Source organism: Talpa occidentalis, unplaced genomic scaffold, assembly GCF_014898055.3.
Source record: "Talpa occidentalis isolate TD23 unplaced genomic scaffold, MPIMG_talOcc4v2.1 talOcc4.4, whole genome shotgun sequence".
Classification (NCBI taxonomy): Eukaryota; Metazoa; Chordata; class Mammalia; order Eulipotyphla; family Talpidae; genus Talpa; species Talpa occidentalis.
Genome location: NW_023604295.1, coordinates 106,610,487 through 106,754,665, shown reverse-complemented (window position 1 = coordinate 106,754,665; position 144,179 = coordinate 106,610,487). Strand labels below are relative to the sequence as shown.

General features: G+C 42.1%; 1 protein-coding gene and 1 pseudogene across 2 annotated transcripts; one reads left to right on the top strand and one right to left on the bottom strand.

Moving 5' to 3' along the window:
* The first annotated feature begins 34,231 nt into the window (after positions 1–34,231).
* On the top strand, positions 34,232–35,185 carry LOC119258218 (heterogeneous nuclear ribonucleoprotein A1-like; annotated as a pseudogene).
* A 46,182-nt stretch (positions 35,186–81,367) lies between these two features.
* Positions 81,368–133,464, bottom strand: PRAG1 (PEAK1 related, kinase-activating pseudokinase 1). Of its 2 annotated transcripts, XM_037525990.2 has the most exons (7): positions 133,417–133,464; positions 128,356–128,772; positions 124,483–126,311; positions 102,286–102,443; positions 92,322–93,082; positions 83,859–85,048; positions 81,368–81,970 (listed from the first exon to the last, which is right to left on the bottom strand). In XM_037525990.2, exons 2-7 carry the CDS (start codon positions 128,683–128,685, stop codon positions 81,931–81,933), a joined length of 4,308 nt encoding a protein of 1,435 aa, XP_037381887.1. In that variant the 5' UTR covers positions 128,686–128,772; positions 133,417–133,464; the 3' UTR covers positions 81,368–81,930. The 2 variants fall into 2 exon arrangements, with proteins under 2 accessions (XP_037381887.1, XP_037381889.1); XM_037525992.2 differs by lacking the exon at positions 81,368–81,970 and having other exon boundaries at positions 83,391–85,048.
* Positions 133,465–144,179: the final 10,715 nt, after the last annotated feature.

Sequence of the window (144,179 nt, the reverse complement as noted above, 5' to 3'; positions counted from 1 at the left end):
AGACTGAGCCCCTCAGGGGTGATCAGAGAGGGAACTCCAAGCTGCTAGTCCCAGGCAGAATGTGGAGCCAAAAATACACATTATCCGAAGAGTGCTATCAACCCACTAGGTACACACACATTCAACAGTAGAGGATGAACATCTAACTGACAAGGGACTTAAGCATGGCTTTGACCAGTAAGTGACTTATGCAGACCCAGGGGCAACCCCTAGGTAGCAAGGCTCAAGGATAAAAATAGGGTGGGTGGGCCTCCCCTGATTGTGCAGGCGGTTGAGCGTTGTGCTGTGAAGCTGTCTGCAGCCTCTGCAGCGCCAATTCGATCCCAGCCAGCTGGCGAGGGTCTCACATGGCGCTGCAGACCTCTCCTGTTGCGCCCGCTGCTCCTCTCAGCAGTGTATTTCATAAGTCTGCCTGTTCTGCTCCCCACTCTGTCTCTGGTGAATCCTCTCACCCTCCTGCGCAACTGGACTGTACCCCAGCTCTTCTATAAACAAACAAACAAACAAACAAACAAATAAATAAATAAATGTTTAAAAAACAAATAGAGTGGGAGGATCTGAGCAGGGACTTAAGAGCTCCCAAAAAGGAAATTATATATAACAGGTAATGGGGGAAAAAAAAAAAAAAAACACCAAAAAACTATACTTGCATTTGTCTACTCTTTACTTTTATAAGTTTCTTAAAAGAAAATAAAACACCCGCCTCAGCCTTGGTCCTACCCTCTATGCTCCTCAACCTTTGTTGCCCCTTTGCCACCCCAATATTGCTGCTTGAAATAGGCATGGGCATCTGGTGGCCTGGCATGTAAAAATAGACAAGGACAAGACTCCTGCTCCTAAGTACAGAAATGGGAGAGGTGACCCAACCAGCAGCAGGGGCAGAGGGACTGTTGTGACCTTGTGTGGCTGGTCACGGTGGCCATTTCTGGAGCAAAGTTCTGGATCAGAGACACAGATGGAGAGAACTGAACAACAGCATGTCAGACATAACCCCTGTGGGTGGGCTTGAAGACAATCCGGGGTCCCTAGAGTTATCACCATTATTCCAGTCCAAATATATTCTTAAATGACCCACCTCCCCAGAGTCCCAGCTATTGGTAGAGGTAACTTGAAGGGATCCCCACATTTACACCAAAAACATACTCCCCCGAAGGAGTACACCCTGTAGGAATTCTTCACTCAGCATTGGCTCTTGGTACGTGCAGGGTCCTCTCTGCAGCCCCGGACATGCAGCCCTGAGCTTCTGCACAAGCTGACCTTGTGATCAGAGCCCATGATGTTCACTGCTCCGCGATGACTCACCACCCCACGTGCCGCTCTTGCCCAGCTCTGGCGTGTGCCTCTGACTCACGCTGTTCTGTTCGAGAGGGGTTCCTCTTCATAGAATTCTTTTCACTTGCTAAGTACGACCTTCCTTTCAGGTTCCAACTCAAATGCTACCCATTTCTTGTAGCCTTCCAGAATCTCTCAGGTACAATTAATATCCCGCTTTCTTGTACCACTGAGCACTCCTGTGCCTACAATGGCAAAGCATTAAATTATTTACTTTTTTCAACTTCAGGAGCTTAAACTCCTTGGGAAGAGAGAATGGATCCAATTCTTCCTCTCTAGGGCCTATCTCTGGACTTCCACATGGGATCCCTGTCCTGCACATTGGTGAAACTAAATTAAGTTCAACCTGTGAGGAGCTAAGGAGGGAGAAAGTGATCCTTTCACTTACTCCCACTTCCCCATCCAAGCACATGGGCGTGAGTCTCTCATTGGCACGCTCTCTCCTAGAGTAAAATTACCATGATGATGTGTATCTAAAGACTTTGGTCCAGCTACCTTTCTATTAATCCAAATCAACATTAAGTCATGGACAAGCTAGTTATTTTTTAGCCTTGGCATGTGGTCTGTATTGCCCAGCTAGGAAGAAAGTGTAATGAAAAGCTTCCAAGTGCTTTGAACTGGCCAAACTGTGTTTATACAATTACATGAAATCAAACTAATGTGATGGCATTGCTGAGGTTTAATGATGTGAGGTCAGGAAATTACAGTTCCATGGTTATGTGCTTTACTGCAGATTGGTTTGTATCTCATCAGAAAAAAAATCTTGATTTGGAGTTATTCTGTCATGCATAGAGATCTGGTTATAAATAAAGGACTGGGGAAATGAATTCTTAAGTGAATTTTATTTCCTCTGAGAGATGCATACCAAGACTGCCAGCAACTGGACTGCACCAGAAAATTCCATTAAGAATGCACAGGTGCTCTTTGGAATTGATGTTTCTGTGTCCTTTGGGTAAATACCTAGGAGTGGAATTGCTGGATCATATGGAAGCTCTATGTTTAGTAGGTCAAGAAATCTCCACACAGCTCTCCATAGTGGTTGGACCAGTTTGCACTCCCACCAACAGTGCAGGAGAGTTCCTTTTTCTCCACAACCTCGCCAACATTTGTTGTTGCTAGTTTTTTTAATATGTGCCATTCTCACTGGTGTGAGATGGTATCTCATGGTAGTTTTGATTTGCATTTCCCTGATTACAAGTGATGTTGAACATTTTTTCATATGCCTGTAGCAGGAATCTAGAAAACTTAAATAAAGGACCAGGAAAATGAATAACTATAAGAAAGTGAAAATCAAAATCAACAAAAAACTATGAACCAGAGACACTTTTTGGGGGTGGGGGGCGGGAGGGGAGGGATTGGGGTCAGAATGGGGGGGTTGCAATTGTATGGGGAATATAAAAATAAAATTTATTATAAAAAAAAATAAAATAAAATCATAAAGACTAAAAAAAAAAAAAAAGAATGCACAGGTGGTAGCAACGTATAGTATGGGCTGTCTTCTCTCAATGTCCAGTCTTCCCTCTCAACCAGTTTTGCCAAGACCCATTGACCTTGCCAAGACTCCATAGACATGGGCCAGAGACATTAACTCTGTTGTCAAAAGAGCACTGAGCTTGTGATATGAAGACCTGATCCGACAGTAGGTTGGATGATGCCAGTCATTAGACTCTTGCTCACATCTACAAAATGACTGGCACTGAGCCATCAATATCAGGTGCTGCTCTAATTGCTCTGACCCACCACATGTGCTGATCTGCTTTCCTGGTGACTGACCCTGCGACTGTCACACTGGCCTATGGTGGTGGGATCTGGGAGGGGCTGTGACACTTTCCTTTACCCATACATGGTATTAAGTATTGGCCTCGAGGACTGCTGTCTCCTTAGCAGCAGAATCCAAAAGACAATTACTGAACCAATTCATGTGAACATTGCCCTTCAAGGATTTTATCACTCTATTATTTTTAAACTCAAGTGAAAAGAACTAAATGTTCAAGTTCCCAAGTGAAGAGGTTGGATGAGTAATATATTTCCATGCAGGAGTGATGATCCCTTCTAAAAATGAGGAGGACATTCAACACAGCTAATGGAAATAAAACCAAATCTGACTTCACCCGAGATGTTGACACCCAGGGGCGCCTCTAGAATTCTGTTCTTGGAACCCATCTTTTGGAAACATGAATGGGTCAGACTATAATGGGAGGCATTTCTGAGGCCAGACTCCTCAGATAGAATCCAAAATGGACCTGGGTTGCATTCCTCAGTCTGTTAAATGAAGATTCTAGGAAGAATCATGTCAGTAAATCTCGCCACCATATCTCTGATCTCTCATGCCTTTTGGAGCTACAGACATTCCTAAAGTGCCTTTAAAGTCTGGCCCTCTGCAGTCAGGGCAGAGGCCAGGCCAGTGGAAGAGCTTCCAAGAGCCATCGATGTGCCCACATTCAACCCCACTCTCAGGAATGTATCCCAGTATCATGGCGATATGCTCAAAAATCATGTGCTATAAGAATGTTTCTAGCAAAAATTTAAAGTAACAGTGGGTTGGGGGCATGATTTAGTGAAATACAAATGATGGAAAATGTTATTAAAGTGTTATTTCTGAAGAATAATATACATAATTTTTGGCTACACCTTTAAGTGAAAAAATGAGGTTATAAGTTTTATGGACTATTTTTCAACGTACATGAAGATCAATGTGCAAAAAGCAGTAAGACAAAAATCTAACAGAGGTGACTTTAGATTTGGAAGGGAAGGTGATTGTTCCCCCTCCTCCTTTATACTTTGCTTCCCAACTTTCCTGGGAGTAGCTTTACCTTGAAATTATGTTATCAGTAAAAATACTGATGAACATCCCTTATATGATCACCCCTTCCTTTCTTTGGCATGCCTTCTCCCCCTGTTCATCACCACCTTGCCTTTCTCACTGCATACCCACTGAAAGTAAGAATATCAGAGCCTCAGAATTCACTTCTGCTGGTGGTGATTATAAATGTCACATCCCATGTAGACAGGCTTAATGGAAAAACCTGAGACAGTGTAGGTGGAAATAGTATCTATTTTCAAGTGGTTCTTTTGAAGACAACAGCAAGATGGGCATTTGTGTATGACCACTTGGTTCTGAAATCTTAAGCATCACCGGAGATCAGAAGAGAGCCAACTGCCTACAGCTCTAGGAAACTTCCAGCAAGTTTTCACATAAAATAAGCCCTCCTAAAAGAAGTCAAGATGGCAATAAACAACACCAGAGTGAAGACTTCAAGTCTTGGGCCTGTGGGCCATGACCAGGGTTGAGGTTTGCCTCATGGGATAACCCAAGTGTAATTTGTAACTGACATGTCACAGAAAGAAATCACATCTGAAATGCTGGAGCTGGGGGTGGGGTCATAGCAGGAGAGGTGATAGAGCAGATCTAGGTCTTTAAAAATATATGCAAAAACACACAGAGCCTGTAGGGATAGCCTGCAGGTATAAATATCTCTCAATGATGAAATGATTGGTAGTTTTATTTAGCTTGTGGTGCAGTTCTTTCTGAATATGCATTGCTTTTGTAAGGAAATGAATTATTTTTATCTTTAACATCATAGTTGAGGCGTATTTATAAAAGTGCTTAGAAAAGACTCAGAAAGTGGTGGAGTAAGAGCTAAATGTACTTGCTTTTTTATACTTCCTTTTGCATTTTCTAATTGTTTTACAATGAAACTACATTCTTTTTCATCAGAAGGAACTTGCACATTTACCTAACTATACTTGAGTCCTGAATGGATTCTGGAGAAAGGTTTGTTTTCACAGCTAGGTGTCCTTTCATTTCCAGGGTGGTGGAGGGATATTTCTCAGTGATTCCTTTGTTCCAGTTCCTTAGAGATGCCCCAAAAGTCTGATGCTGTTAAAAATATTCCCTGTGACTTTATTAAATACTCAAGACTGAAGTTCATTTGCTTCATTCAATCATTCAATAAATATTTCTGACATTCTATACCTTAGAGTCATTGATAAATACATTTGTCTCTGTCATGAAACTTCCTTTCTTGTTGAGAACATAGACGAGTTACATACAATTATTGTACAACAGTGAGTCCAAAACTCAGCATTCTTTAGAATCACCTGAAGGGCTCCTGACGCCAGAGGTTGCTGGTGTCCAGCCCTGGCTTTCTAATTCAGTCAATCCGGGTTTCCAAGGTACTGATAGTGCCGGCCTGGTCTCACCCACAGCTTTATAAATGCTTGCAAAGGGGGTGCATAGGTGCTGGGGGTGCATCTGCATCAAGTATATCAGCATCTTTTATTCATGTTTTAGCTATGAAAGTGGAGAGGAGGGGAAGAGGAGAGGATAGACCAGGATTTGCAGGCAGGATTTTGCTCTTGGTCCTTACAATTCAGTGAGACTTACTGGGTAGACCTCTAGGCTACCACCGCTCTTCCAGAATTAACACTTTTCCAGCTACTCTCTGGGACAGAATTCTTCCCATTCCATTTCTTTCCTACCTTGGAGTCTTCAGACTCCAAAGCAATCAGGAATTTCACCTCCTCCAAAAAGGATAGTCTTCAAAATGAAAATGACCCCAAAGCATTAAAACTTATCTGAGGTTGTGCTATGGACATTTTAATGTCCCCTCCCACCCCCGATTCATATATTTTTAAAAAAAATTTTTAAAGATATATTTATTTATACAAGAACTGGGGTATAGGTCAGAGGCGCAGGAGGGTGAGAGAATTCACCAGAGAGAGTGGGGAGCAAAATAGGCAGACCGACCGAAGACACAGCTGAGGGGAGCAGCAGGTGGGACAGGAGAGGTCTGCCATGCCATGTGGGTTTCTCCCTGGCCAGCCGGGAATTGAACCTGTGCTGCAGAGGCTGTGGACAGCTTCACAGCGCAGCGCTCAACCCACTGCACCACCAGGGAGGCCGCCCAATTCATATATTTTAACCCAATCCCTAACGTAATGGTTTTAGGTGGTGGGGCCTTTGGGAGATGATTAGGTTAAGAGGAAAGAGCCCTCATAATGGGATTAGTGTCCATACAAGAGACCTCAGAGAGTCCCCTTGTTCCTTTCATCATGTGAGAGCATAGGCAGAAGTTGACTGTCTATGAACCAGGAAGCAGATCCTCACCAGACATGGAATCTACCATGATCTTGGACTTTGAGGTCCTTCTAGCTGTGAGAAATAAATGTCTGTTGTTTATAAGCCACCTCGTCTGTGATATTTATTACAGCAACATGAACAGTCTAACACCACTAGACCACATGGAGCATGAACTCGCCTCCAGTGAGATGTGACCCAAATACAAGCCCTTCAAGAAGAAACATCACCGCTGCTATCAGCTCAGCCAGCCCCTGCAGAGATTCCTGCAAATGCTTGTGCTTGGACGCAAAGCACCAGTATCCCCAAGGCTGGAAATGCTAATAAAGGGAACTATGTTGCTCACTGCCTTTGCTGTGGATGCAGTGACTTGTTTAGTGACTCTGTTTTATAAGTGCTCAAGGTAACTAATGGTTTATCCAAGCCTGTGATCACAAAATGTTACAGTTTCTATATTATTAAAATCATAAGTCCACTTACAAAATACTTTCTGAATGAAGGTCAAAAAGATGATGGCAGGGTTTCTTGTGTGTAGGCCAAATAGAAATGGCCATGAGCTTCATTGTCGATGCCCACAAGTATCGTATTTTGTCAGCTGTGTCAGAGTTCAAATGTACCAGATCAGCCAACTCTTTACAAGGATCCACAGAGTAGGTAATTTTGTAGTGGCATACTTACTCTCTAATTTATGTTTTGTAGAAACTTAGTTTGTCATATCAGGTGCTGGGGATTACATCTGCAATCATTACATTCCTGCTGAAGATGTATAACATGAACCCAGTCACAAGGAAACATCAACAGACTCAAAACTCTCTTAGAAGATAATTGGTCTGAACTCAACAATGTCAAGCCAGACAACAAAGCATATGGGTGCCTTTCTTCCATACACCAAATTGACTAATTGATGCTGGGTTGGATCCTGGACCTGAAGTTTGTTTTTATTTTCTTTTTGCTAAAAGGGCAATTGGATGAGAAGTGGTGAAATTAAATTAATTCTGGAGGTTAAATAATATAATAGTATCATTGTTACTTTTCTGATTTTATTAAGTCTAATGTAAGCATACATAAGATTGGATTGTTTTTAGGAAATCTATGCAGAAATATTCAGGGGCTGAAGGGGATGAGTTTGTAATTTATTATTGGAAAATAATATGTTTGGTGGGGGATAGGGGAAGAAAGAGAAAGCAAATGATTGAGTGTTAATATTTGGGGAATCTGGATGAAGAATGTAATGGAATTCTTTATACTATTTTTACAACTTTTGTAAAGCTGAACTATTTCAAAATAAATGGTAGAAATAGTGAGTAAAAAGAAAAAATATCTTTCTCTCACCAACACATTCAGAGGCATGCACACACATGCACACACACCCAGAGACACATGTCTGAAGGAAATTAAGCCAAAGTGTTAATAGTATTTATATCTTGATGGTGGAATGTCAAATAATTAAAACATTACATTTAAATTTAATCTTCCTTATGCTTTTGCATTTTATACATGAAAATAATCTTTTTGTGTATTTTTATTTTTATAATATGCATTGATTGAAATGGTTTAAAAGCACTGGCAGGGCTGTGCTTGCGCTCCGCGGTGATGACACCTTGTCAGTTGTCTTGTCCCTGTCACTACTTCTCACGCCTGGTTCCACCCATCTGGGCTCCACTGCAGCTGTGGCAGCGCCAAAATAGTTCTGAATGGGTTCATCATAATAAGACAGCTGTATTCTCAAATGGCTTAGAGTATCACATGTTTCCCCCCTGAGGCGAGGAGTAGACCATATGACAGAAGGAATTCTAAATATGGCCATGTGCATGCGCTTTGGTGTGGAAACACCCAGTGGCATTCTGGTGGCCTAAGAGCTCCATAGTGATGAACTTGGAGTGTGTCTGCATTGTTTGAGTGTCATTTGATTTTTAAAAAGCAAAATTATTATTTACTACAGATTGAGAGAACATGCCTTCTTCATCGTGGGGTATCTTGGGAAAAAATCCTTTGCCCTTTAGTTATAGTTTTTAAAATAAACTCTACAACAGTGCTTTTCACAGCTGTGGTAGAAATAATAGAGAAAAATATTAGACTGATTAGCTAATTGGGAAATGAATCAAAAAGATGTGAGTGCTGATGTCAGTAGGAAACTCTGCAGTTTGGATTATGCAAAGGGACTGATGGTCTCTGACAAATCTGGATGAGACTTTAGTGAGTCATCAGATTTCCTCTGGTCTCAGGAGACTGTTAACACACCAGCATGTCAGAGGGTAGGCTGTACTGCAGCATTCTCCAGTATATCCAGAAAGAGCTTTCAAAACTTTGTGCCAACAGGCCTCCCCTGGTGGCGCAGCTGTTGAGTGCTAGGCTGCAAAGCTGCCCGCAGCCTCTGCAGCGAAGGTTCAGTTGCCACAGGCAAGGGTCCCACATGGCGCGCAGACCTCTCCTGTTGCACCCGCTGCTCCCCTCAGCAGTATATTTCATCGGTCTGCCTGTTCTGTTCCCTGCTCTGGCTCTGGTGAATTCTCTCACCCTCCAGCACATCTGACAGTACCCAATGCTTGTATAAATAAATAAATAAATCTTTAAAAAAAAAAAAAAAAACAAAACTTCGTGCCAACAGACAACTTCAATTGTACAACACTCAAAATTTAGACCCACATGTGCAAGCCCTTTATAACACAAAGTTGGGTCTTAATTCGTGGTTTTGGAGAGAGAAGCACATGACTAGTCTAGATTCTTCTCATTCCCTGCTGTCACTAAGAGAGCTCATTCCCTAAATTTATTCTCCAAGGCTGCCGCCTTTCAAATGAAGAGAAATTCTTAACCCCTCATTAGAGGAATGTGATGTGGAGTACCCATTAACCCAATTTCTGGGTAACCTCTCTCTGCCTCGGACAATTTTAGATTTACTCTTATGCTAAATGGCATGTTCTTAGGGCATGTCCAGCTGATTTTCTGATATTTATAACATACTTAAGTAAAATATTTTGCTCTATTATTTCCACATACATACAAGAGCCTTTAGAACTACACCCTGGCATTTTTAATATATTTCCAAATATTACTATAAGAATATACTATAGCAAGCATTTATCATTCTTCATTGAAATCTAGCATTTATTTTGTCTCTTTCCAGAAGATAAATTTAAGTCATGATGTGAAATTAAATGCGACAATATCATAAGAATGGTAAATGACTTTAGGATTGTAGAATTCAAGTGTGTCCCTGTTTGCACTATCATGACCTGTCTATTGCCTTCTAACAATAACAATAGCCAGGACTTATAGCTATTCAAAGTGTGTACTAATTCATTTAATTTTTACCATTGCCACATGAAGTAATATTGTATCTATTTTACAGATGGACACTGAGAGTTAATTGCCCAAGGACAGGCATCCCCGGGATATCCAAATCAGGCCTTCCCAAGATGTGTCACTTTGGCATGTGACTCTTTTCTAACTAGATTCTACCGAGGCCCTGAAGGGTCAGGAGAGACTTATTGTTCTTGTAGCTACCTAGAAGGATGAAAATTGAGGGTTTTACCCGGATTTTGGATTTACATCAGAAATAGAGTTTCTATCAGAGAAACCCATCCATGTGGCAGGGAAAACATCAAAGCATCTATTTCCATCATGTGAATTTCCTCCTCTCATTGAAGTCCCAGGCCCTTACCCCATTCTCTAGCTCAGCATGCATACCCTCATTTTGCCTCCTTGGCTTTAGAATCTCTTTATATATTCATATGTATGTAGAGAAATTTGTTCTCTTCCCCTACTAATCTGCCTAATGTTAATTTGATCACCCCACTAGCCCAAGAAGAAACCAAAGGGGAATTTCATCTGGGGGGAGTAGTGCCCACAACAGCTTATCAATGGCAGAGCAGGGATTCGAAGTCTCAGTGATGACTACAGAGGACAAGTTTTCTGTTACTGAAGTTTTCTAAGATTATTATTCTTACTGAAGATTATTATTCTACTGAAGTTTATTCTAAGGGAAAATTTATAATACCAGACGCCTTTCCCTCTGCTTCCCAACAAAATTTATGGACAGCCTTTCCTTTGCATCACCTGCTGGCATTTGGTAGCTGTTTATAATAACCAGCTTCCTGAAGAGTTGATTTGTAGCATTCACCAGTTTCCAAGAGGTTAATATTCCCCCTCTGGACAATTTCAAATTACCAACTTGATGCTGCTGAACTGAACATGGAGTTGGGAAAAGATGTGTGGTAGTGCCCCCACTATACAGTATTTCTACCATATAATTCTATAGATCTATATAGCCTTAATAACATACAAATTAGAAAAATGTTATGAATTGGACAACAAGTTTTGAGAGTTTTTTAGAATTTACTGTTTTAGTCTGTATTACCTTTGTTTTAAATATTATCTAGTTAATTGTAAATTTATATAATTCAATTCTAATTTATTTTTTTTACTTCCTAAAAATTTTAGCAGTTGACTCCCAAGAGCCAGTTCTGTTATGATAATGCATTTTCTGTATGCACCTTTTTGCATAAAATGAGAGGGGTGAAATTAAGGCATTTGTGTCTGACACTCAGCCTTCCTCCAGACAAATTTCTGCTGTTATTAAACTTCTCTTTGGGAAGAAGTCAAAGCTGGGTCTGCCGTGTGCTGCTGAGAGTTCTGCGCCACCTGGTGTTTGAAATTAGCCATGGCTCTATTCCCCACTGCCGTCTTGCCCACACCTCTTTTGGTCTCTTCTTACTGAGATGAGGATCATTCGCCTAGTAGCACTTTCAGCTACTAATTAGACTTCCAATGGGCTACTTGATTCTTTTAGTTTAAATTATTTTATATGAAGGCTTTGCAATGAATTCCCAGGCATTGAGTCGGCACACTTGAGGAGAAAATTCACAGGATTTTGTCCTCCACTGAGATTACCACCTCTCCTCCAGAGCAGTGGTGAACATCCCCAGATGTGGCTCATAAATGCTGATCAGAGTATATAACATCTTAGAAAACATCCCAGCAATTTTGTCACTATTTTCTAAGAGGACTACAGGATCTTCGGGAAATAGGTTTTCAAGCATCCCATCGTCATATCCCATAGTTCCAAGACCCAAAAGCATAACCTGTTCTCCATCCCATACCCTGTTCTTCCCACTGTAGCTCTGTCTTCACTATGTAATTTGAAGATAATAAGAATCAGATGTAGTCAAGTAGAAATAATTTGGGGGCAAACTTTTGGTTGTGTTAATCCACATCACTGATCTCTTCAGCGATGTAATTGAGGAGTGACCCTCTGGGGGGTATCCTCAATCACACCTCCCAACTTCTCATTGTTGCAGCTATCCCATAGTATTCATTCATTCATATAACAAATATCTACTGAGCACAAGTCTGTACTCTCCAATTGACTGGAAGATGAGGATAGAAAGAATAAGATGAGATACACTTCCTGCACTTCCATCACTTACCAGGCTTGTGTGATAAGGAAATTTATTTGGAAGCATCAGGCAAAGCAGGATTCTGTGAGTGCTACTGGCAAGAGCAATTATTGCCTTTAAGCAGAAATACTGGGGAAGACTTGGAGGAAGATCAAAGCTGATCTTGAAGTAAGTGTAGAATTTGGATGAGGGAGACAACAGGGGTTGATGAATCAAGGAATGAAGAAGTAAGCTGGGAGAACCTACAGCAGGACTAGTTAGTGTGCATCTTGGTATGCACATGCCCCAGGCAGATGGAAGGCATGATGGTGCTGGAAACTAGACTAGGCACGATCTCCATGGCCTTGATAACCACAGCAGGAAATGTGATGTTTGCAAGTTAGTAATAAAGTTAGACTTTCACTGTTTTAAAGCAAAAGAGTGAAAGGGTCAGATTTATAATTAAATTTGAAATTTGTTTGAGTACAAGTGCCAAACATGGACTTATTTTCTACCTAGAGACACAGGTAATCCAAGCTTCTCACTGCTAATGATGGGGACATGGGCATTCTTTTTTTTTTTTTTAAGATTTATTTTTATTTATTTATGCATACAAGAACTAGGGTGTAGGCCAGAGGTGTGGGTGGAGTGTGTGTGAGAGGATTTACCAGAGACAGAGTGGGGAGCAGAACAGGCAGATTGACTGAAATACACTGCTGAGGGGAGCAGTGGGTGAGGCAGGAGAGGTCTGCTGCGCCATGTGGGTAGCTCCCTGGCAGGAGATTGAACTCAAGCTGCAGTGGCTGGTGATAGTGCGGTAGCTCTGAGACTTTAACCCTTGCACCACCAGGGAGGTCCAGGACATGGACATTCTTAACAAGAGATAAAGACTATTGCTCTCTGTTGCAGCCAGTTGTGGAAAGCCTTGCCTCAGGGAATGAATAGCTATTCACTCATAAAAGAGGAGGAAAAGATAACATGAGCAAAGGGGAAACAGAAGTGCTAAAAAGAACAATCCCACTTTAAAAGGAGGAGGAGGAAGAGAGAAAGAGAGGACAGAGAAGAAAAGGGAAGGGAAGAGAAAGAACTGGAGAGTGATTCTGGCTGTGGGAAGGTTCTCCTGCAGTCCAGGTGAGAGATACCAGGTCCGAAGTAGGTCGGCACAAATGGAGAAAGGGATTCTGGAGGGACAACTCCTTTTTTTTTCCTGTGAAGTTTGGGGAGCTGGGAAATTAAAATAGACTCAGAGTATTTGTGGAAAGTGATCTGGTAAAACATCATAAAAAGCTTAAATGTTTTTACCCATGGATGGAGTAATTTTACTTTTAGGTGTTGATCCAAAAACAATCACAGATAAGCATGAAATGTGTATGTAACATGTTTATTATAATAACAGTATAAGAGAAAGTAACTAGAAAAAGCAGAGCAGATATAGAAATTTCGATGTATTCAAAAGAAGGGATAAATAGAAAATCATTTATTAATAATATTTGATGACATGTTAAACATGTGAAAATATGTCATATCAAGTAACCACAAAAACAAGAATCACAGTACAATTCCAATTTTGTAAAGAAATTCCATATGTAGAGAAGTTTGTCAAAATATATTAGCTGTGACAATCTCTGAATAAGATGATTATGGATCAATTCTTTATACTTTATCAAACTTTCTAAAGCTTTATGTAGTTAACCTATATTATAATAAACAGAAAAATAATAAATGTAATAAAATAAAAAAGGAAATGACTAAACATTCTCTCCTAAATTGCTTATATAAAGTCTTATGAAAGATTTAAATTTGAAGATAGCCTATTATGAAAGCATAGACCATGAAATTGTTAAAAATGAAATAAGCAGGATCAATAAAAATGAAAATATTAATCTTTTAATTATAAGGTACAACATAGTTGTTGTGATTAAACTTTGAATTAGCATATGAGCTATTGGCAGGGCAAAAAGGCAAAACAAAATCAGCACAATTTTCAGCACAGTTGCAATGTATAACTGGGCCTCAAACCAGACTGCACAGGAAATACTACATTTCTAAGCACTTCCTTCTAAAATAAATTCCTTAAGGGGTTTATCATAGGAGAGATTGAATGATGTAAATATCAATATCCACAATGACATTTTAATAAAAGGAAGCAGGGTGCCATGCATGTAACTGTTTGTGACTTTCACAAAATCCCAGCACAAGATGAAAACTCAGTAAAGTCATCTGTGGCCAAAAGATGTAGCTATTCAATAAGTATATACTCGTGAATGTTTCAGCTACATCCGAATATAGAAACTAGATTGCCAAGAGATTATTTCTCAAACTTTGTGTACCTAAGACACTCATAGGTCCCTTGCTAAATAAACAGCTTCCCAAATCTCTCTTCTGAAAGACTCCAGCTTAGTCTGCCTACGGCAGAATCTAGGAATCTTCATATTAAACATATGAAGTAAACAGCCATTCATATTAGTTGCAGGTGGTCCAGGAAGCCCATTTGGTGAGGTGGATTGTTTCCAGGTGCCTTCGGCATCTTGCCTAAACAGTACTTCTCTCAGCAAGCTGAGCTCTTACGAGAGCCTGTGGTGCTGGGCTCCCCAAGCCAAATTTCAGACTGGGGGAAACACAGCCCTGAGGTTACACAGAAATTGCCCCATGCCAGCTTTCACTGACTCCTGTTTTTTGATATGGCATCTCTTCTGCCCTTTGAAAGGATCTTGTTAATCATCTCTACATAAACTTGTGGTTGTTCTGGGGAGTTCTTGATGACTTATTAAGATACCAATCTAAAACTGCCTGCATTCCTTTCCTCCTTATCCTGTTCCTTCCAGGATATGAAAGAATCTGTGGGAAGTCTGTGGAATCTGAGCCCAAATATCTGAGCTAAGATTTAGTGCTCAATTAATATTCATACTCTGAGTTGCTTAAATTTTAGTCATGATAAGCATGTAAGAAAAAAATCAATAAAATGAACATCTTACTGACAACTGCTCAAACACTTGTCAGTATAAACTGTCAGCAGCAATTATTTATAACTGATGAAATCGAAAGTCTCATGTTACAAGAAAGGCAAATTTGTTTAGAAATCTTTCTCAGTGACATGATGTCAAGAATTGGCAAATGAAGCCAAACCTACCATCTCTTGGCTGTTGAAATGAACCCCTACTCATGGATCAATCACCCTGAGAACCATCAGTCAGTAGAAATGCAGTGACTCTCACAGTCTATCTGGTCTCATTTCTTCATTTACTGAGGAATCAAATTGTTATTCTCATTCATAGAGGAAATGAGGCCAGTTTAGTATTTTAGTTTGTTTAAACTAAGACTCAGAGTAATTAAGTAATTTGATTATGCCCTAGTTAAACCTTATATACTTTTTACTATATAGATTATCATTATTTTTTTTAAAAGATTTTTATTTACTTATTTATACAAGCACTGGGTACAGTCAGAAGCGCGGGAGGGTGCGAGAATTCACCAGAGCCAGAGCGGGGAACAGAACAGGCAGACTGATGAAATACACTGCTGAGGGGAGCAGCGGGCGGCAGGAGAGGTCTGTGCGCCATGTGGGACCCTCGCCGGTGGCCGGGGATCGAACTGGCGCTGCAGAGGCTGCAGGCAACTTCTCAGCCCAGCGCTCAACCACTGTGCCACCAGGGGAGGCCCTATATAGATTATTTTTTAAATGGGTATCTCTGCAGCAATTACACCAGGTATTTGTGTTTCTAGGATCAGCTTTAGATTGAATGGGGCAGGGAGATACCTTTCCTCTCATACTTGCTAAAGCTTAGTATTCATTAGACAGAAGACAAGGTTTTGTATTCCACGGTGAAAGGTAAAACTTGAAGAGCAAAATTCCTGAGCTCTTGTCAGTTCTCACTCCCTGTCCTCACCTTGTCTTTCAGCTGCCTCTCACTGATAGCTCCAATTCAGCCCATTTAATCGGGTCCTCCATCACACCCCTACTTGAGCCAAGATCCAGAGCCCAGGCCACTGCCAGCTTCCGAGGTCACTCTCATCTATGGGTTCATTATCTGACTCTTTGTCCATATACATCTACTTCCCTGTGGTCCCCCAATTTGACTTCTTCATTGAAGCCTTCATTGACTTCTTCATTGAAGCCTTCATTGACTTCTTCGTTCAGTGTGATCAGACCTCTATATCAGTTGGGGGAGAGGGGAGATTTCTTAGAAGTAGGCACCAAGATAAAATTCAATGTGCAAGAGATTTATTGAGGAAAGTTCTCATTAAGAAGGAAGGGGAGCAACAGGAATGGGCAAGGGTGCCTGGAGACTGAGTGGGGCAGGAGGCAAGATGGATACTGTGATCCTGGCATTCTCTCAGGACCTGGCAAGGAAATGTTCCTGGTGTGAATTAATCATCCCTCTGCTTTCCCTACCATAAACGAGATGTGTGCTTAAGTTCCTGGTGGGGATGCTCACCATATTGCTAGGGTGTTCCTTTTTTGTATCCATTGTGCAATACCTAACATACACCATCTTGGCAAGCGTGAGAAATAGTCAGGGCAAAGTGCTGTGCCCAGATTGAGACTGTAGGTGGCAGCAGAGATCCAGGCAAAGAAAAAGAAACTGTTCCCTAGAGCCTTTTGAGGTAGTAAAATTGCGGGTCCTCCTCCTGCTTTGCAGACTTAAGACTTGGAAGCTTTTAGCAGCCATAATTTTACTGGATTCAATACACCATCTGAAGTCTTCCTGTCTGTTCTTCAGTGTGAGTGAAGATATCTGAGATCATTAATATAAAATTCAACAATCCAAGTATTCGTGTTTAAAAAAAAATAATGTCCTTCTCAGCAATAGGACATTATTAGACTAAGGACAACATTTATTACGAGGTAATACATTTAAATTATTTTAAATTACAGCCTTGACAGTTACATTAATGTTGCTTACAAGGGACACATTCTCCCCTTTTGACCAAGGTCTTCCTTGTGATAGAAAGAAGACAGGTACAACGTGACTCCTTATCACTTATAAACCCACATAGCTCTCCCATAGCAGATATCAGATGACTGCTTTTGAATTTCATTTCAACTCGTATCATTTGATTTGCATAAACCTCATTTATTTTCATCTGTCCCTCAATTTTCAATATATACTTTTAAAAGTACTTCTTGTAGAGAGCATGGGATTTGATACTATTTATTTTTTAAAAAGATTTATTTATTTATGCATATAAGAACTGGGGTACAGGACAGAGGTGCAGAGGCTGAGAGGATTCACCAGAGTGGGCAGCAGAATAGGCAGATATACTGAAATACACTGCTGAGGGGAGTAGCTGAAGAGACAGGAGAAGTCTGCTGTGCCATGTGAGTAGCTCCCTGGCTGGCCTGGGATTGAACTCATGCTGCAGAGGCTGAGGATAGCTTCATAGTGCTGTGCTTAACCCCTTACACTACTAGGGAGGCCCTGACATATTTTCTTAATCTGAGAGTCCCTATCATCTGATAGTGGATTTCAACCCATTCACACTTCTTATGGGGTTGATTTCCTACCTTCCTTTTTACTTTATGTTTACTCTTTCTTACATATTGTTGCTCAGACTTTTTTTCCTTTTTAAATTTCTTTCGAATTAATCAGGGCATTCATTTAAAAAATTCTTCTCCCTCTCTTCTCCTTTCTCCTCAAGAAACATATATTTTACTATCTAGCTCCTATATTTTAAGACATATTTAAAGCTTCAAGGCTCTTTCAATATGCCAGTGTCACATAGTTTGTATCTCTAAAGATTTAACATCACAACTCTTACTTCCCACTACTTTGGAAATGATTTTGATTACACACTTATTCATACTCATAATCCTAAACCCTATATCTTTTTGAAAATTACAATCTATAGTTATGTATTTTTAAAACCTTTTTAAAAGCACTTTTACAATTAGAAAAATAAGTCATGCAGAGACCATATATTTAGTCAGGTTTACCTGTTACTAACCTTGTACCACAATTTATCATTTGCTTTCTTTCTTGGTACATGCATACACACACACACAGAGACACACACGCGCACATATACACACACTATAATTGATTTTTGAAACATTTGAGAGTTTTATATATGTCCATATATATATACTTATATACTCTTTCCTTTTAAATCTGATGAGAATTTATTTATTTATAATTAAATTATTGTTGTTGAGGTAACATTGGTCTACAAAACTGTGTGTTTTAGGGGTGTAGGTTCACACCTCTTCAAAGGTTTGTTATCACTCCATGGCCACCATTAAAGCACCCATTATGATTTCACTCATATGGAGAATATAAAGAAACAAAGCAAAGGGACAGAAAAAACTTATATATACTCTTATCCCTAAACACTTTGGTGTGTACTTCCTAAACAGAGTGATAGTCTCTTTTACATCCATAGCATAGTTACCAACTTCATAGATTTATATTGCTATAATATTTTAATCTAATATGTAGTCCATATCCAGACTTTGCCAGTTGTCCTTATAATGTCTTCTTTTGCATTCCCCATACTCTCCTGCGCAGGAGCCTGTGAAGGATCATGTAGTTTTGTCTTTTCAGCCTCTTTAACTCTATAACTCCCCATAGCCTTTCTCAGTCTTTTATGACATTAACATTTTTTAGAAGTGCAGTCCTCTCTGAAATTTTTAAAACAGAATGGTTTGTATTTTGTGGTATTCTGGTAAGTCCATCCTGATTGGATTCAGGTGGTGCATTCTCAGCTCATTCTTCTCCAGTGAGACTTGGTTTCAGTTCTCTCATCTGCAGGCACAACAGCTATCTGCTCTCCAGTGGAGATGTTAGTTTTGATCACTTATGCAGACTGGAGGGATAATTCCTCTCTATAGTCTGATTCTCTGCTCTATAATTATGCTTCGTTGTTCTCTTTTGCAGCTAATAAGCAGCCTCTTGTGATACACCTTCTTGCCAAACAACTATCCTGCTCTTCATCAGGCCTCCCCCCTAGACTTGCCATCCCTTGATGATTCTCCCTGATCCAATCATCACTGATGATGTTTGCAAACTAATTATTTCCATCTCTAGCATGTCCCACACATTTGCCAGTCAAGTCTCGGCATTCTATTGTAAGTAACAGCCTCTATCTTTCTTTCTATCATCTATCTATCTATCTATCTATCTATCTATCTATCTATCTATCTATCATCTATCACCCATCCATCAGTATGAACTCATTAATCTCTATGTTGCTAAAATATGCAAACTACTAAAATATGCAAACTACTAAAACAGGGTTGAATTGCAATTCTTTCCCGACCTCAATGGCCCTTGCATTTCCCAAAAGTCAGGCTATCTAGTCAATTACCTCATTTGTAGAATGTTCGGATTAGTCCTATTTTCTTTCCTTCCTTCCTCCCTCCCTCCTGTCCTTCTTTCAGTCCCTCAGCCCCTCAGTCCCTCCCTACTTCCTCTGTGGTTATTTTTCCTACTTCCCATTTAATTGATTTATGATCTTGTCTTTATTACTTCTTCCCTTTGCTTTCTTTGGGTTTAGCTTGCTTGCCTTTATCTGGCTTCTTGAGAAAGAAGCTGAGGTCACTGACTTGCTATCAGTTTCCCTCTCTCCACTGCTTCAGATGTGTTCAACACATTTTGATATGTCAGGTTTTCATTTCAATCAGTTCAAAATGTTTTCTAATTTCCCTTTGAATTTCTTCTTTAGCTTAAGTGTTACTTAGAAATGTACTATTAATTTCCAAGTATATGGAGATTTTTTCCAGGTATCTATGTTATTAATTTCCTTTTTAAATTAATTAATTAATTTTTTAGTTTATTTTTTACATCATTGTTCATTTTTAAACAATATTTGCTCCCCCCCCCAACCCCTGCTCAGTTGTAGTCCCCATAGAATTTCCTTCACCAATGTGTTACTAATTTCTAATTTAATTCCAGTGGGGTCAGAGGACAGATGTATGACTTGAATCCTTTTACATATATTTTGACTTGCTTTATTACCCAGTTTAGAGTTTATCTTGGTAAATGTTCTGTATACACCTAAAAAGAATTTGTATTCTGCTGTTGTTGGATGGCATGTTCTACAAATGCCAAGTATCAAGGTGGTTTATAGTGTTTCTCATTTTCTATGTATTTTACTAGTTATCAGTCTACTGACCCTGTCAATTATTGACAGAAGGCTATTGGAATCTCCAACAATCATGGTGGATTTGCCTATTTTCTTCCTCTAGTTTTATCTGTTTTTGCTTCATAGAAGATTTGCTGTTATGTGTGCTCACTCAGAACAATTTTGTCTTCTTGGTGAATTAATCCTATTATTATTTGATGTTTTTCTTTATCCCTAGTAAGTTTCATTTATTCTGACATCTATTTTATCTGTTATAAATATATCAGTCCAGCTTTCTTTTGACTAATGTTTGTGTAGAATAATATCCTTTACCCTTTTATCTTTAAGCTATCAATATTTATTTGTTTTATTATATTTTAATACAGGTAACATATCTTTTTTTAAAAAATTTTTAAAAAGATTTATTTATTATTTATACAAGCACTGGGGTACAGTCCAGAGGTGCAGGAGGGTGAGAGAATTCACCCGAGACAGAGCAGGGAGCAGAACAGGTAGACAGACCGAAATACACTGCTGAGGGGAGCAGCGGGCGAGACAGGAGAGGCCTGCTTCACCATGTGGGAATCTCCCTGGCCAGCCAGGAATCAAACCTGCGCTGCAGAGACTGCAGACAGCTTCACAGTGCTGTGCTCAACCCGCTGTGCCACCGGGGAGGCCCGGATAGCATATCTTCTTTAAAAAATTCAATTTCAGTAATTTTTGGCTTTTAACTAGTGTGTTTAGATCACTACAATTTAATGTAATTATTTGTATGGTTGTATTTAGGGTTACCATTTATTGTTATTGCTTCTTGTTTGCTCTTTTTAGAGAGAGACAGAGAGAGAGTTATATACACACACACACAAAGAGAGAGAGAGAGAGAGAAATTTAGGCTGGCTTTGGATTAACAAATCTGAAGACACTGTATGTGTAAACTGGAACTGAATAATTAAGTGAATGTGTGGCAGATGGTGGGAGGCAGGTTTCTCACTGCTGGAGTGAGAAGTTCTGGATAAGCAAGAGGAAGAGGCTAAAGTGATTCATATGGTAGTGGATTAGAGTTGGAGAGTTGACATCCTTGTGAACTCATTTTAGCTTAACATAGATGCAGATGGTTACACATGGAAATATTCATAGCTACATGTACATATAGAATTTAGTATACACATATATTTCTTTGCTTTGTCAGCTGAGAGGACCTCGAAGCAAAACACCCAAGGAGCAATAAACATACTTGGCAACCAGATCTTTGTTTAGAATACGATTTTGCAATAAAAGGAACCGGGCCTCTGAGCAATGGTTGATTCTAGGACTGGACCTGAAGGGTCTTGCTGTGTCAGAACACTGAGGAAGTGCTCAAATGACAGTGCTGATGGGGATGTTTAAGGACATAGGAACCAAAAACAAACAAACAAATAAATAGATAAATAAATAAAGGACATAGGAACCAAACTGAAGACCTCCCAATGGTCAAGAGTGGGATAATTTGGGCCTCCCCGGTGGCGCAGGGATTGAGTGCTGGCCTGCGAAGCTGCCCGCAGCCTCTGCAGCGCCGGTTCAATCCCCGGCCACAGGGGAGGGTCCCACATGGTGTGCAGACCTCTCCTGCTGCATCCACTGCTCCCTCAGCAGTGTATTTCATCTGTCTGCCTGTTCTGCTCCCTGCTCTGGCTCTGGTGAATTCTCTCATGCTCCTGCGCTTCTGACTGTACACAGTGCTTGTATAAATAAATAAATCTTTAAAAAATAATAATTAAAAAAAAAGAGTGGGATAATTTGAGTCACCCCAAAATTTAAAAGGTAGTATACTATAAAGTATCAGTTCATAAATATTTAGATAAATGCTGAGAGAAAAAAGGAGTGTATGATTTTCTTAGAAATGAAAAAGGATGATAAATTTCTGCATTCTTGAACATTTGAAAATATCCTTCTGTTGCTATCATATTTGAATATGACTCCCAGATCAAGTCCTTTCCTCTCAAATTCTGCGAATGAGAAAATCAGTGCTAGCCTAGATTCTTTTTATGCAAGTATCTGCTTTCTCTGTCTGAAACACTATAGTTTCTTCATCTGGGGCGGGGGGTGGGTGGCAGGTTCAGTAATGAATGGTCAGGTATATGACTGTTGTTGTTATTTTTGCCTGGGAATTGGCAATAGAAAACAATTTCTCATTGGTTCAGGGAAATTGTCTTAAATATTTATATGAGCATCAGTTTTAGTCCATACAGTGCTTTTTCTCCCTCTAAAACTCCTATTATTCCTATAATAAAACTCCAGGGTACTTTCATTTTTTTTTAAAGATTTATTTATTTATGCATACAAGAGCTGGGGTACAGGCCAGAGGTGCAGGGGGGGAAAGAGGATTCACCAGAGTCAGAGTGGGGAGCAGAACAGGCAGACTGACTGAAATACACTGCTGAGGGGAGCAGCGGGCGAGTCAGTAGAGGTCTGCTGCACCATGTGGGTAGCTCCCTGGCCAGGGATCAAACTCGTGCTGCACTGGCTGCAGAAGCTTCATAGGTTGCGTCTCAACACTTTGCACCACCAAGGAGGCCTGGTACTTTCATTTTTATCCCTTCATTCACATTTTCTATCTCATTGTATTTTGTTGAGTGTTCTCAGCTGCTTCATTTCTTTCCCTCAGGCCCCAGTTCAGTTCTTAGGAGTGACTGCTATAATTTTCATGTCGTCTGCGAATTTCTAAATCATATTTTGAATTTCTAAGTTTTATTTTTGCTTCAATTATACCTCCTAAACATTCCTTATGGTCTCTTTCACTTTTTATTGAAGTTCTCTCTGCCCCAATGGAAGCCTGAGTTCTTCTGAGCCTTCTGCCCACTTTTCCTCTACTACTGCCTGCTCAGCGGGGTGAGTCTTCTCAGCCCCCACAAAGGTCAGATTGCTGAAAGACCATGGCAAGTGGCAAACTGGCAGGAAATGGTGAGAGGGCAAATTCATTTTATGATGGATAGGGAGGGGCGGGGTTATGTTTAAGATGGGAAGAGATGCAAGTTGGGGTGAAGGGCTCAGGGAAGAGCAGAAAAGCTCTTATTACTACAGGCTGGGAGCAGCCCACTCACTGCTGTGGCCCAGCTGTGGCTCTGCCATCTCCCAAAGACCACTTGCAGCAAACACGCAGAGTCTCCCAGTTGGGCTTCCTCAGACCGCTCAGCTCCTCTGTCTCTATCCTGGTGTCCATTGCTGGAAAGGCAAATGGACCCTTGGCCTGGGCTTTCTGCTTTCTATAGAATGTCTCCCAAAATGAGTCTTTGCATCTGCCCTTCTTTTCTGGAAAATTCAGTCCTCAGATGCACTCAAGAATTCCTCTAGAGACCTCTGATTGGACCAGTAGTTCAGCTCTTGTGAATTAGAAATGCTGACTCTCAGGCCTACTGAGCAGGTATGTACATTGTAGCAAGGTACACAGATAATTTTCCTGCATGTTGAAGCATAGAAAGCACTGCCCCTCGCCCTGGACACCTGCTGGCGGGTCAAACATATTTACCTTGGTTACGGGGATGCAAGTTGGAAGATGGATGGAGCATCTGGAAATGTAGACTGACCTTTTCTCAGAATATTCTCCTTTTAAGTTTTCAAGAGTGTTTTTGGATGTTTGCAACAATATGGTTTTAGATTTATAGAATGCTGAAGTTTAAAACGACATGATGTAAATCTTGACCTTATGAGTTTATACATGAAGTTCAGAAACGCTTAAAAATGCCTTAGAGCTAACAAGCAGCCAGCATGGAAAATATTTCAGGTCTCTTCATTTCTAGATCACTGCTCGCTTTGTCCAGATGACTGCTTACATCTTATTGGCCGGTTATTTTTTTTTCTTATTTTATAAACAAATGAGGACTAACTTTCTAATATTACCAAGACATAACTAATCCAGAACAAAATCAAAGCACAAAACCACAACAATGAAAACAAAAGAAGAAAGCTGGGGGACTCCCTGGTGGCTCAGCGGGTTGAGCACAGTGCTATGAAGCTGTCCACAGCCACTGCAGTGTAGGTTCAATTCCCGGCTGGCCAGGGAGCTACCTACATGACGAAGCAGACCTCTCCTGTTCGCCCACTGCTCCCCTCAGCCGTGTATTTCAGTAGATCTGTCTGTTCTGTTCCCCACTCTGTCTCTGGTGAATCCTCTCACCCTCCACACCTCTGGCCTGTACCCCAGCTCTTGTATGCATAAATAAATAAATCTTTAAAAAAAAGGAAGCTGGAAGGAAAGGGTAGGGAGAGAGGGCATGAACAAGAAACAATCTGGTGAATAAAGTATCGTCTTACTTTCAAATGTGTAATAAAATCAGATCACTCTATTCAGCAAGATATTATAGTATTTGGTTAAAAAAAAAGAAGCAGAGAAAGAAAATTGCTGAGTAGAAGATCTAGTTTTAATGAGATGAAGGGGAATATAAGATTGCATGCAGCCATGTCAGAGACAGCCCGCTGCAATGGAATAAGTGGCTCCAAACACACTGGTGTTGACACAGACAGTGAGCACAAACTGCTGAGCAGGCACATGAGAGGCATAAAGGGCACAGGGCACAGGGGGGTGGCAGATGTGAGACAGGGAGGGGACCAGGTACACCGGGTGGAATTACAGCACCTGGTGAGCATCTAATTGAACAAGCAACACAATGGATAGAACAGTAGAGAAGAAAGCCACCAAATGCTGTTTATCTTACTCAAAATGCAATATGTAAACAGAACACATTGGCACAGACACCATCCCCAAACATTTGGCTGTGACTTCAACATTTTTTCTATCTAGACCCTGCTTGTGAGTTTCCATGCTGACATCTGACACCCTTTTAAAATTAGTTATTTTCTTACATTGTTGTTCATTTTTGTATACTAATTGGTTTCTCCCCATTGGTGTAGTCCCCATAGTTCTCTCATCACCTTATCACCTGTGAATCATCATGACAGTCCCTTGTTCTCTTCCCTCCCCTGTTATGACCCCTCTCTCTCCCCATTCCTTGCTGTAAGCCTCCGATCAATTGCATCTTGCAAGTTTTGTCTTTTTCTTGACCTCTTGTTTGGTTTCTCTATATTCTGCATATAAGTGAAACCTATCTTTTTCCTTCTGACTCATTTCGCTTATCATAATCCCCTATAGCTCCATCCATGTTGCTGCAAATGGCATGAGTTTGTCATTTTTGATTGCTGAGTAATATTCCATTGTGTATATAGACCACAACTTTTTGATCCATTGTCTGTTTTGAGGCATTGGGGTTGTTTCCTTATCTTGGCTATTGTAAATAGTGCTGCAATAGACACAGGAGTGCAGATTTCCTTTCAAATTATTGTTTTCCTGTCCTTTGGGTAGATTTCTAGGAGTAGAATTGCAGGTTCAGATGGTAGATTCATTTTTAGTGTTTTGTTTTTCTTTTAAGATTTATTTTTATTTATACAAGAGCCAGAGTCATGGGAGGGTGAGAGGATTCACCAGAGACAGAGTGGGGAACAGAACAGGCACACAGATTGAAGACACTGCTGAGGGGAGCAGTGGGCGAGACAGGAGAGATCTGCTGCACCATGTGGGATTCTCCCTGGCCAGCCGGGAATCGAACCTGAGGACAGGTTCACAGCGTTTCATAGCGCTGTGCTCAACCTGCTGCGCCACCAGGGAGGCCCTTTAGAGTTTTGAAGAAACTCCACACAGCTTTCAGTGGTCAGACCAGTTTACATTCCCACCAGCAATGTAAGAAGTTTCCTTTTTTCCCACATCCTCACCAGCATTTGTTGTTTCCAGTTTTTCAAATATGGCTCATTTTCACTGGTGTAAGGTGGTATCTCATTGTGGCTCTGATTTGCATTTTCCTGATAACTAGTGATGTTGAACATTTTTTTATATGCCTGTTGGCCATTTGCATTTCTTCTTTGGAGAAGTGTCTTTTTAGGGTTTTTTTTTTTTGTCAATTTTTTAACTGGGTTTTTTTAAGTAATGACACCCTTCTTAAGATAAAGAATAATAATGCTATCAAGAAGCACTAATAAGGTATTGAATACTATTTTTTCCCCTGCTCTATAACTTCAAAGATCTTTTAATGCAAAGCTCAGATTGAGTTTCTGGGGCACTCTTGGGAGAAACACAGCAAATGGAGTTAAGATGGCTCATCTTTGCAAGTGGCAGTAACATTTTAATGGCTTTTCAGAAATGGAAAGTACGACATTTTAAATTGAAACTATAAATGACATGAGTCTGGGCAAGGAATGAAATCAAATGAGTCCATGGAATGGAAGCTCTTCAAGATAAATGGCTAAGTGACTGATGAAGAAGTGGGTTGTCACTTAGGATGGGTCAAGCACATCAGCTTTCAAAACGTCACAAGTCACACAAAATTATGTTAGCAATATGCTAATCAGCTGGTGCAGATGGACACCCTCAAGAGACTTAGAAAAGGTGATTCTCTGGTATTTATACTCAAACAGATGGGTTTTTGAAAAGTGACTTGGTTTGCCACATTGCCAAATCAACAGCTAGGAAAATTAACACAGATTTGACTTGCTACATAAATGATCCTTTATAGCATGTCTCTTTTTTTTCTTCAAAATGCTGATTAAATTTCACCTCGTTCATAAAATCATTCTAGGCTGATATCTCTTGGCACGTCATCATTCAACATTTATTCCCTTCAGCTATTTCATACACACATGGACAGTTCTTTGCTATCCAGTTTCACAGACTATATAGTGTTGGCAAATCAACTCACTGAAGGAGATTTGCTATGCTTAACCTTCCCAAATTAGCAAATCTCACAGTTAGAAAATAAAATACATATACCATCAAACAAATTAAATAAATAAATTTAGTATATAAAGCTTTATAGCAATTTACCCCATCATTTTATTATTAATTCAATACTTTCAAATTTCCGTCAGCACCCTTGAAAGATTAAACTACATCCATTGATCACTGTAATCATTAGCTGACTGTTTAGATATACGTACTGTGCTAACTATACACTTGTGCTCATAAGTCAAAATTCTGTGTATTCCATTACCCATACTATATATGTTTAGTACAACTTTATGTTCATGACCTTGTGGTATGGATTTATCCCAGGAATAAACACAAGGTTAGTTTATCATCTGAAAGTAAATCGATGTCATATGTACCATGTTAACAGAATAAAGAATAAAAACCAATAGACAAAGAAAAAGCATTTGAAAAAAATCTATCATTCTTTCTTGATGAAAACACTGGGCAAACTAGGACTAGAGTAACTTTTCAACCTGTTAAAGGATATCTTAAAAAACCCATAGCTAACATCTTACCTAGCGGAGACTCAGGTAAGAGACTTCCCTTAAGATAAGGAATATTACTGACTCTGTTATTGGCTAAAAATTCAAAATCCCAGTGGGGATTCATCAGCCAACTCTGGGTTACATGCCTTGTTCCTATTGTACTGGCGAGGACAGAGAAAGGGCATGACCATGCCCATTGGTGGGAGGCTGGGATGGGGCTCCCATCAACACCCACCTCACAACAGGGAGGAGGTAATTCTCCACAGGGAAATTCAGGTGCTCTTGGAAGAAGGCCCAGATCCCAGCAGTCAAAAAGTCAACTGAATATTTTGCTGTATTATTCAGGTCACTCACTCCAACTGACATGTTTTTGCCATGTCACAATATTTTAATATGTCTGGTAGTTCAACAGATTCCTTTTTTTAAAACATATAGGTTAGTTTTAATCATTTTGTGTTTGTGTGTATGTGCACGCATACAAAAACTGCGGTGTAGGCCCTAGGTGCAGGGGGTTGAGAAGAGTCACCAGAGACAGAGTGGGGAGCAGAACAGGCAGATCTACTGAAATACACTGCTAAGGGGGCAGCAGGGGAGACAGGAGAGGTCTGCTGTGCCTTGTGAGTCAGCTCCCTGAGGGGAAAGCAGGGGAGGAAAGGAACTCAGTGCTGCAGTGGCTGGCTAGCTTGGTAGTGCTGAGACTTAACCCCTTGGGCGACCAGGGAAGCCCCAAGAACTGAATTCTTGATTATATCAATCCATCTATGGTAAAAGTTTGCTAATAATTGTCTTGCTTACAGTCACACTTTGCAAGACGCTCTTGAGAACATTAAATAAGGCTGTACCACTATCATTTTGGAAAGCTGTGCATTTATTTTAGTATTTCCGTAACATAAAACATTTTTCGGAATAAAAATTTTAGCAGGGCAAATTTATAAGTAATATAAGGAAAGAAATTCCATTAATTTATAATAATACTGTGAACATTATCAAAGTGTTCTTTCAAAACGTGTAAATTAGATAAGGTCGCTCTCCTAGTCGTCGAAGAAAATCGCTTGCTAGGTATGTCTTTTTATCACCACTAGATGGCGCCGCCACACCTGAAAATGAATCCCCAAGCCTTGCACCTCAGTTTCAGAGGATGAATGGATTTTCAAAGATTTCTCTTTAAAAAAAAAAAAAAGGATCTTAGATAGGACATTGTGTTTTTTAATGGAACTTTCAAATACAATTTAGAAAAACATCTTCCATATTAGGAAAACACTTTAATACTAGTCTTCGGAGCCTGGAAGGTAAGTGAAGAATTTCAGTGATATTTGTTAGATAAAATCTCAGATGATTCCCTTGACTTCCCAATTTTCAGTGCTCTCATCTTCTGAATGATGCAAATAATAGCCACATCACATATTTGTAGAGATTAAATATTTATTACACATCTCATAAACACATATAATGTGTACACAAAACTAGCTAAGAATGACAGCATGGTAAGAATAAACATCAGGTTTTTTAGATCATCAATTCAACAGGCAATTAATTTCTGGCATCACTGGTTTTAAAATGAATTTATTTCTCCTCATTCCCATCTGTATCTTACTTGAAAGGTAAAGGAGTTTTGGGTTTTTTTTTTTTAATTTTTTTCAAGTGAAGCAAAGATGGTTTTTGTTTTTTTTTTTCTTCATTTAAAAATGTTCTATGTTAAAGTGCTCTGTAGTGAATGGCCAATGGGAACTAGTATCATTGAGGACATGAGCTCAGACCTGGTACCCTCACAGGCTACAATGTAAACATTCCCCAGAATGTCTGGCCAACTCCCTTTAACTTTCCCTTCTGTGAGAATTGCCTGTGATCCTCAGAGACTATGTCCTTGACTGTGAGACACTGTCCCAAGGCCTGGTTATTCAGTTCTTGAGTTCTATGAGAAACCACAGAATCCTTAACAATAAATTCTTTAAGCAGCTTACCTTAGCTTCATGTGAATTCCATTACTCATAATGAGGTGAACTTTAATGCTGCAAAGTGAAATAATAAATTATTTTAAAGGTGCCAGAATTTCTGTTAAGGATGGAATGATCTTGGCCTGAGAAAAATACCTTGAAAAATAGGTTAGAATTGATGGTAAAATTTCCAAAGCATTATTTGGCAGGAGAGAGCTAAACTACAAAAGAAAGGAGTAGGGATCTGAAGGTGTGGATTTATTGCCTCTGGGGAAAAGGAGCGGTGAGCACAGGCAGTTCGCATACCTACACACTAAACAATTCAACACACACACACACACACACACACACACACGGAAGGTGATCCAGAAGTAAATAAAAAATGCTGTGAACCAGGCTCTTCTGCTCAAACCCAGAGAAACCTGGAGGGACTCAGAGTAGATTTAAACAAGTTTCAGTTTGATTTCAAAGGATAGGCTACTTCTGATATTGGGGTTATATTGTTAGGGGGAAAGGATGTCCTAAAGCTAATTCCATACAGGCTTTGTGGACTCCACCCCCACCCCAGGCCAAAGCCAAAGACACTGGGAACTCCAAATCCCATCACCACCAAAGGGAAGGTAGCTGGGACCTGAGGGTGGGGTTAAGCAGCCAGGTGGATAGAAAAGGCAGACACGTGGGCTTTGGGGGATCCCCATTTTGGCTCTCCGCCAGCTCGCAGCGTCTGGCCAGCTCTGAGAGTGACTTTGGGTTTCCAGGTCGTCGGATCAGGTAGGATGCATTAAAGACTTTATTTCCCTATTTTCTCCCTGAGTTGTACATTTTCCTTATTTCCTTTTCCCTTGTAAATAAACCTTTTATTAAGCTTTTGTGTGTGTCTGTAGTGGAGTATTAATAAGCCCCTTTTAAGCGCGCGGGTGAGGACCCACAGCCAGGCAACCCGTTCAATATTGGGGCTGCTCTATAACAATACTACTAGTACAAATGCTTGCAAGCTAATTTTCTGGTTTAGAATATTAGTTGTTCTTTTATTGTCACACTGTAATTTTACCCTGTTCTTTTTTTTCCTAAATGTCTCACTTAAATTTAACTCCTTAGTAGTGATCTCAATTCACCTAGTTGAGTAAACTCAGTATATTCATTCAGCACATGTTTTGAATGTGCACACCTTTTGGGCACTGGATTTGAAAGTTGAATGTTGCCCAGAATCATGGATCTTAAAGTCTAGCAGGAAAAGAGAGAGAATATCTACTGCAACAACAAATAAGTAATTTAAACGTGTGCTAGAAAAGAATCAAATAAAAAGAATCAAATATAAGGTTATAAAGAAAAACAGGACTCAAAAGGGATCTATTTTAGGTAGTGTTTGAGAGAGAAGTAAGCTCCCCCTACCCCTCAGGGGTTTCTCTTGGGCTGGCAGAATAATCAAATTAACATCAGAGTAGTAAAGGAAAAAAATATGTACAGGGAATTCACAAAGACTTTTCAATTCCAAAAATAATGAAGCAAAATGGGGTATAAATCCTGAGCTAAGGAATGGGAAGTAAGTGACACTTCGTTGGGAGACCTGTTTGCACACCTTGGGAAGATTTATCCTTCAATAGAGTGGTGGAGGAAAACATTTTTGATGAACATGAGATGCAGCCGGGCATGGGAGGAGAGTTACAGGTGAATCGATACAGTGTGTATGAAGGCTCTCAGGTGGAAAAAATCGATTGTATATGAGAACCAGCAACAGCCTTTCAGAAATGCAGTGCCCCTGAGTCAGAGGAGATTCTGGCTGGTGAGCAGTTGGATGAAGAAGCCCTTTCCAGAAATCTTCCATTCTTATGAGCAATTAGCTCACCCCTGTAGGCACGATGATGGATGATAGACACTTCCTGTTTTCGAATCACTCTCTGTACCCATTGTAAACACCTGCTCTCAGCTTTGCTTCCAACCTATATTCCCATAACAAAGGGCTAGGCTTTGTTGAAGAGTTGACTTCACACAAAATGTGGCTCCTCTTCTTTCTACAAAGTAGGCCCTCCTTTGACTGTTGTGGATAGCTTAAGCCAGTCAGCGCTGCTAAACCACACGCACTTCGCTTCACTGAGGCTACAAGGTAAAATGTGCTACAACACGTCCTAGCTCCTCTTTGCAGCCAAAAGCCACTTGTGAGAAATGACCTCACTATGTGTGAGCCACACCTCACAGCCCATGCAAGCACCAGAGTAATCACAGCAGGCGGGGCAGCTCACATGAGACTCTAGGTTTCCCATGAGAAAGGGAGAATTCACAGGGAGATGAAGAGGAGGTCTTTGCTACAAAGGGGAAGTTGGAGGGATCCTCTCAGCATGGCAATAACTCATTGATGGAAAGGATGCTATTTGCCTTGTACAGTAGGTGACAAAAGTTGTCTTGCAGAAAAGTGAGGATATTAATTCTCAAGTTACTTAAAGGAAACATTATTCTTCCTGTGGGAATGTGATGGTCCTCAGTGATTTACCAGAGTGTCTGTGGGTTAATGGTAGATGTAGTGGCAGAAGACTCTTACGTGGTCATCAAGAAACTCAGGTCAGGGCCTCCCTGGTGGCCTAGGGGTTAAGCCTCAGTGATATCACCACTATGGCCTGAGCTCTATCCCCAGTCAGGGAGATAGCCCACATGGCAGCTCTCCTGTCTTGCCTGCTGCTCCCCTCAGCAGTACATTTCAGTGAATCCACCTCTTCTTCTGCTCCCTACTTCATCTTTGGTGAATCCTCTCACCCCTGCACCTCTGGCCTATACCCCAGACCTTACACACACAGACACACAGGCACATAGACACACACACACACAATATCGGTTCCTCTTCAAAGCAAATCTTTATTTTTCTGGGCATAATTTCCCCCATGTATATAATTAAGGACTCAGACTAAACATTTTCTGATATCTGCATTCTAAATTCAATGCCACCATGAAGCTTCAGCGTGAGGTAGGGAAATTGGGAAAGTTGGATTCAGCATACCTTGATTTGAGTTTTGGTTTTATCATTTAATCATTGTTTGAGAAAAGTTTTTAGCCTTTCTTGCCCCAGTTTCCTCGTCTCAGAAACTGAATCATAAACATAATACATAACTTAATTACATCCATGTGAGGTGAAATGAGATGACAGATGTGAAAACTGTAAAGTCTAAAGCTCAGCATAAATGTGTTTTATTACTATAATTATGATGACGGAAACATAAATAAACAGTGTCAAACAACATTTACTTCTTTTTAAGACTGTGAATCTGTGGTTTCCTAATCTTCACAGCCACCGTATGGGAGTGTTCAGGGAATATCACCATTTCTCTGAGGAGGAAACTGAGGCAGAGAATATAAAATGACATAACTGACAAAAGAGGTCATACAACTGGTTGGTGGCAAAAGACAATTAGGCTCCAGGACCACAGCTTTGCTTCTTGATCAGTTCTAATCCTAAAAGCTTGATGTGAAGAACATCATAGATTAGAATATGTCCACAGATGGTGGTTAGTTCTACTCCTAAAGCTTCTTCAGTATTATTCTAAATTGAAAAAAAAACCTGTATTTTGGAGGTAAAATGATTCCAAATGATTCATGCATTCACAATCCTCCAGCAAAATCATGGTTTTAAAATTTGCCCTAAAAATCAGATGTTAAAAGAAATCAGAATGACATCCAAATAGAAACTCTATGCAAAGAGAAATTCTGGAAGGGAAATGTTTAAACATACTGCTCCAAAAATCTAAGGAAGGAAGAAAGCAAAGCAAAACTGTGTTTAACTGTTTTTGTGTGTAAACTGTTTTTGTAAGTATGTGACCTTAACCTCTGTGAAGTCCATCCTATTCCTCCCTCTCCCCTCCCTGCAAACCCTTGGGGAAAATGTCGGTGTTTCAATTGATCAAAGAGTCACACAAAGCCTGCACTTAAAACAGATAAGATTCTGTGGTGGAATTTCAAAAGCAGCAGGCAACAATTTAATTAGCTTTAAGTCAATAAATCTCCAGAACCTCAACAAGTTAGTAAACCAGAAACCTCTCTAGTAATTATCAGAAAAAGATTATTCCCATAGATCCTTGATGCCTAACACTAGGCAATGCCCAACATGGAATATTTATAATTTTCTGACGATGACTAACAATGAAGAATGGCATTAAAATGCATCAGAGCTAATTCTGCCAGAATCCTTGACTTAGCAAGAACTCATACAAAAGGATAAACACACCCAGGAAGATCCCAACTGACACACGGTCAAAGGAGAGACAATTAACAAAATAATTTCACAGACGCTTTGAAAATTTTTTTCTCAAAAAAGGGAGTGCATGAATATTTTATGTAGGAAAATGTTAATCTTGGTGGGAGCAGGTCAAGCTGTGTTAGTCCTATACATGTTATATATAACTACTCATTATATGTAATTCTCTCACTTGAATAATTCCTCACACTTAGCAGTCTCTGAATCTGCCCCCAATCTCATTTATGATGCTAAACTGCATTGGGATAAAAGGTGATTTTTAGCTTCAGTGAAAGTACCCTGATTTGAGAATCTGTAAGAATTTTGATCTAAGAATCTGAGACAAGCATTGTAACAGGTATCCCAGGTACCCTTCAAGGATACAGAGTACCCCCTGAACCCACTCTGTGCTGTATAGTTCAAGTCCAGCAGAAACACCTCAGTGCTTTAGGGCTTGCCCCTTGCTACCTATGGAAAGTAGAAGGGAGGATTTCTTAAAGGATTTCTCCTTGCAAAATCATAACAATAACCTCCAAATTTCAGGAGTGGCTGGTGGCATGTTGTTTTTCCTGTATTCTTTTAGGATTATTCTTACCACCTTAAACGTTTAGGTTTTACACACTAGTCTTGCTGATCTAGATTAGATTTGGGCCTGAGTGATAGAAAATATAAAATAATAGCTTCTTGAATGAGATAGAAGAGACAGGAGGTGGTAAAGGGCAGGTGTGATGGATCCCAGTAACCCAAAGGCCCCCTGTCCTATGACTCTGTAGTACCCAGCCTCAGCCTCAGGCTGCGGCCAAAAGGCATGTTCCAGGCAGTAGGATGGAGGGAAAGACAAGGAAAAGAAATGGGGTGCAAGACACACGGTGCCTTTGGAGAAAGGGTCACTGTGATGGTTCTAAACTATAGCCACACTTTCTGCCCTTGGGCACCACCAAGTAAGCATCGTTACTCCCCTTGCACGGCCATCATGTCTAAGTCAGATTCTCCCAAGGAGCTGGAGTAGCTGTGGAAACTCTTCATTGAAGGTTTAAGCTCTGAAACAACCGATGAGGGTCTGAGAAGCCATTCTGAGTAACTTGGATCGCTCTGTCTATGTGTTAATGAGAGATCCAAACACTAAGTGACCAGAGGCTTTGGGCTTGCCACTTACGCCGTGTTGGAGGAGGTGGCTGCAGCCATGAATGCAAAGACACACAGGTGGGTGAAATAGTGGTGGATCCAAAGAGAGTTGTGTCAAGCAAAGATTCTCAAAGACCCATTTAGCTGTGAAAAAGATTTTTGTTTCTGTCATTAAAGAAGACACTGAAGAACATCACCTGAGAGATTATTTTAAGCAGTTTGGGAAAATTGAAGTGATTGAAACATGGCTGATCAAGGCAGAGGCAAGAAGAGAGACTTCGCTTTTGTGACTTTTGATGACTGAACATGACTCTGTAGACAAGACTGTCATTCAGAAATACCATACTATGAATGGCCACACCTGTGAAGTAAGGAAAATCCTATCTAAGCAAGAGATGGCCAGTGCTTCATCCAGCCAAAGAAGTCAAAGTGGTTCTGGAAACTTTGGTGGTGGTAATGGAGGTGGTTTTAATGGTAATGACAACTTTGTTCATGGAGGAAACCTCAGTGGTTGAGGTGGCTTTGGTGGCATCCATGTGGTGGATAGGGTGGCAGTGGGGATGGCTATCATGGATCTGGTAATGATGGAAGCAGTTTTGGTGGTGGTGGAAGCTACTATAATTTTGGCAGTTACAATCTTCAAATTTGGACTCCTGAAAGGAAACTTTGGAGGCAAAAGGTCTAGCAGAAGCTGGTGGAGGCTAATACTTCCCAAACCACAAAACCAAGGTGGTTCAGCAGCTGCAGTAGCTACGGCGGTGGCAGGGAACAAAGTTTAGTAGCAAAGAGAGCCAGAAAGTGAGAGAACTACAGGTTACAACAGATTTGTGAACCTCGCTAAGCATAGGCGTGGTGGCAGGGTCTTATTGCTGCAAAGAAGACATGTTTCAGACAATTCTCATGCTTATGGGCAAAAAATTCAAGCACTGTATTTGTGAATAATTGTTTAACAGGTTATTTTAATTTCTGTTCTGTGGAAAGTGGAAAGCATTCCAATAGAGCATTTTAATGTAGATTTTTTTTTTTTTTACCCATGCTATTGATTGCTAAATGTAATTGTCTGGTCATGACATTGAATAAATGTGTCTTTTTAAAAATGTGCTTTGTAAAGTTAGCCTACTCTGAAGCCATCTTGGTCAACTTTCCCAAAAATGTGAAGGTGGAATTCCTTCAGGGTGGTGCCAGCTTCCATTTGAAATTTATTTATAACCTGTTTGGGCTGAGAAGCCATTGTTTGAAGAAATCTTGGTAGTTGACTGCCAGTTATTGTGTTGTGACTTGGAGTTCACCATTAAAAGGGTCACCCAAGCAGAGTTATGGAGTTTATTTGGTTATTAATGGTTATTGGCATTTCCTGTACAATATATCTAAGTTGAATTATTGTAGCAGATAAAATCACAGATGGGACTGGAGCCAGTGTGTCATCCATTATCATGTGTAATCAATAAAGGATTTAATATCTTCTTGAAAAAAAATTGAAATATAGCCATAAATCCCTTGACACTGCCATCAAGTGGGGGGTGTATATGTTCTCTCCCCTTAAAGCTGGCTCCACCTTTGGGAAGTGACAGTGATGTGTGATTTTCCAGGTAGGTGAAAATGGGGAAGGGAGTGAGGACCTTCAGAGAGGGACCCTGGGCAGTTGTTCCAAGATTCATTCTTAGAAGCAAAGCGAAAGTACCTAGTATTTTATGAATAGCTAATTTTTTTTAATTTGGCCAAATGAAGAGGAATATTATATGAAATCTTATGTGTTTTTGATGACAAAATTTCAGCAAAGTAACAAGACTTCATAAATAAAAAGCACTTATTTCACAGGAAAATATTTATGCAAATTTTAGTAGCCCTGCTCTTACCTTTAGGTTTAAAATACATGGATAAGGTCTGAACTAGGGTTCACTTAGGTTTAAAATACACTTATAAGGTCTGAACTAAGGTTCACTTAGAAAACCATGGATTGAGTGCCATCGAAAGGGCACTGCTGGGAATACTCTTCCCAAACTAGGGACATGCTGGCAAATGCATCCAAGGCAGAGTTCCCTTCTTCAAGGAACTCATGACACACCAATGCAATGTTGCCATACAAAGTGATAAGTGACATTTCAAAGAGGTAACATATATCCTGCTATGGAGCCCTGAGGGAGGGCAGTGCACTTGACAAAGCAAAAGATGAACCTCCAAAGATCACGGACCTTGAAGGACCTCCTCTTAGCAATTTCCAAACAGTCCTTGTCCTTGGAGTTGCTGTTCCTCCCATTTTCTTCAGTCCCTTTACCCATGTCTACCTTTGTCTTACTTCAACTACTTTAGCTTAGCAAGTGGCAGTGAGAAAACTATTTCCATCAATGTGACTGTTTGGTATCACAAGGTACTTATGTCTGCTGATGCAGGTAGAATCACTGCAGTACAAATAGTTTAAGAACAAAACCTATTAAATCAACTAGCATGAACACGTAGCAAGGGCTGGAGGTCAAATTGCTCCCATCCCACCATGTTCACGAAAGCTGTTGATAGGCATTTGCCTCCCCACCCGTTGGTTCTAATGGCTAAGAGAGCTTCAAGAATACACTTTATGAATGCATTTTCTTGCAATCAGAAAATGAGTTGTTCTCCTAAGCACTTTAAAATCAGATGGGCCCTTTTCCTCCTTGCTAGTATAGAAAGGCTAAAACTTAGCTTTTATTCTTTTGGGAGCTCCAGCTGGGCCTGAGAATTAAACAGACATAAGTTAATGGGCAAAAAGCATAAAATTTTGCTTTTGGATATAATAGACATCTCCACAAGAAAATGAAGATTCAAAAAAGTGGCAAAGAGAGATGCTTTCAAGCTAACTTGAACAATAGGGGCAATTGTGGAAAAGAAACTAAAATATACAGGGCAGCTAGAGGACAATGAGAGTTGCTTTAACAAAGAGTTTGTATGGAACTCTCTCGAACTTGACTCCTCATCTCTGGTTATAGGAATGTTCTGGTATAGGAGGGGCATCTTTCACACTGAGCTTTAGCTCCTACTTTCAGAAAGAGGAGTGAGAACACACTTCTCGCAGCTGAAATCTTTCAAGTGTCTTTAGTTCCAAATAATCATAATCGTTATGCCACAGTGACATAGTTTATCTAGTAATCAGCTTGTTTATGCTAGTAGGTCACCCAAGGTAGGTGGCAAATGAGGCTGAATCCCAGCCCTCGCTCATGCACTATACCTGCACCTCTGTGTGGTTCTGAGTCTTTCTGCAGGAATTCATAGCTGCTCCTTCTGCATTCTGTCCTGCACTTCAGGACAGAACCCTTTAGGGGTTCATTTATGACACAGCACCCTGACTTTCACATTGAGCAGATCTGAAGAGGCTGGTATATCCCTGGCTTGTCACCAAGTGCTTTGCTTCCTTTACCATGTTGAAAACACTCCTAGCTTTCATCTTACATCTGCCAAACTAGGTTTTCTTTTCAACTTGGTAGCTATTTCTCCCAATATTTTGCCAAAACTTGTTGAGGGATTATAGTCACTTTTTTTACATGTTGTTTTGTCAAACTAGATTGTTCCTTTTAACCAATGAGCAATGTTTTCTTCATATATATTATTTTTTACATTTTTTCTATTATTTCTACTGTTGTTTCCATTGTAATTGAGTGCTTCTTCAAAACAGCACTTTTTAACAGTTTTTTGAATCTATTATATGGAAATATTGGAGTTAATCATCTCATCAAAATACCTCAATACAAAATGTAAACATAGAAGCAGTAGAACAATTGCTACTGCCAAGGACAAAACCTGACACAAATGTTGGGGCATAGCTGTTACTGCCATCTGTCGGTGGTAGCAGAGTTTCTGCTCCAGAAAGTAGTTTTGCTTCTATCTGTGATGGCTTGTCAGTTACAGTTTTGTAACTATAAGAGTTTCCATATATAACTATAGGCATGTTTTACAAGACACACTGGAGTGAGAGCCACTGTTTTATAAGTACTTAATTGTTTGCATTCACTGTGCTTAAGTAGACACACTGTCAATTTTAAAATAATTGCATTTTTGTAAAAAGAACATTATAGTAGCTGAATGTGTCTTGAAAATTTTGTTAACACACTTAAACCACTATCCTAGTCAAATTTCGATCTATTCTTTTTTTATATACATAAAGAAGATTCCACACCATATATAGCAAATAATTTCTGGATTAACTTTCAGTGAAAATGTATTTTTTTTTCCTGATGATTATTTGCCTCTTTTGATGTTACGATGTAAGCTCATTTTTTTCATTTTGAATGTAATGAGGTCCGTATTTCTTCTAAGAGCCTCTCCTGAGTACCACATATTTCTGGTTTAACAATTCCTTGCTGTGAGTTCCTTTCCCATGGGAGTTTTTGCCCTTTTTTTGCTGTGCTCCCCTCTGGACCTGAAATATATGTGTCACACATTTTAAGTCCTGTTAGTGAGAGTATTTGTCACTCTTGCCTCCTCTTATTTGCTTGCAAGTTCCATCAAGGCCACAGTTTTTTAATCCCCAGTGGCACCTACCTCATTGCCTTGACAGGTAAGGTTTTAATAAATATTCACAAAAGGAAATAAGTCCCTAACTATTTCCTCACAGCCTTATGTTCCATTTACTCTTCATCTTTCTGGGTCTCTTTTAGTCTTTCTCTAAGCACTACAAAAGCTCTTCAGAAGTGGAGTAGGCCAAGTTGTTTATTTTGATGATGATAGCTATTTCTAATTTGATCAGTGTCGCTTCATAGTGAGCACCAGTGCATGTTCCTTTTAACAATACTTCCACTGAAATCAGGTGCTTAAAAGTTTATATTCAGGGGCCTCCCTGACGGCTTAGGGGTTAAATGTCAGTGCTATCACTGCTATGGCCTGAGGTCAATCCCCAGCCAGGGAGATAACCCACAAAATGCCCACTCGACTGCTGCTCCTCTTCAAAGTGTATTTCAGTAAATCCACCTGTTCTGCTCCCCACTCTGTCTCTGGTGAATCCTCTTACCCTCCTGCACTTCTAGCCCACACCCCATTTCTTCTAAGCAAAAATAAAAATAAATGTTTGTTTACAAATAGCACCTTCTATGTTTTACCCAAGAATCCTGCCTGACATTCTCACCCAGATCTCTTGTTTTGTTTTTCTAACCCATTTGGTGCCTTACCTTAGTTTCCACTCATTAACTGGCCCCCGGGATTGCTGGTCCGGTTTAGAGTGTTTATTTTGGCTCTGACTTTGCATTCCTAGGGGACTTGACTTTCATATTTACCTGTCTGTACATTGCATCACAACTTTCAGCAATGGAAGACTCATTCCTCTGTCTCCTCCCAACCCACAGATGGAATGAAGGGCTTCACCAGTCTCACCTGACCCAGAAAGGCAATTGCAAAAGACTCCTCTAAGAGAAAATTATACCTCCATTCCCTCCACCAATGGACATGGTTGCTCCTTCAGTGTTTGGAAGAAGTAGGGGGATTGAGTCGGTTCTATCTCCTACGTGAACTATAGTACCTACTTAAGCTTTTATCTTAAATGTAGTTCTGGACTTTAGAAGCAAGTGTAACAATCCAAGGTGAAATGTTGACTATTAGGGGTACAAGATGTCTGGAGCTGGTGTGAGTCACACCTTCCTTGGGAGTGCAATCGCCCCAAATCCACCTCAGCGGTTCCTTATTCTCACCTTTTCCTTCCTCTGCTCCTGAGTCACTGTCCTGTAAATGTTTCCATTTTCGAAGGGGCGGAGCAACATGGCGGAGAGGAGCCGCTGCGAGTAAGATCTCCCATTAAAAAAAGTGAATAGGGAGGAAAAGCGGCAGGTCCCAGTGAGAACCCGGACACGGAAGATAAACGGGTGACTCCAGCAAACTGCCCAAAGAAGAAAGTTGCCATAAAAGAGGACCAGAAGGGAGGGAAGCGCAGAACCCTGCTCCCCTCCCCCGCCCACAGAGGCGGCACTCTCCGACCGGCAGAGAGGAGGAAACAACAAACCAAAACGGCCCACAAGAACAAACGACGCAGCAAGCGGGACTGTGCGTGGAAAGGAACTATTTCAGCCACCACACCCCGTGAACGGGAGCTGAGGCGAACCCTGCAGGATCCGCCGCGGCGGTGAGCGAACGGCTCCGGGCGCCATTAGAGAAGAACAAAGACCCCGGGAGACGCGCACACAGCCCGGGCTGCCGGTAAGCTGGCGCGGATAGCGGCGCGCTCGGCGCGCTTGAAAAGCAAGTGCAGACCAGGATCGCGGCTGCCCAGGTCCCCGCGCCTGCGACCTAGGCTTGGGAGACGACCTAGGCTTGCGGGGAGGCGCGGAGGTCCTCACTGAGGTGAAGGTCCCTCCCTGAGTGAGCAGGAACCAGGCGTCCAGGCACGGGAGCGGTGCAAAAGGCGCCATTCCCGCGCCACTGAACTGGGCTACAGCCCGCGTCCTGGAACTGAGGGCTTTGGAACTGAGACCCGGGGCACGAAATTAGGGGCGTGGGTTCCCCACGACGGTGGGGCACAAGGCAGACACAGCACCCCAAAGCCGTTGAGGTGTACCCTACCATCCCCGCTCTGCTCCCTGTCCCACGGGGTGGAAAATCAGCTCCCCAAGGGCTCTAGGAGAGATCTTTGGCGCCACCTAGCGACTTGTAGACAGCACAGGCTCCTGAAGGAGCTAGTGGCCCGCTGGGGAGTTAGCCCACACCCGGCCCCTTCCGAACAAGTAGTCTGAGCCCACAGGGAGAGCGAGCACCCACAGCCAGGGCAGACCAGGCGCGCAGAAGAGTGTGCCTGACACCGGACGCGCAGGGAGTGTGTCCCACATCACCATTTTAGAACAGGGACATTTCTTCAGTAAAGACTACCTGCAGAAGGCTTCCTCAGGAGCCAGAGGTGAGCGGGGGAAGTTCGCCCACGCCAGACCCCCTCTGGCCTGCAGTCCAAGCCCAGAGGGGGAGCAGGAACCCACCGCCGGGGCAGACCAGGCGCACAGGGGAGTGTGTCCCCACATCGACATCTTAGGACAGGGACCTTTCTCCAATAAAGACTGCTTGAAACTGACAGATGACTCCAGGAGGAACCAGAGGGGAGAAGAGAAGCCCACCCAAGATGCCGGCCAGTCCCAACAACACAGTGTCCCAACGCATACGGCAAATTAGAAAACAGACAGTAGGGAGGAGAAGAACCACACGCAACCTAGCAACTCTCCAGAGAAAAAGCACACCACAAAAAGAAAACCAGCCCCCAGATTGCAACGACAATAACTTGGAAGAACTTCTGAGCCTTCCAGAAAGAGAATTTAAAATTGCCGTGATTAAAAAACTGACAGAAGTCATAAAGGAAAACAATGATAAGGGAAAAATAATCAACGATCAGAAGAATGAAATTGAGTCCCTAAAGAGGGAAGTAAAAGAAATGCAGGAGATCAAAGAATTAGTGGAAGAACTAAAGAATTCTGGGAAAAGCAATGAAAGCAGAATTGATGAAATGGAAGAACGAATAAGTGCTCTTGAAGACACAGAAATAAAAAGAACCAAAACAGAAAAGGAAAGAGAAGTACGAAGGAAAAAGAATGAAGAAAGACTTCGGGAACTATCTGACTCCATGAGGAAAGGAAATATAAGAGTTATAGGAATACCAGAAGGAGAGGAGAGAGAAGTAGGAACAGAGAAAATATTCAAAGAGATAATTGAAGAGAACTTCCCAAATGTGAAGAAGGATCTGAAAATTGATATACAAGAAGCAAGAAGAACACCAAACTTCCACGACGAAAGAAAAAATACAGCAAGACACATAATAGTAAAGCTCCCAAGAATCCAGGACAAGGAAAAAATAATGAAGCTGGCAAGAGGGAAGAAACAGATAACATTCAAAGGAAAGCCAATCAGGCTGACATCAGACTTCTCCGAAGAAACACTACGGGCAAGGAGAGAGTGGAGGGACATAGTCAACAGACTCCAAGAAAACAGATGCCAACCAAGAATACTCTATCCCGCAAAGCTCTCCTTCCTCTTTGAAGAAAGAATATGGACCTTCCCAGACAAACAGAAACTCCGGAATTTCATTGCAACTAAACCCCCACTCCAAAAAATACTACAAGGAGTCCTAAAACCAGAACCTCAGAGGGACGAATAACAATGAAAGAAGGCCAAAAAAAAAAAGTTATTAAAAGAATAAATAAATAAAATCAAAGGAAAGACAAACACAATGGCAAATACAGATGTTAACATATCAATATTAACTCTAAATGTAAATGGACTAAACTCTTCAATAAAAAGACACAGAGTTGCAGCCTGGATTAAGAAACAAAACCCAACCTTTTGCTGTCTCCAGGAAACACATTTAGCTACAAAAGATAAAAATAGGCTCAAAGTCAAAGGATGGAAAACAATCCTACAAGCAAATGGGCCAAAAAAGAAAGCAGGAACAGCTATACTTATATCAGATAAAACAGATTTCAAACTAAAAAAGATAAAAAGAGACCCAATGGTCACTACATTATGATCAAGGGGACAATACTTCAAGAAGAAATAACACTCATTAACATATACTCACCAAACGAAGGAGCACCAAAATATATCAGACAACTGTTGTCTTCTCTGAAAACAGACATCAGAGAAAACACATACGTAGTGGGAGACTTCAACACACCACTATCAACAATGGATAGATCAACAAGACAAAAAATAAGTAAAGAAACCAAAGCTCTAAATAAGGACCTAGAGCAATTGGGCTTAACAGACATCTATAGAACACTAAACCCCAAAAAAACGGAGTACACATGTTTCTCAAGCGCACACGGATCATTCTCCAGGATCGATCACATACTGGGGCACAAGACAAACATCAACAGATACACCAAGATTGAAATCATACCAACCATCTTTTCTGACCATGAAGGCATCAAACTAGAACTAAACCATAAAAAGAAGGCAAGGAACTTTCCTACCTCATGGAGATTAAAAACCACACTACTGGAAGACCACTGGACTAATGAGGAGATCAAAGAAGAAATTAAAAAATTTTTTGAATTGAACGACAAGGAGGACACCAATATCCTAAATGTATGGGATGCAGCAAAAGCAGTAATAAGAGGAAAATATATAGCAATAGAAGCTCACATCAAGAAACAAGAAAGAACTCAAAGAAACAACCTAATCTCGAAGCTCAAAGATCTAGAAAAAGAACAACAAAAAAACCCCAAAACCAGTAGAAGAAAAGAAATAATAAAAACCAAAGCAGAAATAAATGAAATTGAAACTAAAAAAACAATCCAAAGATCAATGAAACCAAGAGCTGGTTCTTTGAAAAAATCAATAAAATAGACAAACCTCTAGCCAGGCTCACAAAGGAAAAAGGGAGAAAGCACAAATAAACAGGATCATCAATGAAAGAGGAGAAATCACAACGGACACAGCAGAAATCAAAAGAATAATCAGTAACTACTATGAACAGTTATATGGAAACAAGTTTAACAATCTAGAGGAGATGGACAAATTCCTACAACTCTACAATCACCCAAAGCTAGATAAAGAAGAAATAGAACACCTAAACAGACCAATTACAATTAGCGAAATTGAAATGGTAATCAAAAACCTCCCCAAAAACAAAAGCCCAGGACCTGATGGATTTACAAATGAATTCTACCAAACATTCAGAGACGAATTAGTGCCTATCCTTCACAAACTCTTCCAAAAAATTGAGAAGGAAGGGACAATACCAAACACGTTCTATGAAGCCAACATTACACTAATACCAAAACCGAACAAGGACAACACTAAAAAGGAAAACTACAGGCCAATCTCCCTAATGAACACTGATGCAAAAATCCTCAATAAAATTTTAGCCATCAGAATCCAACAATGTATCCATAAGATAATTCACCACGACCAAGTAGGATTCATTCCAGGGGCACAAGGATGGTTTAACATCCGAAAATCAATCAACGTTATCCAACACATCAACAAAAAGAAATATAAAAACCATATGATAATATCAATAGATGCTGAGAAAGCTTTCGACAAAGTGCAACACCCATTCATGATAAAAGCCCTTGAAATTCTTGGGATACAAGGAACATACCTCAACATCATAAAGGCCATCTATGACAAGCCAACAGCCAGCATCATTCTCAATGGTGAAAAGCTGAAAGCAATTCCATTAAGATCTGGAACAAGACAAGGATGTCCACTCTCACCACTGCTTTTCAATATAATACTGGAAGTCCTAGCCAGAGCAATAAGACAAGAGAAAGACATCCAAGGAATCCAAATAGGAAAAGAAGAAGTCAAACTATCACTATTTGCAGACGATATGATATTATACATAGAGAACCCCAAAAACTCCACAGAAAAGCTAATTCAACTCATCAATCAGTTCAGTAAAGTGGCAGGATACAAAATCAACACGCAAAAGTCAGTAGCCTTCCTATACACAAACAATAAATCTGAAGAAGAAGAAATCAAAAAAACCATCCCTTTTGTTATTGAAACAAAAAAAATCAAATATTTGGGAATAAATCTAACAAAAGAGATAAAGGACCTATACAAAGAAAACTATAAAACACTGTTAAAAGAAATAGAAGAAGACACAAAGAAATGGAGAGACATCCCCTGCTCGTGGATTGGAAGAATAAACATTATTAAAATGGCCATCCTTCCAAAAGCAATATACAGATTCAATGCTATTCCAATCAAAATTTCAATGTCATTCTTCAAAGAAATAGAACAATTATTGATGAAATTCATATGGAATCACAAAAAACCCCGAATAGCCAAAGCTCTCCTGAAAAAAAAAGAAGGGAATGGAGGCATTACACTCCCAGACTTCAAACTATACTACAAAGCCATAATCATCAAAACTGCATGGTATTGGAACAAGAACAGACATACAGACCAATGGAATCGAATAGAAAATCCAGAAATAAATCCACAGATTTATGGTCAACTAATCTTTGACAAAGGAGCAAAGACTATGCATTGGAGCAAAGAAAGTTTGTTCAATAAATGGTGCTGGGAAAACTGGGTCACTACATGCAAAAGAATGAAGCTTGACCACTACCTCACACCATACACAAAAATCAACTCAAAATGGATTAAAGAACTAGACATAAGACCTGAAACCATAAAATATATAGAAGGAAATATAGGCGAAACACTACGTGATCTGCACATCAAAGACATCTTTACAGACACATCACCCAAAGCAGTGATAGTGAAGGCAAAGATAAACAGCTGGGACTACATCAAATTAAAGAGCTTCTGCACAGCAAAAGAGACAATAACAAAAACAAAGAGAAACCCCACCAACTGGGAGAACATTTTTGCACCCAACACTAATGATAAAGGACTGATCACAAAAATCTGCAAAGAGCTGATGAGACTCAGCAACAACAAAGAAAATAATCCAGTCAAAAAATGGGCAGAAGAGCTAAAAAGAAACTTCTCTGAAGAGGAAATGCAAATGGCCAACAGGCATATGAAAAAATGTTCAACATCACTTGCCATCAGGGAAATGCAAATCAAAACTACCATGAGATACCATCTTACACCAGTGAGAATGGCACATATTAAAAAAACTAGCAACAACAAATGCTGGCGAGGGTGTGGAGAAAAAGGAACTCTTCTGCACTGTTGGTGGGAGTGCAAACTGGTCTAACCACTGTGGAGAGCTGTGTGGAGATTTCTGGACCTACTAAACATAGAGCTTCCATATGATCCAGCAATTCCACTCCTAGGTATTTACCCAAAGGACACAGAAACATCAATTCCAAAGAACACCTGCACCCCTATGTTTATAGCAGCACTGTTTACAATAGCTAAGCTTTGGAAACAACCCAAATGCCCAAAAATAGATGACTGGATCAAGAAGATGTGGTACATATATACCATGGAATATTACTCAGCATTCAAAAAAGATAAACACATGCAATTTGCAGCAACATGGATGGCGCTGGAAGGGATCATGCTCAGCGAAATAAGCCAAAAAGAAAAAGAAAAATACCGGATGGTCTCACTCATAGCAGGAATCTAGAAAACTTAAATAAGGGACCAGGAAAATGAATAACTATAAGAAAGTGAAAATCAAAATCAACAAAAAACTATGAACCAGAGACACTTTTAGGGGGGCGGGGGCGGGAGGGGAGGGATTGGGGTCAGAATGGGGGGGCTGCAATTGTATGGGGAATATAACAATAAAATTTATAAAAAAAAAAAAAATGTTTCCATTTTCAAATGACTTTCCTGGTTGCCATAGGAGTACATAGGTTTGGGAGAATATACATATTTTGGTCTATTTTGGTGTGATTTTTGTATTTTGGTAGCAAAATCTGCGTTTGCTTTAAGCAGTGATGATTCTTTACTTTTTCCTTCTGGTTTCTGTAGAGAACTGTCCTACGGGTGCCTCTGCTCCCACACCAGCCTTAGCGTCACTTGGATGATTACCTGGGAGATTCTGGCTCACTCAAGTAGACAGGCTCCCCTGAAATAAAGACAAGGAGGAGAATAGTGAATAAGTTGCACTTAACTTAGGAAAGGCTTAAATTAGATGTTAAAAAGCAAAATAAGTGGTATCTTGAATTTTAATTGAGATCAATTGAGGTTCTGTTCCTTTAAACCTTGACAGAAGGAAATGCCAGGAACCTCAGATAAGCAAAACCTGCTGCTGCTGTGGTTAACAGTCAGCCGCTTAATCGCTATGGCAGATCTTTTGAAATTTAACGAAACTTTTAAGGCTAGTGTTTGAGCTTGTGTTAAAATAATACATCTTTTGGTCTTCTTTCTAAGAGTCTGACCGGAGCTCCCAAAACCTTTGTAAGTGATAAAGATGCTGCAGCATTTTTCTGTTTTAATATTTGGCCTTTGATCCCAGTTCCTGATACTGAGCTCCTAAATCCCTTGAGATTTCCAGGGTAGTAAGAACTTCTTTTCTTCTGATGAGGCAATTCTTGGTGGATTCTTGGATAGCTTCTGGATGGAGACTGGTCAACAGAAAAAACAATCCATGGTTAAAGTATGAAGTTTTCACCTGGCACCCCATCCTTCAGGATGGGGAGAAGGGCCCAAATTTTAGCTAAAAATCAACTGGCCTATATGATGAAGGCGCTGTAAAAGTCCCTAAACTCTCCAAGAATTTCCATGTTGGTGAACTCACCAAGAGGCTGGGCAGTGACAAAGCCTAATTCTATGGGGAGAGAAATATTTCTGCTTGGGATATTCTGGGCCTTACCCTATCTCTTCATTTGGCTGTTCATCTGTACAATAAGCTGGTGTAGGGTAAGGAAAAATGTCAGGCTTTTCTGCCCTCCCACCATCAGGATAGATGATGGACCCTTGAGGTCCTGAATGCATGCCTGATGGCAGGCACCTGGAGTAGGGTGTGGGCATAGGTAGATGGGATTCCCCTGGGCTGAGACTGTGCTTTTTAAGGGCGGTGTCATGGGGACGCCAGTAGAACCTGAGAGAGAAGCCGAAGAAGCAGAAGCTGAGAGAAGGCCAGAGAGCCCAGAGTGAGGCCTGCCAGCCTCCCGGTCCCCCAGCACCCCTGCCTGCAGTACCTGGTAATCCCAATAAAAGCCTGCAAAAACCACTGAGGACTCTGACTCCTCCTTTACCCGGTCTGCTGGATCAGAAAACCTGCACTGTGGTCTTCCAGACCCTACAGCTGGTAAGTGTAAATAAGTGTTTTTCCTGAGTTCTGTAAGATGATGTAAGTTGTTGAACCTGAGGAGAGGGTCATTGGAACCCCTGATTTGTATCCCAGTTGAACAAAAGTGTAGTAACCTTGGAACCCATTACTTAAGATTGGCATCTGAAATGGGGGCAATTTTGTGGGACTGAACAATTAACCTGTGAGTCCCGATGCTAATGCCGAGTAGATAGTGTCAGAACTGGGCTGACCTGGGGTCAGAGCATTGGTTGATATGGGGAAAGCCCCCATACATCTGGTGCACAAATGTTGTGAATAGAAACTAGAAGAATGGAGTTTTTCTTTTGATTTTCTTTCATTATCTCTCATATAGTAAATTAATGATTATCAGGGACATTACAAGGTGATTTCTGGTTTTTAGTATATGTATAAAACATACGTGTGTGTATCAACCACAGGTTGATCTGAGTTAGAAATGCATAATGAAATTTTGTGTGGTTTTTGAGACTAAGGGTATAGAGATATCTGCAATTACTAGCCATTTACCTATACCTCCCCTCAAGTCTTCACTGAGATCATATCCCCTACCCCTAAACCCCAGAACAAGAGGCTTTGAAATTCTCTGCATAGATCTTTTAATAACTGCCAAGATCAGGTATTTGTATTAATAACTTCAGATGTTTTTGTAAAGCTAATTGAAGAAACATATGTGACTTCCTGCAGGAAGTCACATATGTTTCTTCAAACCTTTTGTTTGTATAATATATAATATCTGTTTGTATATAATATCTGTTTGTATATAATATCTGTTTGTATATAATATCTGTTTGTATATAATATTTGTTTGTATAATATCTGTGTAACTCATAATATAAATGGAGGTAATGATACTATGGAAGCCAGCAAGGATGACAGACTGGTTTTGGGGTCCAATTTAGTGCCCAAATATAAGGGCACTGAAACATAACTAAACTCCAGAAGCTTCACATGAGCCAGTGAATCATTTTCCAGTAATTGATCAGAATGAGTGATGCCAGAGGTTTAGGTCAACTTGGAATTAATGTTGATATCAATTTGAAAGCTTGTTTCAATTAGATAGGCTTCAAGATTGAGAATAAGCACATTTTTGGTGCAGGATGCCTATCTTCCTCTCTAGAGTGATAATTTTATTATCTCAAAAAAATGGATAATTTCTGGAACATTTATCTATTTACCATGGCAAAGTTAGGGATTATATCTATTGACATTCAAAATAAGGAACATATTTGTGCTAGGGAAAAAAAAATGATTTCTAAAATTGAATATCTTTCAAACATTTATAAATTCTTTGTTTAATTTGAACCACCGACAGTATTTGTCAAAAGTCATGGCCCTTTTTATTTTCTGTTTGAAAAACACAGACTGAGAGGAGCCAAAAGACTGAGCAATTTAAAATTATGATGAACTGCCCTCATTTTTCCTAATTAAAGAGCAGGCAGGTCTGATTCAGAAAAGGGCCTGAGCGAGAGAACACTTTAGAAGGAACGTAATTTATGGCAGCCCTTTCAGCAACAGGAGAATCAAATGAAAAGACTTAGAGAATTAAAATAATTAATAAATGAAAAATGAATCATTTTTAACTCATTCATTATTTGTGCATAAAAGCTATGACTAGGCTTGTTTCCAGTTGTTTTTTTTTTTTAAGGGGGGGTCAGGGGAGAGACCAAACACATCCCTTCTTTCACTTTCACCTGCAGTATGGTTTGCCTGGAGTGATAACACATTCTGTACTAATAGAGTTCACATTAATAAGTTTTGTTGGCTTTGCCTTTGTCATGTTGGTTAGAGATCTGGGCTTTTGGGAGGCTCTGGGCTTTTGGGGGGCATTTTTAATTTAAAATTTTCAGGAAATAGGGGCCTCCCCGGTGGCGCAGCGATTGAGCACTGGGTTGCGAGGCTGCCCGCGGCCTCTGCAGCACCGGTTCGATCCCTGGATGCTCCCCGGCCACTGGAGGAGGGTCCCACATGGTGTGCAGACCTCTCCAGCCGCCCACTGCTCCCCTCAGCAGTGTACTTCGGTCCTTCTGCCTGCTCTGCTCCCCGCTCTGGCTCTGGTGAATTCTCTCGCCCTCCCGCGCTTCTGACTATGCCCAGTGCTTGTATAAATAAATAAAATAAATAAATAAAAATAAACCTTAAAAATAAATAAATAAATAAATAAAATTTGCAGGAAAAAAAAAGTATATCCCTGTGCTAAAATGTTTGTAAATTTCTACCGTGGCCACCAGAGGTCTACTCACCACTACAAACATCCCAGTTCTTGTCAAAGAAATGTGAACCACGGATAGGTACTCAGGGCCTCCCCACTGGCAAGAAATACAGAATTTCCATTTATCCCTGAGGCCGATTATTGAATCAGTGTCTGTATTTTAACACTCCCAGGTGATGTGTACATAAAGTTTGAGAAGCACTACTTCAGGTTATGGGAAGAAATCATTTTACATTCTCTGCATGATCAGAAATAACTCAAAGGAATTAATTAGAACTAATTCTAAGAGAAATTTCTTGTCTCCAGATTAGTTTTTCATATGAGAATCATAATTCAAGTGCCATTATTTTCTTAAATACACCTTTCCTGACCCAGTCTAATTCCATATATTATTATAACTGTGAATACTTTTAATTTAATCCCTGTTTTGTAGATTTTGGAAGCTGATAGAATGCTTAAGTATTATCTAACGCTAGTCTAAAATTTCTTATTTTATAGAAGAAACCTGTGGGAGGGGATTTCAGAGCATTGTGATCTAAACGGGAATCCCTTCTCTTCTGCATCTAGGAGATTTTCTGCTCAAGAGCCAGGAATTATCAGTGGTGTAAATATGACATTGGGGGTCTCAGTAGGGGCCCCTTCATCTCCCCCTAAACACACACACGCACACACACGCACACACACACTTCCCTTGTAGAAAGAAGGTTAAACTGTGTGAGGAAAGTACAGGGCTTGTCGATATCAAGATGCACAGACTCTGGGGCAGGGTGTCCTACTTGAGCATGCCAGAATTCCTTAAGAGAGCTGTCAGTTCAGATGGTCTTCCCTGCCATAGGCGTTGGGAGAGCCCAGAGTAATCTGAGAGCAGAGGAGTTTGCTCTAGGTACATGCAAGGCTACTATCAGCCTCTATACCAAGCTCACAGCAAGGGGGCCCTTTGACCTGGAGAGTTTCCAGATTTTCAGAGCAGTACCCCCTAAAAATAGGCTTGATCGCCAATTGGCCAACAGAAAAACACAACAGTCTATCTAAAAGTGTCCAGAAGTCAAAGAGACACCAAAGTGACACTGTTGGGGTTGACCAGTGGGTTCCTAAAGAAAAGATGAAAAAGAGCACTAAGAACAAAACGGCAGAACAATAAATAAGAGTTTTCTTAAGACATTTAAAAAGACTTACCAATTCCATGGATGAGTCAAGAGGGGATTTGCAACTGATGAGGACCAGGATTATCAGCATCACAAATTGCTGAGCAAAAAATGTGAAGACCTGGAAATAACCAGGGGAAAGGGGGAGAGATTTGGAAAATGGGTGCAGGATACCTATCATGTAAATAGCAACCAATCTGAAAGAAAAAGGGACACAGGAACTGGAAGATATTGTTTCAAATAACTTGAGAAAATTTTCCTAAGTCAATGAAAAGAACCACAGTTTTTGAGTAAAATGACTCAGAATTCTTGAACTCTTGGCATAATCTGGTAAAACAACTTTTTGGGCTTTTCCTTTTTTCAAGGAAAAAAAGCAGACTGATGGACTTCTTATCTGCATCCCAGGAAACCAGAAGACTGTGGATTTAAATCTTCAGGCAATAGAAGGGAATCTCAAGAATCCTAGAATCTTAGGCATTTACAGTTGTTTGGAAGGTATTGGGGGATGTGCACTAATTTAGAGTTTAAATCATTGAGTACCCCATCTGAGGTTAATACTTGAGAAATGGACTTTCCAAAGACCAAATGACAGGAACAAGATTTCAAAGATGGACAAAGGTAAAATAGGAATGTACTGGAGATGAATAATGCATGGATTTTATAGCGGTGTCACTAAATGTTAATGGATAAAGATAGAACAAGTAATGTAATTCCCACATATGTACCCTGAAAACAAATGGTGAGTGAAATTCTAAGAAGTGCCCAACTCTTTCAGCAAAATTTCAGAATTCAATAGAGTGAGAGGAATAAAGCCCTCTGGAGCTTAATGAAGGGTGAGGAGTGTTTGGGAAGAGGGCAGGAAGGGGAGTAACGAAAGACTTCTAAAGATTTATTTCCATTAGATTGTGAAAAAAATGTGGAGGTGTTAGAAAGAAATCAGTAGGGAAAACAGTGGGTCTCTATGGGAGAAATAACTTTGAAACATAGGACAATAGTCATTTGATCTGATTTCTAAAGCAGGCAAAAGCCAGACCATTCTTTGAATGGATGTGATGGCAGAACATCTAAATTAACAAGATGAAATTGGACAGCAAAGCAATGTGATCAACAAAAAGAAAAAGGAGAGCCAACAATGTAAAGCAATAACCATTAAGCAACGGAAGAAATATTTAGTGTTTCCTTTCTTGTGCATTATCTACATTATTATTTGGGTTTATTTTGATGTTTCATATCTGTCTTTTTTTTTTTAAAGATTTATACATAAAAGAATTGGGGTACAGGCCAGAGTTATGGGGGTGAGAGGATTCACCAAAGGCAGAGTTGGGAACAGAAAAGGCAGATTGACTGAAAAACACTGCTGAGGAGCAGGAACCCGCTGCCAGGGCAGATAGGGCGTGCAGGGAGTGCGTCCCCGCATCGCCACTTTAGAACAGGGACATTTCTTCAGTGAAGACTGCTTGAAACCAGCAGAAGGCTCCCGGAGGCGGCAGAGGTGAGCTGGGAAATTTGCCCATGCCAGGCCCCTTCTGGCCTGCAGTCCGAGCCCAGAGGGGGAGCAGGAAACCACCACCGGGGCAGACTGGGCACACAGAGGAGTGCGAACCCACATCGCCTTTTTAGAACAGGGACCTTTCTTCAGTAAAGCCTGCTTGAAACCAGCAGATGGCTCCTGGAAGAGCCAGAGGTGAGCTGGGAAGTTCACCCAAGATGCCGGCCAGTACCAGCAACACAGTGTCCCAATGCATAAGGCAAATTAGAAAACAGACAGTAGGGAGTAGAAAAACCACATGCAACGCAGCAACTCCTCAGGAAAAAAGCACACCACAAAAAGAAAACCACCCCCCAGATTGCAACGACAGTAACTTGGAAGAACTTCTGAGCCTTCCAGAAAGAGAATTTAAAATTGCCGTGATTAAAAAACTGACAGAAGTCATAAAGGAAAACAATGATAAGGGGAAAATAATCAATGATCAGAAGAATGAAATTGAGTCCCTAAAGAGGGAAGTAAAAGAAATGCAGGAGATCAAAGAATTAATGGAGGCACTAAAGAACTCTGGGAAAAGCAATGAAAGCAGAATAGATGAAATGGAAGAACGAATAAGTACTCTTGAAGACACAGAAATAAAAAGAACCAAAACAGAAAAGAAAAAAGAAGTACGAAGGAAAAAGACAGAAGAAAGACTTCGGGAACTATCTGACTCCATGAGGAAAGGAAATATAAGAGTTATAGGAATCCCAGAAGGAGAGGAGAGAGATGTAGGAACAGAGAAAATATTCAAGGAGATAATTGAAGAGAACTTCCCAAACATGAAGAAGGAGCTGAAAATTGATATACAAGAAGCTACAACACCAAACTTCCATGACAAAAGGAAAAATACAGCAAGACACATAATAGTAAAGCTCCCAAGAATCCAGGACAAGGAAAAAATAATTAAGCTGACAAGAGGGAAGAAACAGATAACATTCAAAGGAAAACCAATCAGACTGACATCAGACTTCTCCGAAGAAACACTACGGGCAAGGAGAGAGTGGAGGGACATAGTCAACAGACTCCAAAAAAACAGATGCCAACCAAGAATACTCTATCCTGCAAAGCTCTCCTTCCTCTATGAAGAAAGAATAAGGAACTTCCCAGACAAACAGAAACTCTGGAATTTCATTACGACTAAACCCCCACTCCAAAAAATACTACAAGAAGTCCTAAAGCCAGAACCTCAGAGGGATGAGTAACAACGAAAGAAAGCCAAAAAAAAAAGTTATTAAAAGAATAAAAAAAAAAATCAAAGGAAAGACAAACACAATAGCAAATACAGATGTTAACATATCAATATTAACTCTAAATGTAAATGGACTAAACTTCAATAAAAAGACACAGAGTTGCAGGCTGGATTAAGAAACAAAATCCAACCTTTTGCTGTCTCCAGGAAACACATTTAGCTACAAAAGATAAAAATAGACTCAAAGTTAAAGGATGGAAAACAATTCTACAAGCAAATGGACCAAAAAAGAAAGCAGGAACAGCTATACTTACATCAGATAAAACAGATTTCAAACTCAAAAAGATAAAAAGAGACCCCAACGGTCACTACATTATGATCAAGGGGACAATACTTCAAGAAGAAATAACACTCATTAACATATATTCACCAAACGAAGGAGCACCAAAATATATCAGACATCTCTGAAAACAGACATCAGAGAAAACACATATGTAATGGGAGACTTCAGCACACCACTATCAACAATGGACAGATCAACAAGACAAAAAAATAAGTAAAGACACTAAAGCTCTAAATAAGGATCTAGAGCGCTTGGGCTTAATAGACATCTATAGAACACTAAACCCAAAAAAATCTGAGTACACATTTTTCTCAAGCACACACGGATCATTCTCCAGGATTGATCACATACTGGGTACAAGACAAACATCAAGAGATACACCAAGATTGAAATCATACCAAACATCTTTTCTGACCATGAAGGCATCAAACTAGAAATAAACCATAAAAAGAAGGCAAGGAACTCTCCTACCTCATGGAGATTGAAAACCATACTTCTGGAAGACCACTGGACTAACGAGGAGATCAAAGAAGAAATTAAAAAATTCTTTGAATTGAATGACAAGGAGGACACCAATTTCCTAAATGTTTGGGATGCAGCAAAAGCAGTAATAAGAGGAAAATATATAGCAATAGAGGCTCACATCAAGAAACAAGAGAAAGAACTCAAAGAAACAACTGAATCTTGAAGCTCAAAGATCTATAAAAGAACAACAAAAAAACCCCAAAACCAGTAGAAGAAAAGAAATAATAAAAACCAAAGCAAAAATAAATGAAATCAAAACTAAAAAAACAGTCCAAAAGATCAATGAAACCAAGAGCTGGTTCTTTGAAAAAATAAATAAAATAGACAACTCCCTATCCAGGCTCACAAAGGAAAAAAGGGAGAAAGCACAAATAAACAGGATCATAAATGAAAGAGGAGAAATCACAATGGACACAGCAGAAATCAAAAGAATAATCAGTAACTACTATGAACAGTTATATGGAAACAAGTTCAACAATCTAGAGGAGATGGACAAATTCCTACAACTCTACAATCACCCAAAGCTAGATAAAGAAGAAATAGAACACCTAAACAGACCAATTACAAGCAGTGAAATTGAAATGGTAATAAAAAACCTCCCCAAAAACAAAAGCCCAGGACCTGATGGATTTACAAATGAATTCTACCAAACATTCAGAGACGAATTAGTGCCTATCCTTCACAAACTCTTACAAAAAATTGAGAAGGAAGGGATAATACCAAACACGTTTTTTTTTTCCTTTGAAGATATTTTATTTTATTTTATTTTTTTAATTTAAATTTTATTTTTTTATTCCCCATACAATTACAACCTCCTTATTTTTACCCCAATCCCTCCTTTCCCTGCCTCCCACCCCCCATAGAGTGTCTCTGGTTCATAGTTGTTTGTTGATTTTGATATTTTCTTTCTTATAATTATTCTTTTTCCTGGTCCCTTATTTAAGTTTTCTAGATTCCTGCTATGAGTGAGACCATCCAGTATTTTTCTTTTGCTTTCTGGCTTATTTCGCTGAGCATGATCCCTTCCAGCACCATCCATGTTGCTGCAAATTGCATGTGTTTATCTTTTTTGAATGCTGAGTAATATTCCATGGTGTATATGTACCACATCTTCTTGATCCAGTCATCTATTTTTAATACCAAACACGTTTTATGAAGCCAACATTACAGTAATACCAAAACCAAACAAAGACAACACAAAAAAAGAAAACTACAGGCCAATCTTCCTAATGAACAGTGATGCAAAAATCCTCAATAAAATTTTAGCTATCAGAATCCAACAATGTATCCATAAGATAATTCACCACGACCAAGTAGGATTCATTCCAGGGACACAAGGATGGTTTAACATCTGAAAATCAATCAACGTTATCCAACACATCAACAACAAAAAAATATAAAAACCATATGATAATATCAATAGATGCTGAGAAAGCTTTTGACAAAGTTCAACACCCATTCATGATAAAAGCCCTTGAAATTCTTGGGATACAAGGAACATACCTCAACATCATAAAGGCCATATATGACAAGCCAACAGCCAGTATCATTCTCAATGATGAAAAGCTGAAAGCATTCCCATTAAGTTCTGGAACAAGACAAGGATGTCCACTCTCACCACTGCCTTTCACTACAATACTGGAAGTCCTAGCAAGAGCAATAAGACAAGAGAAAGACATACAAGGAATCCAAATAGGAAAAGAAGATGTCAAACTATCGCTATTTGCAGATGATAAGATAATATACATAGAGAACCTCAAAAACACAGAAAAACTAATTCAACTAATCAATCAGTTCAGTAAAGTGGCAGTATACAAAATCAATATGCAAAAGTCAGTAGCCTCCCTATACACAAACAATAAATATGAAGAAGAAGAAATAAAAAAAAAACATCCCTTTTATTATCGAAATAAAAAAAATCAAATACTTGGGAATAAATCTAACAAAAGAGGTAAAGGACCTATACAAAGAAAACTATAAAACACTGTTAAAAGAAATAGAAGAAGACACAAAGAAATGGAAAGACATCCCCTGCTCATGGATTGGAAGAACAAGCATTATTAAAATGGCCATCCTACCAAAAGCAATATACAGATTCAGTGCTATTCCAATCAAAATTTCAATGTCATTCTTCAAAGAAATAGAACAATTATTGATGAAATTCATATGGAATCACCAAAATCCCCAAATAGCCAAAGCTCTCCTGAAAAAAAAAAAAAGAAGGAAATGGAGGCATCACACTCCCAGACTTCAAACTATACTACAAAGCCATAATCATCAAAACTGCATGGTATTGGAACAAGAACAGACACACAGACCAATGGAATCAAATAGAAAATCCAGAAATAAACCCACAGATTTACGGTCAACTGATCTCTGACAAAGGAGCAAAGAATATGCATTGCAGCAAAGAAAGTTTGTTCAATAAATGGTGCTGGGAAAACTGGGTCACTACATGCAAAAGAATGAAGCTTGACTACTACCTCACACCATACACAAAAATCAACTCAAAATGGATTAAAGAACTAGACATAAGACCTGAAACCATAAAATGCATAGAAGGAAATATAGGCAAAACACTATGTGATATGCACTTCAAAGACATCTTTACAGACACATCATCCAAAGCAGTGATAGTGAAGGCAAAGATAAACAGCTTCTGCACAGCAAAAGAGACAATAACAAAAACAAAGAGAAACCCCAACGACTGGGAGAACATTTTTGCACAGAACACTACGATAAAGGACTGATCACAAAAATCTACAAAGAGCTAATGAGACTCAACAACAAGAAAATAATCCAGTCAAAAAATGGGCAGAAGAGCTAAAAGAAACTTCTCTGAAGAGGAAATGCAAATGGCCAATAGGCATATGAAAAAATGTTCAACATCACTTGTAATCAGGGAAATGCAAATCAAAACTACCATGAGATACCATCTTACACCAGTGAGAATGGCACATATTAAAAAAACTAGCAACAACAAGTGTTGGCGAGATTGTGGAGAAAAAGGAACTCTTTTGCACTATTGGTGGGAGTGCAAACTGGTCCAACCACTATGGAGAGCTGAGTGGAGATTTCTGGACCTACTAAACATAGAGCTTCCATATGATCCAGCAATTCCACTCCTAGGTATTTACCCAAAGGATTCAGAATCAATTCCTGCTGCACCTTCCCCTGCAGTGACCTTTAGGGCTAACCGCCCCTAGGTCCGGCTGGGCAACCAGCGCGCAGGGGAAGAACAGCAAAACCCTACCTGCTGCACCTCCCCCCGCAGTGATCTTTAGGAATGGCTTTCGCCACGGTCCCTAGGTCCGGCTGGGCAACCAGCGCGCAGGGGGAGAACAGCCTGAAGCAGAGGAAGTGCAACGAAAGTTCCCTGAAAAGGCAAAAGCTTATCAATAAATAACGACCACCAAGAACCACTACAAGAATGCTAAAAATCTTATCCCTCTTCCTAGAACTACAAACTTTAATCCCTTATTTGTCTTTCTAAACTTCCTTCTTTCTTCTATAATGGTCATTGCTTGTTATGTAGATCACCTCCCTGATAGTGGTAGACTGAGCCCATGAGCAAGCTAATTTCCTTGATATTCATTCCTGTGCTTTTGGAAAACATATATATACTGGTCACAAATTTAGAAAAAATTACACTCAGATTTTCACTCTTGAAGTGTGTCTGTTTGTCATTTCTTTCGCCGACGCCCTGACCATCCTGCACGCTTCTCTCAACCCTGAGGTGGCCTCATCGTCTACTGCTGTGCTGGTCCGTGGCAAATTCCAAAGAGCACCTGCACCCCTATGTTTATAGCAGCACTGTTTACAATAGCTAAGCTTTGGAAACAACCCAAATGCCCAAAAATAGATGACTGGATCAAGAAGATGTGGTACATATATACCATGGAATATTACTCAGCATTCAAAAAAGATAAACACATGCAATTTGCAGCAACATGGATGGCGCTGGAAGGGATCATGCTCAGTGAAATAAGCCAGAAAGAAAAAGAAAAATACCGGATGGTCTCACTCATAGGAGGAATCTAAAAAACTTAAATAAGGGACCAGGAAAAAGAATAACTATAAGAAAGTAAAAATCAAAACCAACTATGAACCAGAGACACTCTATGGGGGGTGGGGGGGTGGCGAGTGGAGAGAATGGGGTCAAAATAAAGGGGTCGCAATTGTATGGGGAATATAAAAATAAAAAATATATATTTAAAAAAAACACTGCTGAGGGGAACAGTGGGCGAGACAGGAGAGGTCTGATGCACCATGGGGGTAGCTCCCTGGCTAGGACTCAAACTCATGATGCAGTGGCTGTGGCTAGCTTCATAAGTTGCATCTTAATCCCTTGCACCACCAGGGAGGCCCTGTATCTGTCTTATTAAACTGGATGTTTTGCACATATATTTTTGTCTTTTTAAAAATGTAAGCACTTTTTAAAATTTTATTTTTCTGTTCCCCATACAATTGCAACCCCCTTATTTTGACCCCAATCCCTCCTTCCCCCCCTCCCATAGTGTCTCTGATTCATAGCTGTTTGTTGATTTTGATTTTTTCTTTCTTATAGTTATTCTTTTTCCTCGTCCCTTATTTAGGTTTTCTAGATTCCTGCTATGAGTGAGACCATCCGGTATTTTTCTTTTTCTTTCTGGCTTATAAAAATGTAAGCATTTTTAAGATTTAAGGCTTTTTTTTTTTTTTTTTTTTTGCCCAAGTACGGTTTTCCCAGCACAAAAGTATTGATAAGAAGCATTTTACTTACTTTGTAATTCTAAGTGTTTTCTAAGAAGTTGGTTTTTGACCCATGGATTATTTATTTTTAACTCTCCCAAATCTTAGCTTTTGAGAGGTGTAATAAGGGATTAACCTTTTGGAATGGATCTCCAGTTTAACTGTGAAATAGATTTTTAAAAATATGTATTGAGGGCCTCCCCGGTGGTGCAGCGGTTGAGTGCTGGGTTGCGAAGCTGCCCGCAGCCTCTGCAGCGCCCGTTCGATCCCCAGCTGCTCCCCGGCCACCGGAGGAGGGTCCCACATAGCGCGCAGACCTCTCCTGCCGCCCGCTGCTCCCCTCAACAGAGTATTTCAGTCCTTCTGCCTGCTCTGCTCCCCGCTCTGGCTGTAGTGAATTCTCTCACCCTCCCATGCTTCTGACTGTACCCAGTGCTTGTATAAATAAATAAATAAATCTTTAAAAAAAATTATGTATTGATATTTGCTTTACGACCCACAATATGATCTTAAGATATATTGCTGTTTCAATCAAACTTACCTTTTCTTGCCTGCTTGGCCTTGATTTATCAATTGCTAAAGAGATATATTGGACTCCCCAACTACCATGATGGATAAGTAAATTTCTCCTTGCAATTCTTCCCCATTTTGCTTTATGTATTTTGATGCAGTTTTATTGAAGCTATACAATTGCTACATCTTCCTGGTGAGTTGGAATTTTTATCAATATGTAGTGATCTTTTCCATCATTACGTTGTTAATCCTTTAGTGTTAAGCCTTTCCTCTGTTGTTAAAATAGTGATGAAAATTTCATCTTTGGGGCCTCCCCAGTGGCGCAGCGGTTGAGCTCTAGGCACCGAAGCTGTCCGCAGCCTGCAGAGCACAGGTTCAATCCCCAGCTGCCAGAGATAGTCCCACATGGCACACAGACTTCTCCTGCCACCCGCTGCTCCGCTCAGCAGTGTACTTCTGTCCTTCTGCCTGTTCTGTTCCCCTCTCTGGCTCTGGTGAATTCTCTCACCCTCCCATGCTTCTGACTGTACCCAGTGCTTGTATAAATAAATAAATAAATCTTTAAAAAAAAGAAATTCATATTTGTTGGATTTGCCTGATATATCTATCTTTTGCTGTCTTAAAAATTCAGCCTTACTGTGTTCTAAAGTGTTAAGTTTATCTCTTATAGCCATCATATAGATTTCTGTAAAACACATTTCTTTTTTGACAGTCTTTATCTTTGAATTGGACGTATTCATCCATTTACATTTAATGTACTTGTGTTGTACTTGATAATTGCCCCTCTTTTTTGTCCTCTAGATTTCTTTCCTTCTCACTCCTTTCTTGCTATTTCTTGCTATCTTTTAGATTTTTTTTGCATTCCTTATTTTCTTTTTAAGCTATTACTGTTTCCATTTTTAGTAGTGACAGAAAAACATAACATAGATGTTTAATTTAATAAAATGTGGCATTAATGAATAGTTTTACCATCCTTGAAAAACTGTAAGCGCCTTAGTTGACTATATTTTCATTTACTTCATGTTACTTTTTTTTAAGGATTTATTTATTCATTTATACAAGAATTGGGGTACAGGCCAGATGTGTGGGAGGGTAAGAGGATTCACCAGAGACAGAGTGGGGAACAGAACAGGCAGACTGACGAAACACACTGCTGAGGGGAGCAGTGGGCGAGACAGGAGAGGTCTGCCACGCCATGTGGAACCGTCGCGGGCTGGCCAGGATAAAACCAGCGCTGCAGAGACTGTGGACAGCTTCACAGTGCAGCGCTCAACCGCCTGCACCACCAGGGGAGGCCCTACTTCATGTTACTTTTGTACAGAAATTTAGATTTATCTTAATTTTTACTACCACATTCATTATCAGCCAAAGTTAATTTAAATTTCTTGTGTTCACTTTTTTGCCTCACAGGTTTTTTCTGGGATCATTTTCTTTTGTTGTATGGAAGTTATTTAAGAAAGAGCCTGTTGATTGTGACCTCTCAGGTTTTTGCTTACTTAAACATGTTTTTCTTTGTCCCTGATTCTTGAAAAAGAGTTTGGCTGATACAAATTTCCATTTGAATAATTTTTTCAGTCCTTCAAGTTATTATGTATTGCCTTCCTGCTTTCATTGTCCATGCTGTGGATAGAATTGTTATTCTTTTATAGATTTGTTGATTATATGCCCTTATTTGCCTGGTGCAGTCCCCACTCTATGCCTGCTATTCTCGTCTCCTGTTTGGTTAGTACACACTGTCACTTTCAAACATCCTGGTTTAGACAAATTATATTGTCAGTCAATTCATAAAGAGTCTAGACTTGTATATCTTTTTTAAATCTGTAGTATTCTGCAATTTTATGTCTTGGTGTTGCATTTCTTTAGATTTACTCTGTTTAGGATTGTTTGGGCTTCTACATTCTACAACATGGTTTGTTTAACAGTTCTAGAAAATTTTCAATCATTATCTCTCCAAATGCTTGTCTTTCCTTTTTTTCTCTCCTGTATCTCCTTTAAGAAACAGTAGGCATGTTTCAATATTGACTGATTTTATTCTATTTTCCATATCTATTAGTCACTCAGACTTTTCATTTCCATATGTGTCTGCGCTATTAGCTGGATCATTTCAGCTTTGTTTTTCCATAATTAACTATATATCCAGTCATTGAGTTTCTATATGCAGTTTTTTTTTATCTTAAGTTGTTCATTTGACTCTTTTGCATGCCAATCTGGACAATTTTTATAATGTCTTTTCGGATCTCAGAATTCTGGCCTTGGATACTCATTCATATGGTCTGTATTTAGAAATTTTTACAGCAGAGTTTTTTCCTAATGTTCCCCTTGTAACACCACAACCAGAATCAATACAAGCAGGTCTGCTCATTGCCTTTCCCTTCAAAGCAAGTTCTTTCTTCTTTCAAACTGAGCATGTCACCCAGAGAAGGTGCAGCTTTATAAAGAGGATCTCTTGATGTTCAGACTCTAGACTTTGTCTCCTGGTTTGCCATGTGTGACCTTTAGGTCACCAGACCACCAAGATACCTCTAAGGCAAACACTGCTGGTGGATTCAAGATTTCTTGTCATTCTGGACAGTAAGGAATTCCTTTATATCTACCAGCTAAGTAATGTAGTACACACCCATATCCATCCGTCCGTCCATCCATCCATCCATCCATCCATCCACCATGTGTTATCCACCACCCATTCACCATCCATCATCTATCTTTCTGTCTTCACATACACATGTGTTAATGTAAAAAAAAATATGCATCTAGCATTTTTAGGTAAGTTAAACTAAAAGAGTTTTACCTGAATATATCATGTCACATTACCTGAGAAGGAACTGGTATGGAACTGGTTCTCTCTCTCTCTCTCTCTCTGTCGATTGAACTCTCCCTTCCTTCTTGACTTACTCGAGGAAATTTTTCTAACTCTTCATAACACCTTACCTTACTGTAAGAATGATTTCACTGTCTCAACTAAGTTTCTTCATCCTCATACCCCAGGTTCTAACCAATTCTGATACTTTGAAAGCCATCTAAGGTGGATTTCTGCTTTGTCTGGATATTTGTCATACTCAGTAACATACATCCAGAAGTTGTTCTCCAGTGCAAATATGAGAATCACATGTCAATCTTTTGGTTACTGAGTAACAATAATTGTACTAATAAATATCTGACAAATGCAGAAATAAAGGTATAACTAGAAAAGAAAAAAGCAAGTCCATGTAAGTTACCTAACAACATAGGTTGTAGGGTGCTGGAATATTGACAATTGATGAGGACTGTGACTGGCATTAGAAAATTTAAAACCGCACTGAGTGTGAGGTTGGTTGATATTTCCTTTGAGTAATGAAAAGGATCCTCTATCTAAGATTAAAGAAACATCTTCAACCCACAGTCAAGGGCTATGAAAGCATTTTATGAATACTTTCTTTAGTCACTTTTGAAAAGAAATTTAGATAATTAAAAAAAAAGATGTCTGCACTACAGCTTCGTTCCTTACTCTTCATTCCTTACTGTTTGTTCTTAGTATTCCCATTCTCAGGGTCATTTTCTTTCTGTTTTTTTTTTTAAGCCAAGAAGTGTGTCATTTCCTTTAAAAATATAGCTTTATGTTTACAGCTCAATCTTCATTTCAAGGTAATATTTATTTCTTTTACTCCACTTCTTGAGTCACATATTATAATGTGCTTGTCTTTGGGTGACTTGTTAATAAAAATTTTACTTGCCTTTCTCCCAGGGTCATTCAGTATCACAGCAGATTCATGTGTCATGCCATTCCATCACCTCTTATAATAAATATCTAAATCCAGGACATCGCGGAAAGATTTTTCAGGAATTAAATACCCTCACATCAAATTAATTAATTACAAAATTATTTCATTAAGTTTTTATTTCTTAAATGCTGTACTGAATAACTGGCAGGGCAAGCCACTAAACATTCAAATGCATTTCTGTTTTCTGTCTGCCCCTGGTTTTCATGGCCGTGCTGGACACTGACCAGCACCTGGGGAACTTTGGGCAGGCTAGGAGGCAGAAGTCCCGCCTCTCTCACACCAGTGAGGCGAGCTCCCTGAGGGCTAGCTTCTGTGTCTCAAAGAGACAAGATGGAGGCGCTTCAATTTTTGTTGACGTTGTTTTCTTCCTGCCAGCCTTTCCTTTCTTTCTTCTTTCTCTTCCTTTCTTCGCTTTCTTTCTTCCCCTCCCTCCCGCCCTCTCTTGTTATCATAAAAAACAAAACAAAACAAAACAAAACCAAAAACAAACAAATAAACAAAAAAACCCAAAATTGAGCAAAGTGAAAATCAGTAACTCTCTTAGATCCCTGCAGAGAGCAGGGTCACAGGCCAGTTGCTGCTTCTAAAACTGGAGACAGACAGGTGGACAGGGACTCACTGCAGCTGTGTGGGTGAGAACTCTGTGAGGACTCAGAGTGGACTGACTTGTGAGTTAGAAACTCCTGGGGACCCATACTTAGGGTTCCCACCCCCCATCAATTTGAACTTCAGCCCCTCTGCCAGGTGCTCCTTGTGAAGACTCAGAGAAATCCTCTCTAGGGAGTGGGGAGCAGGGGCCTGGGAGGGGTATGTGAAGGGTAAGGAAGCATTTCAAAATATACCCAGAGCATTCTGTTCTCCTTAACAAGTTTTGCCCTTGAGGCAGTGATTTTATAGGTGCCTCACAGCCTGGGGGCGAGAGGCGTGGGGTGCCTTTCTCCAGTCCCTTCCAGTCCTGGACTTGGAGATGGGAAATACCCAAGTCAGCCTTGCTGAAGACTGAAAACTAATGATAGGACTAAGGGCCTCCCCTGCTGCCCAGCCTCACCACCACATCAATAGAACTCCTGAGTAATAACAGGGGGGTGCAGTTAACAGAACTGCAGCCTCAGACCCTACTTAGGTGGCTTTAGAAAACCAAAAGCACTAGGGAAGACAAAGCAAAGGTCCTAGAGGAAATTTTAGCTTCAGACACCACAGCTATAGCAAACAGTAAACACAACCTAACTCACATACAGATGGACAGAAAACCTCATGCCAAGCCCTCTTGACCTCTGCCTCTATCACTCTGTGTGCATGAGAGGGCTGGGCCATCTGGAAGCACTGAAGGTCTCTCCTAGAGGTATGGGTATGGCACTTCTGGATCTTTCCCAGCACTACCGCACACTCATGGGCTGCACTAGTATCACCAACTGGGCCCAAGTGTCAGAGGCATGACCCTTCTCAAAGGATGTACTCAGAGCTCCAAAATCACACATTATAGGTGCTGAGAGAATTCATCTAGTGCTGATCCAACTCTTACTTTGCAGATGAGAGACTGAATTATATATTTCTGGATGAGCACTGGCCTGTATTATTCAAATAACGGGAGAGTCACCTCTGGAATCCCAGAAGGAAATCCCTGTAGAAATACTTATGAAGCCAGCAAATATATTGAACAGACATACAGTCTCTGTTGCAACTGCTCAACTCTGCCATATAAACCACAGACAGTGCATGGAAGAATGTGTGTGTTCCAAGTTGCCTGTATTGACAAAAACAGACAACCAGCTCACTGGCCAGTTGGCCAATCCCTGATGGCTCCAGCCTTGGGCAGCTCCCGCATATGGTTCCCGGGGCCTGGACTAGTTGAGTTTACTTTGTGCTTGTTCAAACTCTTCTCAGCCTTGGGGAAGAGCAGAGCTTCCCCAGCTTCTCTCCTGAAGCCTGGTGCTTGTCTAGGAGGCAAGGCTTTATTCCTTCTCTTTGTCAGGGCTCACTGGATTAGGTCTACTGGAAACTCAAATTATATGCACCTCTAAGAAACTGAGCATCCAGGCCCCAGCCTGGCACTCTGCTTCACTGTGCCATCAAAACAGCTAACCAGGTAGTTGTGGACTTTAGATTCTTTTTCAAGGACAAGAGGTTGCTAGGTCTTTTATCACATCCTGGTTTCCAATCATGTATTATTCATCAGGGCAGGATAATTGACAGGATATATACGGAGTTATGAGTAATTCTCTTCCCCCAACAGCTTCTAATCTTTCATTTGGTTGCTATTGTCATGTCATTAGCATTTCTTAACAGGACAAAATGTCTGTGTACTGGCAGAGGTAACACATTGGTGAGGAAATGAGGAGTTAGCAAAGGTCACTATTATAATTGCATTTGTAGGATGCATAGAACTTTAGAGAATCAAAGAAAGCCAAAAAGTCTAAATAGTTTATTTTCAGTACAAAGTTGTAAGTTTTATTTTTTCAATCAACAGTATCAATCCTCCAAAATCAATTCTACCTAACATGAACACATCCAGAACATGAACAACCTCAGAGCCCAAAGACAGATAAGTGAATTAAGATGTGCCACACAAACACACACACAGTGGAATAGTACTCAGCTATAAAAAAGAAATAAACTGTTGTCATTTGTGACAACATGGATGGTGCTAGAAGAGATTATGCTAAGTAAAATAAGTCAGAAGGAGAAAGAATACCGGATGATAGCACTCATAAATGGAATATAGAGAAACTGAACAAACGGTCAGACAAAACCAAACCAATAATAAGACCTAGAAATCTGACTATAGAATTGAAGCTGTCAAAGGGCTAGGGGAGGGTGGAGCCCAAAGCGGGGGAACAATGGACTATGGTGGAATACTATGGGTGCCTTGTGGTGCATGCGATGTGGAAAATAATTCAGGAAAACAATTATTTGTTTTTCTATTTAAACACAGATTTTGTCTAAAATCTATGTTAGAGTGAAAACAACTCAGATGCTTCTCCTGAAAGATGTGATTCTACACCTCTGAATTATATACAGTACTCTAAACAAATGTTGCCTTAATTAAAAAAATATAGTTTGAACATTTAGTTACACCCTCATGTTTAAAAATATAACTTACATAAGCTATGCATATGCAAACCATATGCACCCTCTATTCTCTCCTCTGTGAATGAAGGGATTGTGTACAACCCAAATGTTCGTTCTCCACCCAATAATTTCATATACACTTAGCATATGAGGAACATGGAAATAATTAATTCTTGAAAATGTAGCTATCACATCACCACCACATAAATGTGTTTATGTATACAGATATTTATATTTCCCCTGTAAAACAATACAGTCAAATATTTTAAAATATATTTCCTCTCATATGTGAATAAACTGAGTGAGTGACTTTACTCTGCTGGTATATGGGGACATAAAAACCTGCCTAATGGATCCACGTGTGGTCAAATGGAATGTCTGTGATGATGGATGTTCCTCTGCCTTCCAGAAATTTCTATGCCTCCATTCCTAATCCTCTATCTAAGCCTGATTCTCCAGGTTAGAACTTCACAGTGATATATTTTGGATTTCTGCAGTTTGTCAAACAGTTCTACATTTTTTTTTGAGAAAAGTTTCTCTAAAGACATGAAAAGAGAGAGAGATTTCGTTACCATTATTTTTATTATCATCAGATCATTTCTCCTTATTTTTCTATTCTTGCTGTTAATTTTAAACTAATAAAAAAAGATTTTATTAAGTCTAAATACATGAGAAAAAATGCATGTTATGGTTTACTATTTATGCAAAGATATCTAGTCATTTGCCAACTGGGGGACTGGAACCTATTACCCTGCATTTTTTTCCTCTTCTGCCCTTCAAGTTTCTATCATCTTTTGAGTTATAGCACAGGGGAATTCTAAGAAGAGTAGACTTGGTCTGAAAAGACCAATGTTTGAATTTCTATTGTCTGTTACCAGGTTTGATGAGTTGTTTAACTTCCTGAGGCTTCATTCTAAGCTCACCCATCTCATTTGTGATATATGCAAATTTAAGATAAATATAAATATACCCACATATGCACATGTAGATATAGATACATTTTTCTATGTATATTGTCTTCATGTGCTTCTTTTGCTTTTTTCATTGTAAATTGATAGATGTCTGTTGCCCAAAATTTTATATAACTGAGGGTGTTTTTTTGAGGGCACAGTAACATTTTTTCCATTTTGTTTCCAAATAACAATAAGCATTATGAAATGAAGGTATATTGTATGTATAAACACGTGTGCTCTGTGCAGGGAATGACAGAAGTATGCTAACTCTCTGTTGTGTAAAGAGATCATCTCTAAATCCCTTGAGTGGCTGTTCAGCTAAAGTTTAGAGTCTCATAATCTTGTATTTGATGCGAAACTAAATAGACCCTTAGGGAAGAATTAAAAACACACCAGATAGAATAAAATTCTTATTTTGTTTAAGTTGAATAGTATCTGTTGCATTAGGTATAGACAGGGTGATTACTATGAGGGTTAGTTGAGTAAACTCTCTACACCCACCTACTAAAATAAAGTGATCTAGGTATACAGACGGACCAAAGAGATTAAATATGTTTTACCTTATGACTTGCCATTTCAGAGAATTGCCTTTTCAGACACCAGAATGTCATCCAGATTAATAGACAGGTCTATTAAGGCCCTATTTCAAAACCACAATGAATCAACATAAGGGAGAAAAGAAGCGATAAATTGCAAACCTTGACTTAACACTGTGAATTTTCTTTTTATATACTTGAATGTTGGATTATACCCACAGAAACACTAATGCCATCCAAACAGTAGGACAAAAAAAATTCATTAGCAATTAGCAAAAATTTAAGGAAGTAAAAATAAACATGAATTCCTAAGAAACTGCTTTCCTTTTTTTAACACTAACTTTAAGTTGATAGTGCAATAACATAAAACATGTTCTTTTCAGAAAAATAATTATTTGTGGACATGCTTTTCTGTTTAAACAAAGATTTTGCCTAAAATCTATGTTAAAGAAAAAACAACTCAGATGATTCTCCTGAAGTCTAGTTGAAATTTTCTTTTTTAAATCAGAACTTACATTTATAGTCATCACTTGTGTTTATTGTCCTAGTCATGATATTTCCCAGTGATTTTGGGAGGGTTGTTCTTATATGTGTAAATAAGATTATTTCTGTTTTTTTTTTTTTTTAAAGATTCATTTATTTATGCATACAAGAATGCCTGTACCTGGGGTAAAGGCCAGAGGTATGGGGAGTGAAAGGATTCACCGGAGAAAGTGGGGAGCAGAACAGGCAGACTGACTGAAATACACTGCTGAGGGGAGCAGCGGGTGAGACAGGACAGGTCTGTTGTGCCATGTGGGTCAGCTCCCTGACCAGGGTAAGGAACTAGTGCTTCAGTGGCTGCCAATTGCTTGGTAGCGCTGTCTTTAAACTCTGCGCCACCAGGGAGGTACTATTTCTGTCTTTTCCATGTCTTGTGTTGGGACACAGCTTCTCTGACTACACATCCCACCATTGCTTTCAGATCTTCTGCAGATTTTATTGGTGCTGGGTTCTGGCCAGGACCCCCTGCCTCTTCTGGACGAGCACAGCCTGCAGGCTGGGTGCTAGAGTGTCACCTCTGCCTCCCCGATGTTCACTTTCACCCCAGCACCCGGGAATCCAGGCAGCAGATATTCAAAACTGAAATGTTTGAGTTGAGGGCTATGTGTGCTGACTTGCACAGTGTTCTTTGGAAAAATGCAAGAGAACTGATTCCCTTTTTTTAGTGCTGTCCTCCGTGGGGCTGGGCCTACATGTTTTGTGAAACAGTTTTACTTATACTATCAATTTTATTTATACTATCACTCAGTCCATGGAGAGTTTCTCGGAAACTTTGACTTTAAGGAAACTGACAAATAACAAAGCTAATTTTACCCCAGGCTAATCAAAGTGAGAATTAAGTTTCTACTGCGTATTTCTGGTCAAAAACCCCAACAAACTGTTAAACAAAGACCCTAGTACTTCTAATATTAAACATTATTGTATTCAGTCCCCTTGTTCCAGTCAGGGTATCTGGTGATTGAAGTCCATCCTGGCTGTTCAGGGTGTCAGGCAGGACCCTACCCTGGGCAGGATGCCCTTCCATCGAAGGGTGTATTTCTCTCTCTCTCTCTCTCTTTCTCACTCACCCACCCAGATGGGGACAATTGAGACAGAGCAACCAACTGAGTGTGCATGTCTTTGGGATGTGGGAGAAAGAAAATCCATGCAGACATGTGAGAACTTGCAAACTCCACAGAGTTTCAGCCAGAATCTGTTTTTTTTTTTTTTTTTTCTTGTCAATGTTTCATCTTTTAAAAAGCAGTTCTGCCTGTGCTTCTTCCCTTTAGGGCCAGTTTTTTCCTCCTGTGAGTCATTTTGCTTTTCGTGTAAATAGACTGAGTCCCAAAGTTGGAGGTTCTTCAGACTTAATGCTGCCCAGGCTCTCCCGTGAGGCCAGTACCGGAAGAGAAGGAGGGGAGATTTCCCCCAAACTTCCCACATACACTTTTCTTAGTGAACTTCTGCTGTAATATATGTAGACTCTAAATTCTTACCCCTTGTTGTGCTCGCTTTGGCAGCACATATACTAAATTCTTACCCCTTGCATATAGCCATTCATTACTTCTTTATGCCTCAGTCTCCCAGTCTGTTAAATGGGGATGGAACAGTATTCAACTGACAGGGCTTCCATGAGGGTTAATGCGTTCATAAATATTTCATGCTTAGAAAAGAGCTTATGGAATGACAGCTATTTAAATGTTAGCTATGATTATTTTTCTAGCTTTTTCTAATTCATTTTGTCACATCCTGTATTGCATTTGTTAATAGTAGTTTTCACAGGTGACCTAAGTTTGTTTGTTTTTTCCTTTCTCTTTTTTATTTTTGTCTCCCTATTTCCCTTGTGAGGCTCTTCCTTTGAAACATCCTTCCTGCTTTTGTTTAATACTTCTGCTAGGATTCCTGACACGGTTGATTTTTCATTCATTTGGTTGTTAATCTCATTCAGTTTTTCTTCCCACCTTAGGTAAAAAGGGAGGGTAGGCAGTGTTTCTGAGTCAAATCTAGGTGGGATTTGACTAGTCAAATCCAGTCAAAGTGAGGTGGGATCCAGGGGAAAAGGATGTATTATTAAATCATTCCCAAATAGGAGAGGAGTAGGTACTGAGAGGAAACTATTTAGTGTTCCCTAAATGCTGAAAGTGTTCAACCTTTTCTAAGTTCAAGGACTTGATGAACCTCTCACAATCTGATGACTCAAAAAAGGGAAGTCCCAGTCCTGCCCCTCCAAACCCCACCCCACTATGGTTTCAGCACACTCAGGACACCCTCAGCTGTTGTCATTCTTCACACATAGCATGCTGCTCAAATCTTGGGCCTCCAAAGAACATCTATTCCTTTCTTTCATCCTAGAATAAGCCCTGCTCACTGGGATAGCCATACTTCACCTTCTAAGACCCAGTTCAAAGTGTGGATCTCACTGTCCTCTGGAAGCCTCCCCTACTCCGGCCCCTCGCAGAGCCCCTCCACCCACCATTCCTCTTGCCACCAGGACTTCTCCTGAAGATGGGGCTTGATTCTCTAAATGGACTGTGAGCCCTTGGCTGGAGGGACTTTGCATCCAGAGGCTTCCTAAGCCAGTTGGAGGCAGTAACCCTCAGTGGTAATGGTGACAGGACAGTCTGAATAAAGAGGGAGGATCAAAGACACCTTGATAAGAGGTGACGTGTTTGAGTGTAAAGAATGGGGGGCTGTGGGAAGCCAACCCCCCCTCCAAGGCCAGTATGGTGAGATATCTCATGTTGTAAAAGATGAGAGAGTGGGAGGAGGAAATTGTAAGCATGGTGGGGGGAGGAGGGAGTCTGGAACCACAGCGTCCAAGCATGTAGGGCACATGCTGTGAATGTCAGGAGCCAGCGAAACCTACCCTCCTCCCCCCACCTTCTCAGGCTTGTTTCCCATCCCTGGTCACCATCCTTTGTGCTCTGCTCGTGGCAGTGTTTTGTGGGGTCCTTCAGAGCTGAGAGCACCAAGTTCTGCGTTCTAAGCAGCCAACCTGCCCAGCCCCAAGTTTCAGGCTCTCCAGGGTCCCCCTGGCTCAGAAGCCACAAGTCCATGGTGGGTCTTCCTTCCAGTAAGGCCTGTGGCCCCTCTGTGGAAACAATTTTTTGGTTGCTAACTGTGATCCAGAGTTACAGGCACAGTAGCCTTCTCCCTGCTGCCATATCTCCTCTTTAGAAGCGCTGGATCCCTCATGTCATTTCCAAGTCAGTGATTTGTTCTGAGCTCCAGTACGCTCTACTGAGAAAAACGCGACTTTGAGAAGGTTTGAGGGAGACTTCTGGAAAGTGGAGAAATTACAGGCGTCCCACTTCTCAGCTCAGTGAATAAACATCGACTGATGGCCACTCTGTGCCAGGGCCTGGTATGGCCTCCCTTTGTCCTCAGCAGATGGACTCTTCTTCTTTACTCGGGGAGATTGCCAGTGGAGGGGAGTGGCTTTCCCTTCACTCCCAAGGAGCCTGGATGAGCACACCCATCCAAGGGGAAGGGAAACTTTCAATTTGTTCAAAGAAGAGAATGTGCAAGGCTCTGTGGATGAAGCCTTGTCTCCAGAGTCCTGCCCTCTGCCCTAGAGCAAAAAAGGGTGACTCACCTCCTGCTCCCTGTTGGGGGTGGAGGACTGCCTGCTTTTCCTCCTGTTTTTTGTCCTTGTATGCAGTTTTGTTCCTGACTAGGTAGGGTTCCTGGTCCCCTCTGACTCATTGACCTGCCGGGAGGTGCTACTAGAAGCATTCCATCAGTCTGACGTCAGTGCCAGCCCAGCCCTCACTCCAATCTCAGGGAGTGCTCAGGGCACTAGTTCACGACCACTGCAGTTTCCTGCCTCCCCCTCACACCCACTTTCTGTGAGTAGGCAACTTTCCTGGGAACTCAGCAAGTAAGGTCTTCTCAGGGACTTTTGCTCCTCTATACAGAGTGGACTTGTGTAGAGACAAGACAGACCCTTCTCAAAGGGGCCTGTACAGAAAGGTCAATCAACAGAACAGAGCTCTGAGGGTTGTCTTCAGAGCTGGGATGGTTTGTGGAATACTAGGACATGTTCTCAGTTACTAGTACCTGTGTGGTGAAAGAGGCAGGTAAGGAACCCTTCCCTTCAGCTGTTCTGGAAGAAACCCAGGGAGGCAAAAGGTAGCTTTGGGGAGGGGGTGGATGTGGGAGTATCTTTTCTCTCTCTTCTTGAGTCCATGTGGAAAATCCTGGCTCAGAGCTCAAAGCTCCCCCTGAGCCAATGGTAATGGTCAGATTGGCTCAAAGGACACAATGGGGTCTACTGATTCAGTTGACACTTTGAAAGAAAACTGAAAATGTAAGCCTTTCCCTCATTTATCCACATCTTTTTGGTGATCTTGGAAAAGTTAAGTAACTATCTCTCTTTAAATGATTCCATTTACCAATTTAATGAACTAAAAATTAAAAGACAGAGCTGGACAACTCTGCCCCTCCACAGGTAAGCCAAGCCCTTGGAGTACAGATTCCTCAGCTTTCCAGTGGGGGACAGTGGGATCTCCTCTCTCTGATTCACAACGTGAAGATACTTCAAGACCATGAAAGTAATGCAGCAATTCCACTCTCATGTATGTACCCCAAAGAGATGGAAACATGCTACACAAACACCCCTACACAAATGTTCACAGCAACTTTATTCATGATAGTTGAAAAGGGGAAACACCCCAAAAGACCATCAACTGATCAATGAATCAATAAAATGTTCACACATATTCACACAGTGGAATATTATGTGGCAATAAAAAATGACGCATGCTAACATGTGACACAGACAGATCTCGGAAACAACATGCAAGTGAAAGAAGATGGTCACAAAGGAGCATTCATTACGTGGGTCCATTTATGAGAAATGTGCAGAAATAGGAAAAGCTGCAGAGACAGAAGGTAGATTAGGAGCTGGCTGGACTTGGAGGTGATGGGGAATTGGAAGGTGATGGCTAACAGGCGAGGAGTAAGATAAAATTTTTGGAGTAAAAAAATGAAATCCTAAAGTAGATTGTGGTGATGGATGCCAAACTGTGAATTTACTAAAGTCATTGAATTGTACACTAGGGTAGAGGATTATGGGAACTTGAGTGGTAGTTGTGTGTGGTGACATACATCTGAAGAGGTGTGAACCTCTCCATATATAACCCCTACATTATATATAATGTCATAAACCAGGGTTACTGCAATTAAAAAAATACAATTTATAAAAAAATTAATTGTACACTATAAAGGATGAATTGAACAATGTATGAATTATATCAGGTTGTCGGAAAAGTCATGACATTTTTTCTGTTTTTCAAGCAAAAATGCGTGAAGACTTTTCCGACAACCCAATATCTCAATAAAGTCTTAAAAATGAAACATTTAGATGGTAATTGAATAATATGCTGAAAGATCTTGCATCTAGAGATGTAAAGGAGTTGCAGCAGCGCTTCTCAAACTCAAATCTGCATGCAAATCACCTGAGGGTTCTGTTAAAATGCAGATTCTGATTCAGCAGAACAGGGTATGACTCTGAATTTCTAATAAGGAACTTGGGATGCAGATGCTGCTGGGTGGCGGGTCACATTTTGAAAGTTGTAGAAGATGATCATCTTTTTCCTTGTAGAGTTTGCATGAGAATTGGTGAGACAAGGCACCCAGAAAATGTCAAATAAAAAGATGTGTTTGAGACAAGTGTGTGTATGCAAATTTTAAGTGCTACACAATTTTGTGAGGATCATCCAAGTTCCAGTGCTTATAACTCTCTAACAAAATGACCATAAGATTTTTCAAGACCTGATTCAAGACTTTTTTGGCCATCATTTCTTGACTATCCATACTCTAAGCCAAAAATCCTTTCTTTGCTTCTATCTGTCCCATGCATAAAAGTCACAGGACGTGGTCATGCCTTTGTTCTCCAGTGTTTTCCATAAAGTGCCCTGCTCCTTCCCAAGGATGCTGGATAGGTGGTTCTTTGAGGGTGAGGGTCTTACCTGGACATAAAAGTGACTTAGGGTGATTTTGTGAGATTATCACAGTCCTTAGTAGCTGAACAATGCTACACATTTCTAGCAATCAGAAAAGCAATGATGGGGGGAATTCCTTAGGGCTCAGGACATCAAAGAGTGATGGTTTTACAGCTCAGTGATTGATAGAGAGGAAACATGACTTATCACTGGAGGATTCTGGTGTGGCACATGTTTTATTGACTTTTGAATGGAGACATACTTCCAGAGAAGGTATAAGGATACATCAATTAAATAGGAAAATTTAAATTTTCTATTTCTTGAGATTATTTTTTTAAGTCTAGTTTTAGCATCTCTCATAATTGCAGATTTTATCAAGAGCGGGATATTATCACATTAGATAGAAGCTTTAGAAGAGGTTTTATGGCCTCCTAGGCACACCCGGCAGTCCTCTGCACACTTTAAAGACCTTCAATTCTTGTCAGGCTCCATGTATTGTTTTAAGTTCCTCTGACCTTTCTGGATGATGGGAGCTGGGGGTACGGCATGACACCCACAAATTTGCCCTGCTGTAGCTGGGAAGAGTCCACTGCAGTCCGCCCCCCGCTTCCGGATGCAGAGAATAGAGTCGCTGTAGGCCAAAGCAAACACTCCCCATCTGGGAGGCCCACTCACTGAGTGACAAGCAGCGTTTGATGTAGACATCACTCCCCCAGAAAGCTATTTGTTAGGAGGCTGGGGGGCAGAAAGAAGAAGCTTGTCTGCCAAGATACCAAGCTCTCATATTTTTGCTTCCTGCAATGTGATCTTCAGGAGTTTGGGTAGAAGTGATTACCCTGGCACTCGAAAACAAAGTTGCTTCTGAAATCAGATTCTTCCTGGCAGAGCCCTGACATGCTTTTATTAGGGCTGATGAAATAATCTGCAGAGGATTTAGCTCACTTTCGCAGACTTTTCTGAGCAGAAATTGAGAGAAGCCAGGCAGAGACCTGAACTTCACCAAGTGCGGCTGTCAGGGACACTGGAATAGACTCATGAGGTTTATAGAGTCTTTATCCCAGAAAGAATGAGAAATTATTTTGAAAGACTGAATTCCTGTTGTAAATACACTGAAAAAGAGCTAAAAGGAAGGCACTCTGAGCCAGCCCCCAGAAATAGAAGTGTATCTCAAAGCTGATCCAAATTTGGGGCAACCCAGGCTGCAGAACTTCAGAATATTTTGCTCAATGTATTCCTTTTAAATAACTGATAAATATGAAATGATTTGTAAACTTTTGTACAGCAGGTCCTTGAATAATGTCATTGCATTTAACCATGTTTGAAAAAAGAGAAATCCAGACAATGTTGTATAATAAAACATTATTTACGGGCCAGCTTTTGTTATATGTCATTTCTCTTAAAGTTGACATTTCCAGGAATGTATTGACAACGTTAAGCAAGGACTTACTGTATGCTTACAGATTGAGGAGGTCCTCATCAAATTGCATCTTCTGTTTTACCTAAGCATTGAGGGAAATTGTGCCTTCGCATAGGCATGTGAGATTCGTATTGCATGTGACTTAGTAAATGTACCTCCTGCAAACCTGCTCAGTGACTGTATGCCTGAGTCCAGCAAGCATTGAGTCCAGCCATCCTGAATTCTGTTTAAAAGGTTCTATTGCTGGAAATATTGGGGCAACCTCATGATGAATTAGAGGTGTCCCACTAGACTGGCATCTCACTAACACTCAAACTCAGCCTCAAGGGGTAAAGCCTCACAATTAGAGTGAGAAATACTGGGTAGTTTGAAGACTCTTTTTCTATTTCTGTCCAGATAGCCTCAGTTTGGTGCAGAAAACAGAATGTTTTGTTCCGTATCAGTCTGGTAAAAAAAAAAAAAAGCACTGCTCAGGGTTGGGCACAAGCTGATAAACTTTAGAGGGATATGCCCCAGGAAGATGACTGTGGAGTCACAGGAGTTTTAATGCAGTCAGTCTGTGGGGGCAGGGAGCAGACAGGGTGCACAGGCAGAGCCTGGAGCAGGGGTGCATGGGCAGGGCCAAAGTGGGCAGGCATCTTGTACTGTCCCTCACATGTTCCCATCGACAGAACCCATGAGGCCTCCCCACAGTGGAACCAGTAGCTGGGCAGCACTGACCTGGCTTGAAGCAGAGCAGACAATCCAAGCCAAAAGGGTCTCCCTCTGGGGAGTACTACAGGAAGCATGCTCCCTTTGGGAGTGCATTTAGGGAAATTCAACTAAAAATGGTTCTATCATAATTTGTTGTCATCTGCTACTACCCACCTCATGACTACATACTTCAGAGAGACAGATAGTGCTTGCATGACATGATGAAAAAAATTTAAAAAATTTCCTCTAATTTTAACTTTGGATATTAATATTGGAGTTGCACACTATGTATTGCAGGGGAAGAGCAAATACTAACTTTGGTGTAGAAGACAGAGGCTCACTGCCATGTACTCGGGAATGCTGTACTGTGTTCGAGGGTTAGTGTGACACAGGTATTTGAAAGTGTTTTGTTAACTGCAAAGCCCTGTATGATTTGTGGGGCATTTGATTCACTTTTTCATAAGTAATGGTCATAGTTGCCAACTGTAAACCACATATCATCATAGATATCACCAGCACTTTTATTAAGCACCTACTGTACACAGTACAAGAGGTTAGGGAATGGGGAAACAAAGTGGTTTCAGACATGGTCACTGCCTTCAAGGGGCTTACAGTCTATTTAGTGAGAAAGAATGTACTTTATCGTCATTCTTGTTCTTTTATCTTTCATCACTCGTTGTAATAAGATGAAAATCAGTACCTGCCTCCCAGGCCAAGAATGACTCTTAACGAGTGAACAGAGAGGGAAAGGGACAGTAACTTTCACGGACAGGTAAGACTTGAGCCAGATGTAGAAGGAGAGCCAGGATGTTGCAGGCCCCCAGTCATTGTCTGGTCATATACAGGCACTGGGGGCCTAATGAGAACAGAAGCTGAGCAGCCCAAGCACCGGTCCTGAGTTCACACTTTACTGTCAAGTCACTTTTCTAGGTCTCTACCTTCTCTTAAACTATAGATTTACTGTCTTGATTTCTATCTTTCAGAGAAATGTTGTAAGAAAGTAAAATAACATTTCAAATACCAGAACTTGAAGTCTCTTGGAACAGAGAAGTCAGGTAAACAAAGAGAGTATTATTGTCATTCATGGTTTTCCAATATTTTCCTTAAACTTTACTTCTGTTTATGTAACCCAGGGAGTCTATGAATGAAAGGTTACTCGTACTAAGGAATTCCTTTCTTGGTGCTCAGCCCACAGGGATACGTGAGTGAAAACTAGACAAAGACCCAGATTACAAGGCCAGTTTCTGTTCATTAAACATCATGGTATCCATTTACAGATACACAGACACCAAACAGAGCCAGGCTGTAGTCATTCTCAGGGCTTGCGGCCTGCTCTTAACAATATCACTCCGGGAAGAGTATCTTTCTCCTACACCCCTTTTTTCCCTTCATGCTAATTTTAGGGGCACCGCAAGGAAAAAATCCCAGACCCGACAGGACCTGTTCCCTGTAAGGTGATAACCCAAACCCTCTAGCAAACCGCGTCCAGAAAGTAACCCCCACAGGCCATGTGAAAACTTTTATACAGGAACACTTGTGAGCGGGTGTTGTTTAGAAGTGATTCTTCTATCAAGAGCACATACTAGCTGTGATCCCCACTTAACAATGCATTCGTTTTCTTCATTGCAATGCTTTCTCCACTGGGCTGTTGCCTTTTCAGAGTTGAAACAAAGGGGGCTGTCCAGTGCTAAGCTAGGGCCCAGCAGCTGTCGCAGACCAGGCCTGCCTGCAGGGTGAGGGCTGTGATCAGATGTGTGATTCATAGCTGGGAGGTGGCTGGCGGGTCCAGCTGCAGAGGTGCCCTGATGCGCCTTCTGTGCTGGGAGCATGGTGCCCACCCCCACCTCCCTCTCCCAGCCCTGTCTCCACAGGGAACTGTTCCACTGGACAAAACACCCAGCGAGCTCGTTCATTCTATCCATATTCAATCAGGTACTTAAAACAGCATATGACTCATGCTGGACACAGCCAAGACCAACAGCATCAGGCTTCTTTTGTTTAAGAGTTAACTCTGCATTCCGTAAACTATTTCAATGAGTGGAGTCCCCTTGCTTACATTGCTGTTCCCTGGAGTCTGGAGAGAAATGAATACACTGGAGCTAAAGAAAAGCCAAGCCACAGAGTAGCGCAAGCCCCGGCTTCCTTACACTCTATCTCTGGAAGCTCATTCCAGCAGTATTTTCCTCCAAGGCTTAGCTATCCTCACCTGATTGGGTTTGCTGTGAGGGATCGATGCAGACTAGATCAAAGGAGAGTGGGTGGCAAGTGCAGGGGGTGGCAGTGCCATTCCAGAGAGCCTGAGAGCAAACGGTCATTTAACTCAGGGGTCTGCTGACTGCAGTTTGGGGCAAGTCTTAGGATTTCCATATGAGAGGAAAACAGTCCATATGGCTCAATGGAAATGAGTAAATTTGATTTTGCTTCCCCTGCTCCAGAAAGTTGAAATGGTGTAGTCACAGCCCTGGGAGGGAAGGTGCAGGTCAGAGAAAACTGGATGTTCAGGGCCTGGTAAGGATCCAAGCCAACCATGAAAGTTCTAGCCCTACCCCAGATTCCCCTACAGCTATGGGACTGTTTTTGATGGGCTCTGGAACCCATCAGGCTACCAGATAACTACCTTCCAGGGTGCAAAGTCCTCGGAAGACATCTCCTGCCTGGAGTAAGTCTCCATGGCTGTGCTTGATACTGCACTGATTAGCATCAGAAAAGAGAAGGAAAGAGCAGTTTGTCCAGACACTCACCCCATGGAACTTGCCCCCACCATTTTATTCCTGTGTTTTATTTTTAGCAAAGACATCAGGTGGTTTAAATTTTGGTTCCTAGTGAATCAATTCCATTCATATCATTCTCTACTAAATATGTGGAGCAGATTTTACATGACAAATCTCCTACTTTTAATGAAATTTAATAAGCTTATCTTGAGCTCTTGGAAGGTTTGTAGATATTTAGCAGAGCAGGAAAGGGCTGGCTTCTTTATTAGTTATGTATTTAAAGAGCAAGCCATTCAAGTAACAAGTCTTCTCCCTACAAAATCTTCATCAGTGTTTTGCCTACATGTGTACATCACAATAGAGCTTCTCCAGCCCTAAGCTCTTAAAAACCAGGAAGTGTTACAGAGTGGGGAGTACAGCAACCAGAGCCCTTTCTTTTTAGATCTGAGCCATGTGTTATGATAAATAAATAATCCCTGAAGTGCTTATCTTGCTTCTGGCAAGGATATAACAATTTAGATCTATGGATTCATAGCACCTACAGGAAAGAATTTAGGAGGAGAAAAAAGATTTTACATCTTGGCAAGAAAAGGGGAAAGGCCTGTTAACAGCAAAAATTACAAATATGGAAAGGATATGGGGATAATTTAACTCAGAGCTGGAGAGAAAAAAAAATCTGGAGATTTACATACCAGTAGTTGGGTGGAAAGCCAAGAACAAAGGGGAGATGAAGTCATAGATACCAACAGTGTTAAATAGCCAAATGCTGTGAAGCTGTCATCACAGAAGGTCCCTGCTTATTTCTGAACCTGAGGCCTGCAGAACAAACTATTGTTTCTGGACTTAATCTATCTGGAGTTTTTTTGTGAGATAAAACTGCATCACAGGTATTTTTTGAGATCATAAAATACCTGTATAGTGAGCTCCTGAATTTAGTGTGATGAAGTTGTTTGCCAAAGGTAACACTGGTAGCATACCCATGAATATAAAGGAGTATAGGGACTCCCTGGTGGCGCAAAGGGTTAAGTCGCAGCATTATGAAGCTATCCGCAGCTACTGCAGCAGGAGGTGACCCACATGGCTCAACAGACCTCTCCTGTCTCTCCTGCTGCTCCCCTCAGCAGTGCATTTCAGTAGATCTGCCTGTTCTGCTCCCCACTCTGTCTCTGGTGAATCCTCTCACCACCCCCTCACCCCCTGGGACTCTAGCCTGCACCCCAACTCCTATATGCATAAATAAATAAATTTTAAAAAAAAGAAAGGAGTGTAAGTCCTCCCACATACTGCTTGATGAACTCAGCTTGAACACTATAACCTTGGATTTCACCAAGGATGACTGTAAGAAATTGTCCTATGTAAAAAAATGGGTTTTTTTTTTTTTTTGGTTTGTTTTTAAGTGCTACTGGGGACATTATTCATTGTGTTTAAATAAGGAAATCCTTGACAGACTACCTTCTGAACTGTCACTGAACCCAGTAACTGTAAATTCCTAGTCCTTGCTCTATTTGTCCTTGTTCTGTTCCTGTTTTATCTTTTCTTACAGAAATTCTTTGTCCCTGCCCTCTTTATCTTTTTTTCTGCAGACAAAAACCATAGAAAACCAGACAAGACCAGCTGAGGCCAAGATGGAGGCAGAGTTAATACAAGGGTTAAGTTACAACCCTGTCACCATAGTAAGAAGCACACTCTCCAGCTCCGTGACAGATCTGGCAAGACAGAACTTGGAAGAAAAAGGAGTGTGAATTCAGGTCCTGAAAACTCCTGCCTATTTCTTTGAAATCATGATGACCCAGACCCTGTAGCCTCTCTCCTTTCTCAACAGTCTCCTATGTAAGTCCCTACTTCTTCCCACTTTGGGGGGAAGGCCTTAGAGCATGAGCTCCTGTCTCCATTTTTTAGCCAAGTAATAAAACCCTAAGCTTTATTCCAAAGACATTCCTGGACCTGTTTGAGTTTTAGGTAGGAAAAGAAATCAAGTGGTAAGTAAAAGCACCAAGCACTGGTGAAGGGTTTAGGAGCTGTTTCCTAAAATCCAACAAAGGATCCTGCAGTCAGTGGTTTCTACCATTTTTAGGTTGGTGGGCAGCTCGAAGCAGGTGTGATGTTTGATTTCTGTCATTCTTCTCAATCTGAATTAATTGCTCTAGTTTCTTTTTTTCCCAACCTGAAAAAAAAAATTTTGGTTTATTTTCATTCTGCTTTTTTACAATCTCAATTCTTTTTTTCTAGAGAGGATGGTATACAAGAAAGGTGCAATTAATTCAGACTTAAAATATGCCTCTTAAGACCTCTGTTTTCAAATGGCACTGCCTTTCCTGGCAGAATGCGTGGTTCCTCCCTCTCCATTGTTTATTTTCTTGAACTGGGAAAGAATAAGAAAGCAAAAGACAGCAAATTGAGGGTAGAAAGATTGCCTGGAAAATTCCCAGAAACTAACAACTGGCAAAATAATACCCTCTAAACAGATAGGTCCTATGGAGAATTATGATTTCCACGTTCAAACACTCTTTCTTCGTACAAACATAGTTGGAAGCTGGCTTCAACCAGTTCTTTTCCTCAAAGCTCAGGGAACAATTGAAATGACAAATGTGCTCCATGGGCTCTGTTTTCACTGCTGATGCAGGGAAATGCTATGTGTTTTACCTGCAGCCCAGGGCTGGCAGGTGGAGCTTACCAAGGGAGAGAAGCTACTCTGCAGAAGGGGATCGAAAGCTCGCTGTCCTGATGGTCCCTCATTCCCAGATTCCTAGGACTTCCATTAAAGTCTCTCTGCATTTGTTTTAAGCTGTCCATAGTTACTAGTGAGGTTTTAGGAATTAGCTCATAAGTTGGAAGGTTACTATTTTGGTAGAAATACAAGGGTTTGGGAGCAGTTTCTTTTCAGATGCGTAGTTATTGGTTTTTTGTATGTATCTAGTTTTGAGGAATGATCTGTTGCTTCCTAATTCTGTGTGTACTTTTAAAGACTATAGTAGATAGCAGGTGTTGATAGGGGTGTTAAGGGCTTACGTTTAAACATGGAAACCTGAAGGAGCTTTGAACAGCAAACTACTGTTCTGGGGGAGAACACCGGACCATTCATCCCCTTCGCCTGTCCCAGGAGGCTGATCCTGCCCTTTATGTCACTCGGGGGACTTGCTGTCTGGAGTCCCACTGGTCTGGGCCTGGAGATGTCAGCCGGGAAACAGTGGGCACAATTCCCTGCTCACTCTCTTCCCACCCCAGCCTGAGAGGCCTCAGGTCTCACATCTCCTGCAGCTGATCCTAATTCTGTGGTTCCAGCCCTTGCTTTTGCCTCATCACCCTTTGTTTTTTCTCTTTAACTTGCCTATACTTAGGTGTTAAGCCAACTGTGGTGATTCTGCGGGCTGCTGACCGAGGCAAATGGTAACCAGTTTCAGCAAACTGGAAATGGGTTTGGAGCTGTGGTGTTAAATTCCAAACCTCTGGGTTCTTCCCAAGACTGCTAGTGGGGAAGGATCAGGAAAGATGACTTGGTACCAACATGCAGGCCTCTGGCTCCCTGCTGCTTTGGCTCACGGGAAGCAGCGTAAGCCAGAGGGCACAGGGGGCAGCTGCTTCAGAAGCTGATATTCCACTGTACCCACCAGTTACTAGAGCACTCAGGTGCTTCTTGGAGATGAAAAAGCTTTGCTCATGACTAAATCAACATTTTTCTTTAAATGGAGGGTTTTGTTTTGTGTTTCTTAATAACCACTTGTCAAGAGGGTGAAGAGATCCCATAACGTGGTAGTGAGCTAGAGTCCAGATTTCATTCTGCTGGCAAAACTGTCCTCAAGACCATGCACTGAGCTAAAAATACATACAGCTGCGGCAGGCTTGGGGAGGCAAGGTGGCCAGGGTGGGCAAAGACATCCTCAGTCTTTCGTATTTATATATTTTATATATATATTACATCCAAGAATGATAGTCCTTTGTACCATTTCCCAGAGAGACATAGATGTTTCCAAGGCAAGGGAAGGGAGTGGGGTCTGGAAGGGGGTCAGGACAGGAGGGGTCAGCTAAAGTGCAGGGCTGGGGGCTGCGCTCACAGAAGCTGCAGGAGCTTCAGTGACTGTAAGAGGGCTCCAGGCTCCGCGGACGCCAGGTACTGGCAGCAAAGCCAGTCCTCCAGCTCCACCCCGCGCCTGCGGTCCACCGCCTTCTCAGCAAACTTCATCATCATCAGGGCCCGCTTCATGTCAATCCAGTTTCTCAGGGTGTTGAAGAGAACCTCCTCGGAGGTGCCGGGTTGCTCTACCAGGTCCCGCCGGGGGCCCCACAGCAGGCACTGCAGCACCCGCTTGGCTTCCCCTATGCGGATGCGCTTGATGGGGTCAGCCTCCAGCAGAAGGTGGGCGAGCTGCTGCAGGCCTGGTGAGTAGAGGGACAGCGGGGGCAAAGGGGGGAGGTCCTCCTGTCGGTAGTCCTGCTCCCGCAGCTGGGCCCGCACCTCGAAAGGGTTGGGCTGGTGGAGCAGCTCATAGATGAGGATGCCTGTTTGGAACTCATCGAATTTGCGGTACTGGGAGGCCGACACGATCTCGGGGGCCAGCCGGGCCTGGCTCTTTTTCTGCTGCAAGTTGGTAATGCTGCCTGGTTTTTGCTTGGCCTTCAGGAAGTTGCTGATGATGAGTCGGGGCAAGTGCTTCTCACCTGGCACTCCCTGGCAGGAAGGGACAGCAGGGTGGGTGGGAGTAACACTGGCTGGGGGACCTGCAGAGGGGCAAGAGGAGGGATTAACTGCAGTGGAAGGGGATGTGGTGGTGGGAGGGGCACTGGAGGTGGCAGAGGAGACAGGGGGTCCAGGGATAGCAGTGGAGGGGTTGGGGGAGGCCTGGGGGCTGCAATGCACCAGCAGCAAGTTCTCCAGGCACAGATCTCGGTGGATGATCCCGTGCTCCTTCAGATGCTCCAGCCCATTGCAGAGCTGCAGAAGCAGGAAGCACACGCGCCTCTCATAAACCTCCGGTTCAGACTGATGGCTGCTGGCCGAGTCCCGCACAAAGTCAGAGGCGGTCTGGTGGGGTACCTCTCGGGTGATGACCACCACACAGTCCTGTTCCTGGGCCGGGGGCTGCAGGGGCAGGGCAGGCAGCGGGTCCTTGGGCACATCGGGAGACGAGAGCATGCTGGAGGGCACGGAGGCGACAAAGTGACCGCAGTCCTGCTGGATGTTGAAGTGCACGGGCACAGAGGGGCTGTAGTACGAGGCCGTTTTGGGCTCAGGGGTTTTGCAGATCTGTCGAGAAAATGAGAAGTGGGGTCAAGATTGGGGTTCACTATTCTGTTGAACAACCGGTGCTGGGGCAACTAGATCTCTTAAAGGTGAACTGAAACCTTTCTTTAGGTAACCAATGTCATTTCATTCCACACACAGAGATGAACTCAAAATGGATCACATGAACTTAGGTGTAAGGGACACAGCTTGCAAATTTTAGAAGAAAGCATAGGAAAGAACCTTTGAGATTTTGGGCTGGGCAAATATTTCTCAGATACCACACCGGAAGCCTGATTCATTAATGGGAAAATTGATAATAATCAAACTTCAACTTTCTGTGCTTCAAAAGATACCATTAAGAAAATGGAAAGGTGCGGCAGACCTCTCCTTCCTTGCCTGCTGCTCCTCTCAGCAGTGTATTTCGTCAGTCTGCCTGTTCTGTTCCCCACTCTGTCTCTGGTGAATGCTCCCGCACATCTGGCCCGTACCCCAGTTCTTATATAAATAAAAAAAAGTGGAAAGATGGGCCTCCCTGGTGGCACAAGGGGTTAAGAGACAACCTATGAAGCTATCCACAGCCACTAGAGCATGAGTTTGATCCACGGCCAGGGAGCTACCCACATGGTTCAGCAGACCTCTCCTGTCTCACCCACTGCTCCCCTCAGCAGTGTATTTCAGTTAATCTACCTGTTTTGTTACCCGCTCTGTCTCTGGTGAATGCTCTCACCCTCACCCTACCCCCCACACCTCTGGCCTCTACCCCAGTTCTTGTATGCATAAATAAATAAATCTTAAAAAAAAATGGAAAGGCAGATAATAGACTGGAAGAAAGTGTTGCAAAACACATATCTGATAAAAGATCTGTACCCAGAATTTACAAAAAACCTACAACTCAAAAATGAGAAGATAAATTAACCAATCAGAAAGGGAACAGAAGATATTAATAGGCAGTTCTCCAGAAAAATATGTAAATAGTCACAAGTACATCAAAGCTCTTAGACATCACTACGAGTCATCAGGGAAGGCAAGTCAAAATCACAACAAGATACCTGTTGACACCCTCTGGCTATGACAGAAATGACAGACAACAAGAATTTGTAAGGATTGGAGAAATAAGAACTCTCACCTATTGCTGATTTTTGGAAATGTTAAAAGTGTTGCAGCCACTTTGAATGCATTTTGGCGATTTCTTTAAGTCAAAACAAATTATCATTACCCCATACAGAGTGGGTGTAGAGTAAGTAAAGTATCAGGTTTTTTTGCCTTCCTGCCATTAGGATTGATGATGGATCCCTGCGGTCCTGAATGCATGCCGGATGGCGGGCACCTGGAGTAGGGTGTGGGTATACATAAGTGGGTACACCTGGGTTGAGAGACTGTGCTTAATAAAGGTGGCATCACGGGAATGCCAAGAGAGAGGAAACAGAACAGCAGAGAGAAAGTGAAAAAAGAGGAAACGAGAGAGAGAAGGAGAACAGAGGACAGAACCAGTAGAGAAGCAGATGCCACGAGAGAATGCCGGCGAGCCCAAAAAGAGTGAAGATTTGCTGGGGGCTAGGAGGCCTGCCAGCTTCCTGGCCCACCGGCATCCCTGCCTGCCTTGTGCCTGGTAAATCCCAATAAAAGCCTGAAAAAATCGGGCCACCCTGGTGGCGCAGCGGTTGAGCGCTGGATTGCGAAGCTGCCCGCGGCCTCTGCAGCGCGGTTCGATCCCCGGCTGCTCCCCGGCCAACAGAGGAGGGTCCCGCATGGCGCGCAGACCTCCCCTGCCGCCCGCTGCTCCCCTCAGCAGTGTACTTCGGTCCTTCTGCCTGCTCTGCTCCCCGCTCTGGCTCTGGTGAATTCTCTCACCCTCCCGTGCTTCTGACTGTACCCAGTGCTTGTATAAACAAACAAATAAATAAATAAAATAAAATAAATCTTTAAAAAAAAGAAAAAGCCTGAAAAAGCTACCGACGGCTCCAGGACTCCTCCTTTATCCCATCTGCTCGGATCACAGAGAGATCCTGCACTGTGCCTTCCTGCTGCTACAGTGGGCTGGGCACATTCTCAGTAGTTTGCACAAACCGTTAGCCTTGCTCCTCACCCTTGTACCCAGATGGGTAGCTACCTGACACTGGATGTTTCTGACTCCAGGGTGTTCCCTTCTTGGAGAATCTTGGGCAGATGTGGACCCTAAACCTCTAGGACTTGGCCAAGTTTTCTTAAGCTGCCCTGGATCTAGTTTCTAGATCAAGAAGAAGATGCAGGCCTGCTAGCTGGCACAACATGCAAGGCTGATGTTAGTGGAACTGCTATGAGGAAGCACTTTTCCTTTAAGGATGAGTCATAGCAATTGAAATAAAATAGAAAGCTCTCCAGGGATAGTGAACCCAAGTGCCCAGGGAACCCTCTTCACTAAAGGTAGGCATAAACAAGCAGATGATCTCAAACTCCTCTGGGGAATCCCCACCACGGACTCCTTCCCACCTCCTCAACTTCTCCTTGTTCTAATGACTTTGCTAGCCACCTGAGGATCTTTAACTACACTGTCTTGTCTGGCTGCCACACGACTGGAGAATCTGCAGCCAGACATGAGGCCCTTGGTCAGGCTTCAGTGTTCCTGTAATTACCTTGAAAGCGCCTGAAGATGGCCTGTGGTCTCCTCTCTCAAAAAGATATTGTGCAACCTCAGTCATGCATCATAGGAGGTAAGGACAGTGTGTAATCCTGAGAAGAAAGGCGTCTTGCATCTGCCTATAAAATATCCTCCTGCAAATAATCCTCAAATACCCCCTTTGCGCTGTGGCCTTGCCCCACTGGAAGGATTACAGCTGTGTTTCTGAAGTGCCACGATGCTTACAGGTGATGTTTAGAAGTTCTCTCACCAGCACCTTTTCACAGAGACTTATTCATCTTGCAGCTATATACACCTTTTGGGCACGAAACCGGGGATAAAAGAGTTCAGGCTGAGGGAATTTGTGTAAAGGTAACGGGGGTGGAGGTGGGAGATAATACATTAATTTAGTGCTTTATTATAGAAGTAGGTTAGAAATAGAAGGAAGTTTACTTTATCCTTGACTTTGCTTCTTATGACACCAACAACGATTTTGGAATGCAGGGTTGCAGGCTGACTCTTACTCCTGCCCACCCCACTGCCAGCTTTCAATGGCAGTCTTCCAGAGCACTAGTCAACTAAAGGAAGTGGAGGGAGACTTTTAAAAAAATCCCATACATACCAACCACTGTATGGGCTTAGGATTGAAAAAAATCTTGATTTAAATATGACCTCTGCAAACACTGGCAAGTTGCACTTAATTCCTGTTATCTGCAGCAGTTATATTTTATTATGTAGCCACAAATATTGATTTAGTGAATCCTGAGCCATTGCTCCTAGAAGCGATATAAGGAAAGTTCTTGCAAGCCTCTTCCCCCTACTCTCTGCATGTCCAGGAATATCCACAAAACCAACACAAGTGCTGATGGGGTTATAAATACATGTCAGCAGTGGATTCACAAACAGAATCCACATAATTTTGGGAGAAGCTGCATTTCTTTCTAAGTCTGTCTCCTGCATATGGGGGTAGTGACAGTTGCTTCCTCACGGGCCACTGTGAGCCTGAAATGAAACAACACAGGTGTGTCTTTGGCTCAGGTCTAGCCTGGTGAGACTCAAGGGGAAAGGTTGCCATGGTGATTGTTCCCCAATCTAGCTGCAGCCATGTGGTATTGCAGCAATCCAGAGCTGGCTGGCAGGCTGGTGCACAACCCGGACAGGGCAGATGCCCAGGGGCCTTGGAAGTAATTTCCAAGAATCCCCTTACTCAGGGCTACTAGAGGCTGCGCCGCCCCCCCTCCCCCCCCCACAGGGTGCAGAGCTCCAGTGGAGCCCTTGACAGTTTGCATGAAGATGTAAATGAAGGTGCAGAGTAAATCACAACTGGGCCAGATGCCTTTCAAAATTACAGAGCTGGTACGCTGGCAACACATGAGGCTTCCTCACCACTGGCACTGGAGAGCTTGTGCCTGTGCCTGGAGCATATTAATATCACTGGTGCCCCTGACGTCATTCTACAGTGCGCATCGTGGGGTGCGGGTGGTAGAGGAGGGGGAGGGAAGAGGATTCTTCATCGCCATCTTCCTCTGCTCCACCCCCATTTCATTTTCAGAGGGGTTCTGAGCTTGGGTTTTGGCTCAAGAGCTTCACACAATCCTCTGGCTCAGCTCAAATTTCAAACTTTTTGCTGAGCCAAGTCTCATTTTCAACTGTGGAGCCCTTGCCTCATTCTTGGTTAAGAATCTAGGCTATGTCACGTTCTATTCAATAAAAAAGGTTCAGCCAGCTGAAAACAGGTCCCTAATTATGGAACTGGAGTTCTAGTTGAGGTATAAAACAGCTTTAAAAGACTCACACGGAGCTAACAGTCCTCCCCACCCCCCAGATATCCCTGGAGTGGGGCTACAAGAGCAGCTTTCATGTGGCTGCACAGGTCTTGAGCCCAGAATGGAGGCTCCAGCATTAGCAGAAGCAGGTGCGAGCCTGCTTTTGTCAATGGGGACTTCTGTGCTGGCTCCTGCTTACCATGCGCAGATGAAATGAGCTCAGCGACACACAGGCGGTGTGGAGGGGGCCCTCCCTCCTGTGGATTCCGGATGACTATTCAGTCTAGACTGGCTTGCTAACGAAGTGCAACAGCTGCACATGTGAAATGATGTTCCACTAACAGCCCCCCAACCCTCAGCCCATCTCCCAGCTACCAGGCCAGGCGCATTTGCAAATTGGTATTAGTGTTCCCCAGACTCTGAATATTTGAAGCCATTCTTCAAATTTCCTTTTCACACAGTGAGAGACAGTCCTGGAGTTGTTAAGAAGTCTCCAGGAAAGTGAACTAGGAGACCCCTGGGGTTCCCTCCCTTAGAGGGTGGAATCTGTCTTCTGGTTTCCTTATGGTTTCTATTTCTAATGACATTAGGATCAAAGCTTGCTTTTAACATCCTTTGGCAAAGCTGAGTTTTCTGCTTTGTTCTAAGGAGAATGTAGCTAATTCAATATTATTATAGGTCCAAGCTGTATATCATAATCACTTACAGATATAACCAAAACCCTCTCCCCTGAGGTTCTGATCCATGAGCGGATCTTGCCCCAGGTAACCACTTAGTTATTGCAATAGAGACACATCACTTTCTGGATCAGAAGGATTAGGCATCTTTATAGATGTTTTTTGCTTCCCAAAATGGAAAGATCAGCTGTCTCTTAACACTGAATGAGCTGCTGGGACCAGCCCCCAGGAGACAAGGTGAGCATGACAGGTGTACTTGAACACAGAAAAGGTTCAGGATAGAAGTCAGGGATGACTCACAGATCACTCTCTCAAGTTCACTGGGGCTAGCAAAAGGGAAGAGCTTCCGGGCCTCCCCGGTGGCGCAGTGGGTTGAGCACTGTGCTGTGAAGCTGTCCACAGTCTCTGCAGCGCAGGTGGGTTTGATTCCTGGCCGGCCAGGGAGATACCCACATGGCGCAGCAGACCTCTCCTGTCTCCCACTGCTCCCCTCACCAGTGTTTTCGGTCTGCTTGTTCTACTCCCCGCTCTGTCTCTGCGAATTCTCTCACCCTCCTGCGCCTCTGGCCTGTACTCCAGTTCTTGTATAAATAAATAAATTTTTTAAAAAAGGGGACTTTCAGGGAGTTCAAATTTAGGATGTTCTCGTTGGTTGGGACAGAACCCTAGTTGGCTGGGATAGAACCTGGATGATCATGTTAAGCTCACGGGAGGGTCCACTCACTTTTCTCCCTGCTGACCACAGCACCATTCTGAGAGGAAGGGAGATGCCAGGATTTATCTTTTAATTGTGGCTGAAGGAGGGGCAGAGGAGGATGGCTTTATAAATGAAGTGGCTGCTGGGATTAGATATAAAGAGGCAAAGTTCAAGGAGTAGTACAGACTGATTCAGGAAGCTGTGTTTTCTCATCTTGTGCCTGCTGTCTAGGCCACAGGACCTAATCTTTTGGGGACTTGATTTCTGACAATAAGCTGGATCTTCTGAGCAGCCACCCCCTTCTAGTTTGTTCACAGGAAGGCAGCAAGTAATTACAGGTAGCCCCTTGAACATAAAATCAGGGGTTCCCAATTAATATTTTATGGTGGTGTCCAAAGGAAAAATCTCAATGTAAAATTCACCATAATTTTCCTTGGCTAATAGTCACAATATTTAAAAAATATTGCTGGCAAGCAGGAAGCTACCCCATCAAGCCATTTTTTTGTTAGTTTACCTACTGTATTTCTTTTTCTAACTGGAAATAAAAAGATGTTTTGGGACAGGTGGGGGAAGAAAAGAGCTTAGGGACTCCCTCTTTGCTTCCCACAAAAGCCTGCCTTTCTAAAAAGGTCATAGGCCCACCAGATATTCAAAGAACACCAAAAAAAGATAAAAAAGGAGAGGTCACATGAAAGGACCAGAGCTGGCGGCAGATCCCAGAGTGGCCAGCTGGGTGCAGACAGCTGACAAGGCTGTCCAGAGCTGCACCCTTAGAGCTGTGGGGTGTCGCAGCAACAGCCCTGATCCATCCTCAAAGAGTAAAAGAGGTCTGTGACCCTGGACCTGTTACTTGACTTATCTGAACTTAATTGTCCTTAACTGATAGGAGTGTAGCATAAGATTTGGAGACAAAAAAAAAAAAAAAACAAAAAAACGGTTTCAAATCCTATCAGCCACTAACTTAGCCGAGGGTAGATTACTTAAGCATTCTAAGCCTCAGATTCCCCATCTATTAAACTACTTTGTGAGGATTCAAGGTCATGCAGTTAATACGCCCAGAAGACTAAATATACAGCGAATGTTCAACCATCACCTTATTGTTCAAGATGATGCCTAGGTTGAACTCTCCTGGCTCCAGCATTTGAAGAACACTATCTTAATTGTCCATCTCCCTTACTAGAGTATAAGCTGAATCCACAGGTGCTTTAGTTCTTCTCTATATAATCAGATCTGCGTAAAATACCCAGCATAGAGAAGGCACCTGGTAAAGACCACCTCTGTCTTTACTGAATGAACTCTGTTGCATTAAAAGGCAACTACTTTGTTAATCTAACTAGATCACACATTCAGTCCTGAATCTTATATTAATAATACATGAGATTCATTGCCTCGTGTCCTGGGTCAGCCAGAGTGTGAAATCAGGGGCATTAAGTTTTATGAGGAATCTTAGGAATCAACTCTTCCTGAAGTCTGGGGGGTGAAAGCACTTGCTCTTGCCACAGTGCTCAAAGTCAGGACCAGCTGGCTGACTGCAGAATGGAAGGAGGGTGGTACCTACTTTCACAGCATAGGTGCTGCCGGGGTCCTCGGAGCAGGTGGCACAGTAATAAATGGCATCTCCCGAGTCACAGCAGGGCTTGTTACAAGTCAGCTTGAAGAGTGACCAGTTGTTCTCATTGAAGTGCAGCTCCTTTTTCTGGCCGCCCATGAAGAGGTCCTCACACTTGGTCACGAGGCGGAGCAGGGACTGGGCATAGAGCCCCCCCAGCTTCTTATAGGTGCCATCCTTGTTGCTGATGCTGCTCAGGAGGCTGTGGAGGTGCAGCTGGGTGCTGCTGGTGGAGGCCTGGCTGGACACACTTAGCTGAGAGGAGGAGGTCGAGGGGACCCCTTTGCACTGGATGCCGGGGCTCCCGCAGATGCTTTTGCTGCCCACTGGCCCCGGTGCTGGGACCCAGTGGCCATTGCCTTTGAAAGTTTTCTCCAGAGGCTCAGAAGAGAAGACATGGTGTTGGCGGTTCCCAGGGCCATACCTGGAGGAATAGCTTAAGTGGGAGTCCTCGTGGACACAGACATTGGTTTCCGAGTGGCTAGGGTTCAGCTTGGGACTTGCTGTTCTTGTCTTGGGGGAGCCTTGGGTCCAGAAGAAGCCATCTGGTGAAGAAGCTGCCCGGCTCACTATCTTTTTCTGCGGGAGAGGCGGGGGCTGCAGAGAGCTGCTGGGGGACACATCCTCAGTGGAGCCCGAGGGGAATGAAACAGGAGCGAAGAGCTTCTTTCCACTGTTGGTGGGCGAGTGAGTAGGCTCAGAGGATGGGCCTGAAAGAGAAACAGAAACAATCAGGCTAGAGGTCAATGCCATTGCTGCCAGGGTCCTGTGGGTGGTATTTTTTTGTTTGTTTGTTTTGGTCATAGCAATTTATTTCATTTTAATTTCTTTCTTTTATTTAATTTTATTTTTATATTCCCCATACAATTGTAACCCCCTTATTTTGACCCCAATCCCTCCTTTTCCCGCTCCCCCACCCCATAGTGTGTCTCTGGTTCATAGTTGTTATTGATTTTTGATTTTTTTTTTCTTATAGCTATTCTTTTTCCTGGTCCCTTATTTAGGTTTTCTAGATTCCTGCTATGAGTGACTTAATTTCTTTCTTGAAGAGACAATATATGCTCAATGAACAAAATTAAAAATGCAAAAAAGTAAACAGTAGAAATGAAGTCTTCCTCTTACCCTGTCCCTAAGCACCCTGTTCCTCCCATCAGAGCAAACCACTGCTGGTAATTTCTCACACATCCTTCTGGAATATATCAAATGACCCAAGTAAATGAACAAGCACATCTTTACACAAAGGAGCAGCAACAGTGGCCACTGTTAAGAACATTGCTTTTCTGCATTTGACACTAGATCTTAGGGAAATTTTCACATCAAATGTAGAGATCTAATTCTTAACAGCCATTCCATAATATATCATCTCAGGCAACTTTCTTTAACCAATACTTTATTTAACCAATCTCCTCTGGGTGGTAGGAAATCCTAATCGCCACTAATGTCAGCAGGCTCTGAAACCCTAGAGTCCCCCCACTCCCACCCCCATCAACACTCCAGGAGGAAGCCTGGTCAGATGAAGGCTCAGGTGGCAGCTGAAGCACTTCCTCCACCTCCTCCCTCGAGCAGCAGAGGTGGAGATGGGAGGCAGAAGAGTACTCACTGGCCCCTAGGCTAATAAAGGGAAGAGCAGGCCCCCTATGGATGAGGCTTTCAAAGGTCAAGAAGCCTTAGCCACCAAGTAACCAGACTGGTGAGCAAGAGGGCTGGTGGGTGAGTAGAAACATGCCCATTTCCTGGCCTTTATGCTACCTTTGAGAGGTCTGATTCTCAACATGCAGGAGGAGGGGTTGGGGAGCAGAATGTGATCAGAAATCCCTGCTCAGTGCTTTAATTAACACCTTCAATTATGGGGGCTTTGGTGGTTAGTGTGGTGTGGCAACATACACTCAAGAGGTGTGACCCTATACCCTAAATAACATACTGTGCTCTAAACCAATGTTACCAAATAATACATCAATAACATGAGATTATTAATTAAAAAAAATCAGCCCCTCCAGTGAGAGGGAAGTCTGAGTACGGTTGGTCTTACGGCTCCTGGTTTAGCTGGCTGGGGAGGTTTCTGAAAATGAGCTTCTACACAAGCCTCTCTTTAAGCCTGGTGCTTATTTCCCAATCTTAACTGGTTCATCTCCCTGTATGTCTCTCCTTGATGCCACCACCATGTCCCTTTCTGTAGACCTGGACTCTGAACTGGGGGTGGACAGCAGAATGAAGCCATAACTACCTACTGACCTTACCCAATCCATTTTCTTCATTTTAAAAATATCCAGAAATCATTGTGGTGAAGGCCCCTTCCAGCACTAATAGTCTATAATTTCAGCCACTCTCCCATGTTCAACCTCTCCTAATAGGTATTTTGTCTCAAAGCTGCCCCTGAAATAAAATACCTCTGGGCAGAGAGTTACGTTGCTTCAACATTCTCTATCTTTAGTTGACACAATTGCCACTGGTAAACTTTCCAATCTGTATGGATAGCAGGAATCTTAAAAATAAAATCTGGGGGCCTCCCAGGTGGCACAGGAGTCAAGCACAGCACTATGAAGCTATCCACAACCTCTGCAGCACTAATTCTATCCCTGGTCGGCAAGGGAGCTATCCACATGGCTCAGCAGACCTCTCCTGTCTCCTGTCTCACCCGCTGCTCTCCTCAGCAGTGTATTTCAGTCAGTCTACCTGTTCTGTTCCCCACTCTGGTGAATCTTCTCACTGTCCGCACCTCTGGCCTATACCCCAGTTCTCGTATGCATAGAGAAATAAATCTTAAAAAAAAAATCTGGAATACTTTGTATTCCCCAGACTCCCAAAGAGAGTCAAGGGGTTCTGCTTTAGATTCCAATGTCAAGTCCAGCATGAAGAATAACTCGTGTGCTCACGCAGTTGCAAAGGATTTTCTCCTTTATCCTGTGTCTGTTCTCTTGCTTTCCTGTGGGAACTGTGTTAGTCAGTGGCTTTGATCAGACCTACATCCCATAAAGGCTGGGGTAAATCTGGCAAGGAGCACTAGGTATTAAGAGGAAGCTGGCTTCAAGGTGCAGTGTGTGGGCTTTAATTGTGAGATTCCATCTGCCCCACAATCACTGAATCACACTCTCACGAATCAGAGAATGAGAGAATGTTCCTGACCACAAACTCCCCCCCCCCCGCCCACCCCAAGTCATAAAGGGCTCATTCACTGATGAGGACTCACTTGAAATGTGGACTTCACCTTCTTAACTGGGCATTATAGATGCATAGTATGACTTTTGTATTTGGGGGGGAAATCTGCCTAGTTTTAGCACAGGCCACCATCTTTGACTGCAGATGCACTTCTGAACTCTGGGTCCTTTTTAAGCTGTTCTTTGCATATGGGACCATAAATGGTGAGAAGATCATCATTTCCTCCTGTAGCCCCCAGGGCATCTCAGGGCCACATGACATGTTTATATTCATGAGGCCACTCAAAAGGGATGCCAACATGTGGTCCTCCTGATGAAACCAATTCTCCACAGGACAAGCAGTAGCTTCTAGTCTTCACGGGCAGCAGGGGGCATCCCTAAAGACCCACTGGAACTCTTACTTGGGGGAGCCACTTCCTCAGACACATGGCTGTAGCAAGACAGCGGTAGAGTCTTACTATTTGCAGCAGCTGCCACATCCCGCATTTAGAAAAGCCAGAAAGAGGAAACAATTATACCTTGACACGAAAATAGTTTCAAAATCCACAGGCAGGCAAACAACTAGTTCAGAAAAAAATGTGCCTAAAAATTCTGACAACTTTGGCCAGCAGTCCATATTTTCACGACCTGATGCAATGGCTCACGAGGTGAATTCAAATATATTCTGGTTCAATGCTGGTCACCCTGTCTCCAAATTCTAGCTTACAGTTAACGGCATAAAAGGGGTGAAAGTGGAAAATACTTTCCTGGGAACTTTGTCTCTATCATAGTTACCTCTTTGGTAGGTTTTTAAATGATTCTGCATATTCACTGGGCCAGAGAGCTCTTAATCCCAGCCCTTCCTTTTGATTTCCAATTCTGCACAGAAAGCCAGTAGCTGACTACAGAGATCACCTCTGCATCCTTCTTGCAGGTGCTTCAAAGAGGAGAAAGAGTTTCTAGTGTGAAACGACACACTATGTTGCACAAGGTAGGCTCTCAGAAAGATGGAAGGGAAGGTATACTAGTTGGTATCCATTAGTCATTCTATATATAACTACTTGGTGTCATATTTAGAAAGTAGAAAAATCAGAATTTTAGCGATCAGGGAAAACAGCTTAACCTTCATGCAGAAATGCAGGCCAAAAGTTCAAACGTAGTACAGTGAGGTTTTCCTTATTATAGATCCCTCTTCTTTTACTGGGTTTTAATAGGTACCTTCATTGTTCTCTATGGCCAAAATGAGAGCTGAGCTTATGGAGGAAGTGGTCAGTCCAGTCTGGAGTCTGATGAATGAGTGTCCTTTTGCTTCCTGGATGCCCTGCTCTCCCTTCTGACAGCAGCTGGGCTCCAGTAAATATGGAAGCAAAGGGCAGAGTCCCAGTTGAGAGTCTGCAAACTCCAACTTCAACTTTGGTGTTTGCCTATTCTCCAACTTTGGGTAAGTCAAAGCAAACCTGAAGTCTCTGTTTTTTGGACTATTCTATGGATCATTTTTTAAAATGAGTACAGCAGGTTATATAGCTGGACATCGCTGAATAAATTTATCCACTCGCTCAGTTAGTGTTTCATGAGCATTATTAAATGCAAGGCAAGGGAAGCAAAGCTGGAGATGGTTTGTGGCATTCCTGCCCTTCCTGTCAAAGGTGAGAAAACTAAAACCACCTGTGCAGGCACTCTGTCAATATCATATGAGAAGTGGCAATCTTACTGGCTTCTGCCAGCTCCCTCTCCCTCTTCTCCAGAAGTGGTGAAGGCTGGGGGTGGAGGGGATATTCTAGCCTCACCTGTAACTTTTTCCTCCAAAGGAAAATTGTGCAACCTCTTGTTTGGTTTCTAGTCAGAAGAGGCTCAACTCTGAATGTTAAAAAAAAAAAAAAAAGAACAAAGCATTCCTTCAAAAGGAACATTTATTTTTCAAGAAGGTAAATGTGTTCTGAAAATGGAAGCATGTTATTAGCATTTTACAACTGGATGGAAAATGTGGCATTTGAGCAGAGTCTCTCTGGACCGCTTCATCATCCCGGGAAACAATCATCAAGATGTGAGTGTAATTTACATGCAAATTAAAAAAGGAAAAAAAAAACCAGCAGCAGCACTGTTTTGGTTTGGAATATAGGGTCATGGAAAATATCCCAAGCCCACAGCCCATGTGTGGTTCTGGAATCCTGATCTTTCCATCTTCTCTTATAACACAATCATGAAGGGTTTTCTTAATTTACTAAATTAATAGCAAAACTAAAATTCAGTTCAAAGTACTTCCACATGTTGTTGATGAAAGTATGAGTTGTCATTTTTAGAGGATAATTTGGTAACATCTATTAAAAATGTGTAACATTTTGACCTATGAACTTCACTTCTTCTAAGAATTTATCTTACAGACATGTTTACCAAAGATTTTAATGTATGTCTCCTAATGAAAATAACTTCACCATACAGAGACAAGAGGCGGGCTTAACCAATCCATACTATGAAAAAAAAAGACAGCATTCAAAAAAATTGAGGTCTCCCAGAGGTTCTGATTTGAAAGACTTTAAGATATATTAGGTATAAAATTGCATTTTATGATATTTAAAATACGGGGAAATATTTCTGGGATGACTTGGAGAAAATTTAGAAGTGGCAGTGTAAACTGGGATGTGGTGTCCAAAGACCGGGTTTTTATCACAAGCAGATAGCAACTTTATTGAAGTAATATTTTAAAAATTCAGTTTAAAGGGAATAGTTTAAAAGGAAGCATCACTTTAGTGATATTGTAAGGGCTGAGGCCATAGACAATCCTAAAAATAACTCTTTCCTTTGAGATCGCCTCCTCATGCTTCAATAATGTGCTCCCCAACCAGAGCCCATACAGTCTGTCTCTCCCACACCAAGCTGGTTGGAGGGTGGAAAGGAGCATAATGGGTCCAAATGTCATTTAGAATGAACCCATCAATTCAGGATCCAGTGCTCTAACAAGCCTGTGTAATAGGTCAGGCTGTCACTCTTCTGACCGATGCCTCATCTTTGTGGACTTACTGCCTCTGTCTCTCCCCCTGGCAAATCTTTTCTCCCCTCCAGGCCAGTTTACTGGCTGGATTTCTCCCCAAGGCAATTATTGTGTGTGATACATTAGTTACTTTACTCCTTGATCTTCCTCATTGTTTGTCTCAACCCAGTAGACAATGGATTTGCTCCATGAAGAAGGGACTGATGTATCTTCAACATCTAGAATTGTATCCAGCACATAGTTTGCACTCCACAAATATCTATCAAATTAACAACTGAATTCATGTATGTGTTATAAAAATCAGCTTGGCATTATTATTGAGAAAATCAAGGTGATTGTGAAGATATTTAACTTTCTGTATCTCTGGTTTGCTAGCTATAAAAATAAGAATACCAGGGCCTCCCCAGTGGCGCAGCGGTTGAGCGCTGGTTTTCGAAGCTGCCCGCAGCTTCTGCAGCGCCGGTTTGATCCCCGGCCGCAGGGCGAGGATCCCACATGGTGTGCAAACCTCTCCTGTCTCGCCTGCTGCTCCCCTCAGCAGTATACTTCGTCAGTCTGCCTGTTCTGCTTCCCGCTCTGCCTCTGGTGAATCCTCTCACCCTCCTGCGCTTCTGACTGTACCAAGTGCTTGTATAAATAAAATAAAAAAATAAATAAATCTTATAAAAAAATAAGAATACCAGCATCACCCGGGTACATATATTCATGTGCGATTATATCTATATTCACAGTATAGTTAGATCTCTGGTCTGCAGCATATTTCAGTTCAAATAAGCATCTCTAATTTTCTGTAATATGGGAACCTGGCATCCACGGAATTTTAATGCTACTCTAAATTAAAAAGGAAAATGATCTTAATGCTACATTAGGTTGCATATTAAAAGTAACCATTTAAAGCACCAGAGTCTGCATGACCATTTTTGAGGATCATTTAGCCGATCATGTCCCTTCCCATCCATCCATCCATCCATCCATCCATCCATCCATCCATCCATCCATCCATCCATCCACTACAGATACCCATTCCTTTGGCAGCATCCATGGATCTGTCCTGACACAGCAGTCTGTCCCTTCCAAACTAAGCATAAACCAAACAACTGCTTAGACAGATTCTTCCTTCCACTCAGCTGACACTGTTCAATTGAATGGCCCACATGGGCAAATGGGATGACAGATGTACTTAGAGGAGCATGAAAGTGATATAAACATAATGAGGAGAAACGAATACTGATACAAATACGGTATTTGGTAAACATAACCTTTAGACAAACTCCTTTTTAAGACACAACAGAGTTACAGATTTCAAGTATGTTTTTCTTATAAAGGTTAAACCTATTTGTCATAAAATCTAAATAACAAAATTAACCATTAACTCTGAAGAGCTTCCAAAAAGCTTATATAACCTATTGTGATATGCACTTAATGACTGCCCTTACACCACTCAGGCCGGCCTGCACTGTGGATGCAGAGGGTCAGCAAAATGCACCCTTTTCCTCAGTGAGCGCTGACAAAATAAATGTATAGTTAATGGTGTCTTGAGTGCATACATAATGTTAGGAAGGTGGACAACTATGGCTTCAAAGAACTTCACCTTCAACTAATTCTACCTTCCTCTTCTGATCCACTTTCTCAGTTTCAGTACTAGATGCCAAATAGTAACAAGAGGTGTGATATCAGGGTAACTATGTCAGTTCTGAAGTAAAAGTGAGTAAGGGCTTAAGGAAATGAAAGGTAATTACTCAGATCTAAAGCAAAGCTACTTTGGCTAATGATGAGAAGCTGAAGGAAGGGTTCTTTATACTTCAGGGTTCTGGATATTCTCCAGATTAGTGCTTAAGCGATACTAAATAGTAATACTAAAAGAGAGAGAGCGAGCTGGTTAGCCTTTGGTTTATTGCCAGTTTCAAAGCCTATTTCTGAGTGCAGAGCCAAACACAGGAGCAGCAGGTAGAAGTCGTTCTCCCTAAAGAGTTAGAGCCTGATAACAAGGCAAATGCTCCTTGTTGATTGATCCAAGAATTCAGATTCTGAAGTGAATTTCCATGGGATAACTGGCTGATGAAAATGGAATAACCATCGATAAGTAATCATTACATATGAATTGGAGAATGTCTGAGTTAGCTGTCTCCATTAATACCATAACCCCCCAGTGTCTCCCTATTTCCCACCTCCACAGATTTTGAGAATCTCTCTAGTCTAGCCTCCTGCTTCCAAACTAATCTTGCATCCCTTTCTCCCTCATCTACTGCCACTGAAGTAGGTCAGACAGGGCCTCGCTTTTTCCCAGTGTGCACTGGTAAACTTGTGCCTCTACACCCTCTTTATTGTTTCCTTAACCTACAAAGACCCCCTCTCCCTTCCCTTTAGACACAAGTTCAAATTCCATCTTCTCCAAAAGCTCCCCATCAGCTCTCATTGCTTTCTCTATCTTTTGAAAGCCTTTATAAGCCTGCATGTTCTGGGCCTGCTTTCCTAGTTTATTTCATCCGTCCCAATCTCTTAATCTTATTTTCCTAGCTAGATCTAAGGAGCCCTCAGAACAATCATCATGACTCCAAGTTCTGAGCAGCAAAACATGGAGGCAATGAAGGCCTGTTTCCATTGACACCAGTGGGCCAGTGGCTTATAGAGTTCTGCCCCCTCAGAACTGGCCCCAATCCAGGCTGACTAGCACAGGGCCTAGTGATTTGCATGCCTAGCACAGACATTTATGAAGTAATCTGCCTTGTGGCATTTTGTACAATGGATGAGAAAAGGAAAAAGATAGAAACTCAGGAAAATCTTCAAAAAAAGAAAACTCCTCTTTGCCACAACCCACCCACATCAAGGCTAAGAGACAGAGATTTCCTGTTTTTAAGTCATAGATATCACAATTTCCCATTAGACTTGACCACAGATTGCCTTATGACATCTGCTTTTGTCTTAGCGGTAGTCATCTTTTAGACAGAAAATTGTTGATGACCGTGAATTTTCAGTGGAACCCTCTACTCCAAAATTGCCTACTATGGAGAAATACTTCTGCAGGAGTGAGAAAGAAAGTCAAGCTAGCACATGTCGAAAGCCACATGTTTAAGCAAGTCTAAGAAAAGCAGGAGAGGACACATGCACAACGAACGTTGAAAGAGTAAGAGATTTTAATACTATTCATCATAATAACAGATAAACGAGAGTTCCTTTTAAGGCATACACCTCATTGGGACATACTCAGACATCATGTCTTAGAACTTAATCCAGAAAGTGGAAAAGATGGTAGCTGATGAGCCTCCATGCTTTCACCAATAAACATTTATGTAAACACCTGCTGTCCAAGTGCTTTTATGCATGTGTGCCTAGGAGCAAGGTGTGTGTGTGCATAGGAGAGAGAGGGCAGACAGACCAGGGTGTGTGTGTATGTGTGTGTATGTGTGTAAATGTGTGAAAACTTGTGGTTTGGCATGTACTCACCCCCTGAGAACTAAACCTGAGGACAGACATGGAACGCAGACATATACACAGATGTGTCATTACCCAAGGCATCAAGAGTCTTTCCATGTGCATTCAACTTCCGCCTCCTCCCACCTTGTTGCCATTGGATGCATGTGTAACAGGAGGGGGCAAGAAGGGATGAGGCACCTTGTCATGCATTCAATAGGGAATTAACTTCAATTGCTCCTACACATGTCTACTTCCTGTGTAAAGCATAGCCATGACGGGAGAGCCAGCTCAGCCCTTCCAACTCCTGGCAATTAACCCAGGTCGGCCTTGCAGGCCTGAGAGAACCCATGCTGCCCCCATTAGTCAAGTCTATTACCTCCATCGCTGCAGGTCCTGGAGTCTGAGGCCAGGCTGTCTGTGGAGCCTGTGGTGAAGCTGACGTGAATGCCCCTGAAGGAAGGGCTGAGGCTCTCTGTGGAGCCCTGGCTCACTTTTTCCAGATCAGAGCTGCTCTTGTTCATCTTTAAAAGGTTCCTAGAAAATGTAGGGACAAACAAAAGTAATTAATTTGGCTTCTATTCAAAAACCAGATCTATGGATCAAGAACTCACTTTGCTTCTGAAGCCTGACCAACGCCAGCAGGTTCTGAAAAAAACAGGAAGCAAGAACAGGGTTCTTCTGAGACCTTAGGCACAGGAATGGTAGGAGATTTCTTGAGTGTGGCTAGGAGAAGAGAATCTGTTAAATTATATTTACACAAGTGCCAAAATCATGATTTGGGAGGAACGCCTTCCTATTCTGACCCCATCTGCCAAGAACATTTATGCCATTTATTATATCTCGTGTAAGAATTCTACAAAGAACACTTGAGCATTCTCATACAAGCAGATGTATAGAGAAACATATAGAGATGGGTTGGCTTTTGCAAAATCACAGACAAATGAATTGCAAATAGGACTAATGTGGCATTTTTTTCTTTATTATGTTTTTGGGGATGTATTCATTTGACACAGCTTAAAGGGTTTAAGTTGTTCCTTGGAATTAAGGAAAATGTTATTTCAATTTTAACTCGACTTCTAGTGCTGTGTTTAGATAGAATGATGTTAACATAACCCTTATTCTAGAGCAAGGGAATCTTTCCTTAGTCTTTCTATGAAGTCTTTTGCATCCCCAACGTATTAGGAGCAGGAATACCAAGTTCAAGAAAAAAGAATTTGTCCTGTAGAAAAGAGTTGCATTATTAGGTGGAGTGTTTAGCTTATTGATTTTTCTTTCCCTCATGCCAAGGACCACATGAATATTCACTCTGACCTGACATTTTCACCACTAAGCGAGAAAGACCACAATCAATCCAGCTCCCTCCCTGCTGGTGGTAACCCAGATTTGTCTGAACTGATATTTCCTGATGACACTCCTGTTCCCACTAGAGCAGATCTATATCTCAATACCTGCTGTAGGAAATATACAATGCACTATTGATCTGGCATCACAGCTGCTTTATTTAATGCACATGACCTTACAGTTAAGAGTGTATTGATTGTTCTTTGTGTACAACATTGCCAGACCCTGTATTGGTTCTCTCAGTCTCTGGAATCCCTTATTTATTAACAAAAAAAAGTTTAGAGTATGTTCATTTGCTACCTTTAAGCATGTCTCTCTTTCCCACCCCCTCTCCCACCCCTTAGATCAACATTAAAAAACTTTTTAAAGTAGTCAAATGCAAATGTGACAGTGATGGCAATGTTACAACAAATAGTAGTTGTTTTATTTCAATGTCACTGTAGGGATCTTGGAAACCTTAAATCTTTAGGAAGGGTTATAGCAGTCGATTATTGTTATTTTACCCTCTGGCAAAATAAAATCATAGGAGGCTTCATAAATGTTTTTATCCTTATCGGATCCATCAATAATGGCTTTCTCAGATGAAGTCAGGAGATGAAGATGTAAATAAAGGAAAACTCCTCTCTCTAGGTGAAAAGTCATCTACATCTATGACAATCCAACTACTCTGACCCCTCCAAAGTCATCTCTAGCCTCTGGGTCTTCAGCCTCTGGAAATAGCCAGGGAGAAATTCCAGCACTACAAGTGCTGAACTGGCACAGCTTGCTCCTCACTCCACAAACGGGAAAAACATTTCATGAAATTTAAGTAGATAAAGCTAAAAAATCTATAAATGTGTATATGAGTACACACACACACACAATTATTTAGAGAAATTAGAAAAAATAAAACACAACAAAGCACTGAAAGAAAGAAGAGGCAGAGAAGGAACACAGCAGCGGAGCGGACAAGGACTGCCTCAACACCAGGTGCAAGCCTGCTGCAGGTTTTGGCAGGTGCTCTTTATCCTCAGGTTATGAAAGTTTGTTTCTATTTGAAGATTTCTAAGTGTTTTCTATTTTTTTAAAAAGATTTATTTATTTATGCATACAAGAACTGGGGTACAGGCCAGAGGTGTGAGGGGTTATGATGATTCCCCAGAGACAGAGTGGGGAGCAGAACAGGCAGGCTGACCGAAATACACTGCTGAGGGGAGCAGCAGGTGAGACAGAGGAGGTCTGCTGTGCCATGTGGGTAGCTCCCTGGCTGGGGATCCAACTCATGCTGCAGTTGCTGCAGATAGCTTCATAGTTGTGTCTCAACCCCTTGCTTCACTAGGGAGGCTCTTAAGTGTTTTCTATTTTTTAATTACTTCTAGTTATTGGCTTTGATCTAATGCTTTTTCTACATCTATTAAAAAATCATTTTCCTGCTTCATTCTGTTAATGGGATGAGTTACAATAATAACTTTTCTTAAATCACCCACATGCTTGCAAACTTTGCAACAACTTATTTTCATACACATTACTGGATTCAGGTTTACTAAGATTTAACTTGGGATTTTTACATTTACATTCAAATGTAAGGTCATCAATTTTTTTTTCTTCTACTGTCCTTGTCCAGTTTTGGTACAAAGGTTAAATTAGAATCATAAAATGAAATGGGTAACTTTTTCACCTTTTCCACTATCTTATGCTATTTGCGTAAGATGGGATTATTTGTTCCCTCAAATGTTGCTAAAACTTGCCTGCAAATTCATCTAGACTTGGCTGTAGGATAAGTGAGATCAATAAATATTTGCTTCTGATAAATCTGGGATGAATGTTTTGAGGATCAAGAATGAAGAAACAGATTTCCTTATGCAGGAACTTGCTGTATAACAAATCAAGTGCTGTGTCAGTGACACTACGAGGGGCAAGGAAGTTCACAGTAGCCACACACCAGCTACTTACAAAAGGATAAAAAGATAGCAGAGCTGCAGTATCTTACCCGATGTACAAACATGAATTTTCGATGGGGGGAAAAAAACCCAATCTTCTAGAAGAAAATATTGGAGAAAATCTTTATGATCTTGGAGTAGAGGAAATTCTCTTAAATGAGATTAAAAAAAGTAGAACCATAAAGAAAAAGATATTGATAAATTTTAGTACTTTACATTTTTAAACTTCTGACAGATGAAAAATTTTACAAAGAGAGTGCAACCCCCCCCCCAAAAGTTGGATTGCGAAACCCAAATATTTAACAATTCACATAACAGATAAATTATTGGTATCCAGAATATGACTATAAAAATAATGCAACAAATGACCCTATTTTTAAAAAGGGCAATGGATAATGTAAAGCAATTCATAAAAGAAAAAACATGGAAGGTCAATCACCGCATGAAAAGATGATCAGTCTACTAGCAATAAGAGTAAAAATAAGTGAGATTCCATTTATATCCAAGCAGATCATTCTGGCAATATCAGGTATTGTTACGGTTGTGGGAAAATGGAAATTTTTTGGTATTGTCTGTGGGCCTGTGGATTGATGGACACTCACACATACACACACACAATGGCTAACAATTTGATGAAACTTGTAAAGTTGAATATGCTCATTCCTATACCACACTTACTCCATTTTTAGGTATCGATCCTTGAGCAATGTTATTCAAATCACTAATAGTGAGTGAATTCCTAAGTCAATTTAGGAGTGAAAAGCAGTTTTTTAACCAGTAGGCCATTTTAACAAAACAGACCAGATAATATGAAAAAAAAAAAATTTTTGTGAAAATTCATTTTGTTAAACTTTGGTTTCAGGGGGAGGGTGTGTGTGTGTGGGGGGGGGTGCGCACACCTGTCAGTTCACACGCTAATTGGGTCGTGATAGCAAATATATTTCTTACTGTGAGTCCTCATTTTTAAAAGTTTAAAAATTATTGCTCTACAATAGGGGAAAATAAACTTTCCTTAAAAGGCCAGATCAGGAATCTACAATAGCCTTGTCCAGAGGAAATATTCAAGTCATATATATAACTCTAAAATTTCTGGTAGTCATGGGCCTCCCCGGTGGTACAGTGGGTTGAGTGCTGCGCTGTGACACTGTATGCAGCCTCTGCAGCATGGGTTCGATTCCCGGCCGGCCAGGGAGAAACCCACATGGCGCAGCAGATCTCCCTTGCCTTGCCAGCTGCTCCCCTCAGCAGTGTCTTTGGTCCATCTGCCTGTTCTGCTCCCCGCTCTCTCTGGTGAATTTTCTCACCTTCTCACATCTCTGACCTGTACCCCAGTTCTTGTGTAAATAAATCAATCTTAAAAAAAAATTCTGGTAGTCATAAGTGACATTTATCTTAATGATATTTAATATTTAAAATATATTAAAACATTATCACCTCAACATGTAGTGAATATAAAAGTTATTATTGATATATTTTATATTCTTTTTTACTCTAAGGTTTTAAAAGCTAGTGTGTATTTGCTTTTATATCACATTGTCATTTAGACTAGCCACATTTTAAGTAGTGGTTACTCTACTTGCATAGTGCAGATCTAGAGAAACTGTCATGGGTAAGATTGTTCACAGAGTTATTATTAATGGCAAAGGCAAACTTTTAAATAATCCAATATTCATAACAAAGGAACGGATACATTGTGGTATAGTCTTATAATGGCGTACAATATAGCATTCAAAAATAAATGAACTTGATTTTAATGTACTAATATGAAAATAATTCTTAAAATGTTAAATAGTAAAAGTAGCTCACAAAAGGCTTCAGTGGTACTTTTTACATACATTTTTAAAATGCATAATTACATAACATATAATTCCATATTACATATATGTAGTAAAATGGAAATGATACTCATCAACTTCAAGATAGGTACACTCTGGGTAGCAATGGGAAATTGAAAAGGAATTTCCATATATTTAATTTTTAAAAATCTAAAATGATGGCAAAAACTTAATGTTTGAAAAATTGTAAGGATGGATATAAATTAAATTATCCTTTGAATTTCACTGTGTGCTTGAAATATCTGACAAATTGAAAACGCACATTACTAGTAGGAAAGTAAATCGCTAGGGCTGAATGAATGCAGGGCTGGCCACTCCCACGGATCTGCTGCTGAGAAAGGTGAGGCCCATGGTGGGGGACCAGCAAGATTTCTATTGGGCCCCAGCAGGACTGGCGGATAAGGAAGGCTGTTTCCATCACAGAATAACCTTATGGATAGAAAAAATTGTTTCTCAGATACAACAACTCTTTCGAGCTTTTGGGAGTTAATTCTTCATTTCATCACTGTGAGGGAGATGTCACAGCTTTAATAACTGATCAAGTAAATACAGACAAAATGCAACTACTGCTGTGATGGCTAATTTTCCACTGAATGTGAGATTGTGTGTGTGTGTAGGGAAGTGGGGAGTCTTGGGAACTAGGTGTCAAAACCACAAGTGGAATTTTCTTTTTTTTTACATATTTATTTATTTATGCATACAAGAACTGGGGTATAGGCCAGAGGTGCGAGGAGTGAGAGAATTCACCAGAGACAGAGTGGGGAGCAGAACAGGCAGATTGACTGAAATAAATACACTGCTGAGGGGAGTAGAGGAGAGTCAGGAGAGGTCTGCTGCGCCATGTGGATTGCTCCCTGGCCAGGGATCGAACCCATGTAGTGGCTGCAGATAGCTTAAAGGTTGTGTCTTAACCCCTTGCGTCACCAGGGAGGCCCCACAAGTGGAATTTTCGTGGCTTCTAGGACTAGCACTGCTGTTTCTTAAAAAAGCCCAAGCAGCTCATGTTCCCACCAGGTATCTAAAACCCAATGGGCATTTGCAATGCTCAAGTGTAAATGGAGAAGGCAAAGAGTTCATCCTCTTAATAGCAAAATCTTGGGAGTGATGACTGTTCTATGAGCTGCATAAAAGTCTTTCACCTTTAAAACCTATGAAATTTGCACCCTTAAAGAGAATTCACACTTTAACTAGAGAAAGAGACTTAAAGAGGCAAGGGGAAGCTTGCCACCAAGCAGAGACTTGCAATCAAGTTGTTTTTGTCTTTCGTCTGTGTACAGTTTTTAAGAATCCCCGGAAAAGGTTTAATATTTCCAAAGATAACTTTTTCAAGCTTTAATGGATCAGATCTGTCAGACTTAAAGTCAAATGACATTCTAAGTGCACTCCACAACACACAGTAAGACTGAATTTATTTTTAATAGAGTCACTTTTTTCTTATTAATCATTTGATTTTTCTTTCATAAAACTGGTGCAAACCATCTATAAGATGAAATTTGATATCATGTAAACTTAAGGAAGTGGTTTCCATGGGCCAAAGCCATACACCCGTCTTTCCTCTCTGGTGGTGAATAACATTCTTATCAGCTGCAGGGGAGCAAGGCCCACACAGATGTCTCTGCTCAGGCGGTGTGATAAATGACTCGCTCTTGCTCAGATTTCCTTTCCTGCCTTCCCCTTTGATTAGACACAGTCACAGGAGAACAGGGTGAAATGTGCGGCTGTGGTCAGTGACTTGTGTCCTTAGAGACTCTGAGTCTTGCAGCAGTGTTTTTAGAACAGCTTTTCCCCCCATTGTCCTCAGAGAAAGAAGCCTTGCCAGAGTTTTCTCCATACTGTGTTGGTAGAAAGCTGGAAAAAAAATAATACAGCCGGAAGAACCATCTGCCAGACTTCCTCATTTGTAGGAACAAGCCTCCTCTAAAAATACCCCCTGAGCTTCAGAATGACCGAAAGCTTAGAGGACGCCGGACCCTTTGTGTGGCAGAGACTATCTCCAGCTTCACATAGCCGGGATCCTCACACCATGATGGCGCAGCTTACAGTGACTGAGGCCACTTTTCATTCCCACTTCTGTTTAGTTCACATGCATTTGTTTGAGAGATTTTGCCTCTGGAGTAGATAAAAACTCCAATAACGCGCGTGTGTCATTTCAGCCTAGATCTCTACACCCCACCCCCACACCCCAAGCCTGAGGGTTGGTTGAATGCACTAGTGATGACTAGGAGACCTCGGAGGTAACATGAACACCTTAGAAAAGTCTACATACATTTCTTAAATTGCTAAGAAGTGAAAACAGACTGTTTTAGATGCAAATAAATGAAGTCATGAGAAGGAGACCTCTTACCATCCTAGACTCCGGACCCGGGCGCCGTCCTCATCAGCATGGCCCCCCAGACCCCTGGAGCAGGGGGGCAGTGACTGCAGTCCTGGGAGCAGCCCTGAGCATGAAGGGCCAGCTTGAGAGGCAGCGAGAGTGCCTGGTCAGCCTGCTGTGAATTCACCAGCTCACAGCTCTGTTTCCCCTCAGTTCCTCTCTGACTTTTCTATAAAATGCACTTCCTGCAAAAGCACAGGAAAATAGGAACGGCTCTGCCTCTGTGACCCGCGGCTTTCAACCTCCAATTGTCTCATTGGGCTCCATCATTAGAAACAATTCAAATACACTTGAAAGTACATTACATTTCACCCTATTATTTGCTACTCTTTAGGCACATCTTAAAGTCAAATGAATCAAGCTGAAACACTGGGTCTGCTTGGTAAATAAGAGCACCTCATTTGTAAGGTAACTCATACCTTTATTACCTGCAGTGCATCTCTAGTCCTATCTATACTGAATCCTATTCCCAGATTTTTCTACAACTTCACATGAACTGCCTGCTCTTGCTGAGCACTGCTTGGTGTCGGGGATGCAGTAGTGAGTATAGCTGACACAGTCTGCTTCAACAAACCTACAATATGCTAGATAATCACTTATCAAACTCCTCTAAAAAAGCATATAGAGGGTTCAACCACATCTGTCAAAAAGATTTGCAGCCTTGGGGGTAAAACATCTTTCTAAAATGTTGCTGTCACTAAGATGGCTGATCCTGAGGAGTTCCACACACAGAGCCTGTAAGGACTCCTGACCTGGGCGACCACATTGGAAAAGCTCAGGTCTTTTGTAGGGACACACACACACACACACACACACACACACACACACACGCAGACACACACATTCAGATTTTCTCTGACAATCTCAGGTTCAGATGTTCCCACCTACCCTCATTCCCTGTCTATGCCCTGGAACACATGTCTAGATTTCTTGTTCGGAAAAAAATTACCACCATTTTGGTTAATACACTGCTACTTTCCTTCATAAATTCTTTGCTCCAGTGGGTTAGGCCCTCATTGTCCCCCTAGTGTTCTGTATTCCTCTCCTCTGCAATCCATTTCCATCCTCGAGACCCAGCATGAGTATCACTTACCTACAAATCCTCCCCAAACCATTCCAATCTCCTCTGACTGTTCTGTATCCTCTGGAACTCATACGGAAGTGAGTGTGATTCTCATTCACTGAGCATTTGGTTATATCCCTGTTTAGAACATTCTAATTGTTTCATGTGAAACAGGCTTGTGGCCACCTCCAGGTTATAAACCATTTGAGGAGCTGTATGATAGTCAGGACATGCTGGAACACAGCGTAATTATTAAATACTTCTTGATTAAGTTTATCTTCCTCTGTTTCAATAACTCGGTGGCATCAGGAGGATAAACGTCTCTTTTAAGAAAGAATTACACTTGCCCAGTAACACTTGCAAATGGCAGGGACACTGAGCAAACAACTCTCAGGAAAGCTGCATTCAATAGCTGAACCTTTCTTGTATCCACAAAATACCATAGTCCCCAAATATCCTGAATTTGCACAAATCTTGTAGTTTTTTCCCCCAGGAGATAGGAAGAAAAGACAGATAATTAAGCTAGGAAGGATCTTATTGTTTTTAACTTGGTGGTTTTTGATAAAGATGCCAAGGGAGATATTTTTGCAAATGACACCAGCAAGGACTAAAGGGTCCAGTCTGTTCTAGGGGAAGGTTTTTCCCACTGACTTATTAGCATGTATAAAGATAGAAAATCAGTTTCATTTTTGATCAGGTGACCTCTACAGTTGCCAGAATGTGAGCTTGTTAATTTGCATTTGCATTTGCAATGAATGCACTAGTGACTGTTGGGGCACCGCAGGCCTAGAAGCCCAGTGGTTCAAATGAAAGTTGACTGTACTTTGCATTTAGTGGAAACCATCTAATAAAAGAAATAAAACCATACTTATTTATAAAGATAGGAATACACTCTCTCTCTCTCTCTTTCTCTCTCTCTCTCTCTCTCTCTCTCACACACACACACACACACACACACACACATTTAGTTACTAGTTTCAGTCAAGTATAAGAATGCTTGAGGGCCTCCCTGGTGGTGCAAGGGGTTGAGCACCACACTGCAGAGGCTGTCCACAGCCTCTGCAGTGTGGGTTTGATCCCGGCCGGCCGGCGAGCATCCCACATGGCACAGCAGACCTCTCCTGTCTCTCCTGCTGCTCCCCTCAGCAGTGTATTTCATCAGTCTGCCTGTTCGCTCCCCACTCTGTCTCTGGTGAATCCTCTCACCCTCCCGCGTATCTGGCCTGTACCCCAGTTTTGTATTAAAAAAAAAAAGAATGCTTAAACTGGTCAAATGGAAATTTGTAGACATTTGCTACACATTGGCATGGAGAGATACAAATATTTTAAAAAGGTGACCTTTCAGGTCTCAGAAAACCAAAGTCCTTTCATTGTGGTCCCATTTGCATGGTTGTATGCTTAGCAGAGGAAGTTCTGGGCTGCCTAGGGGAAGGGTGTGAAACCAGCTATTCAGAGTTCCTGGGGCTGGGTGGGTGCTTCTCAGCAAAGGCTGAGGACAGGGAGAGGGCAGTGGAGGAGCAGGTTAAGAGAGCAGTGAGGCACTCAGTGGCTGTCCTCCACTCCACTCCACTTCACTTTCCTCTCCACTAGGATCACCAAAGAACAATGTGTCTCCAATTCCTGGCTGGAAAGTCCAGAAGGAGACTCTCAGGTCTGTTCACACAGGGGCAGATGGGAAGAGAAGAGGAAAAGAAGGCGAGGAATGACAAATGGAAGTAAAGACGGAGCAACTGCAACGCGCAGAGGGGCAGCTCCCACCAGCTGTCCTGCCTGCAGGCCGGCACATGGGAGTACCTTCAGGAGACTCTGGGAAGAGCAGCAATGCAAGCCGTCTCCCAGATGGATTTCAGAGTCACCTGGGAAGGCCACAGACAGGAGGATAAGAGCGTGAACACGGGTTCCACTGCTGGGCTTGGGTCCTGGCTCCATTGTTTACTGGCTGTGTGCCTTGGAAAGGGCACCACATCTCTCAGTGCCAGCTTCCCATCCATAAAATGGGAAGTACTAATATTGATCTCATGGGCTGTTAGGAGTCAATGAGGTGATACTTAATAAGTGCTAAAAACAGCACCAAGTATAGGGACAACTCAGAGTTAATGAAGGTTTGGTTCCAGATCATTTCAAAAAGGCAATATCACAACAAAATGAGTCACAATTTTTTTGGTTTCCAGTACATACAGAAGTTTACACTATACTATAGTCTATTATTGTGCAATAGCGTTATGTCTCAAATACAAAGTATATACCTTGATTAAAAATATTTATTAAAAAATAATGCTTTATTGCTAATAAGTGCTAACCATCATCTGAGCCTCACTGAGTCATAACCTCTTTTTGCTGGTGTGGGGGTAAGGTCTTATAAAAATGCTTTATCTGTGAAGCACAATAATGCAAAGCACAATAAAACAAGGATTGCCTGTACAAAGAAAGTGCTAGTTATATAGAAAAATGGGTGAGTGGGGGTGGAGGGAGGACCTGAGCAGTTTCCAGTAATTCTTTTTGTTGCCTGAAGAGAAGCAGCAGAAACAGCAGATGAGGTGGAGGTTTCATTTTCTCTCGATACCTCTGCCTTTATTATGGTACTTTAAAGAGACTCAAAAAAGAAAGTTCATCATGATGCTTTAGGGATATACATTATTCTAAAATAACCGGGAAGACTTGGTATGTCCATCAAACAGACCTTGGTTGTAATCTACATATTAAAGAGCTTGATAATTTATAGTGTAGGAGCAGGGGCTGACCAGGCTGCTCAGCAGTACATAGAAATTTAGAAAAAGAAGATCCTTTTTTACTATAGCAGCCTGCTCCCCACCCCACACACACAAAATGAGACTCTCTCAAGATGCCTCCCCTTTCACACGCCTGCCCCCTTCCAGTACACAGAAGACTCAGGTGTGAGTTCTTAGCAGCCAGCTCGGGAATCACAACTATTCGAGTCCGGACTATTCCTGTCAAAATCCATCCACCACAGTGATTTGTGCCTGACCAGAATCTTTTTGTTTCTAGACTACTGGTTTTAGAACTCCACTTTCAGAAAGATTCCCCCTGTCCCTCTTTATCGATCCAGTTTCTGAGCCTAACTATTGGGCTTGGTATTTGTATTAGCCTTGATTTCTATCCTCCTGCCTTGGGAGATTTAGGCTATTACTAACAGTTACTAGGATGAATTTCTCCCCTGGCTGTTTGGGACTAACCAGCTGCCCAAAAAAGGTCATTTTCTTCCCATGCCCCTGTCAGTTCTTCAGTATTTTCTCACCTGCTTCTCAACAGCTTCGTCTCTGAGTCCTCAGCCTTAGCTGAATCTCCCCAGCCAGAGTAAGGGTGCTGGTGTCCCAATTTAAATGTATCCCGAGGTTTTCCCACGCCACCAATTCTTGAACACTAGCTGAGTGCCCTACAATTCAACTCAGTTCTGACACTGCCTACCTGGAGAGTGTGTCAGACTCCCCAGATTAACGACTCAGCTCCACAAGACTGCCCTCCCTTTCCAATATCAAACTCAAGTCTAGGTTATCAACTGTGCCGCCAATAGACTGGCTACAGAGTGGAGGCTCCAATGACTCTTCTTGGATTTAATTAATTTGCTAGAGGAACTCATAGAATGTAGAGAAACAATTTAATTAAAAGGTTGCAATTCAGGAACAGCCAAATGGAAGAGATGAATAGGGGGGGAAAGGATGCAAAGCTTCCATGCCACTCACCCCACATCTCCATGTGTTCACCAACCTAGAAGTTCTCCAGATCCTGTCCTGTTGGGTGTCTATGAAGGTTTCATTACATAGACGAAATTGACTAAATCACTGGCCACTGGCAACTGAGTCCATTTCCAACCTGGCCTCTCTCCTGCGTTCTGGGGGTGGGGCTGAAGTCCTAACCTTCTTATCTCAATGTTGGTTCCCCTGGCAACCAGCTCCATCTTTAGATGTGGTCCAAAAGTCACCTCACTAACATAATAAAAAACACCTTTATGACTCTCAGTACTTAGGAAATTTCAAGAGTTTTAGGAGCCCTGTGCCAGAAAGTAGATAAAGGCCAAATAGATATTTATTGTAAAACACAATACTACACCAGGGAACTACAAATATTTTCCATCTTCACTCTGCACCAGGCAGCTGAGTGATTCTCTTGCAAAGTGCAAAGCCCTGCAGACTGGGACCACAATGAATGCATGCTCCTGACTTCAGCCAGCTCTTAGGGTTCCTTTGCAATCCCTGCACCCAAACTCTCATTCTCCAAAGCAGCTATTCCAAACATTCATCACTTCTTTTGATATTCTTTTTTTTTTTTTTATCTTGCCTGGTTTTTTTCTTTTTTAAAAAAAAAGATTTATTTATTTATTTATACAAGCACTGGGTACAGTCAGAAGCATGGGAGGGTGAGAGAATTCACCAGAGCCAGAGTGGGGAGCAGAACAGGCAGAAGGACGGAAGTACACGGCTGAGGGGAGCAGTGGGCAGCAGGAGAGGTCTGCTGGCTGTGCTGCACAGGCTGCAGGCGGGCAGCTTCGCAACCCAGTGCTCAACGGCTGTGCCACCAGGAGAGGCCCTCTTTTGATATTCTTAATTACTGTTCTCACCTCTCTCAAGTAAACTCACTCTGTATCTCTTCATGATTTACAGTCTCACCTCATGTTTGCATTTACTTCAAGTGCAGAAAGGTGAGAGAATCATATACCTCATTAATGAAACACTTTCAGCTTGATTTGCATTATTTCAGTTTTTCCTTCATCTTCCTCTCTAGTTTTCTATCTCTCCAAATTTCCATTTTCAGGTACTCATGCCCTATTTCCTGGGAGATTTATAAATCTCCTTGGATGTATCTTTTATTTGGTGCGTTTTAAATGTATATTAATTACATTATGTTATAGATCTTCTGTGTCTTAATTATTTCACTCAATACTAGTATAAAGTCCACCCATGTTTCTGTATACACATCTAGTGCAGTGCTTCTGATTGTTATTATTATTTCATTTCATCTCACAACACTTTACTTTTCTACTTCCCTAGCGATGAGTACATGGGTTGGCTCCAATAACCTCATTCTGTGAATAGTGTTGGTATGACTTCACTGTGTATGTCCCCTTATTGACCTGTGTGTGTTTTTCTGAAGCACACACTCAGGAATGAAGATCTGGGGGGCCAGGTATATTCTTATATTCACTTCCACTGGATATTTCATATTATCTCCACTTACATCCATTCCTCAATATTTAGTGATTAAATGACTTTCAAGTTCAAGAAATCTCTAAACTATGTGATGAGTCTTTCATGATCTTTGTCTGCCTTTATATGAAGCATGGACAAGCACTGGAAGTAGGGTAGCAAATAATCAAGGGGCTGGATTTAGGATTCACTATACAATCCATCTGTTTTAAGTTCTGGAGGGGACTTGAATTTAGAGAAGGCATTTTGAGAGATTTGAAGGGAGGTCACCAATTAAGTGTAACACATTAGCAAATATTCTTATTCTAGCCTTCTTCTATTTTCTCCTAGGGAGACACACTCTGTCCCCAAACTAACATCTCTCTAAAAAAAAAAAAAAAGATGACCTAACATGATCTGTCAAGAAGATTCCTAAAAAAACTTTATGTATCACATATTATGAAAACAACATAATTTTATGTATCACATGTTATGAAAACACATCTCCTGCCTCAACCCTGGACCCCAAAGCACACCGCAGTCTGGGATACAGAAACCAGTGCAACAAGTCACAGAGGGGAAGGCCAAGTGAATATACATAGTTCAACATGATTTAAGGAAGGACTTAAAAAGGAAATTTAAGTTCTATAAAGAGAAATGATGCTTAAAATAATGGACAATATACTGAAAAGTAACTATTTCCTTTGAATGAGTGATTGTAAATAGTCTATAAAATTTTAATCTTTTTGTAAGTCTGTTTTTGAGTAAATAACAAATATTTTGGCAGGACAGTCACAGATTTGAGGTTGATATCATAGAGGATGACCGTGTTCTGCCAAATACTGTGCTTAGGGCCACCTGGGCTGGCAGACTACAGATCCCCTCCCAAGGACAGGTGTTCATAAATTCTTAAATTAGTATGGGGAACAGTTAATGGCACTATTGATTTTGCATTATAGTTGACACATTTTAGTTTCTAAAGCTGGACTGGCAAACCACATGTCTACACATAACCAGCAGAGAGCACTGGGCAGCATAGCAAGCTTTTCTACAGGGGGGCATGTGTGTTTTCCATGGGGCCCTCAGGACGGCTACTCCAGCTGACTAGAAGTGGTGTGGTGAATGCAACATGAACCTCTCAGGGTTCAAGAACATGTGGTCATAAAATCTCCTTTTGATCTGCACATGTTAATAAGAATTATTTTAAGTGACATCTCACTATGACTGATTTTAAAATTTCAAGGATTCTTCTTCTCTTTCTTCCTGATCTTCAAGGTCATATTACTTACTAATATCAATTTAGCTCAGCTCTTCTGATCATTGAATACTAAAATTAACCGGGAGAGTAAACTGAGTAAAAAGGGAAGGATTTTTAGAATGTAATCTGCATCCTAGAAGCTCTGCTTTTCCCCTAAAGAGAATAGTTGTTTTTGTAAGTTGTTTTGTAAGCGAGTAAACTGTCCAGGGCAGTAGACAAAAACTAATTGAAGGAGGGGTTTTGACAGAGTTGTATGGGAATAGCATACAGCAGTGCCCAATATATTTAGGGATCTGCCCACAAGCCAATAGAAGTCATGAGCAATTTTAACATAGAGAATACAGACTCTGATCTTAAATTCTGTTAGTAGCGGCAGAAAGGGACAAAGTATCCTTTGAAGAAGGAATCATCAGCCCTGACATAATGAAATACAAGTCTTTTCACGAACGTATCAGTGATTTCAAAACAACAATAACACATTTCTTGCATCATAAATAGAAAGAAGTTCTCACTGAGGAGATTCACACCCAAAATGTGGGTGAGTCAGTCTCAGAACAAGGTTCCACCAGTGACTCGTTAGACAGGAGTTTGATCATCTGGCCTGTGTTTTTGTCTTCTTACCCACCCACCTCAGAGAGCCTAGAAAATCTATTCTCAGAAAAGCAAGACCACATCCTAGAATTTCCTGCAACTTACTGGTGGAGAAAAAAAGTCCTCAGGTGATTACTACATGAAAGGAACATTCATGTGGCAAGAGGATGGACTCCACATGCCTGCTGGGCTTCAAGTTTTAAAAAAGGGCAGAGTAGGGACTCCCTGGTGCACAAGGGGTTGAGACACAACCTGTGAGGCTATCTGCAGCCACTGCAGCTTGGGTTCGATCCCCAGCCAGGGAGCTGCCCACGTGGCACAGCAGACCTCTCAGGTCTTGCCCGCTGCTCCCCTTAGCAGTATATTTGGGTCAATCTGCCTATTCTGTTCCCCGCTCTGTCTCTGGTGAATCCTCTTACCCCCCATACCTCTGGCCTGTGCCCCAGTTCTTATATGCATGAATAAATAAATCTTTAAAAAAAATAAAAATAAAAAACAACAGAGTAGGAAAGCCCAGTTGCAAAAGTGAAATGTGCAGAACTTGTAGGGTAATTGATCCATGAAAGGATGCATTGTGCCTGCATGGTATTTGCCCACCTTGAAGCATTAATAATTATTAACCTCAGCTTCTTAAGGTGACAATGCTTTATTGAACAAGGCTAGTCACAGAATTACAATGGAGTGTGTCCTGTGAAAAATCAGGCCATGATCTGTAGTTCATGCTGGCCTAAAATTTCCCACCAATTCAATAATCCTTTCTTTATATTTGGTAAACTATGTGTCAGACACTGATGTACAGAGTACTGGTGCAAGAAAGGCACTTTGTCTCAGTATTTAAAGATACTTGTTCCTTTGTCCCAAAATTCTCAATGTGCAAAAACAGAGTTAGATCCTTTTGGAGAAACTGAAATAAATAGGGGATGGTTTTTGCCTAGAGTTGTTTATTTAATATTTCTTGAGCATCTATTATGTGCCAAGCACTAAACAGAATATTATGGAATCACAGTTAGCTAAGCATGCTCTTTTTCTTCAAGGAGCATCTGACCTTTTAAATTTTTTTTAAAAAAATGAATAGTTATTTATATGCTTGTACTAAGCTTGATCTGGATCAAGTCAAGAGACAGTTAAAGAATGGCCTATTCTTTCAGTACTCCTAGACACCAAGCTCAGAATCCTTTCCACTACAGAACAGAATACAAAATATAGTAAAAATTCAGATGCTTGATAACCAGTCTTATCAAAGGGAATCAAACTAGGGGGAGCCTAAATCAGCATTTCCTGATTTATTCATACCAGCTCAACCTTCAAGGTCCTCAAGGCACATAACCCAGCCATTGGCTACTTAGCACCTTGTAAGGGACCTAGTAGAAAATAGGCGATTTTTAGATACTGAAGGAATTGAAGAAAAAAATCACTAATCCCTAGATGTAGCCAAGGACGTGTGCTGAAAATAGAGAGAAGGCCCTAAATATTTTATATAAACTACAGTTCAACTCAGAGATTTTTGTTTGAAATTACAGAACAGGAAGATAGGAATTGATTTTAATTCCTCCCTGATACAGCACCATTACATGCCTAGTATTTACAGGTTCTAACCACAAGCTCATGGGCAGAGGCCAACTGTTAATTCACCCCTGGCATGGAGCAGAATATACACTTGCATTGTTGATACATGTGCTTTGTTCCATTTGCCAAACTCTGTATGTGTGTGGGGTAAGTTCTCCCCCTGAAAGTATGACCAGTATTCATTCAACCCTGGACTGACTTGACCTCCATCCAATTTATTGCAGTTTTATGCAAAAGAAGACTATCTTGAAGAATATTCCTGAAGACTATTCTTGAAGAATATGTAGCACTTTCAAATACAAACTGTGATTTTCAAATTGCCATAGGGAAAAGTCCATTACAAACCAAGACAATGGGATTTCCTAGTGAACTGTTGCCTTCCCACCGTAATCCAGGCCAGTAGGAAGTGTCTCAAGAACTGTGTTTGGAGTTTCCATGAAATCAGGTGTGGGATCTGGAGAAAAGTACCCATTTCAATCATCCTATTCCCATCCTTGGACTCATGCTGAGAAATCATGCGATAGGGAGAGTCCACATTAAGAAGTTTCTACATCAAATTAAAGAGCTTCTGCACAGCAAAAGAGAAAATAACAAAAACAAAGAGAAACCCCACCAACTGGGAGAACATTTTTGCACACAACACTAATGATAAAGGACTGATCACAAAAATCTACAAAGAGCTGATGAGACTCAACAAAAACAAAGAATGCAGTCAAAAAATGGGCAGAAGAGCTAAAAAAAAAAATTCTCTGAAGAGGAAATGCAAATGGCCAACAAGCATATGAAAAAATGTTCAACATCACTTGTCATCAGGGAAATGCAAATCAAAACTACCATGAGATGCCATCTTACACCAGTGAGAATGGCACATATTAAAAAACTAGCAACAACAAATGTTGGTGAGGTTGTGGAGAAAAAGGAACTCTCCTGCACTGCTGGTGGGAGTGCAAACTGGTCCAACCACTATGGAGAGCTGAGTGGAGATTTCTGGACCTACTAAACATAGAGCTTCCATATGATCCAGCAATTTCACTCCTATGTATTTACCCAAAGGACACAGAAACATCAATTCCAAAGAGCACCTGCACCCCTATGTTTATAGCAGCACTATTTACAATAGCTAAGCTTTGGAAACAACCTGAATACCCAAAAATAGATGACTGGATCAAGAAGATGTGGTACATATACACCATGGAATATTACTCAGCATTCAAAAAAGATAAACACATGCAATTTGCAGCAACATGGATGGAGCTGGAAGGGATCATGCTCAGCGAAGTAAGCCAGAAAGAAAAAGAAAAAAAATACTGGATGGTCTCACTCATAGCAGAAATCTAGAAAACTTAAATAAGGGACCAGGAAAAAGAATAACTATAAGAAAGAAAATATCAAAATCAACAAACAACTATGAACCAGAGACACTCTATGGGGGGGGAGGGGCGGGGAAAGGAGGGCTTGGGGTCAAAATAAGGGGGTTGTAATTATATGGGGAATAAAAAAATAAAATTTAAATTAAAAAAAGAAATAAAAAGAAATATCCTCCTGGGGGAAAAAAAAAAAGAAGTTTCTAGGAAAGAGCTCCATCTATGAAACTGTGACCACCTCTCTGCAGAGTCAGCATGGGAAGGTGTGAGGGAATTACGAATGAGCGAAAGGCTAAGAGCAGACTCAGTTTCTGCTCCTAGAATCCTTGCAGAGGAGGGGAAGAATTTCATTAAGTAGTAGGTTAAAATTATAATTAGTGAGGAAGATAATTTAAAAAAAAATACCTCTCACTTTTTTGAAGAAACTTTTCTTTTTTTTGGTTAGTCTCACCTGGGGCAAGACCATTTGGAAAATGAAACCATATAAAACTGTCATATTTCTTATTCACTTGTTGCCCTCTAATTCCACCTCTGAGTTCAAACCCATCTTGTTAATTTGGGGTTTCTTTATGAAATGTTTGTCGGCAGTAATCGGCTGATTCTCCCTCAACTGACCTTGTCACTCAAGAGCCATAAGTCATTTAAAACCAGGTTTGCATCCACAAAGAAGTAAAAGGCAGAAATGAATTTGACTCTTTTGCATCTTAATTATTTCCCCAGGCTCTGCTGCTCTCGTTAAATGCCTTATGTCTTGAACGTGACATTTACACTAAGAAGGCTTTCCTGTAGTTTTCAGTTTCCTAACCAGCTGTACTTGTCAATCCTCACCTTCCAACTCTCCCTAAATTGGGGCAGAGGTGACTCAGAGACTCAGTGTGGTCCATCACCCTAAGTAGGTGTGAGTTGTGTGTGCAGGTTTGTGCACGTGGTAGCAGCAGGTAAGGAAGGACCTGCACTCTGCCTTACCTGCCCTGAGAGGGGCTGGATATAAAACACCTTTAAAGAAGCCCTGTTAAGAGTGTAAAATGAGGGCCTCCCTGGTGGTGCAGCGGGTTGAGCACAGCGCCGTAGCGCCGTGAAGCTGTCTGCAGTCTCTGCAGTGCAGGTGGGTTCGATTCCCGGAGGGCCAGGGAGATACCCACATGGCGCGGCAGACCTTTCCTGTTGCGCCCGCTGCTCCCCTCAGCAGTGTATTTCAGTTGGTCTGCCTGTTCTGCTCCCCGCTCTGCCTCTGGGGAATCCTCTCACCCTCCTGCGCCTCTGGCCTGTACCCCAGCTCTTATATAAAAAAATAAATAAATCTTTAAAAAAAAGATTTAAAACGAACACTGAGACTTTAATTCTTTATGGAATTACAGCAAGAGGCTTCTCAGGAACTCTAATGGGAATTTAGAGGACAGTATCTCAGACAGATAAGCCACTGCTAAACATTCAAAACAGGACCACAGGGAAGCCAAAACATTCTCAACATCTTTTTTTTTTTTTTTCTCATTCAAGTCAGAGTCAGTTGTATATAACAGAACCATAGGCAAGCCAGAAAATCATTTTCTGTACTTCCATAAAGATCCAGGAAAGCAGATGGATCTAAGTAAGTGTAAGTGAAAACTAACAGTGCCCTGCATGAAACCCCTTCTCTAGTTTCAAGTGTACAGAATATACATCATGAGATCTGTCATCTTTGCTCACAGATGAGGTACTTAGAAATAGGACCCAGTGAACAAGTGGTCCAAGTGGAGAAATTACCTGAACCTTGTATGTCACTCAAAGACATTTTGACATTTTTCCATTTTGGAAAATTGTCATCAGTCAGTCCCAATCAGCAGTGTGGTCCTGGAATTGGTATTAGAAATTAACTGTGCACTCTGATCTCCCAACATCCTAACCTGTTGGCCTTGAAGACTGTGGGGTGCTGGCACTTTCGTCAGAAGAATTCAGTATGTACCAGGGTCCAGAATTACAAGTCAGTTTATGATCTCAAGCCTGTCTTCTTAGCTCCTCATAGGGGAAGATTTGATGATTAAAGAGATAATGTCAGTAATGCTTAAAAAATCCTCTCCAAATGAAATATATAGTATATACTTACTATGACTTATTTTAAATAGTACCAGATGCTCTTCTTCTTTTTATTGCATTCCATACAGCTCATTAATTTTATTTCCTAGATTTTTCTTCCCAAAGTTCTAAAAATAACAATTTTTTTTTTTTTTTGTATTTGATGCGTGTGTGTGTGTTGTTATTTTGTTTTAAAAATTATTTAAGATCTAGACCCTGGAATCTCTGAGATTCCCACCTGGTCTGAGCTGTACACAATCCAATGGTTTTATTATAGCAAACTGGGCCCCCAAACTCTGGTCTCATCCCAGATGCTAATGAAAACCCTACCTGAGCCATGTTGCTATGGTGATTGCAATTTCTCCAAGCCCTATGATTCTTAAATGAGAAGGTTTTAGTTCCTTCTCCCATGCTCAGCGGTGTTCCTGGGATTAGGCCAAGCCCATTCCAATAGGGTGTGGGGGGTCACTGTCAAAGTCAAAAGTGCAGGCTAGCTAATCTCTGAACTGGATTGTGTTTACTTCACTTGAGCCTTTCAACAACACGGTGTTATAAAAGTATTATTATCATCCCATTTTAGAGAGAGCAACCTGCACACTCAGTCATGGTGAATAGCTTGCTCCGGATCACTCAGCTGGGGGTGAGACCGCTTAACCTGACTTTCTGACACCAAAGCCTGTGATTATCACTAACTATCCGGGGCTGAGGCAGTCAAATACAGTCCCATGCTTTACTCTCTTGCCCAGTCCCTACTCACTTCCCAACCCCACTGATGTGTCCTTTGTAGTCTGGAAGCACAAACTTAGGAGCCAGACTGCCAAGTCTGGCTATGTAAACTTGACAGGCTGCTGCAGCTCTATCTATGTCTTGTCCACTGGAAATTGGGGACAGTAATTCCTATCTCCTAGGGTTGTTGTGAGGACTGAGTTAACATGCCTTAACTCCCTTAGACTGTTGTTCAGTTCATAGTGAGTACCATGTAAAGGGGAGCCCTTCCTAGCTACTGAACATGTCATTTACTAGAGGAGTTCAAACTGCAGCCAAAGAGATTCTGTAATCACCAGAGGCCTGGAGTTGTCTACTCCATTTGGCAGGCGGCCAGGACAAAATCAGAGCAAAGCCCAGGTTAGAGAACAGTCCAGTCTGAGACACCTTAAATATCAAAGTCAAGTGTCACAGCTGCTTCTCTCTGTGGTCAGTTCCCTGCTTCTGACATCAACCTGGAGGCACATGAACTGAATCAGAACCCCTGGAAATGGCAGGACTAGACAAAGTCTGTTTGCAAAGCGGTCATTTTTTTTGAAAAATAACAGGTTTTTCCTTTTTCTGATAGGAATCAGCTTTGTTCTAATAGAAGGAAATTTTTTTCCCAGGATTTAAATTCCATGAACATTTCACTGTCTTTAAAAGGGTATTTAATTTTCTTGAGCCTTCAAACTTTAAACTGGCAAGAGAGAGCAGTGAAGCAGGGGAGAATGCTGTAGAGTCAGTGAGCTAAAACAAAACTACATAGTTCTTTCTTTAAAAACTCACATCTGAGTATTACTAACCACATGCTGAGCCTCCTATTCTACTTTTGGCCCCACAGCTCACTCGCCATTGAGGTGACAGTTTCTGGAGCATGTGTCTGCCTGCCCATTTGCCTTCCCAGCTATTTGCTTCTCCAAATTCTGTAGTACAGCCTTCTTTGGACTCTTGTGCATGCTTAAGTAAATGGAGAATTTCAGGATTTCCTGAAAAAAGGCTGTTGAAGATACTTGAGAGAGATTGGGAGAAAAAAAGAGTACCAGATTATAAAAATATGAGTACAGCGTGAAAGAGCAACAGCTTGGCAGTTCTTCTTTCAAAGATCGATTCCAAATCACCCATCCCAAGCAGGGAATTGCTTATAGGTTTGTATGCAGAGCACAAACATGAGCAAAAACTCTCAGAAATTTACATAAAAGCACAAGAGCCTATGGGGAGACACTGGTGCCTGCAGTGTAGCAGGAGGTGGCAAAGGCAAAGGTTTTTCTGGAAGAGCCCTTTGTCCTGCAAGACAAGCCCTGATCACACACAAGCATACTCACCTCGACTTTGGAGGTGGTGGAGGAGGTGAGAACACCTCTATCCCACTTCTGTCCTTAGGAAACTCAAAGGCAAAAGAGGCTGATTTGCTCATCCCAGCCCCAGCTTTGCTGTTCTGCCCAGAGAAGCTGTCTGTGGGGCGGAGACGGTGCCAAGTAGAGGAGCTAGAGGGGTCCGTGGTGCCATTTTCCATCTCTCTTCCCCAGGATTGACTCAGTAAGTCCTGTTCCACCTCCTCCTCTTCCTCTATCCGGCACTGACGACTCCAGGCCCCAGTTTGATACCGGGGCCGCCTCTGGTCCAAGGCTGAGGCAGTGGTGATGGCAGGTGGAGGGCACCGGGCAGAGTCACTGGTAGCTATACTGTTGGCTCGGCAGGACAAAGAGTGGTCTGTGGGACTCCTGGAAGGCTGGGGCCCAACACCACCACTGGAGTTCCCCTCGCTGAGGATGGACAGTGGGGAAGCAGATGGTGACACTGGGGAACCTCCAGGGCTACTCTTGGACAACTTGGGGGGAATGGCAGGTCTCCCCTTGGGCGTGTTCTCACTGGCATCGTGACGGTGACTTTCCCTCGAGCTCAGTCCCTGCCCAGCTGAAGTCTCCTCTTCTCCTGCCTCAGAGTCCTGGCTCACGGGCCTGCGTGGCCACTGCACCCCCACAGCAGAGTCAGGGCTGCTCAGGTAGATTGTTCGGTGATCCTCTTCGGGGTGGGCTGCCATGACTGTGATGGTGGCTGCCACCTGAGGGGCTGTATCTGGGCCTTCCCTGTCTCGACTCCAGCCAGATGCTGTTTTCTGAGCCCAGGTGTTAGCTGTCCATAACTGGCCCTGGGCAGCTTGTGCGGGTTCTGCCTTAGCCTGTGACCTGGAAGGTGCTGGAGCTGCCTTCTTCCTCTTGGTGCTCTCAGCATAGATGGGTTCAGGCGGGACAACTTCCCTGGGGAGGGATGGAGGCTGGGGCTCCCCAGTCAGCCCAAGGCACCTGCTGGAGGTCACCGCAGGGCAGCCAGGGTCCTGCTGCTTGCCAGGTGCAGGTTCCTTCATGAGGGAGCAGTAATCGCTCTCGAGATGGGGGGCGAAGGGGCTGTTGGCACCACTACTTCCACTCCTACAGGACAGGCCATCAGAAGAAGTGGCAGGCTCTGAGGTAAGGGATGGCTTTTTGGGGCCCAGGCGGGGCAGGCTCTCTGTCGGGGGCCCTTGACTGCAGCACTCCCTTTGGAAGTTCAAAACCCGCTTTTCCTCTTCAGTTGCCCCTGAGCATGTTCCCGGTTCCCAGCACATTGGCTGACAGTTCCCTCCACCATGTTTGTGTCTGGAGTCCTCGGCCTGGGAGGTGTCCTTGCCAACAGGGCTCCCGGGACAGCAGTCCAGGATGGAGCAATATTCCCCACCTTCGCTGTCCCCTGAGGGTGAGCACCTCTGATCGCTGTCATCCTCAGAGGGCAGGGACTCCCGCAGGGCCTGTGGAGAGGGGTAGGTCCCAGGGTCCTTCTGACAGACAGGTGTCATCCCAGCAAAGGTGGCCAGTTTTTGGCGGAAGCTCTCCTGAGTGGAGGGTGGCTCTGGGTAAGAAAATGTGGGTTTATCTTCTCGCCTGGCCTTCTCATCCGAGACCTCCACAGGGTGAAAGGCCGTGTTCCGTTCCCCCCGGGCCTCCAGGTTGTGCAGGCCAACCACGGTGTAAGCTGAGGGACAGCGAGAGTGGCCCTCAGTGGTGGCAGGGGGCCCAGCAGGCTTCTGTGGGCCACGGAAGCTGCTCAGATAAACGATCGGCAGGTCTTCCTGCTTGGGGAGTGGGAGCTTGCTTGGGGTTCGTCTCCAGATGACCTACACAGCCCCAAGTAAAAAGACTTATATTAGCCCTCGTCAGAGAATAAAGGGACAGAGAAAAGGTGAGAGGGGAGTGCTGTGACACAGTCCACAGATGGCTGTGCTGCAGGAGGAGGCAGTTCTGCAGCACACCCACCCTCTGATCTCCCCTCAGGCTCTCATCATTGTCAAGGCACCCATGGAGCCATTTGGTCTTCCAGACACTCAGTTGCTTTCCAACCCATGGTCCATAATTCTTTGGGTGTAAGTCTGTGAGGTGGGGAGAAAAGAAACTATTATAAAGAACATTGTGTTTTCTCCCTTGAAACTGCTGGATGAGATAAGTTCTCCTATGAGCTTTGAAAAAAGAATTTTGGTTTTTGTTTAATTTTGGCTTTCTGTTCGTTAGTCTTTTGATAACTGTGTCACAGTACATTCCTGAAGAAATCAAGTAACAAGACTTTTAAAAACACCTTGCATGAGCGGTGAGGGCAGGGGCAGGAGGATGAGGGTGGGGTTTCTGAGCTAGGTGCTGACCCTTGCTTCTCTCTGGGGCATGCCAAAGAGCAATGCTTTCTCTCAGATACAGGAAGTGACCTCAGCTGGTGTCTGCATAAGCAGCTGCTGGACTAGTTGAGCTGGGAGACAGAGATGCAGGCAGGTTATTCCTTTCCCTTCTGAAGTATCTCCCTACCCCCACTTTTAGAAGCAAACTCAAAAGTACAGACTGCATTTGGCTCCTTTCCAAGATGATTCTGACTTAGAGGGTCCCTGGCTTATGTCTGTGAAGATGGAAGGTATACGAGAACAGCCTGGTGAATGGATATGACCAGCTCATGAAAAACACAGCATCTCTGAAGGGGACAGGGAGGTTGGTACAATCATAGAGAAGACCTCTCCTCAGGTGCACCTCTTCTGATTTAAAATGAACCTCTGCTTTCACACTGGCCTCACAAAAACTAGAATAGGCAAAGAGGTCAAAGAGGTCACAAGTAGTTCTTAGAACATGTCCTGGAAAGCAGCTTTGTAGACATGTCTAGAGGTAGCAGGCTCCAGCAGCCCTGATCTGTGCATCCTCTAAATAATTATACCTTTTTATACCCATGGGATGAACAGAATGGTCTAATATCTAGGCGTGTAACTGTTTTTAGTGATCCTAGATCAAAGCTTGTAAAATCTAAACTTCAAAATTAGAAGCGAGGACACTGGCTGGAAATTGGCAATATTAAGGAATTACTGCTAATATCAATAGCTTTAAGTGTGGTATCTTGGTCACATTTTATATAAAGACTTCATTTTTTAAAATACTGAAATGTTGAGATTCCTGATGTCTGCTTTAAAATCATAGGGAAGGGAGTAAGTATAGAGAGGAATCAAGCCTGGTCACGAGTTGATGATGGCTGGCTTTCGTGCCAAAGGGTATCGATGCAGGGGATTCATGATACAGTTATTGTTACTTGCATATATATGTAAAACGAGCAATAAGGACAACTTCAAAACTCACTGGAAAAAATTCACATTGTGGGGCCTCCCTGGTGGCACAAGAGGTTAAGACGCAACCTATGAAGCTGTCTGCAGCCTCTGCAGCATGAGTTCGATCCCTGGCCATCCAGGGAGCAACCCACATGGCGCAGCAGACCTCTCCTGACTTGCCCGCTGCTCCCCTCAGCAGTGTATTTCAGTCAATCTGCCTGTTCTGTTCCCCACTCTGTCTCTGGTGAATCCTCTCACCCCTCACACCTCTGGCCGGTACCCCAGCTCTCGTATGCATAAATAAATAAATCTTTAAAAAAAAATTCACTTTGTGGGTCTTTATAGTCTCCAGATAAATAACTAATGCGGTATCCAAATAAATTCTAAGGGATAGGATTAATGGTTCTTAGCCTAAAGGGACAGATAGAAAGGAGGGCAGTCTCAGGAAGGAGCAATCTTGGGGCAAGCTGACGGGAAGCCATCCTGCAGGAATCTTGCTCTAACAACCCTCCCTGGCTGCCAGCCAGTCACTGAGTGTTACAATAGGAGCAGCCCCTATAAAAATACCACAAGGGTTAGTCAGCCTCACCTGCGAAACTTCAGCACTCATGTTCGCCTCTGTCCACACATCAGAGGCATCAGAGCTCATCATGGTGGGCTTCACGGCAATGGTGGGCTTGGAGTAGGGTGAGCTGTTCACACCTTCATCCTCCAGGCGGCAGATCTCGGGCCTGGGGGGCAGGCGAGGTGGAGGGGGCAGGCTGCCGGCCCTAGGCTGGGACTGGCTGGGGGCCAGCTGGTGGTCACTCCTCAGGCAGAAGCAGTTCTTGCAGGACCCAGGTTTCCAGATGTGCTCCACAAAGTCACTGCACGCAGACATTTTCAAGCTCTTGGGGTTCAGTCGGAGGGTCTGGTGCATCTTGAGTGGGCAGTATGCTGGTTCATCTTGTGCCCGGCTCTCTGGCGTGGTCTTGTGGCAGGCAGATGTGGGTGACAGAGCAGCTTCCTGGAAAGGCAGAACAGTTGGCTGATCAGAGCTCGCCTTGGCCAGAGGATGGGTGCATTATCAATCAGAGTCTGATAATTTGAATGGGATATAGATGGGGGAAAGGAGGAAAGGAGGAGAAATAAGGTAAAGATTAATATCCCATTTATTTCAAGGCCCTCACCCATTTGTCATAAGGTTCTTAGTCACTCTCTACTGGTGAGGTCTTATCAGAGATTATAAAAATTAAACACACCTCTGATGCATGAGCAGAGAACATAAAAGACATTTCAGTCCTTTAAAATCCTGAGCACTTGGAGGTCTGGGGGCAGTAATGGGAAGAAATCACCAGGTTTAAATGAGAAGTCTATAATCATGTATGAATAAACCATTGCTAGGGGTCTAGAATGTGGTACTACCTCTTAGTTAAGAAACCACCATTTTATTTATTTATTTTTTAAATAAATTTTATTTTTATATTCCCCATATAATTGCAACCCTCTTATTTTGACCCCACTCCCTCCCCTCCCCACCCCCCACACCCCATAGAGTATCTCTGGTTCATAGTTGTTTGTTGATTTTGATTTTCACTTTCTTATAGTTATTCATTTTCCTGGCCCCTTATTTAAGTTTTCTAGATTCCTGCTATGAGTGAGACCATCCGGTATTTTTCTTTTTCTTTCTGCCTTATTTCGCTGAGCATGATCCCTTCCAGCGCCATCCATGTTGCTGCAAATTGCATGTGTTTATCTTTTTGATTGCTGAGTAATATTCTATGGTGTATATGTACCACATCTTCTTGATCCAGTCATCTATTTTTGGGCATTTGGGTTGTTTCCAAAGCTTAGCTATTGTAAACAGTGCTGCTATAAACATAGGGGTGCAGGTGCTCTCTGGAATTGATGAAGAAACCACCATTTTAAACCAAGAAGCTTGCAAGCAGGAAGCAAGCCTGGCCCTTGAAATCAGCACTGTGATCCATACGTCTGACCAGGTGGAGGCTGAGTACCTGAGAAAGGGGAGAGGTGTGGAGCCTGACCTGGCTCCCGCTAACTTTGTCAGGACACTTGCAATCTTGGGACTCTGTCCTGTCTGGTCCCCCTTGCTTAAAATATGTGTCATTCAATACAATGTTTTGTAAGGTCAATGGAGTTGGAGGTGCAGGCCAAGAGGGACACAAAAGGAAAAAAACTGCATGGAGGGTGATCAGCAGTTATTTTTCTATGATAATCCAGGAGGTCAGTCAGGCAGCCTTCTGAAAGACTTAGTTGCCTGTAGGGTAAAACTGAAAGCAGTTTGTACCACAGAATCTGCTAAATTTACCATTAAGAAGGAGGCGTGCAAAGGGAATCTGAATAACACACCGGTCAGGGAACTGTTACTCCCATTTTCCAGATATGAAAACAATGGTAACGACCTGAACTAAGACCTGTCCGCAAACACAGAGCTTGGTGGTTCTAAAAAGAGAGACCAAATTTGCTGTCAGCCTCTCACCTCACCGCACATCTCAGGCTACTGAATTTCTTGCCATTATCTGTTTTCTGCTTGTTGCTCCTTTTTTCCCCGCATTTAAATGAACCTATTTTCTTATAAGGAGCATGTTTATGAGAAAATCCTTATTAAGAAACAAAGATGAACAGATTGTCATTAAACAGGGAGGGTTTGCCCTGGGGTTTTCATTCACTTTCCTTCCGTGAGAATTTGCTTTGAGGTTGATGTTCTCTAAACTATCAACAGGACTAACCAGGTTGAATGAGCCAGAAGCCCCAAAGATTACTCCAGAATCTTTGTGGGAAGAGCTCTCTCTCTTGTCTCCCACACTCACAGCCAGGGATGCTTATTCAACAAGTGCTGAAGCTAAATTATTAACCACGAAGACCACTGCATCTTTAAGCTAAACGAATACTGTGAAATAAGACAAGCAATTGTCTTACAGCAACTGTTGTTGGGTGTACTCATTCCCCCTTTAAGATGATTACCAGTTATGCCCTAAACATGTCCAAGTAGCATGTTCATTCCTTGCCAAGTTCCCCAGAAGAGGTCACTAAGCTTCAACAAGCAGAAGAGCAAAGCAAGACTTATCCTTTCTCCTAAATCTCAGGCCACAGAGAGCCTTCATCCTCAGAGCTCCAGAAAGCATTCCACCGTTCAGCAGAACAAGTCTCCATGCTCTTTGCTGAAGGTGGAAGTGTGTCCTTTCCCTGGGGAGCTGAGGAAGACTGCCCAGGCCTTCCCAGGCACAGAAAACCCAGGCCCCTCTGTTGCAGGCAGCAGGGTGGGGGGGGGGGTCTCATGCACTGCTAGGTGGGATGGAGGAAGAAACCATGGAAACCATCTAAGTGTGGGCTCCTCCCCTTCCTGCAGCTCCTCATGAAGGGGTGGGGGTGGCTATCTGAAAAGGTGGGCATCCAGCTACCTCCTTGGGGCAACCACAAATTTAAAAAGGCAATCCTGGATGGTCACCTTACATTTCCTCCTCAACCAAGAAACAAACTTGTGATGGGGGCGGGGGCAGGGCTTGGTGCTAGAGGTCCCCTTCTCCTTTGTAGCCTACGGTCCACTTTAACCCAGGAACTTTCAGTATTCTCTGGATTACCAACTCGCAGTAAGCCTCCTTCAGAATGCCTCACTGGTTTACGAGCACTCTCTTCCCTCCCATCCTCAGATCTGAAATTCTCTGCTAATGGGCACAACGTTCACTACACCTGCTGTTCAGAGACGCAGCAAAAATAATTTATCGCCATGTCAAGCCAGAAATGATTCTTCCAGTTGTAGCTATCTAGAGAGGTTCTGTGCCTGGAATCATCTCCTGTTTGTTTTAAGTGAAGATGGTGAAAAACTCAAGTGGCACTCACAAAGCAAGGAGCAGCGCCTACCCTTGCCAGCTCTCCACAGCCTGGGAATGGCACCTTCCCAGCCCACATTCCTTACCTCTGAGGGGAGGCAGCCCCCAGAATTATGCAAATTTGCCCATTTCAGTGGGAGGCTGCAGTGTAAGATTAGAAAAAGATCTCGGCATTCCTTCTGATCCAAGTCATGATAAAATATCTTTGCTTCTGCAAACTTCTGCACTAGATTTGTGGCTACAATTTGCAAGACTGAAGCTGTCAGACACACACTCCCACCCTCAATTCAAAAAGAATCTAAGGAATGGTAGCCTGATCTATAAACTCAAATATTTAGGCTTAAAATGCCCCTCATTATGGCATCAAAATGTGCTTATGCCTTTACCTTTATGTGACAGAATTCTAGAAAGCTTTCATCTAAAACAATTTTACATTTTACAATGAAGTTAGGGCAACGTCAACGCCAGGGAAAGGAAATATGTATGAAAAATGTCTGGATTTCAGCATTCCATGGGCAGGGATTGCCCAGGCAGCAAGAAGAAAGTGAAAACCTTAACACATTCCCCGCCTCCCCCCCCCCACACACAGAGAAGGTAAGTCATAATATTCACACCACTTCTTTTTTCCTTCTCCAATGCCATGTAATTTAATCTCAGCAATAGGAATGTGGTTTTCGTGGGTTGGATCTACTACAGACTAAACCCATAAGGAGGATACTGGAGTCCCCCAGGACCTCATGACAGCAAAATTACTGCAGAATTCCCCAAGGCTTCCTGTCAGATTTCAGTCTCAGAACGGTAAGGGGTTGGTAAGAATAGTTCAGGCTACTGAACCTGACTCTGAACTGAAAAGCTCCTCCCCCTAGACCTTTGGGTTTTGCTATGTGCTCTGCAAAGCCATGTGCTTGCAAAGAGTTTTACCTGAGAGACACATACATACAGTGAGAGCCGGCCCTGCCTGCCTCCACCCTCCACTCCCATTCACAGAACTGGAAAAGTGGAGAGGTACTGTATTCTCTCTCTCTCTCTCTCTCTCTCTCTCTCTCTCTCTCTCGCTCGCTCGCTCTCTCTCTCTCCCTCTGGCTCTCTCTCGCTCTCTCTCTGTCTCTGTCTCTCTCTCTCTGTCTCTCTCTCTCATTCTCTCTGTCTCTGTCTGTGTGTGTGTGTGTGTGTGTGCGCGCGCGCGCGCGGGTGCGTTCGCGTGTGTGGAGTGTCTAGCTGGATAAGGGGCAATACAGGCAAAGGTTGAGAACGTGTTCCTAGTATGGAGGGCTCAGTCAAAGCTTCCACAAAAAGCATCATCTCCTTGCCTCTCAAGACACCGAGGCTGGCATCTAAGCCGGTGCTGCACCAGAGCGAGCCGTCCTCCCCAGCCATCCGCTTGGGGTCCTGGTCCCAGCAGCCCGGGCAGCCTCTCCCCTCTCTGCTCCTTTGACAATACTCCTGCTGCGAAAAGCAACTCCCCACGCTGGCAGTTCCCAAAACGCTCCAATCTGTTCCCCAAAGAGAGCAGAAAGACTAGCAAGACCAGTCTGCTTCCCCTCCCGGAACTCGGGGGAAAGTTTCCCCGTTTTAAAGAGCGCGATTCTCGGATGAATCGGAAACACCCCGGCTCCCGGGTCCCCCAGGCTGGGTGCCTCCACCTCGGGCACCTACTCGGGCGCACGCGGTCCGGACGCTCCACCCTCCCCAAACCACCGTGTGTCACCCCGGGGCACGCCGACCGCTCGGCCACCGCAGCGCTGCTCGCAAGCTCCCCAGGGCGGCCACGTTTGCCAGACAAAAAGAGGCGGAATTTGGAGAAAGCATCGCGGGCTCACCTCGGGACTGCGCTCCCCGGGCCTCGCCGTCGGTCTCCGAGCCGCCAGCAGCCCGCGGGGCGCCGGAGAGCATTGTTTGGAGAGTGTGCGCGCGCGGTGCGTGCCCCGCGGCGGGCGGGTGTCGTCTGCCGGGCCCGGGGGCCGGGCGGCCGGGTGGCAGCTGCGAGCGCGGCTCCGCCCCTCCGCCTCCGGTGACGCCGCCCGCCCCGGCTCCCGCCGCACCTCCGCAGCCCCGGCCGCCGCCCGGCCCCCGCCCCCGCCCCCCGCGGCGCGTCCGGCCGCTCGCGCGCCCCAGCTCCTGCCCGGGTGGGCGCCACTCACCAGCCACGGATTCCTTCAAACTCCCCACGCCCGGCCCTCCCTCCCTTGCCCACCCTCTCGCTCCCGACAGGCAGGCTCCGCCCCCAGCCCGAGACTTGGCGCCGTCTGACCCCGAGACGAGCCCCGATTTGCACCCCTTCTCCCAATGTTGGCCCTGCGCGGCTCGGTAGGAGAGTGTGTCGGTGTTTGCAGCCCGCCTTTGCCTGCAGTGTGTGCACAGGTATTGTGGGTGTCCTGCATACCTCCATCCAGCAGGCCCCGGTGAAACCTTGGAGGGGAGGGGTTGGCGAGGGTAGCGCTCGGTAGCAGGAATGGGGGATCCAGAGTGAGGGACCAGGAGTGGAATAAGGAGAGCAGGAGACTAGGCACTTCCGAAAGCAGTGGGGGCACCGTGTTTGTCAATGACTGTTGCTGGTGGGTGGAGGGTGGCGCCTGAGGCAGCGAGACTGGGAATTGCTGGACAGTGACCTGGTGGTTCCAGGTCCTGCTCAGCCCCTCGTCTAGGGCCTCAGGCAGATTGCTTAACCTCTTTGAACTTTAGTTTCTGGATGTAGAATGTAGGGGTTGGCCTGGAAAGAGCTGGTCCGCCACAACTCTGGGACATCCAGGTCTCCTGCAGGGCCATAACACCTGTGTTTATGGTTTGAGTGACTCATTCACTGACATAGGAGTTTGAAAGAGTCCTCTGGCTAAAAATCTTTTAACAGAGAGTGTGACAGTGTATGACCTAGTCAATCTCCTCCCTTCCTTCTCCTGCCTAGACACTCCTTGACCTGGGTGTTTCCTCCGCGATCCAGTGCCAAGGTCATCACCATGTGCTTGGGAGAAGGACGAGGTAGAAGAGGAATGAGGAGGCATGTGGTAAAATTAAAGGAACAATTGAAGACCCTGAAAAAACATAGCCACCTTCTTTTGTGTGACCCCCCACCCCCAACCCCTCAGAGAGGTACATATTGGAATTCCAATTAGGGCTAACAACCTACCAGGCTGAACCTGTGAGCCACAACCTGGTGGAGAATAGAAGATTGGCTCCCCTTGAGATTCCTGTGCTGTCCTCCCTGTGATCCTGGGGGGTACAGCAGGACTGAGAGGGTGAAGGCACAGAGAGAGGGAGAGCCATGTGTGAGGATTGGTTTCTAAAGCAGAAGGGATATAGGGGATCCCTCCTCAATCAATGTCTGCTTTCTCCTGAGTGTGAAAGAACTTGGGGGAAGGTGGAGGAGGAGGTAAGTGTAACGATCATTAAGCAGCTACTCTGTGCCAAGCAACCCATGAGATAGCATCATCCCTTTTTTTTTTTTTTTTTTTTTTCTTGTAGAGAAGAAAACTCAGGTTCAGAGGGCCACACAATTTGCCAGGTCCATCTGCTGAGAAGTAGTAGAAGTGGGATTGGAACCAAGAGCTCCCCGGCTACTCTGGTGGACAATTTCACTGTGTGTCCTTCTCACTCACTGCTAGTCCAGCCCTTTAGTTCTTTCTTCCCATAGTGAGGGGAAACCATTTGGACAAACATGAAAGGAAACTTCCGGTTAGGTTCCATCAGCATCTAACAAACTGAAGGGTCTAAGCCCACTTATTTACTAAGACACAAGTGGACAAGAGAGTGATGGAAAGAAGTTACAAAGTGATCTGTGCTAGAGAAATGAAAAAACGACTTCAGGAGGTAGATGCGATTTAGTTGCAATGGAGAAAGGGAAACACCAGTGTTTGAGAATTTCCTGATTCCTGTGATAAGGTTTAATATTTCAGTTCTTCCTCTGTAAGGCTCTGCTGCTCGGTCACCCACCTCAGGGCTTTGAGCCCATAAGAGGCACTCACTTTCCCATTTCATTTTCATATCTTTACCTAATGTATCCTCCATACATGAAAGACTAGAGAATGTAATTATGAGAAGCAAAAGTCACAATTTGACAAGATTCACAGTTCTGTGAACAGAGGGCAGCAGTTGAAGGGTTAATTCAGTCTTTCTGCAAAATAAGCTGTGTCCTGAAGTGTTTTTGCTGTGCTAACACAGAATGGATGCATTATACTGTAGCTGCTGACATATAATGTGCATCTTTTTATGTCAGTGACATGGCCTTAAACATGGTTCCATATTGCCTAATGAAAAGTATCAAAAGTACTTCAAAAGAGTCCCTCAGATCCACATAAAATTCCCATTCTCTTATGCAGCACTCCACCAGTGACTGTTAAGTATGTTATCTCCTCAGCAAAGCTATGGTAAGCTCATACATTTTAATAAACAGTTCTTGTTTGAACTTCCAAACTGCACCCTGCAATGCAGTGCAATTTGTGTATACACAGCATTTTGCCTTTAGCTATTTATCAGTCCATTTTCATGACACTTTTAACTGCAGGGCTTGGGGGTCTCTGGTACAGGTCAGACCCGAAAGAAGAAAGATCCTCTTCAGGGGTTTAGTTTATGAGTACCATTCTGCACAAGAGAGCAGTGAAATTTTGGGAAATAGGATGAGAGACTGGGGCAGGTAATGCTTTGGGGTGGGTAAGAGAAACTAGTTAATAATTGGAAAGGCAAAAAGAAGAATTGAGAAATACATGCCATTAAATTATACTGAGAAAATGCTTGCTGGTGTATTTAGGGGCAACACCGCATGAAGATTAGATCAAGGTAATCCCATGCATGATGCATGGTAGCTCCCTAGTCAGAGAACAGACCTCAAGTAATAAAAAGGTGTTCAATGCATCAACAGGCATTTATGGGGTGTCTTCTTCTTATGGAGCACTGGATGAGGTACTATAGTAGAGGGAAAAAAGATGAATTAAAGACAATATAAACTCTATGATTAGAAGATAAGCTGGGGGGCCTCCCCGGTGGCGCAGCGGTTGAGTGCTGGGTTGCGAAGCTGCCCGCAGCCTCTGCAGCACCAGTTCGATCCCCAGCCACCAGGCGAGGGTCCCACATGGCGCGCAGACCTCTCCTGCCACCCGCTGCTCCCCTCAGCAGTGTACTTCAGTCCATCTGCCTGCTCTGCTCCCCGCTCTGGCTCTGGTGAATTCTCTCACCCTCCCGCGCTTCTGACTGTACCCAGTGCTTGTATAAATAAATAAAGAAATCTTTTTAAAAAAAAAAGACTTTAAAAAAAAAAAAAGAAGATAAGCTGGGGCATGTAGGGATTTAAATGAGGTAAAGGCAAACACAAAATATGATTTCATGAAGGGAGAGAGCTTTGGAGAATAGGATTTTAATATGTGGGCAACAGGGACTTTCCAGGCTGAGAGAATGGGATTCCAAAAGGGATGGATGTGGGAGAAGCAGAAGATCTTTTGAAAGATTTCCTACCCAGTCTGGTTGGAGCTTGGTTATTGGAGACAAGCCTGGAAATGGCATGGCAGAGGACAGGAAAGGCCTGGTTTCCAAGTGAGCCAACAGGAGAGCACTGACATTTCTGAGCAACCAAATGGCATTATCCGGTTAGTTTTTCACTGGCTCTATCTGCATCTATATCTCAGATGGATTAGGAAGTGGGAGAAGAGATTGGAGACAAGGAATATGGGGTAGCATTTCTATCCCTGGTCTTGATGGGAGGTAATGGGTCTTGATAAGGGAGATAGGGAAAGGAATCCAAGAAGACCATCAAGACTTTATCTCAAGAGACTGATAATAGAAAGATGATATCATAATAGATTTTCTTCATCATTTCTGAAATAAATACATTTCTGAAATAAATTATTGGTCATGGTATGTTATTATTATTATTACTTTTACAGATGGTATCATGAATACAAACAGGAAATGGGAAGTCAGAGGATTTGGTGTGTCTTGAGTCTGAACAGTATGGTAGCCATCTGGCAAATCAGAAGGAGGCTTGAATGAGTGTGGAGGAGATAGATTGAAGACGATATGGAGAGGTGAAGGACCAGGGAACACTGGAATCTAGAAGAGGCCAGGAAGAAAGACTTTTTAAAATCCAAAACTGTGAAAACAAGTCTCTTGGAGAGGATATGGCCAGGGAGGAGGTGTTACCAAGGGACTTCTAAGTTTGCTACTTGCATGAGGTGGGGCATGTTGGAGACCAGCTTAAATTCTTAGTTACTTGGTGTATAACAGCAGGACTTTCCGAAGGATCCCATGGCAGAAATAAACCAGGTGGAAGGACAAATGGGATCAAAAAAAGTGAACCTGATAAGGATGCAAGTAGGAAAGGGGTTCATTTTAAAAAGGAGGAGGTTGACTGCACGGGAGGAAAACTTTGGCTATTAAGGGCATGTGCAGGGCCTACTTGGTGATATCAAAGGCCCCCAGACCATCATGGAAAGAGGTTGTGAGGATGAGGAGGGGAGGAAAAAGAGCTAAAAATCTGAGGAGTCCTTCTGGGTTCTTTTAGCCTTACTAGAAGATGATACCCAGCAAGCCAGTGAAAGGTTAGTCTAGCAGACACACACATTGCACTCCCTCCTTTTCTTCCCCCTGAGTGGTAATCAGCTCTGTCAATTGCCAACCCAAAGTTATCTCTTCCTTCTCTGAGGTGTGAAAATTCCAGCAATCTTATCAGCCAATCCCTGTTTTAGGATTATGGCATCACATTCTGGTGTCCCAACTTTCCCCAGCCTTTTCCAAAGTCCCATTCTTCCCCGACTTTAGGCAATACTCCACAGGATAAAACATTCTAAATAATTTATAGTAAGTATCATATTGCAAGCATCGAATAGATTTATTGTTGCCCAAACTGAAAGCTATTATTTAAATAACTGGCGGATGTCAGAATCTCAAGCCACATGGGAATGAGAGCCAGGGGTTCAAGATTGTTATGGTCTTTCTTTGTGTTCAAATGGCCCAGAGCCCAGATGTCAGGTGTTGAAGAAGGAAAATGCTCTTTTTTTTCTTTTATAATATAATTATAGTTAAAAGTGCATTCAGTGTCAGATATCTTAGTGCAAACCTTATTTTTACAAAATGTTACCGTTATGGTTTCTATTATGTTCCTCCTCCACCTCCAGAAGATACACTGAGTTCAAACCCCCAGTATCTGAGCGTGTGATCTTATTTGGAAGTCAGGTCTTTATAGAGGCAACTAAGTGAATAGGATTTTACTCCAAGAAAGGGCCAAAATAAGGTCATTAGGGTGACCCTAACCCAGTATGGCTGGTGACCTGAAGAAAGGGGAAATATGGCCTCAGAGACACATACACACTCAGGCAAGACAGTTGAAGATGCCCTGGGAGAAAGGCCCCATGAGCCAAGGAGGACCAAGGCCGGCTGGCCAGTAGACAGCAAAAGCTAGAAGGGACAAGGAAGGTGTTTTTCCATAGCTGTCAGAGGAAGCTGGGTCCTGCTGACACCTTCACTTCAGACTTCTAGTCTCCAGAATTGTGGCAATACTATAACAGATGTAAGGAACTAATTTAATTAATAAAACGAAAATATTCCAATGAGCAAGATATTCTACTGCTTGTAGATAGAAGATAAAGATTTTTCAAAATTCAACTCAAAAGAACATGTGACTCACAGGAGACCATGTTGGTTAATGTCCCTTATGGATGGGATGCCAGAGAGTTTCCTGCAATATGGTCAGAGGGTTCCTTCATTCTCTCTAGAGGAGCTTCAACCTGTCCTCAGAAGAAAACAGTCTCTCATCTACATGAACAGAGGGAGGCGGGGTACTGACTTTTTCTCTGATGGTAGAGTCTTTGGTTAGGAGAAAGCACTGGTTCCTTAACTGAGCTGGAATTTACATGACTGAGAAATAATTCACCTCCCCAGTTAGGCAGTGTGAAGGGAGACGTATCTCCAAGTTCTGGGTCTACATCTGCTAAAAGTCAGAAACACTGAACATTTTCTAGATATAATCCTCTCTGACAAATGGGGACCTGAGCCCCTAAATGACCCATGTGACTTATCCAAGTTCACATAGTACAATTCATCATACTGCTCTCTGAGCTTTCAAGGTTGTTTGGTTTTAATGTGAACTCAGCAGTGTTTTAAGGATATGAAAATGAGAAAAATTTGAAGAATTAATTCATAACTCCCACTGCTTGGCTTTAACTGAGCTAGGGTCAGAGTTGGAAAGAAGCAGCATAGTTTACATTAGCAGGGGTCACAGAGACAAACTAAAACCATTTGAAATATCTGTTTAGTTGCCCTAAAGAAAATCCCATGATAAAGCCACTTTGGAAAATAGTTTGATTGTTTCTTTAAATGTAAACATAAGTTTATCATAGGGCCTAGCAGTTCCAACTTTTAGATATCTACCTAGGAGAAACAGAAATATGTCTATATGAAAATGTGCACACAGATATTCACATAATATTATTCATAATAGCTAAAGCAGAAACAACCCAAATATCTGTCAACAGGTGAGTAAATGAACTATGTGACAGATTCAAGCAGTGGAATACTATTTAGTAATAAAAAAGGGAATGAAATAATGTAGCAATATAGGAGAACCTCGAAAACATTCTAAATGAAAAAAGCCAATCACATACTTACATACTTAGTGTATACTTCCATTTATATGAAATGTTCAGGAAAGGCAAATCTATAGCAAATCTGAAGATTAGTGGTTACCTAAGACTGGAGCTAGGCAAGCATACAGGAATAAGGATTAACTAAATAAGCATGAGAGATCTTGAGGTGATGGAGGTATACTAAACCTGGATCATGACAGTGCTTGAACAACTTCACACATTTGCTAAAAATAATGAAATTTATGCTAAAAATGGTTTAACTTATGGTATATAAATGATACCTCAATAAATTTGGCTACAAAGAGAGAGAGAATGGAATATTATTCAGTCTTTAAAAGAAAGGCAATCCTGACACACGCTACCACATGGATGATCCTTGAGGACCTGCCAGTGAAATAAGATAGTCACACAATGACAAGTACCGTATGATTCCACTTATATAAAATGAACAGAGTAATCAAAATCATAGCAAGAGAAAGTAAAAGGTGGTTGCCAGGGCCTGGAGGAGGGATACATGGAGGAGGGGCACAGTTTCAGTTTGGGAAGATGAAGTTCTGGAGATGGGTGGTGATGATGTCTGCACAACAATGGAATGTACTTAATGTCATGGAGCTGTACTCATAAATATTGTTAAAATGGTAAATTTTATGTTACATATATTTTATAGAATTACAGAGAGATGGGTGGTGGGGGGAAGAGAGAGAGAGAGAGAGAGAGAAAGAGAAACCACCTATGTTTCTGTTTGTGAACTGTCTGATTTTGAAAAATGAAACAGGTCTGAGGAATCTCATGTTATCTTTAGGTCAATGAGCCTTAGTCATTCAAAAGGCCATCAGTTTTTAAACTTCGGTGGGAAAGAGATCAATCTATATTTCTATAAAATCACAGAAACTGCAGGCATAGAAACTGCATAGCACAGAAACTGCTGCCTGATAATTCATGAGTGAGAAAATATCACATGCTTTATTGTGACTCAACAGTCCCATAGCTAAACATCGTCTCTTTTTCCCTTGTCTTCCCCAAGGTGCCTTTGATTTCAGTTTTACTAGCTCAGTAGGCTTACAAGTACTCTGACCTCTGAGTTGTTTTGTTGACTTCTCCCGGAAAGCCTTTTCTGGTAGCTTTGTACTTCGAGACCTAATTATCGTTTTGCCAAAACTCAGCCATCAGAATTGCATTCCATGGACAGTATCTTAAGGATTGTACTTACAAAGGGTAAGCCAGTGCTCTAATCCCTCAGGATTGCTCATGGTAGGAAAAAAGGTTTCTATTTATCTCAAAAGAATACATCATTTGCCATTTGTTGTAAAATTTTAGAAACCTGTTGAAAAATACAATGTTTCCTTTTGCGTATTCATTTGTGAAATGGTACAGATTTTCACTTCCCTTTTTTCCTTTCCTGATGGTTCTCAGAGTATATATACCATAGAATATTGTACAAAAGGATCTTTCAAACATGTAGAGCAATTCAATAATAATAACCAGCATTGACCCTTTCCAGGAGTAAAACCCTATTTTGATTCATATAATGTTGGGGAAATTTCTTTTTTTCTCCATGGTACACCACATGGTAAATCCAGAATGACTGACCTGCTTGCCCCTTTCAGGTTTGTGGGAGAGCATGAACTCGGTGACCAGACAAGTGTTGTCTGCAGATATGCCCAGTCTTCTTTCAATTTCAGGCCCACAATACATAATGGACATAATTTCTGTAACCTACCTGTGCCAGCCCCAAAGCCTTCTACAAACATTGACTCTTATTAGCAAACTACTTCTCCCCAAGTCAAAGTGTCATAGAACTACCATTCTTATTTTGCATTTCAGTAAAACAGCATGGGGAAGACCGGCAGTCAGATGCGTCAGTAATCAAGTAGAGAAGATGAGAGGAAAGATTGTCTTCTAGAGCTCCTGTTTCAACTCCAAGATGGTATTGCACACAAGGTCACCATTGTCCATTGTTGCACTTTGTGGAATCAGGATGACCTGATTATGGATTTACATTTCCAACTGGTTCTGAACACTGGTGGCTGGGAGTCTCTGGGAGGGACACTTGGTAGAACGTACAGTGGTCACGGAATGTAGGCGGGTCAATAAGCTTTGCAGTGACAAATGAATTGGGGCAGGGAAGCAGCAAGTCTAGAAAGGGGGAGGGGAGCACAAGCTTGAACTAATTTATTGGAAAGCCGCAGGACTTGTTAAGGAGTCTTTAGGATAATAGCTCTTTTGACTGGTTGTTCAGTTTTTCCCTTTTAGAAGTGGTAGTGGTGGCTGGCTGGAAGAGATGTGGAGAGAGAAGGGTAGGAAGAGGGTCAAAAGACACGTGATGGGACTGATTAACAAGCAGGCTTTGTAAACTGTGGCCAGGGGACACCTGCAGCTCTTCCAGGGAGCCTGCCCAGTAGGGGTGGTTTGAATGTGAAAACAGCTTCCCAAAAGATGTAACACAAAAGCATAAAAGGAAAAGAAAAATGTGCATTTGTGAGATGAGGGAATTGTAGGGTTTTATCTCTGGTTCTCCTTTAAATAAACCTTTTATTATCTCATAGTCTCGCCCATAGGTCAGGGCTCACAAGATGACAGGAGAGGACTCAGAGCTGGTGTTTGGATCAAAAAGGAATTTGCTTTCAAACAGACATGTATTCACTAATCTCTTTTCTTTTAAAAAAAGAAAACAAACATAAAATCTCTTCCAATTCAGCTGACTAAGTCCAAATGGGGATGACAGCAGCATTCACTTGCATGATTTCACAGAGCTAGTGTCCAGAGTGAAAATAAATGTGACTTTTCATATCAGGGCATAATGTGGCTGGTTTGTAATTCAATTAAAGGACAGGCCTACAGTGTGATTGTATGACGGCAAATAATAGAGTCCACATCTTTGGGGCTCTTATACCGCTAAACGTGCCTCACAGATTGGCATCAGTATCTTAAAGGAGCCAGAAGGGGACACTTCTTGGTTTCCAAGGAGCTACACTGGGCATAGCAGGAGATGGGGAGGAAAGAGAAAGAAAAAAAAATCCTTATACCTTCTATAGCTGATTAGCTTGGCCCAGTAAATGCATATTTACTGGTATTTCCCACAGATAATACAGTCTCAGAAAATATCAATTGTGTGATCATATATGTCTGTCTGTCTATCCATCTATCAATCATCTACCTATCTACCTATTTTTCTACTGAAATGCTAGGTTGCCAGATAAGGTCAGCTAATTTCCATTTGGTATCAGCAGCAGTTTTAATGAACTATATGGGGGTGTCATTATTACCACCTCCTTTAGGAAGACTTTTCTAAATCTGGAAACTTAGCTAGATGTTCCTTCTTGGTACTTTCACTGGTTTAGATTTCCTTGTCCATAAAACACCATTAATGGTACCATCCTCAGAGGATTGATTGTTCATTATATACGCTGAGTTCTATATGACCCTTATTTGAGAACCTGGAGCCTAAGAAGTCCAAGATTAAGATGTTAGAAGATTCAGGAACTGGTGAGCATCCACCTCTTGGTTGACACAAGGCCATTTTTGACTGTGTTTCACATGGGGGACAGAGCTCTGTGGAGTCTCTTATATAAGGACACAGATTCGTAAATGAGGTCTCTCCCTTCATGACCTGATCACCCCAAAGACCTCCACCCCCAATGCTATAACATTGGGGATAGGTTTGAATATTTGAATTTGGTGGGGGGGTGACCCAAACAACCAGGCTGCAACACTCAGTATGTGCTATCCTCTCAATCAATGATGGATGTTGTTAGAGCGCTGATGGGAAGGTTAAATCCATTCACTGCTCATCCCACCCTTCTGTTGTAGACATATCCTGTTCAGGGCACTAAGAAAGACTGTGAAGATATAGTGATGAGCCAAAGGGAGATGTTTTTTGACTTTCAAAATGGTAGGGTACGGTAGTAAGCAACGGCAAAACCAAGTGAGGCCAAGCATCTTTAATTAACAAATGGTTTGAAAAGACCATTTGTCTTTTCCTACATGGTCATAGAGTAGGGGAGTGGCATTATGCA

Excerpts from the sequence above, each read along its gene's own strand:
- PRAG1 (XM_037525990.2), bottom strand. The coding sequence starts at position 128,685 with ATGCACCAGACCCTCCGACTGAACCCCAAGAGCTTGAAAATGTCTGCG. Across the intron at positions 102,444-124,482 it reads CCACCACCTCCAAAGTCGAG|GAACCTTTTAAAGATGAACA; the intron begins GTGAGTATGCTT and ends TACATTTTCTAG. Across the intron at positions 85,049-92,321 it reads GCAGCACCTATGCTGTGAAA|ATCTGCAAAACCCCTGAGCC; the intron begins GTAGGTACCACC and ends TTTTCTCGACAG.